The sequence below is a fragment of the Bufo bufo genome, chromosome 10, assembly GCF_905171765.1.
Source record: "Bufo bufo chromosome 10, aBufBuf1.1, whole genome shotgun sequence".
NCBI lineage: Eukaryota > Metazoa > Chordata > Amphibia > Anura > Bufonidae > Bufo > Bufo bufo.
In genome coordinates this window covers 118,458,518-118,602,696 of record NC_053398.1, presented here as the reverse complement: position 1 = coordinate 118,602,696, position 144,179 = coordinate 118,458,518, and positions in this window count along the sequence as shown.

Below are 144,179 nucleotides of genomic sequence, written 5' to 3'. Positions count from 1 at the left end.
TCTACTTTGATCGACAGGGCCAGACGTGATGATGATTTTGCTGCCTGGTCCTGTCAGTCAAAGTGCTGGAGGTGCGGCAGTTGCAGAGAGAGAAGAGCCTCTAGGTGTAATGGTAACGCCCCCATTGCTCCTAGAGGCTCATTTGCATATATTAAAACATCATTTTTCTCAGTAATGCGGACACATATGGACATGGGACCAACACAGATGTCTTCAGCTGCCAAGCGCACATGCAACAAGCCAGCCGGTTTCATAGGGACAAATCTACTGACAGATGCCCTTTAACTGCTGATGTGGTTGGTAAACTGTATAAAATGCCGAAAGTTCTAGACTTTGAGCAGTTTTTCTTAAATGGGTTCCCTGGGATTTTTATATTAATGGCCTAGTCTCATAAAAAGTAATCAATATGTGATTGTCGGGGGGCCATCTCCCGGTACCCTCACCAATCAGCTGTTTCAGGAAGCCTCGGTGCCTACTGGAGCTCTGGTAAGTGATGCGGCCTCCTTGGAGCTTACAAAGCACAGTGCCATCCATTGTACAGCGGCTGTGCTTGACATTGTAGCTCAGCCCCATTCACTTGAATGGGACTAAGCTGCGCCAAGGCCACGTGACCGATAAACGTGACATCACAAGGCCTAGGCAGAGGCTGCAGAATTCACGGAGCGCCACAACCTCTTCATACAGCTGGGAGTTGGAACCCTGCCAGTCTAATATTAATGACCTATCCTGAGGATAGATCCAAGAGAAGATACAAGCGGCACTTCTGCTTTCAGCGGTGCGGTGCGCGCGTCCCGGGAGGAAGATCCACAAATAATGGTATAGTAAGGACCAGCACTCGCTTCAGTAATAATTTCAACCTGAGGATAGGTCATCAATATCAAAATCCCGTAGAACCCCTTTAATATTGATTGACCACAATGAATGTTCTACAGCCAAAGATCCCATGTGTTAGCTGAAATGAATAGACACCTGTATGATACTACATTCTACATTGGACCCCTCCTTAGCATGTCAAACATTGCCCAGTACTAAAAGTGAAGCCTCTTTGCCATGATCACATAATTTGGTAGTGAAAATGACCTTCTAGTCAAATAGTTTTCTCAAACAAAGAAGCCAATATCAAAAATCCATTCAAATGATCTGGGGTAGCTCAAGGGTTTGTCTTCTCAAAGAGGTGGTTTTCTGGAAAGGTTTCAATATACATTAGGCTCTAAATAATCTAGTAATCTAAAGCTTCCACCTGGATTTGTGGCTTCATGACTACTATACAATTTATGATTTTGTGAAATATAAGCAAAACGTATTGACACGTAGGGTCTCAAATTTGATAATTAGAGTATATTGAGTTTGTATTGATACTAGAGGTGGAACATGGCTTCTGATCATACGCTTCTCTAATGATTGCTGGCTTCTTTCCTAGCTAAAGAGAATGTCTAATTGTAGATACATAGCACAGTAGGTTACATCTCATTACTTAATTACTTCAAAGTTTCATTGGTTACATCTCAAGCAGTCTCTTGCCAGTTCCTAGCACTTAAAGATTATGAGAATTTGACATAAAGCCATAAATAAATATGCAACAAAATGAAAAACCAAATCTCACCAAATACTTGAGAACTGAAAATTTAGTCTTGGATGTTAAGAAACACAAGACTATAATTGCATGGTTTGATGAACATAGGAAGAAAGGATACTTGTAAGATTCTTAGGATTCCACAGTGGAGATCCATCTCTGGACCTACATGGCCCTCTATATTACACAATGTCATCAATCTTAAAGGGGTTATCCAGTAATTTATATTGATATTTATATTGATGACCTTTCCTCTGGATAGGTCATCGATATCAGATCAGCGGGGGTCCGACACCCAGGATCCCCGCTGATCAGGTCATCATACATCGGTCATGTGGCCTCATTGAAGTGAAAGGGGCTGAGCTTCAATACCAAGCACAGCCGCTGTACAATGTACATCAGGAAAGCCCCCGGGAGCCAGCTGCACCCATTAAAGCTCCCATGAGTACGGTGGGGGTGCGAGGACTTGGACCCCCCCCTGATGTGATAATAATGACCTATCCTGAGGATAGGTCATCACTATCCTATTCCTGGATAACCCCTTTAATACTTGGATATAACATGATGAAATCTCAGGCTTTCTTCTTCTGATTTACTGTTGACCAGAAGATGGTGGCTTCCCAGCAGTCCTTTGGTGCAGAAAAATTACAACCATAATTCAGCTTCCATATTTGACCCTTTAAAATAAAATGAATTACAATCATTTAAAGGGAGTCTGTCACCACTATATGACCATATACAGCACTTACATGGCGCTGTAGCACACCTATACATGATTCTAATGGTACCTATGTTATTTTCTTTAGACATCCAGAAGCAGGAAAAACGACGTTTATTTCATATGCAAATGAGCACTCGCAAGTGCCCAGGGGCGGCGTTCAGTGTGTAGGTGCCCAGGCTGCTCTGCCTTTTTAACCGTTACTCCTCCCCAGTCTCTCCCTTTGCCTGCCCTCCTATTCCCTTGTATCATCCCTAGGTCCGACCCAGATCTCGCGCCTGCGCACTGCTTCGCCGGTTGGCACATGCGCACTAGTTGAATTAATGCCGTATCCAAAATGGGCATTGCAGTGTGCATGCCCTGGCAAGGCGAAGCAGTGCGCAGGCGCGGGATCTCGGCCGGACCTAGGGATAATACAAGGGAATAGGAGGGCGGAAATCAACATCTGAGTTGCACTGAAACAGCTGATCGGTAGGGATGCGGGGTGTTGGACCCCACCAATCAGATATAGATGGTCTCTAATGAGGAAAGACCTTCAAAGAGGTTACCCGTGTGTTTAATACTGATGACCTATCCTCAGGATAGGTCATCGATGGGAACCCTGCTGATCAGCTGGTTGGAGAGGCTGTGGCTGTTGCTTCTTCGTAGGCAAGTGACGTCACGTTCTTCAGTCACATGGCCTACGTGCAGCTCAGTCCCATTCATGTGAATAGGGCAGAGCTGCAATACCAAGCGCAATCAGCTATCTAATGGACGGTGGTATTCCCAAACAGCTGATTGGTTGGGGTGACATGAGTCGAAACCCCACTGATAACATACTGATGACTTATCCTGAGGATAAAAATTTTAATTACATTCAATTACAAAAGTATTCAGATCCAGGTGCTGATTTGAAAAATGTACAATATGTTTCATGACACAACCCCTTCAAACCATACCTTTCCCATACAGTCACTCTATGTCAATCACAGAAATAATAAAATGAGCCGCGCACTCCATCAGTGATGCCATATTGCAGTAAACATTGCTTAATAAACCAAACACTTAAGGTATGAAGGGAATTAATTACTTGGATTATTTTCCATAAGAAAAAAAAAATCACATTTATTTCCTTCCTTCAAGTCAATTGAAAGATTGATCTTCATTCAAAGTGTAGCTCGCATTAATTCAGACGTTGGGAGCAATCAGTGGACTGTGTAATCCTGGGGATTTTAAATATGGATATTGCAATTTCTTCCCTGTCATCCATTTTAAACATTGGTATTGAAATTTCAACAACTGCCATGACACAATAAGCAGAGTGCGCTTAGTACGGTATGAAACATGACAGGTCGTGAGTGGCATATCATCAGCGGTACTATTCAGGAGAGTGCTTTGGCGTAATGCACTAATGACAGTCTCACTTAGAGTCACAGGAGCTTACACCGATCATTAGACGGGCCCCACATACGTGTGTGATAATTAAGGAGAATGGCAGTGTATGTACCAGGACGGATACCAGACACGCAAACTGTATCCTATATAATAATTACACCGGGCAATATACCGCTACGATGCTCCTATACGTTACAATAACAAGCTAATGGGAAGTGAGTGGGAGCGATCTTCTGGAGCGATGTGTCACACGTACAGTATCTTATAGTTTGTGTATGCTGGAGCTTGTCTAAGCAATGTCAGTCCCTGTTCACTTTTGAGGAAACACAGGCGGTGGTTTAAGCATGTTTAGGTATGATCCCCGCCATCATCACATCGCAGAGAAGACGAAAATGGCAAAATCGAGCACAGAAAAAGAAATGTATACATAAACACATATATATATAAGTTTTATAAAATGATAGGTACCAGCTAAATGGGGTTTCTGACCTTTTAGATAAAACTGTGTATACCTTTAAAATCTACTACCTCTTATGGGAATACAGGTTCGTGGTATAGATAGATTAGATAGATATTAGATATGTTGAGAAAAATTGATGAGCAGCACACAATCAAAAAGTGGTGCAAAGTCCTTGAAAGGGATCACTGACTTGATCCAATCGATATATGTAAAAAAAAATCCAAGGCAGCACACAGATATTCGTGAAGAAAAGGGTATTTTATTCACCCATGTGTAGACAGCAACGTTTCAGCTCACTCAATGGAGCCTTTGTCAAGCCAGATATTAGATAGCTAGATGGATGGATAGATAGAGAGATAGATAGATATAAGCGAAGAAATTCCACGGCACATCCAGGGAGTAAAATCAAAGTGATAGCTTTATTCACCAGACCACGACGTTTCGGTCCACTTGCTGGGATCTTTCTGCTTGAGAAAGGTCCCAGCAAGTGGACCGAAACGTCGTGGTCTGGTGAATAAAGCTATCACTTTGATTTTACTCCCTGGATGTGCCGTGGAATTTCTTCACTCATATATTGTTTGGAGGTGCATCGCCCCCTTAGCCTCAGGTACTCCATATCTACGCAGAAAACCGCTGTGTTGCCCAATTTCGCTTTTTTCTAGATAGATAGATAGATTAGATAGGCAGGATATATGGATAGTTTTATAAAATGATAGGTACCAGCGAAATTGGGTTTCTGATCTATTTGATAACACTGTGTATACCTTTCAAATCCACAACCTCTTATAAGATTACAGGTCTTTCCGACTAAATAGATATTTATCCATCCATGTGCCCAATAGGGCTCACAATCTAAGCCTCCTATCAGTTTGTCTTTGGAGTGTGGGAGGAAACCGGAGAACCCGGAGGAAACCCACACAAACACGGGGAGAACATACAGACTCCATGCAGATGTTGTCCATGGTTGGATTCGAACCTAGGACCCCGGCGCTAATCACTGAGCCACCGTGCTGCCCATAAATAGATATGAGGTAGATGATAGACAGACAAACAGACAGATCGATAGATATTAGATAAATATGAGATAGATAGATCGATAGATAGATAGTAGTGATGAGCGGCAGGGGATATATTCGAATTTGCGATATTTCACAAATCTTTGGGTGAATACTTGTCATATATTCGCGAATTCGAAATTATTTTCTTGATTGCGAAAAATCGGCAATGTAATATTCACGTAATGCGAGCAAAATACAGGCGTGCGTCACTTTTGCTACATTTTCCTGAGACTGGAGAAAATGGTTGGCGCGGCAGAGCATTAAAAATGGCTTTATATGCAGATAGCGTGATCCAATATATTTGCGATTGCGCTAATCGGCACTAAAGATGCAAATATTTTGGCGCAATACGTGAAACTTCACATTTTAGCAGGTCTGCATGTATGTATGGACAGCAGAGCCTATCAGCTACACTATATCAGGATATAACCTACACTGACTATCTGTATTATATATATATAAGCTATCTAACTATCTAATGTAGTGTGGAAAGCACAGAGCACGGCAATGGCACTGCTCTCTCTCTCTCAGGACTTTAAAAAACTGTAGACAATGGCTGCTGGGGAGGTTCTTATATAGTAAAGGGGTAGGCAACTTTCCTATTGGTTGCTAGGGATGTTGCTAAGCTCAAACAAAGACATTGCAGCCTTCTCATTGGCCCACAAGCAGGATGGGAAGTTACTGATGAAAAAAAATCTAGAATATTCAAAATTACGAATATATATCACTATATTCTAAATATTTGTGAATTCTCGAAGTGCCGATATTCGTGATTAATATTTGCGCCCCAACACTAATAGATAGATAGATAGATTTTTTAATAGGTGATAATTGAAATGTTCCTGAACCTGAATGCATAATGAATGTGTCCCTCCTGCCCTTTATGGAAATTGTGCTTATACAACAGAGAAAGGAGCAGAGTAGTCAATAAATGGCAAATCCGATACTTCCAGAGGCACGAGAGAGCGATGCAAACCAACCCTGATGTTCAACTTCGAACTCGAGACCTCTTAAATGCAAGCTGACAGCTTAGCAGCCTTTCCTTCCTCTGTGTGTATGAAGCCCAGAGTAGATTTCATTCAGTAAAATAAGCTCACTCTAGAGGTGGATTGTCATGTGTTCTACGCCTTCGAAACGATACAATTACTGACCATTTTCCATGTATTCTATATCATTTAAGTATGTTTGTGCTAAAGATGGGATTTCCAGGGTGGGAGAAAAGTAACTGAAAATAAATACCTTGCACGGGAAGACTTCAAAACCAATTTATGTTGAGGGCACAGCACTACAGTGAGTTATTTCAACTTACAGCCTCTTAAAAATATCCATGGTACTTCTGAAATAATTGAATAGCCAGAGATTTCCAGCTATTGCTTAAAGGGGTTTACTGAGATACTGATGACCTATCATACTGTAACAAAGTGGAGAATCACCACACCACGACCTGTTGGAGCAGTCTCTGCTCCAGTGACAACCGACCCACAGGGTTCAGACATGGAGCACGGAGGAATCTGGCAAGACCATAGTCAGGAACAGGCCAAGGTCAGGTCTGAAGAGTTCATGCGATCCATAAAACAGTTCTTAGGTCTGGGAGGGCAGCACAGGGTCAAGACGAAGAAGAGCCAGAGGTCAGGTTAGGCAGTGAAGGGACAAATCTGGAGATCGGGCAGAGGTCGGTACACGGGCAGACAAATGAGAAACGACCTTTGCCGAATGCTAGACTACTGTCAAGAACCTATTGCTCAGGCAACTTTCTACAGAGCATCCCATGGTGATCAGCTATTGTCTAGGGAAGATAAGGGTGTGCACGCTGGAGGGAACATGCACGTGCGCCCTATGGGAACAGCTCGAAGCAGACCTTATCAAGGGGGTTGGGCAGTACTACTTTAGCAGGCCGGCCCAGCAGGTAGGAAGAGAAGGATGCTGGCAGGTCTAAACCACCAGATACTAGGAGCAATAGAGCGGGTCAGCATGATAATGGCTGTGCCCACCAGGAGGGGTGCAGCAGCTACTTTTGCAAGCATCATAGTCTAGAAATATACATAGATGCTGTACAAACAACAGAAGAATGGAGATATCTGAATATTCATTTTTACAAGCGCCACTGTCAGGATCTCAGGCCATTATCTTGTAAAGTTACTGAAGAAGTTTATGTTCATCATGGATCACATCCTTTCTGCCACGCTCCCCGGGGACATTAACAATCAATTTCATAAAGGTCCCAGAGAAATATCACGCGTCGTATAAGTGGGGTGAAGTGTTCTCGAGATGATCAGAAGAAAAGGTTGTCGAGAGTCAAGCAAATGTTAGCGCTCAGATATTAGAGCACTAATTATGCTGATAATAGAGTACTGTGACAAGTCCAGCTCTGCTGTATCCTCCGCACAGTACGGAGGCGATTATACTAAATGGTCATGTCATCCTGCTGACCAATAGGTCTGAAGAGAAGTATTCAGGATGAGTGGCCCCCTCATAGTCTCATACTGGAGCCACGGAGCGATCAGCTCATCGCCATCCCAGAACTTTTGGCTAATTTTGCTAGCATAGGCAGCCAGATATTTCACTTGCATAAGGGGCCATTCACACATCCATAGTGTATCACGGATCCGCAAATTGCGGATCCGCAATACACCCGGCTGGCACCCCCAGAGAACTGCCTATTCTTGTCCGCAATTACGGACAAGAATAGGACATGTTCTATTTTTTTCCAGAGCCGTGGACCGGAAGATCGGGGGCGCGCTCCAGAAATGTGGATGTGGACAGCACACTGTGTGCTGTCCGCATCCATTCCTGCCCCCTAGAGAATGAATGGGACCGCACCTGTTCCACAGAATTGCGTAACGGATGCGGACCCATTCTACGGACGTGTGAATGGACCCTTAGATCCTAATATGGCCTATAACAAAGGGTTGTCTTGAAGACAGTCTTCAGGTTGTGACTGCCAAGATACCCTCAATGGATTATAAAGGCTTTCTGGGAGTTTCATCAAGGGATTTATGGAGTGAACTTATGAGCTGAGCCCACTCCACACACACTCGTCCGATAATGACCAGGATCAGAAATTACTCCAATCCTGATCATCTAACCCACAAGATGCTATGATAATTAGGGACTGTGGCACCTGAAAAGTTAGCCAGAAGGAGAGGACTCCCTGCAGTTCCGAAGACAAGTCATATTTGCGGGGAATTGTGGGGTTCTGAGTTTGCTGTGGCAGCCCACGTATCCTAACACTATGGTAGCACAATATGATCAGTAGTGTACCTACCATTGAGGCAGACCATGTGGCTAGTAGAGGGGCCCTGGAGCTGATCTGTTTCTCCTGTTCCCAACATACATTCACAGAATTTTACAGCAGCTTCCACTAGGAGGAGCTCAGTGTAGAGAGATTATGTATAGCTTCCATTGATATAAATAGTAATTGCATAAACTCCTGTGCAATGAGCTCCCCCTTGTGGTGGCTGCAGGCAGACAGTTTTATAATATATTGTGTGAAGGGAAGCAGGAAATTTACCTACCAGGTAATAACCATGTATAAATATATCAGGGGTCAGTATAGAGATCTCTCCCATCATCTATTTATCCCCAGGACTGTGACTGTGACGAGGGGACATCCTCTGCGTCTGGAGGAAAGAAGGTTTGTACACAAACACAGAAGAGGATTCTTTACGGTAAGAGCAGTGAGACTATGGAACTCTCTGCCTAAGGAGGTGGTGATGGGGAGTACAATAAAGGAATTCAAGAGGGACCTGGATGTATTTCTGGAGTGTAATAATATTACAGGCTATAGCTACTAGAGAGGGGTCCTTGATCCAGGGAGTTATTCTGATTGCCTGATTGAAGCCGTGAAGTAAGTAAAATCGGGTTCTACTTCACAGTTGTTTTTTTTGCCTTCCTCTGGATCAACTTGCAGGATAACAGGCCGAACCGGATGGATAGATGTCTTTTTTCAGCCTTATAAACTATGTTACTATGTATAGAATATTGTGTTCATATTTATAAAGCAGCTTTTTCCAAAGCAGAAGTTTAATAAGGTGGGTGAGGCAGAGGGTGCATTTTTATCATAAATTTTAAAATACAATTTTTATCCACTTTAAAAAGAAAGAAAACTGTCAGAAATCTGGGGAGTTTGACGCAGACATACTGGATGGTGTGTGGGGGGGGGGGGGGGCTACTAAGTATGGGGCCCTAGGACATCTGTGAACTACCCTACATATAACCTCTACTTTCTTCCCTCGGTTTGAAGGGGATGTCAATGACAATGTGAGGTGGCATGCACTATCCCCCTGGTGGCCACTGTTCCCCGCTCCTGTGTGCTCCGCGCTGTGATATATTCCACGCTGCAGCGCTGCTCTGCACGCTGTTGCACGGGTGCCAGTTTTATTGCTTAACAAACATTTTCACGGCTGTGCTGTAATTCATATCTCTGTGATTTACAGCGTGCGCTCCGCAGAGCCGCTTCCCTCCGTCACGCTGGATCCTATTTGCAGCTTTTCTCTGAGCTTGGATTAGATTTAAAGGAAAACTCCACTCGCGAATGAAATTTTACAATAGTCCACAGTTTACATCTTCTTAAAGGGGTTGGCTCATCTCAGACATTGATGGCATAGCGTTAGAATATGCCATCAACGTCTGATAGGTGCGGGTCACACCTCCTGTCTCCAGAAGAGAGTGCAGCCTTGCATGTTTGGCCACCCTCCGTTCCTCACGATGGGAGTCCTGAAAGTAGCCAGGTACTGGCTCGGCTATCGTCATTATTCCCACAGAGGAGAAAGAAGAGGTGGCCACACTTGCACAGTGTGTTCTCTGTTGACCTCTATGGGTCTTAAAAAATAGCCGAGCGCGCTTGCTCATCAATTTTTTGGAACTCCCATAACAATGAACGGAAAGCACATTGGGCATGCGCAGTGTGCTCTCCTTCACTTCTGGGACCCCATTCTGGAGATAGGAGAGGGTCCCGTAGGTGTTATGCCATCAATATCTATGCCATCAATGTCTAAGCCCAACCGCTTTAAAAAGTAGAGTAACATTGTAAGTACGTTACTTTTTTTTGCAATTTTTGACGACCTGATGTTTAATATAGTGTCCTTCAGAATAGTGATGGCCTACTGTTACCAGACAGGAGTGCCTTGGGGAATTCCTAGTGTCCTATACCTCGAGAGCTTAGTTTTTAGGCAACATGTCTGATAGCAGGGTTTAATTGCTCTGCAGCGCGAGCCCAGGGGAAATGTAGTATTACATGGTGCCTATTGTTTTAAATGGACCTTTTGTGTAATGCATGAAAGTGCCAGCTACTCTAGTGACAGAGACTTTTAATCACAGACCATAAAGTAACCTTGCAGTTCAAGGGAAAAAAATTCCATTAAAGGGGTTTTCCATGCTTTTCATATTCATGACTTATCCTCAGGATAGGTCATCAATCCAAATAGTAGCAGTCGGCACTCCGTTTAGTTATATGGCGTGGTGTACGTGTCCCGGGTTGGCGTCCCGCAATATATCATTGAAGAAAGGATTAGCACTTCACAGAGTAGGATGGCTTATTATTTTATTGTCACATACAGTACAGACCAAAAGTTTGGACACACCTTCTCATTCAAAGAGTTTTCTTTATTTTCATGACTATGAAAATTGTAGATTCACACTGAAGGCATCAAAACTATGAATTAACACATGTGGAATTATATACATAACAAACAAGTGTGAAACAACTGAAAATATGTCATATTCTAGGTTCTTCAAAGTAGCCACCTTTTGCTTTGATTACTACCTCTTGAAGCTCATCAAGAGAATGCCAAGAGTGTGCAAAGCAGTAATCAAAGCAAAAGGTGGCTACTTTGAAGAACCTAGAATATGACATATTTTCAGTTGTTTCACACTTGTTTGTTATGTATATAATTCCACATGTGTTAATTCATAGTTTTGATGCCTTCATAGACATGAAAATAAAGAAAACTCTTTGAATGAGAAGGTGTGTCCAAACTTTTGGTCTGTACTGTAAGTCTGTATACATTTGACGCGTTTCGGCTCAAAGTCTTGTTTGAAAAATGCTCGTGCCTAATTTACACAGACTTATCTGACAATAAAAGAATAAGCCATCTTACTCAGTGAAGTGCCGATCCTTTCTTCAATGATGGGTCACCAATATCAGATTGGCGGGGGTCCGACACCTGTCTCTCCTGTCTCTCTTCTTGCTCGCTGTCTGCCTTTCTTTCTTTCTTTTTTTTCTTCTCTTTCTTTTTCTTTCTGTCTGTCTGTCTTTTGTTCTTTCTTTCTATACATGTGTCCTTATTTACCTTTCCCCTTTGCTCAATTTTCCGAGATGCTAGTGCTAGATTACAAGCTTTCTCTTAAAAAAACAACAACATAATCATGTGATATTGCGTCACAAGATGTCTATCCTATATAAATCTACGTGTTTTCACCCAGTAGATATGTTGTGAACTGCAGTCTAGCACAGCTTTTGCTAGCATGTCACAATATTAAATCTGACCAATTGTGTATGTTCTTTCTGTGTAGTGCATTTTCACTTTGGCCCGTTTTCTCACTTTCTTTCTTCTTTCACTTGAGACACTCAGACCCATCACTGCTTGTCTATTTCTGGATATATTTTGCATTCGTAGAAAGAAGAGTGGAAAGAGCAGAGGCGTTTCTAGTTTCCTTCACTTAGGGCACAGATTCAGTTTTCTGCCCTAACCCTTAATAGGTGGACTTGGCACAATCTCAGACGCCCGTTCATGGAAAGGAATGAGTGTCTCTTTAAGGCAGGTCATTACCATTTGAAAATTACCTACATTGTCTGAAATTGTTCGTGTAAGTAAAGAGAATGAACAGAGCGCGGGCACTCAACAGATTATACTAGTGATCTTTATTATATTCCTCTCCAGACAATTTCCCAGGTTTTGTATATTAGTATGAACAAAGGTCCTGAATGAGATGCTATAGCCTCAATGCCTAAAAATGAAAAAAAAAAAAAAAAAAAGCAAAGTAATGTGTCACTGGAGAACTTCAGATCAAATGAGCTCTAATATTTTATGAAGAATGTAATCACTTTTCTCTTGATTGTGGTTGCAAACATTACTGTTATTAAAGAGTTTATTAATCCCGAGAGATCTGCCTCGTTGAGATGCATGCCTACAGACCAAAGAATATCACAGTAGAAGAATCTCTCTGCTATAATAAAACCACACAATGAAATAATGGCCTATTACTACTAGAAGAGGAAAAATGCAAACTGTGATTCCAGGATTAAACAGAGGACACTGAGGCAAAATCACTGTAATTGCTTTGAGTAGGTTGATTGTGGTTTGCAAAGAAACTTCAATAGCTTGATATTGGAAAAATTGGTCTACAGTACATGACATTTTAAACCACAACTCTAATAATTTTGGGTTTTCCCATGATAAACATTCAGGTCCCGTTGATAAATGGCCAGCTGGTGGGGTCCCCAACAATAGGGCCACCACCTGGATTGAGCCCCTGAGGAGCTGGTGAAGGGGATGGGATTGATAGTGGCCTTGATGATAATGTTGTTCTGTCATACCTCAGACCATCGCTCCCTGGGGTTCGGTTCAGTGAATAAGTGATCATTAAGGAAACAGGCAGAGATTAGAGAACAAAGAATGTCTTTATTTACTGAATGGAAAAACAGATAGCAGCACATTCAGGAGCAGTTTGCACAAAGTGCAATTTTTCCTCGCAGGTAATGGAGTATGATGGCTGGCAATGTGGCAGAAGTTGACACTCAGAAGTTTGCTAGATGTCAATGTCTCTCTCTCTGGATTCTCTTCCCTATGGCTGCATTCTGGCATCTGTGGCTGTATATGTCCATTGTATGATGTAGGCTTCTAGTTATGCCTGTCCTGAATTGCGGTGATGGTGTCTTAACATGTTACCCCTCACATTGCAGCGGAGTGCTTGATCACTCTGTTGACACAATTACACCATAGTTTACAACTCTTCCGTGGCCTAGGACCCTGCAGTCTCTCTGGAGCATTTGTCCTCCTATGTGAGCTGCCTCTGTGGTCCTCATGGCCTGGAGGAGAGTTTCTCCCTCACTCTTCACTTTCCTCTCTTCAACCAAATCTAACTAGCCATGCCAATTCCTTGGCAGGAAGTAGGACCAGCCCATTCCTACCATGAGGGGAAGAATGAGATGGTAAGTCCCATTCCTGTTGCCAAAAACTGCCAAATGTACCCATCTGCTGTGTGACATTACATTGTATTTACATTAAAAACCATTAGTAGTACCACCAGGTCTGGGGTATTACACACCAAAATCATGACAATCTTTGTACTCTTTCCCCTTACCCATGAATATGCTTTAGCTCTTCATCATCACCTAAAGGAGAAACCGAGAGTGATATTAGGTGATCATACTCTCAACATCAAGCAATGACCTGTAGAATAGAATATGCACTTTAAGAAGATAAAACATTGGTTGTCCAACTCCAAACTAAAGCTGACAATATGCATAAAGAGTATAGAAAAAAAATAAAAATAGAGCTTTATATTTCGATATTCTGGGACATATTTTTATTTGGTTGTATTTCTCCTGAAAAAGGGGGAAATTGACTGTAACCCCCGAAACGCGTTGAGCTGATTTATTAAAGGTTATTGATGAAGATGCAATTACCTGAGGCTGACATCAATTTCTAACACCATACAAGCGATCTTGGCGGGGGAGGTTGAGACCTGTTGGTGTCTTGAGTTCATCCTTGAGGCCTCCTCCACGGTGACAGTGAGTGGATACTTCTTATCTCTAATGTGTTATTTCTTTTAAATGTATATTTTAGCTACATAATTTATATTTTATATATGATTTAGATTGATCTGTGAATTTATTTTAGGTGTACCATTGGGCCCTCACTGTATACATCATACAATATTAATTTATCATAGATTTATAGCCCATTACTCCCACCAATATAGCCTTACATAGAATATTGGCGCAAATTGTTCCTTTTTTTCCTGGAAATTTATTTCCATAAGGGTATTTTCAAAAGGTTAGCTATAATATACATAAAGGACAGGACCCACTGAGACAATTGTTTGTTGGTCTTATGTGTATGGAAGACTGCGGACTCTCTGCAAAGGCAGATGTTAGTGGAAATATGGATGTGGTGTTTTGGATTTCGACATGTCCAAACATTGGTCACTAGAGGAGATCAATTACTGCCAGAGGTATTTGGAGTGGCTAACTTCCATCTTCCCATTGAAACAGATGTGTCTGCTAAGCTGGGGTCCTCATGGACAGGGCCGTCTTTGCCGCAGGGCAAAAGGGGCAGCTGCCCCGGGCCCAGTTGCTCATGGGGGCCCTGGCGGCTGGCCCAACTCGCGACTCTGACTCAGTCTCTATCTATATAATCTAATATGCAGAAGCGCTGCAAGCGCAGCACAGACAGTGTCTACTCATCACCAGTCACCACACAGATGTGACGTATAGACAACTTGAACTTACAGCGCCGAAGGCGAAGCACTTCGGCCCCCCGTCCCCGTCACTCACGTGGTAAAAGGGGGTGTGAGTGTCTTGTGTGAGTCATCACCGTCCGCAGCCTGGTGAAGCGCCACGGCGGAGCAGGCACCAGCAGGGACTAAGTCCCCGCCTCCGGTCCAGAGGCTAAAGGGATTGGCTGGCGGTGGTGAGTGAGTCACACACAGCCTCACGTGATGTGACCACTTACCAGATAAGAAGTCCAGACCAGTCTCAAGTAGTCGCTGACCTGACCTAGTGACCTACCTAATAGTACAGACTACACTGCCGCGCCAGGAGGGGAGGACAAGACTGAGGAGGAGGTAAGCAAAAAGCAGTGGCACGCTGCGCATAGGCATTATATTTATATATATATATATATATATATTATATATATATTATATATATATTGACTTTATTTTATATTTGAAGAAACCGGTCAGGACTCAGGTCACCAGATCCGACCATTCATAAATTTGTGGGGGATTATTATAGAGAGCCCCAGGCGACAAGGGCAGGGGTTGGGTTCTTCTCTCTGTCTGACTCTGCTGCTGAACTGTGGCCTGGGGCCATCACTTGCCACATTTACTAATCTTTGCTCAGGGGGGGCCCTCATGGTGTGGACTGGACTGGTCATTTTCACTAAGGAATAGTTTAACCATTTATGTGCAAAAGAGAAGATAAGAAGTCAGCTCCAATCAGATATCTGCACATAGACCAAGACTCTGGGTCTATGTGCAGATATCTGATTGGAGCTGACTTAGTGATCTCTTTTTTTCTTTTTTGCACATAAACGGTTAACATAGTAACATAGTAGTAACATAGTACATAAGGCCGAAAAAAGACATTTGTCCATCCAGTTCGGCCTGTTATCCTGCAAGTTGATCCAGAGGAAGGCAAAAAATCCTGTGAGGTAGAAGCCAATTTTCTCCACTTTAGGGGAATAAAAAATTCCTTCCCGACTCCAATCATGCAATCAGAATAACTCCCTGGATCAACGACCCCTCTCTAGTAGCTATAGCCTGTAATATTATTACACTCCAGAAATACGTCCAGGCCCCTCTTGAATTCCTTTATTGTACTCACCATCACCACCTCCTCAGGCAGAGAGTTCCATAGTCTCACTGCTCTTACCGTAAAGAATCCTCTTCTATGTTTGTGTACAAACCTTCTTTCCTCCAGACGCAGAGGATGTCCCCTCGTCACAGTCACAGTCCTGGGGATAAATACATGATGGGAGAGATCTCTGTACTGACCCCTGATATATTTATACATAGTAATTAGATCTCCCCTCAGTCGTCTTTTTTCTAAAGTGAATAACCCTAATTTTGATAATCTTTCAGGGTACTGTAGTTGCCCCATTCCAGTTATTACTTTAGTTGCCCTCCTCTGGACCTTCTCCAGCTCTGCTATGTCTGCCTTGTTTACAGGAGCCCAGAACTGTACACAGTACTCCATGTGTGGTCTGACTAGCGATTTGTAAAGTGGTAGGACTATGTTCATATCACGGGAATCTATGCCCCTTTTGATGCAACCCATTATCTTGTTGGCCTTGGCAGCAGCTGCCTGACACTGGTTTTTGCTGTTTAGTTTGCTGTTTATTAAAATTCCTAGATCCTTTTCCATGTCAGTGTTACCGAGTGTTTTACCATTTAGTATGTACGGGTGACTTGCATTTTTCCTTCCCATGTGCATAACCTTACATTTATCAGTGTTAAACCTCATCTGCCACTTATCTGCCCAAGCCTCCAATCTATCCAGATCCCTCTGTAGTAGTATACTGTCCTCTTCAGTGTCAATTACTTTACACAGTTTAGTGTCATCTGCGAAAATTGATACTTTACTATGCAAGCCTTCTACAAGATCATTAATAAATATATTGAAGAGAATAGGGCCCAATACTGACCCCTGAGGTACTCCACTAGTGACAGTGACCCAATCTGAGTGTGTACCGTTAATAACCACCCTTTGTTTTCTATCCCTCAGCCAGTTACTTACCCACATACAGATGTTTTCTCCCAGTCCGAGCATTCTCATTTTATATACTAACCTTTTATGCGGTACAGTGTCAAATGCTTTGGAGAAGTCCAGATATACGACATCCATTGATTCGCCGCTGTCAAGTCTAGAACTTACCTCCTCATAGAAACTGATTAAATTAGTTTGACATGACCGATCCCTCACGAAGCCATGCTGATATGGCGTTATTTGCTTATTTCCGTTGAGATGCTCTAATATAGCATCTCTCAGAAAACCTTCAAACAGTTTACCCACAACAGATGTTAAACTTACCGGCCTATAGTTTCCAGGCTCTGTTTTTGGCCCCTTTTTGAATATTGGCACCACATATGCCACGCGCCAATCCTGTGGGACATTCCCTGTCAGTATAGAGTCTGCAAATATCAGAAATAAGGGTCTGGCTATGACATTACTTAATTCCTTTAGGATACGGGGGTGTATGCCATCCGGTCCTGGCGATTTGTCTATTTTAATTTTTTTAAGCCGCTGATGTACTTCTTCCTGGGTCAGACAGGACACTTTTAATGGGGAATTTATTTTTGCATTCTGCATGTCATCTGACAATTTATTTTCCTCAGTGAATACATTGGAGAAAAAAATATTTAACAGCTTTGCTTTCTCCTCGTCGCTCTCTGCGACTCCCCCCTCATTACTCTTTAAAGGGCCGACACCTTCAGCTTTATACTTTTTAACATTTATATAATTGAAGAACATTTTAGGGTTAGTTTTACTCTCTTTGGCAATTAATCTCTCGGTCTCTAGTTTGGCCGCTTTTATTTGTTTTTTACATGTTCTATTTTAAACTATATTCCTTAGAAAAAATGACAAGTCCACACCATGAGGGCCCCCCCTGAGAAAAGATTAGTAAATGTGGCAGGTGGTGGCCCCAGGCCACAGTTCAGCAGACAGAGAGAACTCCTTTGTCTCCCATCTCTCTAATAATCCACCAGTAATTTAAATAACCCCATTAGTGGGGGATTATTATAGAGACGGGAGACAAAGGGGTTGGGTTCTCTCTGTCTGCTGAACTGTGGCCTGGGGCCACCAACACTTGCCACATTTACTAATCTTTGCTCAGGGGGGGCCCTCATGGTGTGGACTGGACTGGACTCTGGGTCTATGCAGATATCTGATTGGAGCTGACTTAGTGACCTCTTTTTTTCTCTTTTGCACATAAACGGTTAAACTATATTCCTTAGAAAAAATGACCAGTCCACACCATGTGGGTCTATATTTATGAGGGCCCCCCTGAGCAAAGATTAGTAAATGTGGCCGGCCGGCCCCAGGCCACAGTTCAGCAGACAGAGAGAACCCAACTCGTTTAACCGTTTATGTTCAAAAGCGAAAAAAAGAGGTCACTAAGTCAGCTCCAATCAGATATCTGCACATAGACCAAGACTCTGGGTCTATGTGCAGATATCTGATTGGAGCTGACTTAGTGACCTCTTTTTTTCGCTTTTGAACATAAACGGTTAAACTATATTCCTTAGAAAAAAAATGACAAGTCCACACCATGAGGGCCCCCCCTGAGCAAAGGGTGACACCAGCCCTAGCAACGCCACTGCATCTATCTGTAAGTCGCTGGAGTGCACGGCAGGCTCGCTATTCTGAAGGAAGTGGAACTGTGAACTGTCTGAACTCTGAACGGCTGTACAGTCGGTAGTGGCATGTGACACATGTGGCAATAATAATGTGTCTGGTAAAGACCTGTGTCATGTGTGATGTGCATCCCAATTATGCCATACATACGTGTACAGATACTGGTCCTGTACTCCTGCAGGGGTGTGGTGTGGACCACTCCTGAGACTGCATGTGCTTATGCCTCATGCACACGGCTGTTGTTTGGGTCCGCATCCGTTGCTCCGTTCCTTGGCCCCGCCAAAAAAAATAGAACATGTCCTATTCTTGTCCGTTTTGCGGACAAGAATAGGCATGTCTACAATGGGATGCCCGTTCCGTTACGCAAATTGTGGAAGGCACACGTGCGGCTTATGTTTTTTGCGGACCGCAAAAAACGGCACAGTCGTGTGCATGAGGCCTTACAGTCCCTAAATAAATAATACTGCAGTGATTAGCAACCATACACTACTGCTGCTCAATGTGCACATATAATATGTTGTGGTGGAGGGCGTGATTGCATGCTAGGGTGTGGGAAGGCGGGATCCAGGGGGCCCAAGGAAATCCTTGCCCAGGGTCCAATCAATATTAAAGACGGCCCTGCTCATGGAGTTGAGAAAAATAGTCATATGTACCATCTAGTTTAACCTATAACTTTGATATCTGTTCATGCCTGTCTCTGGACTTCACTGTTAACTTACACAATCATCTTCTGCTAGTTAATTTTTACAGTGGCAGTCCATGGCCACCATGGCTCTATTCAGCTTTCCTAGTGGCATGGACCCGCCTCCCACTTCCCGGTGGACCCAGCCACCGTGTCTGGTCTCTTGATCCACACAAGTCGTGGCTTCTTTTCTGGCAAGGTCAGTCCTCCTCTGTCCGTAGTATGTGAGTGCGTTCACCTGGCACTTAAAGGGCCAGCGCACACCCTAAGTCCTACCAGCCAATGGTTGGCCACATTGGAGTACTTTAGGCACTTTCCTTTGTGATAATAAAAATAAAGAAAAACACTTTCGTCCTTGTCTGTGGAACTTGCACTCAGTCCCTGGAACAGGTTGAAAGTCTCAGAGTTAGGGTTTCTAAACCTTCTTCCTGGCCACAGATGGAATGGGCTCTTTGGTTCACACCGATCAGCTTGTTTCTCCGTGGAACAGTATGCTGACAGGAATGCTACTCCTCCTAGTTATGGTCAGGATAGATAGTACAGGGTGGGCCATTTATATGGATACACCTTAATAAAATGGGAATGGTTGGTGATATTAACTTCCTGTTTGTGGCACATTAGTATATGTGAGGGGGGAAACTTTTCAAGATGGGTGGTGACCATGGCGGCCATTTTGAAGTTGGCCATTTTGAATCCAACTTTTGTTTTTTCAATAGGAAGAGGGTCATGTGACACATCAAACTTTTTAACGTAACTTTATTCTTTCATGAGTTATTTACAAGTTTCTGACCACTTATAAAATGTGTTCAATGTGCTGCCCATTGTGTTGGATTGTCAATGCAACCCTCTTCTCCCACTCTTCACACACTGATAGCAACACCGCAGGAGAAATGTTAGCACAGGCTTCCAGTATCCGTAGTTTCAGGTGCTGCACATCTCGTATCTTCACAGCATAGACGATTGCCTTCAGATGATACGAGATGTGCAGCACCTGAAACTACGGATACTGGAAGCCTGTGCTAGCATTTCTCCTGTGGTGTTGCTATCAGTGTGTGAAGAGTGGGAGAAAAGGGTTGCATTGACAATCCAACACAATGGGCAGCACATTGAACACATTTTATAAGTGGTCAGAAACTTGTAAATAACTCATGAAAGAATAAAGTTACGTTAAAACCAAGCACACCATTGTTTTTCTTGTGAAATTCCCAATAAGTTTGACGTGTCAAATGACCCTCTTCCTATTGAAAAAACAAAAGTTGGATTCAAAATGGCCGACTTCAAAATGGCTGCCATGGTCACCACCCATCTTGAAAAGTTTCCCCCCTCACATATACTAATGTGCCACAAACAGGAAGTTAATATCACCAACCATTCCCATTTTATTAAGGTGTATCCATATAAATGGCCCACCCTGTAGTTTAAAATCGCACATAAAAATCCACTTCACTTCCAGAAAGTTGTGGTCTTTCTTCATACATCATAAAATGCACATAAAAATAAGCCCAACCCGGGTTTCGCTCTGCTTCGTCAGGGGCAGAAAACATGATGTACACGTGTTTTTTTCCCCTGACAAAGCGGAGTGAAACCCGGGTTCGGATGATTTTATATCTGTGATATAGCCAATCAGACCCAATGGTGACTACACTGGTCTGTTTGCTAAATGTAATATGTACAACTATTAGCTCCTTGATGGCTGATTATATATATGACCAATTAAGGTATATGGATGGATGTCATCAAAGAATTCTGTGCAAGACTGACTGTTTTCTCACCTGGCAAAAATCAGTTGTTTGCTGTGAGTGCCTGCCAGGAGCCGAACCCAGGATGACTAGAAGATCAGCATGGAGGTTCCAGGATTGTCTGTGACCACATCAACATTACAGGATTAGATGCATTGTAGAGATGAGTGAATCTATTCTATAGAACTGAAATAGAATCAGAATTTCTTGAGATCCGATTCGGGATAATTTTTCAAGAGAATGAGAGATTTTTCAGGTACTTAAAGCACTTTCATTTGGGTACCCGAATGTAATATGTTGGCAGATTTGGCGAATCTGACCAGAAACAAATTTGATGAAATTTGTTTATCTCTAATGCATTGGATGAAATAGAAGTGTCCCTAGACATAATTAGAATTTTTTGGCTTTTCTATTGTCAAAAAGCTATACTATGGAAAAGTTGATGTGTTTTATAATGCTAAAGAAAATCTATAGTACTTTATGTACTTTATCAGTTAGCTCCTTTGAGGTCTCAAAAGCCCAAAGTCTCTTGTCTTGAGTCATTTTCATATAAAAACAAACTGGTTAAATTTAACCTAATGAATGAGGAAAGTTGGAGCTATTAACCCTGTTGAATGACATTTTCCATTTACTCTGAATGAAGTTGTATTTTTCACACGGTGGAAACTTATAAAATGAAATGGACAACTATTCAAAGACTTCTATCCATAAGTACTGTGTGGGCTTCAGAAAAGGGCATTTCCAACAATAGACATAGCTGAACAGAGGATAATTGCTGTCAAAATTAATACAATACTGAACTGCTGGATCTATTTCGAGAAATAAAATACAGAGCCACATGGTGAAACGAGGGATAGATCACTCTCCATCTGTTTATGGTTATGATGAGTCTATTTTGTGGGTACTGACATGTAGATCTAACAGAAAATATTGACCTCTTATTTTATGACAGATTAGTTTTGAACCTATTCGCTATAGTTGACGGGGCACTGTTGCACTTGGGTCTAGTTTTAGTTAATGTATTGCATCAAACTGCCGTGCATTATTAGTGAACGCATTGTGCTGCAACAACAACATTTATTTACCAGCTGCAGTTAATGAATTAAATTACTATTGTAAATTGTCAATACCAGTGTGCTGTGTGTTTGTAGAAGGGCAGGGCCTTTTAATTGCTTCTCTGTGGGTGGCTGTAGTAGTAAAAACAGCAGTAGCAGCACCAGCTGTCCAGTCAGTAGTAACAGTAGCAGCAGCAGGCCACAGTTCTCTCTGCTTTCCGATAGGCGCCACATTATTTTTGAGGATGAAGGGGATGAGATGGAAAACTGGATGCCTCATTCATCCTCTCAAAGGGTGTTACTGCAAAGGGTTAGCTAATGCTAAAGAAGTTAATTCAATGTTATTGAGTGAAATGTTGTGATTTATTGTTAAAAGTGCTTAATTCTTTATGTATTGTGTAGACCTAATAGCAATGTATAGGCAGCAGACTGATTAGGTTACCACTGTGATGTACCGGATCTGACCCTAGTTAGTTAGTTGTAGAGACTAGTCTGAGCAAAGTGTGAGACTTCCTTCAGAACTAGGCAAGAGCTCAAAGAATGCTCTTCTCTAAGACTACAACTGCCAGAGAGGGTACCTCATCAATAGAGTACCCTCGAGAAAAGAAGATTAACATCTCTGTAGGTCCAGAACCAACAAGGTACATGCATGGGATTCAAACAGTAAGGTATTGTGCTCGTTTACAGCAGACAGACCTTGCTGCTGTGAAGAGGAAATATTACTTAGGCATCCCCCAAACTTTGAGACGGACTGACCATCTATGTCTTAGTTCTGATTCCTTTAGCCAGGGAACAGCAAAAGGAGTTATTGAGAACAGGATTGCGTGCCTTTGGTTCTGTGGAGTAATTCCAAAGTGTTTAGAGAGACTTGGGGACTACTTCCACCATCATGCTGTGGAGCTGTGCAACTTCTTCAGATACTGGTCTGAAGGACCAGCATCTGAGAAGGGAGCACAGCCCTGAAATGCATTATTTTGGACCCTACCATTCGTTTTTGTCCTTTTTACTTTCACCATTGTGATGTGAAATCCAATAAAGTGTGAAAATTTTTAGAGGAAGTGCTGGACAAAAGCCTTTTTTTTATTATTTATACTGCACTCCCCATGGACATTTGGGCAGCCAGATTGGAACAGTGGCCAGAACTGGCCCAGTTATCTCTCGTTGTACTGTCTTGTTCAACCTGTAGTGTCATATAAGAGAAGGTTTTCAGCACAGCAGGTGGCATCATCACACCCAGACAAAGTTGTTCTCTGCCAGTGTATAAAACATCACATTTGTCAGAATGAATGAGGCATTGATCTGTGAGGATTTTCACACACCTCCTGCTGAGGCCAATAAATAGATCTGCCATTGCTGGTGGTGGTTATTGACAGGGACATAGCTAAAGGCTCATGGGCCCTGGTGCAGGAATTCAGCTTGGACCCCCTTTCCTTAGTGCTTTGCAGCCATGGGCCTGGAAGCACATAGCCTTCATGCTGCCTGAGTCAAAAATTGAAACGGCACCCCCTCATGCCAAATTCTTGACCTAGCTCCTTCCCTTCAGAGGTGTAACTTGACCAGCATGCATTTTCTATAATATCGGTGTCTTCTTATGCGGCATAAGGGTTTTTGGGTCTCCTCAGGCTCCTGGGCCCGGTAGCAACTGCTACCTCTGCACCCCTATAGCTATGCCCCTGGTTATTTATCATCATGCCAATGGCGGCTGGTACTTATCCTACTGATGTCGTCATCTGATCGCGCTGGGAGGGAGTGGTGACATCATCACGCTTAGCACAGGTCCTTCGGCAGTTGTTTTTTTTTACATCAAGAGAGGAGCGGACTGACTCTGCGTGAGGAAGTGGATGAGGTGAGTGATTTTTTTTTAAACCCAAAAGGCCATATTGCACTAGCGTATTACCGTATTTAACGTCTGTTAGACGGTGCACTTCCATCTAAGCAACTGTTAAAAACAGTCCCATTGATTGATAGGCTGAAAAGGGGTTTTAATATATAGTGATTTGTAAAAAGTTAATTTGTAACAAATCGAATTTCTTGGCATCCCAAAAGTTTTACCAAATTTTTTTATCACTTCTTTATGGAGGAGCCCAACCATAATTATCTTCTGATGTGTTTCTATGATAGAAACAGTTGGAATACCTTTTAATTTCTTACATTTTTCCTTAGATTTGTTTTTGCAACGTTTGGTGTTAATACTGACACCTGCACAAAGAAATGCACATCAGAAACATTGAGAGACCTGATATCTGACCATATGGTTTTCTGTATCTCCATGATCTTTGCCAGCTAGTGAATCATTAAATAGTAAAATATACAGTATTGGTTACTATGTCTAGATCAGCAGAAGATGGCCAGTGGGAGTTGTGGATAGGATGTGGCTAGTAAGGTAATTTCCTCATCGTGTGGTCATGAGAAATAATTTACAGAAAAAGATGCAACGCTATGCTGACAGAAGAGTAAAGTAAAAGTCTAACTACAAAGTGTAAAACTAAACAGACATGTCTGCTGGAAAGATGTCCGAAATTCCCCCCAATTTACCTAGATCATACACGATTAGCCCTCTTAGTAATATCTTCTGTAATATCCTTGAATATTATAGGAAAGCCCACAGCATGTTTAGTAGTTAGATAGAGAGTAAAACTTTGGAAACTGAAAAATATATATTTTTGAGAAATCTGGGAGTCTATTTGTATTTTGTGGCACTATTATTTTTTTCGACCAGATGGAAGTTAAAGGAGTTGTCCATATTGTTTTACTTTTTAACTGTCAATAGCAGCCCATTGTTCATGTTATAAAGATTATACTCACCTGCTTCCTGCAGGCTCCCTAACTCCTTTTACTGGACTTTCGGTCCTTGTTCTGTAAACTTCTGGATGGATGAGGTCACGTGTTCCAAAGCAGTAATTGCCTGGCCTCAGGAGTGATTTGTTTCCAAGCAGCACATAACTGTTGGGTCACTTCCTGCTTGGGGGCACATTACTGCCGAGACCAGGCAATGGCTGCAGCAGGACACATGACTCTGTCCGTCTGGAAAAGTACAGGATAGGGACTGGAAGACCAATGAAGGGAGCCACAATGGAGCGCGGACTGGGAGTAAAAAAGTAAAAAATAAATAAAAGCTGGATAGCTCCTTTAAGGGTTTTCCGCCTTTGAACTTTTATAGTCAATTATTTGGGGGTATTTACATTAAGGAAAATGCCAGTCAACTGTGATGTCTGGGGCAGGGAAGGTCCTTCCTACATTCTGGGTTCCTTCTGATTCTCGTCTTGTTTGGAATGAAATGGGGGCGTCTTGCGCGCCCTCATATGCTAATTTGTTCTTGGGGCTGTAGGAGAGATTATAGTTCACAACACTCCAGTATATGACGCCGTGCTCCTCTGGTCGCGGTATATAGACGATGTATTTTTTTATCTGGCAGGGTTCCGCATCAATTTTGAAAAGTTTTCTCAATAACCTTAATGAGAATGAGTTCAACATTAAACTGACCTGGAAGTTTAGTTTGGTAGAGGTGGAGTTCCTAGATATTAGGATCAAGAAAAGATCTGTTGGAATTATATCTACTGATGTCTATAGGAAGATGATGGCGGTTAACTCTCTTCTGCATGCCCCATCTTATCACTATCTGAAAGTAATTCAAGCAATTCCAGTGGGCCAATTTCTCAGAATGCGACGTATCTGCTGTGACGAAGTGAATTTTGAACGACAATCCCTTCCCCTACTAAGAAGTTTTTTAGAAAAAGGCTATCAATTAAAAACAATAAAGGAAGGATATGATAGAGCTAAAAAATTATGCCGAGACACTTTTGGTAAGTAAAAAAAAAAGAGAAAGACCAATGATTCTGTGGTGATATTTATTACCCCATTTAACAATGAATGACATACCATTCAGAATATCTTACAAAAACATTGGGCAGTACTTCAGATGGACAGAGATCTTCTGTATCTTTGCCACCATATTCACAGATCACATGGAAAAAGATCACGTAATCTGTAAGATCTACTGACAAATAGTCACTATATACACTCACCTAAAGAATTATTAGGAACACCATACTAATACGGTGTTGGACCCCCTTTTGCCTTCAGAACTGCCTTAATTCTACGTGACATTGATTCAACAAGGTGCTGATAGCATTCTTTAGAAATGTTGGCCCATATTGATAGGATAGCATCTTGCAGTTGATGGAGATTTGAGGGATGCACATCCAGGGCACGAAGCTCCCGTGCCACCACATCCCAAAGATGCTCTATTGGGTTGAGATCTGGTGACTGTGGGGCCCATTTTGGTACAGTGAACTCATTGTCATGTTCAAGAAACCATTTTTCCCAGTCTTCAACAGTCCAATTTTGGTGAGCTCGTGCAAATTGTAGCCTCTTTTTCCTATTTGTAGTGGAGATGAGTGGTACCCGGTGGGGTCTTCTGCTGTTGTAGCCCATCCGCCTCAAGGTTGTGCGTGTTGTGGCTTCACAAATTCTTTGCTGCATACCTCGGTTGTAACGAGTGGTTATTTCAGTCAACGTTGCTCTTCTATCAGCTTGAATCAGTTGGCCCATTCTCCTCTGACCTCTAGCATCCACAAGACATTTTTGCCCACAGGACTGCCGCATACTGGATGTTTTTCCCTTTTCACACCATTCTTTGTAAACCCTAGAAATGGTTGTGCGTGAAAATCCAAGTAACTGAGCAGATTGTGAAATACTCAGACCGGCCCGTCTGGCACCAACAACCATGCCACGCTCAAAATTGCTTAAATCACCTTTCTTTCCCCTTTCTGACATTCAGTTTGGAGTTCAGGAGATTGTCTTGACCAGGACCACAACCCTACATGCATTGAAGCAACTGCCATGTAATTGGTTGACTAGATAATCGCATTAATGAGAAATAGAACAGGTGTTCCTAATAATTCTTTAGGTGAGTGTAGCAGATACATCAAAAGGGATGTTTGGAAGTAGAGGTCCCAAATGGGGATCTTTTTTATGTGGGACGTGTGTGGCTTGCAAATATATGGTTAGTTCCACCACTTTTTGGGACTCTCCTAATCCTAAAGGGAAAGAATATAAAATTGTTCACAATATTACTTGCAATACAGAAGCAGTTATATATTTTATTACCTGCCCCTATGACCTAATGTATATTGGCATGACTACGAGAGCCCTAAAAGTATGCATTTTGTAACACGCTAATAAAATTCAAGCTCCGTCGGAGGTTCTTGAAAATGATGTAGATGGTTTGCATCTCATCCCTCGTCACTATCTTAAGTATCATGTCGAGGTTTGAAAGTGAGAGGAATAGATAGGATTAGATTGGGATCCAGGGGTGGAGATGTTAAACAGGCTTTCTTACGTAAAGAAAATAAGTGGATAGTATTATTGGACACTATGACCCCTGGGGGTCTGAAGGAATCAAATACAGTAGCTTTCAAATCCTTTCTGTAATTTACGTGAATTTTAATTCTTGGTGTATATTATTCTTTGTTTTTAATTTTTGGGATATATTTGTATATTTGCTTTAGGTTTCTTTTTCTTTCGAATGGATGTGGCGGATGACTTACAAATATAAAAAAAAAAAAAAAAAAGAGAAAAAAGATTATTAAATAGAAAAGAAAAAAGAAAGTAAATGTGAAGAAAACATAAAAATAAAAAAAGTGAATACTTGCATTCTTTTGGGACAAGATACCAATAGGAAATAATAGGGTTGACTTTCTATATATAGATTCTTGTACTATGTCAGTCAAGAGCATCATTTCTCATTTTTTTTGTTGATTTGCACTTTTGTCACCATTTTTGATTGGGGGGGGGGGGGGTTAGGTCTTGAGGTGATGTGCTTCACCCACTGGATTCTGGTTATCTGGTCCCTGGTGGTTTAACCACATCCCTTCTATAATAAGTATTTTTTTCACATAGCATTTTTTTGTTAACATATTATCCCAATAACATTATAATATTTATCTTGTCTTACTTAGATAATTCTACATTTTTTGTAGAACATATATACACTAAAATACAGTACACTTTGGGTTTTTTGACTTATGCTCCTGTGGATGAGACTTAGAGGAAACTTTTCATTATTATTTTTTTTTTTCCTTTTTTCTTCTTTTTTATTTTTTTTCATAATTGGATACTATTTTAACATGCTTATTAACACAATCATGTTATATTACTCTCATAGAGTTTCTATCTCACAATCATGCTACATAATTCTTAGCACATAATCATGTTATATCATTTAAAATGTGTATTTATTATTATGGATCGTTTATTATTTATTATGATATCCATCGGTAGCTTTACTGTTCCTATTTGGATCTTATTATAGAGATATGTAAATTGGAATGTCACTCATTATATTTGGTATGTCCCCGTTAAGAATGAAATCACGTGATTTGACTGAGACGTGATCCGACGCATGCGCTGCCCTGCTCCCTCTGGACGCGCTCCGTATATAATCATCACGTGCACTATGCATGCGCAACTGTGAGGTGAGGACATGCTGAAAGATGGATTCAGCCATCATGGCGGACTCGAGCCAATATCAGTGTTACTTCAGGTGATTTCACAGATTTGTTATGTGATTTCGCCTCTTCCTATATATATACACCCCTGTTTTGCTCATTGTAATCACCTCCTGACGAAGCCTTTTGAGGTGAAACGCGCGTCGAGGTGCCAGCGCCTCGAGCAACATTCCAGGCGTATGCCCTATTAGATATATGTCATCTTTAATTTTGGGAGTTATCCGCTTTATAATTGTAAGAGTTTGATTTGTTGCTTAATGTGCATGCTGGTTTGTGTTTGCGACGGTTGCTATAACCATTAATATTCAATATCACTGCACTGATTGGTTCTTTTTACTTTTTTATTTTTGACTTTTACTCATCATATTTTCACTTTCCTTTACTAATACTTAAGTAGCTATAAAACTAATATATGGTAAAAAAACAATAATATAAAATATTCTCTTCTTTTCTAGACACGGGTTTTGTCTTCCTGATATCACGTCTCCATTTCTCATGCTAACATTTCATTGAGAATTTGATTTATTTATTTCATTTTAATTGTTCTCTGGCAAATTGATTTCTACAGTCAATCGCAGGTTACTAGATTTGCTGCATGCATTTTATCACTGCAGATAAAAAGTGCCAGAGATGAGACCTTCATTCCACTGATCAGCCTTCAGTATGAATCACATCACCACCGGCCCAGGTCCTTCTACAGGTGACTACCGCTCGAGAAAATCTGATCAGGCAGGAGGCGATGTTCTCGGGAAATGAAACATGAAGCCATCTTTATTAGCATTACAATCTATTAGTACTATGGACGAAGGTTGTTTCAAAACAGTTCTCAATTTCCATTTTCACTTGGCATGGAATAAATATTGACATGCGGACTAGGCAAAAAAAAAATTGCTGTCGTCCATCCAATCTCTTGACAAGTTTCATATATGGAAACACCGTTTCCTGTTCCCATTACAGGTTATTGGCACTGATGGGGAGATTAAAGGTTACATCATTAAGGAGATTTTTATCTTGTTGATGGATTGGTCTTGTGAGCCATTCATATGTTTTCTAATACACTTTATGAAAGGTTTGCTCATGATGTGAACTCCCCCACCCCCCATATATTTACTCATACAGTATTATTGTAGATAAGTCACACAAACACTCCATAAGCATGGGCATTGGTAGGCATTAGGAAAATAACATAAGCAAAATTTTGGAGAGTGGATGGAGGACCACCAAACACAACTGTTGGATTTTGATCCTCTGGGAGCCTTTCGCCAGATAAAGTATTGATAAACAATGACTTGTAGGGCTAGCTCAGCTGAATGTGATGATAGCTTTCAGTTAACAATTAGTTCATTCAATCTGGAGAAAAAGTACTTTCTATCTATATGCAAATGAGTGTGGACGTAAGCCACTCTGTGAACCCTTGCTCCTCCTACTTCTTCTGCCAGTCCCTTCTTCTCCTTCTTGATGTCACATCTGGTAAGGAACACTACAGACCTGACCTCCACCCACACCACTGTCGCTACCTGCTTTGACGATCCACCTTAAATGGCAACCCCCAACTGGGTGGCAGTCCCTGATCTGACTAAGTGCATAGGACCTACTTGGGGAGACAAAAGAGGAAGTCAGACAGACCGAGTCAAAACCAGAGAATAGAGTCAAACATACAGTATCTCCCTCTCCTTCCTAATTACCAGGACCAGGTGAGGTGACTATGCAGGAACCTATCGCTGTCAATCAAGTGTCAAGAACTTACCTATCTGCTCTCCTGAGGCGACTTCATCCACTACAATGTGACGCTTTAAGCATCACTCTATTACTGTCGTAATCAGCCCAGCAGACAATGGGGCTGATCAGCCTATCTGGGAGCAGGGACACTGGGCCAATTAAGCTTGGCATCGATGTCATATGCTTCCTGTTGCCGAGGTATTAAAACTGTCAACTGCTGGCCACTGTTACCTGTGATTGGACTTTTTGCCTCACACACTTAGTTTGTGTTTCATGCGGATTCCTGGACTTCTGACCTTCTGCCCATTAAAGACTTTGCCTCTCACTGCTAATTCTGTTACTGATGTTACATCCCAGTTTTCCCTGGTAAATTACTTTGCGTTAGTTTCTCCTTGGTTCTGACTTCATTCTCTGGTTTTAACTCTGTCTGTCCGACTTCCCATTTTGTCTCCCCTAAGTAGGTGCTGGTTACTTAGGTCAAAGCCCATCGCCAAATTGGGTGCCGCCTTTTAAAGCAGATCGCACAAGGTAGGGACAGTTCAGATTTGCAGTGTTCGCCTACATCAAGAAGGAGAGTGAAGAACTGTTAGAGTCGGCAGAAGAAGCAAATTGCACAGAGTGGTTTGGGCCCACCCTCGGTTATCATTACGTTCAACTGAGCTAGGCTTACAAGGCATTGTGTCTGATTTATCAGAGAATTTCCTGATGAAAGACAACTTCCATTAAACTTCTTAATCCTCACTTATTTCAATTTAAATGGGTTTTATTGGTCTTTTCTTCAGGATTGGTCAAAAACATCAGATGAGTGGGGTCTAGTGATCTGGCTACTGAGCACCCGAGCACAATGGAAGTCAATGGGAGAACCCGAGCATTAAACCAGGCACCACCTGCTCTGAAGAGGGGAGGGTGCCTGGTTCATAGGAAAAGGTCAGAAATTGATGGAAACACCACCAAAATGGTTTGGGAACAGAATGGGGAGGATGTCTGGATGCATCTTGGACTCCCAGATTGCTGCTGGGAACGATGTTGTCCGAGTAGTACGCCACTTTTACAGACTGACAATAATACGCACAAAACCGAAGATAAAATCGATTTTAGAGCAAACAATGTTAGGAAACATTGTTTCCTGTATATTTACTTGTATATAAAGTGGAAGTGCTGCCAAAAATTACAAGGAAGAGGCACTCCGATACAACCTGTATATCACATAAAGGAGGGCTTCATTCTCATTGTGGTACAATTGTTCAGGTAGTGGGACTCCCACACTCATAAAGCCTATGCACTAATGGAAAGGGCTGCCAAAAATTACTAGGAACCGGCACTCCAAAACACCCTTTATTACACATAAAGGAGGGCATCATACACATCCTTGAAAAATTATGATTGATGGCCTGCTGGTGACCCTCAAAAACATTTGAAGCAAGTGTTTCGATGTTATTGTCAGCGCCAATCACGGTGACCATGGGTAAGGGGGAATCAGTGTTCGATTCTGGAGAGGGAGCCTGAGAAATGGTTACGGCTACCACATCCAAGCAAGGCAGCATGCGCATGGTCACTGTTAGAAGCGGACACCGTCTACGAAAAAATTACAATGTATTTCATAGATACATTTTTGAAGCTCACACGTTACACTGCAGATGTGGCCCTGGTAAGGTCACTGTCAGAAGAGGAGATAGTCTACGGAAAAAAATTACGTTGTATGTCACTGATATTTTAGGAATGCGCACACTTTCGCAGCGGACACCATCTATTGAAAAAGTACACTGGATGTCAGATATTTTTTGTATGCGCACACTTTACACAGGAGATGAGGCACGGATAATTTAACTGTCTGCAGGGGACACCATCTACGGAAAAAGTACACCTCCCTACACTGTCTGTCCCTTCCTATGCTCTGCTCTCCCTGACTACAAATGAGCGAACATGCATCATCGGGTGCTATATAGCACCCGACGACATGTTCCGGCCAGCCAATCACTGTAATGCCGGTAGCCAACATGGCTAGCGGCATTACAGTGAGGGCAGTACTTACCTGCATATTTATTGGCTGCGTTGCAGCCAAGAAATGTGCGGGGAGGAGACTCGAGCATGGCGCTCGAGCACATGCGGTACTCAGGTGTTCGGCCAAGCATGCTTGATCATCACTAGTGGGGTCCAATTCCTTGCAACCCTGTCAATCAGCTGTTTGAAGGTGCCATGGTACTTGGATCACTGCTTTGGCCTCTTCATGGAATAAGAAGTACAGAGCTGAACATTGTATAGCTGTTATACCTGGTATTGCAACTCAATCGCATTCACTTGAATGCAACCGACCTGGAGAATGGTCACATGAACGATGGACGTGACATTCCAGGAAGAAGCCACAGTGCTCACTTCAGTGGAGAGGGCTTTTCAAACAGCGGACTGGCAGGGTGTCGGGAGTCCTGGGGATAGGTCATCAATATTTAGCCCAGAAAAAACTGTTTAAAGGGGTTTTGTAGATTCAATAGTGCTTAAAGGCTATGTACACCTTTGGGGGAAATTTTTTTATTATTGCATTGTACTTTTTTTAAGCTAAAAATAATTTTTTTAATTGGTCTTTATTAACAATATGGAACCCTTTTTTCTGTACAGAGCTGACATGCTCTACTAGCTGCCTGTGGATTTTTTGTCCTTTCCGTCATCTGAGGAGCAGACAGACTTCTTATCTCTACTCTCTCACATCATAAACACACATTAAAGCTCAATCCTTATCTTACTGATAAGAATGTGGCTTAACCACTTAAGGACCACAGGTTTATACCCCCCTAAAGACCAGGCCCTTTTTTACAAATCGGCACTCCACAACTTTAGCGGTTTATTGCTCGGTCATGCAACTTACCACCCAAATGAATTTTACCTCCTTTTCTTCTCACTAATAGAGCTTTCATTTGGTGGTATTTCATTGCTGCTGACATTTTTACTTTTTTTGTTATTAATCGAAATTTAACGATTTTTTTGCAAAAAAATGACATTTTTCACTTTCAGTTGCAAAATTTTGCAAAAAAAACGACATCCATATATCAATTTTTCTCTAAATTTATTGTTCTACATGTCTTTGATAAAAAAAAAATGTTTGGGTAAAAAAAAATGGTTTGGGTAAAAGTTATAGCGTTTACAAACTATGGTACAAAAATGTGAATTTCCGCTTTTTGAAGCAGCTCTGACTTTCTGAGCACCTGTCATGTTTCCTGAGGTTCTACAATGCCCAGACAGTACAAACACCCCACAAATGACCCCATTTCGGAAATTAGACACCCTAAGGTATTCGCTGATGGGCATAGTGAGTTCATAGAATTTTTTATTTTTTGTCACAAGTTAGCGGAAAATGATGATTTTTTTTATTTATTTTTACAAAGTCTCATATTCCACTAACTTGTGACAAAAAATAAAAACTTCCATGAACTCACTATGCCCATCAGCGAATACCTTGGGGTGTCTTCTTTCCAAAATGGGGTCACTTGTGGGGTAGTTATACTGCCCTGGCATTCTAGGGGCCCAAATGTGTGGTAAGTAGTTTGAAATCAAATTCTGTAAAAAATGACCAGTGAAATCCGAAAGGTGCTCTTTGGAATATGGGCCCCTTTGCCCACCTAGGCTGCAAAAAAGTGTCACACATCTGGTATCTCCGTATTCAGGAGAAGTTGGGGAATGTGTTTTGGGGTGTCATTTTACATATACCCATGCTGGGTGAGATAAATATCTTGGTCAAATGCCAACTTTGTATAAAAAAATGGGAAAAGTTGTCTTTTGCCAAGATATTTCTCTCACCCAGCATGGGTATATGTAAAATGACACCCCAAAACACATTCCCCAACTTCTCCTGAATACGGAGATACCAGATGTGTGACACTTTTTTGCAGCCTAAGTGGGCAAAGGGGCCCATATTCCAAAGAGCACCTTTCGGATTTCACTGGTCATTTTTTACAGAATTTGATTTCAAACTCCTTACCACACATTTGGGCCCCTAGAATGCCAGGGCAGTATAACTACCCCACAAGTGACCCCATTTTGGAAAGAAGACACCCCAAGGTATTCCGTGAGGGGCATGGCGAGTTCCTAGAATTTTTTATTTTTTGTCACAAGTTAGTGGAAAATGATGATTTTTTTTTTTTTCTTACAAAGTCTCATATTCCACTAACTTGTGACAAAAAATAAAAACTTCCATGAACTCACTATGCCCATCAGCGAATACCTTGGGGTGTCTTCTTTCCAAAATGGGGTCACTTGTGGGGTAGTTATACTGCCCTGGCATTCTAGGGGCCCAAATGTGTGGTAAGTAGTTTGAAATCAAATTCTGTAAAAAATGACCAGTGAAATCCGAAAGGTGCTCTTTGGAATATGGGCCCCCTTGCCCACCTAGGCTGCAAAAAAGTGCCACACATGTGGTATCGCCGTACTCAGGAGAAGTTGGGGAATGTGTTTTGGGGTGTCATTTTACATATACCCATGCTGGGTGAGATAAATATCTTGGTCAAATGCCAACTTTGTATAAAAAAATGGGAAAAGTTGTCTTTTGCCAAGATATTTCTCTCACCCAGCATGGGTATATGTAAAATGACACCCCAAAACACATTCCCCAACTTCTCCTGAATACGGAGATACCAGATGTGTGACACTTTTTTGCAGCCTAGGTGGGCAAAGGGGCCCATATTCCAAAGAGCACCTTTCGGATTTCACTGGTCATTTTTTACACATTTTGATTTCAAACTTCTTACCACACATTTGGGCCCCTAGAATGCCAGGGCACTATAACTACCCCACAAGTGACCCCATTTTGGAAAGAAGACACCCCCAGGTATTTCGTGATGGGCATAGTGAGTTCATGGAAGTTTTTATTTTTTGTCACAAGTTAGTGGAATATGAGACTTTGTAAGGAAAAAAAAAAAAATCATCATCATTTTCCGCTAACTTGTGACAAAAAATATAAAATTCTAGGAACTCGCCATGCCCCTCACGGAATACCTTGGGGTGTCTTCTTTCTAAAATGGGGTCACTTGTGGGGTAATTATACTGCCCTGGCATTTTCCAAGGGCCCTAATGTGTGGTAAGTAGGTAAATGACCTGTGAAATCCGAAAGGTGCTCTTTGGAATGTGGGCCCCTTTTCCCACCTAGGCTGCAAAAAAGTGTCACACATGTGGTATCGCCGTATTCAGGAGAAGTTGGGCAATGTGTTTTGGGGTGTCTTTTTACATATACTCATGCTGGGTGAGAGAAATATCTCAGCAAAAGACAACTTTTCCCATCATTTTATACAAAGTTGGCATTTGACCAAGATATTTATCTCACCCAGCATGGGTATATGTAAAATGACACCCCAAAACACATTGTCCAACTTCTCCTGAGTACGGCGATACCAGATGTGTGACACTTTTTTGCAGCCTAGATGCGCAAAGAAGCCCACATTCCTTTTATGAGGGCATTTTAAGACATTTGGATCCCAGACTTCTTCTCACGCTTTAGGGCCCCTAGAATGCCAGGGCAGTATAAATACCCCACATGTGACCCCATTTTGGAAAGAAGACACCCCAAGGTATTCAATGAGGGGCATGGCGAGTTCATAGAAAATTTTTTTTTTTGGCACAAGTTAGCGGAAATTGATTTTATTTATTTTTTTCTCACAAAGTCTCCCTTTCCGCTAACTTGGGACAAAAATTTCAATCGTTCATGGACTCAATATGCCCCTCACGGAATACCTTGGGGTGTCTTCTTTCCGAAATGGGGTCACATGTGGGGTATTTATACTGCCCTGGCATTCTAGGGGCCCTAAAGCGTGAGAAGAAGTCTGGAATATAAATCTCTAAAAAATTTTACGCATTTGGATTCCGTAATGGGTATGGTGAGTTCATGTGAGATTTTATTTTTTGACACAAGTTAGTGGAATATGAGACTTTGTAAGAAAAAAAAAATAATTTCCGCTAACTTGGGCCAAAAAAATGTCTGAATGGAGCCTTACAGGGGGTGATCAATGACAGGGGGGTGATCAATGACAGGGGGGTGATCAATGACAGGGGGGTGATCAATGAAAGGGGGGTGATCAGGGAGTCTATATGGGGTGATCACCCCCCTGTCATTGATCACCCCCCTATAAGGCTCCATTCAGATGTCCGTATGTGTTTTGCGGATCCGATCCATGTGTCCGTGGATCCGTAAAAATCATACGGACATCTGAATGCAGCCTGACAGGGGGGGTGATCAATGACAGGGGGGGTGATCAATGACAGGGGGGTGATCAGGGAGTCTATATGGGGTGATCACCCCCCCTGGAAGGCTCCAGGGAAACGCCTGTATGTGTTTTGCGGATCCGATCCATCTATCAGTGGATCCGTAAAAATCATGCGGACGTCTGAATGGAGCTTTACAGGGGGGTGATCAATGACAGGGGGGTAATCAATGACAGGGGGGGTGATCAGGGAGTCTATATGGGGTGATGACCACAGTCATTGATCATGCCCCTGTAAGGCTCCATTCAGACGTCCGTATGCGTTTTGCGGATCCGATCCATCTATCAGTGGATCCGCAAAAATCATGCGGACATCTGAATGGAGCTTTACAGGGGGGTAATCAATGACAGGGGGGTGATCAGGGAGTCTATATGGGGTGATCACCACAGTCATTGATCACGCCCCTGTAAGGCTCCATTCAGACGTCCATATGCGTTTTGCGGATCCGATCCATCTATCAGTGGATCCGTAAAAATCATGCGGACGTCTGAATGGAGCTTTACAGGGGGGTGATCAATGACAGGGGGGTAATCAATGACAGGGGGGTGATCAGGGAGTCTATATGGGGTGATCATCACAGTCATTGATCACGCCCCTGTAAGGCTCCATTCAGACGTCCGTATGCGTTTTGCGGATCCGATCCATCTATCAGTGGATCCGTAAAAATCATGCGGACGTCTGAATGGAGCTTTACAGGGGGGTAATCAATGACAGGGGGGTGATCAGGGAGTCTATATGGGGTGATCACCACAGTCATTGATCACGCCCCTGTAAGGCTCCATTCAGACGTCCGTATGCGTTTTGCGGATCCGATCCATCTATCAGTGGATCCGTAAAAATCATGCGGACATCTGAATGGAGCTTTACAGGGGGGTAATCAATGACAGGGGGGTGATCAGGGAGTCTATATGGGGTGATCACCACAGTCATTGATCATGCCCCTGTAAGGCTCCATTCAGACGTCCGTATGCGTTTTGCGGATCCGATCCATCTATCAGTGGATCCGTAAAAATCATGCGGACGTCTGAATAGAGCTTTACAGGGGGGTAATCAATGACAGGGGGTAATCAATGACAGGGGGTGATCAGGGAGTCTATATGGGGTGATCAGGGGTGATCAAGGGTGAATAAGGGGTTAATAAGTGACAGGGGGGGGTGTAGTGTAGTGGTGCTTGGTGCAACATATTACTGAGCTACCTGTGTCCTCTGGTGGTCGATCCAAACAAAGGGTACCACCAGAGGACCAGGTAGCAGGTATATTAGACGCTGTTATCAAAACAGCGTCTGATATATCTTTCAGGGGTTAAAAAAAACACATCTCCAGCCTGCCAGCGAACGATCGCCGCTGGCAGGCTGGAGATCCACTCTCTTACCTTCCGTTCCTGTGAGCGCGCGCGCCTGTGTGCGCGCGTTCACAGGAAATCTCGGCTCACGCGAGATGACGCCAATCAGCGTTAGTGTGACCTGGGAGCGCCGCAGAAATGACGCCTTTCGGCGTTAGCGTGGCGGGAAGTGGTTAAATAAGTGTTTATGACCTCTCAGTAGTTTACAAATAAGGGTAATTAGATGACAGACACAAAGTGAAAGTGAAAGTACCAGTCACACAGAAAAACAGTTAACCCTTTGTGACTGAAAAGCTCAATATTTTTAATAAAGGCCAATTGAAAATATGATTTTTATCCAAAAATAAGTTAAATGCAATTGTTATAAAAATTTACTCCAAAGGTGTACATAGCCTTTAAAGAAATTGTCTATTTTACACTAACCCTAGCTATATGCCTTATTAATGGCACCTAAGTACTGGCTTCCTTATGGTCAACTGGCCATAACAACAGTGACCACACAGAATAAGCGAACAGAGGTCACAGAGCCCCTGTTCGCCAGATAGGTAATGGTCCCAGAGGTGGGATCTGCACCTTATGGTATTGCAATGGCCCACTCCTAGGCATCTGGGGTATCTCTTGCCCCTTAGGAGGTTTCTACGAAATATATCCCTCTTATAGAGCAAGTAATCGTGACGCCAGCTGCGGTTAAGCAGCGGAAGCACAAGGATCCCTTTGTATATGGTAATGTTGGTACACTGGAGTAGGATTGCCAGAGTGGTGCAGGATGGCCTACAGTCTCTGTAGATGTTATATACACGTGTCACGGTGTTCCAACCTGGATATCTGTGGATCCCCGACGTGGTGTGGTCCGAAGCAGTTCAAAAGGGGGTAGGTGAACTTGGATGATGAGTAGGTAGAATAAATGGAGTCCAGACTTTGTAATAACGTTGAACAGTTGATTTTACTTGGCAAAAACGGTAATCCTGTCACGACTGTGACTGATCCAGACAGGTCTGGGAGGAGAAGGTCGCAGCGACTTGCTACTCGCGATAGCTTGTGAGTTTGCTCCGTGGTTCAGGGTATGTCATCTGGGTTTTGCCTTGTGAACCTTTTTGTCCTGACTGGGAGTTTGTAGGCATCCTCCTCAGGTGAGTCCTGTCTGCCACTCCCACCTACTATATTAGTTTCACTTTCACTTGCAGTCATTGCCAGATATAGTCCTTACTTCCAGTGCTACTCTGACCTTGGAAGGTGATCGTTTGATGGTGTTGCTGTGGAGCTCTTGTCCGGCGTGGACTGTCGTGTTTTGGATCGCCTTCTCTGCTCGTGACTGGATAAGTCTATCTCTGCTGTTGTTTGTTTGTTGCTGTCTTCCCCTGTTGTTTTCCTAGACGTGAGTGATGGTGACTAGCACTCCCATCGGCCTTTCCCCAGTCCAGTCTTGTTAGGGCGACTGAGGGTTTAGGCATCCTGCTCGCCGCACGGGTTCACACCCCGTCTAGGGTATCAGGGCAGACAGGTGCCAGCTTAGGGTTAGTCAGGGGTGGCCATTCTATTTCCCATCCGTAGATAAGGGTCCCCCTTCCCCTCCGTCTGGTGCGACACGACTGCTGCTGGGATAGCGGTCGTGACAGTATATCTGGCCTTTTAAAAAAAAAAAAGTGACATTTCTTTTATTTATTTTTTTCTTTGCTTGCTGTTTTGCTTTGTATTTTGTCTGCTCCACTATGGATCCGGTTTCGGTTTTGGCGAAACAATTACAGGGGTTATCCCTTGAAGTGGCAGGATTAAAAGCAACAGTGCTGCAGCAGCAATCCTTGGGTTCCACCGTTGCTACGGGAAACCAAGGTACTCCTGAGCCAAAAGTGGCTTTACCTGATAGGTTCTCTGGAGGGAGAGACCAATTTGTTACCTTCAGAGAAGCTTGCAAATTGTTCTTCAGGTTACGCCCTAGATCCTCCAGCGGTGAGGAACAACGGGTGGGCATTGTAATTTCTCTCCTGCAAGGAGATCCGCAGGTTTGGGCTTTCTCCCTACCATCAGACTCTCCGGCCTTACGATCAGTGGAGGAGTTTTTTGAAGCCCTGGGTCTCGTATATGATGACCCGGACAGGGTCTCACTGGCTGAGTCTAAGCTACGTAGACTTCGGCAAGAGAACCGGTCTGCTGAACTATATTGTTCCGAATTCCGTAGGTGGGCTACTGATACGTTATGGAACGACTCGGCCCTTAGGAGTCAGTTCTGCCAGGGGTTGTCTGAAAAATTAAAAGACGCGCTGGCGGTATACGAGGTCCCTGGGTCTCTTGAGGCAGCAATGTCTCTGTCTATAAGAATCGACAGACGACTCAGGGAGAGACTATTAAATTTCACGGAGGCCTCTATAGGGCAGAGATCGGTCTGTTATGGTCCAGTCGAACCAATGCAAATAGGGGGCGCCACTAGATGGGTGAATCCTCCTAAGTTCCGCCGTAGGTCAGAGGTTTGTTTTCGTTGTGGGGGGAGGGGTCATTTTGTAAAGGTTTGTCCCTCAGAACCCAAGAGACCACAAACAAAGGAGCCACCGGAAAACTAGAGTCCCCAGATTGTGCGGAGGAGAACAGTCTGGGCGTATTCGTTTCCTCCATACGCATGTCTCAGTTTTTGTTGTCCGCTACCGTTGAGGCGGGCAATAAGACTGAGATCTGTTCCGTCTTTTTGGACAGTGGGGCGGGGGTCAACTTGGTGGATTCATGGTTTGCTCAGGCTCTGGGTTTAACTCCGGAACCGGTATGCAGAACTATTCCTGTGTTTGCCATCGACTCCTCCCCTCTTACTCAGAGAGAGTTAACTCAGATCATCCATAATATTCATTTGCAGGTAGGGGACCTCCATAAAGAGCATATCTCTTGTTATGTCCTGGACGGTCTTCCGGCTCCGATGGTATTGGGGCTTCCCTGGCTGGTGACTTACAATCCAGTGGTGGATTGGCAGGCCGGGGAGATTGTGGAGTGGAGTGAACATTGTAAGGACAACTGCTTGAGTAGTAGGTGCTCTACACTCTCTGTAACATCTTTACCTGCCGTTCTGTCAGATTTTATGGATGTGTTCTCTGAGAAGGGTTGTCAGGGGTTACCACCTCATCGTCCATATGATTGCCCGATTAATCTATTACCTGGGGCAAAACTACCTAAAACCCGGTTATACAATCTTTCCGGCCCGGAGAGGAAGGCTATGAAAGATTATATTTCGGAGAGTTTGGCTAAGGGACACATCAGACCCTCTTCTTCACCTGTGGCTGCAGGGTTCTTTTTCGTTAAAAAGAAAGATGGGGGCCTACGTCCTTGCCTGGATTTCCGGGAATTAAACCGGATAACTATCCGAGATCCCTATCCTCTTCCTCTCATTCCCGACCTCTTTAATCAGGTTGCTGGTGCTAAATGGTTCTCCAAAATGGATCTCAGAGGAGCCTATAACCTGGTTCGCATCAAAGAGGGGGATGAGTGGAAGACGGCTTTTAATACTCCGGAAGGGCATTATGAAAATCTGGTCATGCCATTTGGTCTTACTAATGCGCCTGCGGTATTCCAACATTTTGTCAACGATATTTTTAGTCACCTTATCGGGAGATTTGTTGTGATATATCTTGATGACATCCTGGTCTATTCCCCGGATCTGGATACACATAAGATCCATGTGAGACAAGTGCTGCAGATATTAAGGGCCAACAAATTGTTTGCTAAGTTAGAAAAATGTGTGTTTGCCGTAAAAGAACTGCCATTTCTGGGGTATGTGTTGTCAGATTCAGGTTTCCGCATGGATCCAGAGAAAGTCCGGGCGTTTATAGACTGAGATCTGCCTGAGAACCTGAAGGCATTGCAATGCTTCCTGGGGTTTGCCAATTTTTATAGAAAGTTTATAAAGAACTATTCCTTGGTGGTCAAACCACTGACGGACATGACCCGAAAGGGATCCGATTTTTCCAAATGGTCACATGCAGCCAAAACTGCCTTTGCATCTCTGAAGGAGAGATTCACCTCGGCCCCTATTCTCGTACAGCCAGATGTCTCGCTTCCTTTTATTGTAGAGGTTGACGCATCAGAGGTGGGGGTGGGAGCGGTACTATCTCAGGGCCCGTCCCCTGGTGAATGGCGTCCGTGTGCTTTCTTTTCAAAGAAATTGTCTACTGCAGAAAGGAACTATGATATTGGCAACAGGGAACTGTTGGCTATTAAGTTGGCTTTTGAGGAGTGGCGTCATTTTTTGGAGGGGGCGGTTCATCCCGTCACGGTGATTACTGATCACAAAAACGTATTATATCTGGAGTCTGCTAAACGTCTCACCCCTAGACAGGCTCGGTGGTCGTTATTTTTTACTAGGTTTAATTTTGTAATAACCTATCGCCCGGGGGCAAAAAATACTAAGGCGGATGCATTGTCTCGAAGTTTTCCTGGAGGGGGTGATGTTGAGGTACCAGAGCCCATTTTGCAAAAGGGGGTGGTGGTCTCTGCATTACACTCAGGTTTGGAGGGGAGGGTGTTGGAAGCTCAGGGGGGACGCCCCGGCCTCCTGCCCCTCGGGTAAACTGTTTGTGCCAGAAAATTTACGACTGGAGATACTAAAAGAACACCATAACTCCACACTGGCAGGACACCCAGGTAGTAGGGCAACCTCTGAGTTAGTGTCTCGTCGGTTCTGGTGGCCAAAATGGCGCCAGGAGGTGTTGAATTTTGTGTCTGCATGTGCTACCTGTGCTCGTTCTAAGGTAGATCATACTCGTCCGGCAGGGCGTCTTTTACCTCTGGCCATCCCCAACAGGCCTTGGACGCACCTGTCAATGGATTTCATTACGGATCTACCAGTATCAGCGGGGAAGACTGTTATTCTTGTAGTTGTTGACAGATTCAGTAAAATGGTGCACTTTATTGCTCTTGCCGCATTGCATAATGCTAACACACTGGCTCAGGTTTTTATTGACCACATCGTGAAGCTTCACGGGGTCCCTTCCGATATTGTTTCGGATCGTGGTACCCAATTCGTTTCTAAATTTTGGAAAGCTTTTTGTTCTCGTTTAGGGGTTCATCTGTCGTTTTCTTCATCTTTCCATCCACAGTCCAACGGTCAGACTGAACGTACCAATCAAAACCTAGAGACATATTTGAGATGCTTTGTTTCCGAAAATCAGGAGGAATGGTCATCTTATTTACCGTTAGCCGAGTTTGCCATTAATAATCGTCGTCAAGAATCCACCGATAAGTCACCATTTTTTGGTGCATATGGTTTCCATCCTCAGTTTTGTACGTTTAGTGAGGGGGGGCCGTCTGGGATTCCCGAGGAGGAACGATTTGCGTCTTTACTTTCTTCAGTGTGGCAGAGTGTGCAAGAAAGTTTGAAGAGAATTGGTGGTAGATACAAACGTGCGGCTGATAGGAAGCGCTCTGAAGGTCCGGACCTTGGGGTGAATGACTTGGTGTGGTTGTCTACCAGAAATATCAAGTTGAAGGTTCCCTCGTGGAAATTAGGTCCGAGATTTATTGGTCCTTATAGGGTAATTAAGATCATTAACCCGGTGGCTTTTCGTCTGGAGCTACCTCAGACTCAAAGGATCCATTATGTCTTCCACAGATCTCTGCTTAAGAGATATGTAGAACCTCCTGAACCATTGCCACTACCGCCTCCACCGGTGGTTGTTGATGGCAGTCTTGAGTTTCAGGTAGAAAAGATTGTTGATTCACGATATGTTCGCCGCTCTCTTCAGTACCTGGTGCACTGGAAAGGTTATGGTTCCGAAGAGAGAATGTGGGTTCCAGCATCAGAGATAAAAGTGGACAGACTCATTCGGGCTTTTCATAGCTCCCATCCGGAGAGGCCTGGTCTTGAGGGTCCAGGGGCCCCTCGTAGAAAGGGGGGTACTGTCACGACTGTGACTGATCCAGACAGGTCTGGGAGGAGAAGGTCGCAGCGACTTGCTACTCGCGATAGCTTGTGAGTTTGCTCCGTGGTTCAGGGTATGTCATCTGGGTTTTGCCTTGTGAACCTTTTTGTCCTGACTGGGAGTTTGTAGGCATCCTCCTCAGGTGAGTCCTGTCTGCCACTCCCACCTACTATATTAGTTTCACTTTCACTTGCAGTCATTGCCAGATATAGTCCTTACTTCCAGTGCTACTCTGACCTTGGAAGGTGATCGTTTGATGGTGTTGCTGTGGAGCTCTTGTCCGGCGTGGACTGTCGTGTTTTGGATCGCCTTCTCTGCTCGTGACTGGATAAGTCTATCTCTGCTGTTGTTTGTTTGTTGCTGTCTTCCCCTGTTGTTTTCCTAGACGTGAGTGATGGTGACTAGCGCTCCCATCGGCTTTTCCCCAGTCCAGTCTTGTTAGGGCGACTGAGGGTTTAGGCATACTGCTCGCCACACGGGTTCACACCCCGTCTAGGGTATCAGGGCAGACAGGTGCCAGCTTAGGGTTAGTCAGGGGTGGCCATTCTATTTCCCATCCGTAGATAAGGGTCCCCCTTCCCCTCCGTCTGGTGCAACACGACTACTGCTGGGATAGCGGTCGTGACAAATCCAAACAGTTTCCAAACGATATCTTGGTCATCAGCAGGTATTGGCATTTATGGCAGGCAAATACTTTTCTGCAACAATCTCAGCACTGCTATGCTAGTTGGAGTAAATAGGAACTCTTCTGCTGGAACTCAGTTTAGCTGTCTGTAGTCTGTCTTTTACTTTAATCCTTGGAACTTCTTGTCCTGGCTTTGGAGTATCTCAAGCTCTAGCTTCAGCTTGGATGAAGGCAATGCAAGCCCAGGAGGGGACAAGCAACCATGTCGACTTCAGAGACAGGGCCTCTGGGCACAGCAGAGCAAGCAGTGCTCTGATGGCCGACACACAACCTCTCCCTACAGGGGGTGGACTAGACTGCTCACTCACTAACTAACTCCTCCCTCTCTAAAGAGGCTGGGAGTAACCAGAAGGTTCCTCTCCAGAGAAACTATCTCTGCCAATGCCGCTGCCATCTGCTGGTGAACCAGTTAATTACATGAACATATCAGTTACATGAATAAATATGCACGGTGAAGATAAATACACCACTGCATTAGATTACACTTTATATTAGCCTATAAGAAATGGTAGCAAGGTGCCAAGGAGTGGTAATGGCACTCCAGGACATTACAGTATATATGGCATGTACATTATTGATTTATAGTACATTCTGTGAAAAGCTTACAAATATGTAAGTTAGGAATACTCTTTTAAAGGATTCAGTGTGAACCTGAACTCTGGGTCCCCTTGCCAGATTGCAGAATGAAGTGGCCTTGGTGCTATGTCCCATTTGATGTTAACACAGGTACAGTGCCATACATACTGCTGTGGCTGTGCCTGGTACTGCAGCCCAATGACTTGAGCTGGACTGAGCTGCAGTGCAGAACCAGAAACAGCAACTTAAGCAGATGAGATGTTGTGCCCTTTCATTCTGCTAACTGACAGGAGTCCCATTGGATGGATCTCCACAGATTAAACTTTCCAGGGTATTTTCTCAGATTTTTAATATTTATGGCCTATCCTCAAGAAAGGTTATCAATATCTGATTGGCAGAGGTCCAACAACATCCACCACCACCAATCAGCTGTCTCAGAGTAGCTCCTTCCATTATCCAATATCTAATCGGCATAGGTCCACCACCCCCACCCCTGCTGATCACTTGCTTCAGTAACTCCAACTGCCTGAAGTCAGTATCAGAACTCCATAGCTCTGCCCATTGTGCAGTGGACAGAGATGGTAACTGAAGCATTGCTCCCATTCAAGAGCAACGGCCCAGGAGGAACGGAAGCAAAGAATGAGAGTGGTGGTGGCTTTGGCTGTTACATTCAATTACAGTGGCTTTCCTCCTACCGTTGTTCCTTAGGGCCATGCAGTTAACCCCAGTTTTCCCTTGTCACATCCTTTAGGCTTGTAACAGAGCTGGATCTTGACATAAGGGCCTCTTAATATTGTGTATCTGGTATCTCTAAAATGGGGACACCTCTTTGCTGGTTTTCCTTCCCTGGAGGGATATCTGGCTGTTGAAGACCCATAACTGGGGCTCCACGGTTATTTTGCCTATTACCGTTTCCCAGGGAGCTTTGCACTTTGGATTGCTGTGTTGAGACTCTTAAATGAGGCTCTGCTGTATTTTTTGTACCTGGTCTCCTTAAGATCAGCTATTATTTTGTTTGAGTTAACCCCAGGGCACACCCTGGTTCTGGGGTTCCTACCTGCTGGTAGTCAGGGTGCCCATTATGTTGAGTGTTTGAATGGGTGCAAGGCAGGTCGTGTGGAGTGCAATGACTGATGTACGGTGCTGGAGTCAGTAACCAGGCCAGATGTAGAGTAATAAATGTCTCTTTATACTGAAGGGCAAAATAAGAGTTGTAGAACATCTAAAGATAGCAAAACACAGTTCCAACGCAGCGCAATACTTCCCAGATAACAATGTATGGATTTGGGAGTTATGGTCCTCTTTCCTCTCTATCTGTCTCAAGTCTCTCCCTGCTGAATCTATGACAGGCAGTTGTACTCTTTCTATGGTGGCTATAATGTCTACTGAGGGATGCAGGGTTTTAGAGATGACTGGCCATGTCATGTCCTGGTGTAAAAGATGTCTTAATAGTGTTCCTCACTGCAGTAAAGTCTTAACAGCTTTTGGTAGCAGGTTACCTTACTGACTCCAATGCTCGGCCATGCAGACTCTAGGTTCTCTAGTTTTTTCCTTCGTCTTCCTTCTTCTGTAGATCATGCAGAGATCAGTGAGTCTCTGTAGATTTGTTGGCCTAAGAAGTGGGAACATAAGTCACAGCTTCTTGTCCCTTCCAAACTTTCCCTATCACTGACTAGAGCTAGGGGTGGAGCCAGTCCACACCTAACTTCCTACAAGGGCTAAGCCAGGATTGTTAAAGAGGACCTTTCATCTGGCAAAAAATTGTGAACTAAGTGTCATGATCTGTACATCGGCGCCCAGGGATCTCACTGCACTTACTATTATTCCTGGGCGCCGCTCCGTTTTCCTGCTATGCCCTCCGGTATGTTCGTTCACTTGGTTATAGTAGGAGGAGACTGCCCTTGTTCTCCTGGGCTGTAGTGCTGGCCAATCGCAGTGCAGAGCTCACAGCCTGGGAGAAAAAAAAACACTATAACCAAGTGATCGAAGATACTGGAGGGCATAGCAGGAGAACGGAGCGGCGCCCAGGAATAATAGTAAGTGCAGTGAGATCCCTGGGCGCCGCTGTACAGATCATGACACTTAGTTCACAATTTTTTGCTAGATGAAAGGTCCTCTTTAACTCTGACTGTACTATCTATACATGGCTATGTTGGGTTCACTACATAGCAAGACATAAGATTACATAACATACCATAAAGAAATGAACAATTTGCATATACCCCTTGCTCTGGGGTAGTGTAAAAATTAATGGGGGCAGTGTTACAGTCACTGGCTAGGTCCACTACACAATTGAATGGTGCACTGTAGTTCCATCTACTCCAGAACAGTTGATCGGCAGGGCTGCAGTGTATTAGTAGGAGAGGATAGGCCATCAATATAAAAATTTTGGAATACCCCTTTTAAGGGGCTATCCTAATTATTGTTCATCAAAATTTAAGTCCTGGGAAACCCAAACCACAACACTTGTAGGGCAATAAAAAATAGACTCCTTGCCAGAAGTAGGAAATCCTCAGGTCTCCAAGTGCCATGATACTTACCAAACAGCCTAGAGTGTTATAGAACAGCTAGATTATGCATGACATCCTCCCCCATATTGCATTTCCATTATTTACAGGCTTGCATTCCTGCCTCTTTTTTAAATTGAAGTGAAACAGAAAAAAATAACATTAGAGATGCAAATCTAATTAAACCTTTTCTATTTAACCAGGAGTGACATGCACAGACCCTACCGCTGGAAAAAGGCAGGAGAGTTCCAAGGGTTAAGCATCCAGTGTCCTGTATGTAGGTAGATCTGTAATGGCTTTATAATAGTTATATTAATTCACAGACATAATGTTTAACATAAACACTACATTGGAGATCTTTAGAGTAATTTATTGCAGAATTCCAATTGAATGAATATGAACATAATCATTTGAAATGTTCTCCGAGGAGCATGCAGAAAAGTATGAAGCAATGCTTTGGCTCCCCACCGTTTTATTCATAATGGATCAGTCTATTCATTCCTTATTAATTTAATGGAGTACAACCGAGATGCCTAGCAGCTCAAGCTTATGAGTTGTTCACAAATGGGTCTTTTTTTTTTCTTTTTTTTTGGCCTGTAATCGCTTAATCCTACTGGCTGGGCTTCATAAATTGAATAAAAGAGGGAACAGAGTTTTAATTAAGTCCAAGAAATAAGCTTGTCTAAAGTCTAACACAGGGCTGAAGTGTGTTTGTCTTGTACCGTGTTAGCACCTGCATCGTAGGTTACAAGGATCCGTAGACCCTGCTTTGATGGCTTCTTAATGCCGTCTATTTTTAATTAAAAATATATTTTCCACCATCCGCAGTGCAGCAGGTGAGAAGTCATTGCTCCTTAGGGTGCTTGCAGAACATAATCCCTGGTGTTCATGGCTTCAATGGAAAGACTACAATGAGGTTGTGTCCTCCTGTAGGTGGCTTTTGGAATGCTTTAAGTTTGAAAAGTGATGTTCTACATTTACTCCAATTTTGGACCTACTTAACTACCTAGTCATCTACTTCCTTACCTGCAACCTATTTAGCTTACCTACTTACTTACGTTAATCCTACTTATATCCTACTTTAGTTGATGTGAAGGTATCATGGTAAAAGAACTCAACTATATTTAGGTGGAGGCTTAAGAGGGTTGTGTCTTTCTCAGACATTGGTGGCATATCGCTAATATGTGTGCCAATGTCAGATAGATACGGGTCCCGCCTCTAGGACCTACTCCTATCTCCAGAACGGACCCACCCCTCCCCCAAAGTCAAGGAGAGCGACCAGCCTCCATTCACTTCTATGGGAGTTTTGAAATTAGCCGAGCCCTGCTCCAGCTATTTCCAGCTGTTCTATAGAGTTGAATGGAGAGGTGGCCATGCATGCTTTGCTCAGTCCTTTTTAGGACTTCCAAGAACAGCCAAGCACACTTGCTCAGTTATTTTCAGAACTCTCATAGCATTGAATGGATAGCCAACTCTCCATTAATTTCTATATGGCAGCTGGAAATAGTCGAGCTATGCTTGCATGATGCGTTCTCCATTCACCCCTATGGGACTTTCGAGAACAGCCGAGTGCGTTTGCTCACCTATTTTTGGAACTCACACAGCAGTAAATGGAGAGCACCTGCACATGCGTGGTGCACAATCCTTCTCTTTGGGGGCCCTGTTCTTGAGATATAACCGGGTTCCAGAGGTGGAACCCCTTTAAATCTTACTTCTACTTTAAAAAAGCATTGGTTTATATAACATGGTTGACCAGAAATGGAGGCCTGTCACAAAGTACAAATCAGCTTCTATTATGGTCACTTACTGGAGTTCTCTAAGCCATAATATGTTTTTTGTTGGCTAGAGTAAGGGTTAAAAGTCTAGAGGATCCCTTGGTGTTCACCCTTTACCCCCTTAAGGAGGTATGGTCTTTGATGCAGGAAGATCTCCAGTGTGTGCTACCCAGAGTGGTCACAGATTGTCAGCAGTAGAGCCAAGGGTAGTTAGGTAATGCATGATACTGGGCTGTACAGGTGAGGTTGCTGTCTCTTCCGGTGATTTCCCTACCTTAAAGGGATTGTCTACTCCTTTACTATTGAAGGTCTATCTTAAGTATAAGCCATCAATATATTTGATCGTCAGGAATCCAATACCCTGCACCGACCCCCCCCCCCGACCCCCACCCACACACACTGTTTAAGACTAGCTCTGACACTGTAAAGTACACAGCCCTGTGCATTGTGTAGTGGACAGAGTTGGTTACTGCAGTGCTGCCCCATTTACTTCAGTAGAAGCACTGCAGTAGCGTGATCCATTCACTACACAGTCCGAAGCTTCTCCAAAGCAGCTGATCGTCAGTGTCGCAGAGTGTCAAACCCTCTCCAATCTGATATTGATGGCCTATCTTGAGGAATGAATGGCTATCCTTCTAAAAGAAGGATGACTTGAGTCCTCCAGAATGAAAGCCACTTGTATCACCCATGGAGAGAGATTCCGAGAAGGGGGCCACACTCTAGGATGTCCATAATAAGGCATATGGACTCGGCTTGTCTTCACAAGATAAACCTATTAAAATTCCTACTGCTGGATAACACTACTAATTATTTTGGTTATATTGGACTACAGCCTGCTTTACAGTACCGCTGGACGTTCCATGAGGATGAGCATTCTGCCCGTTGGTGTCTTTTAAACGGGTTCAAACATAAGCTGGAAAAACTTTGCTACCATCCTCACCTTTGCCCACTATTCAGATCAGAAAGGGGTCACATAACACATCATCCTAACAACTAAGAAAAACAAATTAAAAAAAAGTTTTGGTTCTAAGTAGTCAGGGGTGGAGCAGACATGTTCCTCTAATTGTCACTTCAAGAGGTAATGCAGTTTGTCAAGCTGAGCCCAATAACTCAGATTCGATTCAGTAGAGCTTCATTCCAGTATTCCATTCCAGTAGGCTATTCTGTTAGCCTGTTCCGGCATAAATGCTGACTATTGTCCTAGCTGAAACCAGGTGGATCACTGCCGGATCCCATTATAGTCAAATGAGAATCTGGCGATAAACAGATGCGTCCAGCAATGCTGGAAACGGTGAGCTCCAGTAACCCGATCCTCTGCCGGATCAGGCTACCGGATTCCCAGCAGTACTGTGAGCGTATCCTTAGAAGGGTAGAGAACAATGCTCCGCCTGGAGTCAATGATACAAACCCAATGTCTATAAATGAAATTATTCCTAAGATTCAGTTTCACAAGGATTAAGAGTCACGGACAAATGATCCCAGAATCCTGTTTGTGTAATTCAGAATGTGTTTACCAGTTTTTCTTCCCCATCTATGCAATCATTCGCCATTTGAAGCTAATTTAAACTAAAAGACCTCCTTTTTTTCAGTTTAATATCGCCGCGGTGTACAATTACATTTTATCAGAGCGTCAGCAAAATACGGTAATGAAACAGTTGCTGGATGATTAGAGTACATTTCGTACATGGGAAAATGCCTTGGACAAAGATGTTACCGTCTAATTTTTCATTACATGTGTAAGGTGCCTGAAAACCTATCTCTATTAAATAGCGAAGGCCCCATAGACAGATGTTATAATGAATTTTTTATTGATATATTCATATGTATGTGGTGTAACTGCACAGAGAGCCAAGGCTCTGCTTCCACCTGAAGAACTGTATATTTAACGGTGACCTGAATCCTTGGTACACCGAGGTGATGTAAATTACGCCACTTGAAGATAACTGTCTTCTTTTAGCCCACTTCAGCAGAAATAAAATAACAGATGTGTCCTTTGGAGCAAATCATCTGTAGAGAAAGAGAGAAGTACATAAAAAGAAAGCAGGGTCCTAATCATTAAGGAATTAATTTAGAATGAATACAACGGAGCAGGGGACCAAACGTGGGCTCATTACTATGTAAGTCTTAACCCTTAAAGGGGGTTTGGTTTTGATCTCCGAAATAACGATTGACTCTGAAAATGATGGCATCTCGATAAAGAATCAGAGGCTTGTAACTCTTTCTCATAAAGTCAGGTATTTGAGCAATATTCAGTGTGTTTTTTTTATATGTTGAATTGGAAGTTGTTTTTTGAACAACTGTAAAACTTTTCTTACTTTCTAACAGGAAAACAGAGCCCTCGCTATGTTCCCACTCAGCATTGTCTCCTGGATCACTGCTCATGGACAAATCATTCCTCTTTATATTACTCATGACTACACAGTCAAATGTCTCTGCCTTCCTCCAATCCACAGCTGCCCTGGGTTACATAACGCAACCCCCATTACTTGAGCCCATTTGGTTCTAGCTTTTCCAAAGTTGTTCTTTTGATCTGTTTTATCTTGGCATTTACCCAGCTTGGTTTTTGGCAATGTCTTCCCATAAACTGCTCTCCCAGATCCTCTGCCCATGCACAACTGTGAATGAACTCCTACGGCCCTAATCATGATTTTTGTCTGTTGCTTTGGTACCATGTTATGATGCCACCTGTCAACCATTGGTAAAAGAGACTACTCTGTTGGTAGAGACCTGGGGATTCACTTTGGCAAAATCCATAAACACCTTGAGGTGGTTAAGTGTGAAAAATGCACATTCCCCTAGACTCTGCTCCCTGATTTGGCCCAATGTCAACTCGTTTAGTAATCTAGAAGGCTCGCATTGTCTCAGTTGGCTTTCATGTTCCCCAACATCTGGTGTGACCCACTGGGATAAAACTTTGAATTGTGTCCTTCCCTCCACGGGTGTACTGACAAGATCAGGCAATAACTTTTTATTTTCCCCAAATGAGATCAATAGCAATACGAATCCCTTTGAGGAGAAAGATCACATCTTAAAAAGAGGGGTAGGGATATGCCCATCACCTGAATGCCACAATATATGCTTTAGAGCTCCCCATAAGCTGGGCCCATAACATTGGGGTATGCTGCGGCTATAGAAGGTTTGTCAGTTTCTAGCTAAAATCCTAAAACCAATAAATAATTCCGAATAGATCCAATGACATAGCAATAGAGGTTTAAAACTCAACTAGGGCTGTATGTACAGTACAGACCAAAAGTTTGGACACACCTTCTCATTCAAAGAGTTTTCTTTATTTTCATGACTATGAAAATTGTAGATTCACACTGAAGGCATCAAAACTATGAATTAACACATGTGGAATTATATACATAGCAAACAAGTGTGAAACAACTGAAAATATGTCATATTGCTTTGATTACTTTTGCTTTGATTACTGCTTTGCACACTCTTGGCATTACCTTGATGAGCTTCAAGAGGTAGTCCCCTGAAATGGTTTTCACTTCACAGGTGTGCCCTGTCAGGTTTAATAAGTAGGATTTCTTGCCTTATAAATGGGGTTGGGACCATCAGTTGCGTTGAGGAGAAGTCAGGTTGATACACAGCTGATAGTCCTACTAAATAGACTGTTAGAATTTTTATTATGGCAAGAAAAAAGCAGCTAAGTAAAGAAAAACGAGTGGCCATCATTACTTTAAGAAATGAAGGTCAGTCAGTCAGCCGAAAAATTGGGAAAACTTTGAAAGTAAGAGCTATTTGACCATGAAGGAGAGTGATGGGTTGCTGCACCAGATGACCTGGCCTCCACAGTCACCGGACCTGAACCCAATCGAGATGGTTTGGGGTGAGCTGGACCGCAGAGTGAAGGCAAAAGGGCCAACAAGTGCTAAGCATCTCTGGGAACTCCTTCAAGACTGTTGGAAGACCATTTCAGGGGACTACCTCTTGAAGCTCATCAAGAGAATGCCAAGAGTGTGCAAAGCAGTAATCAAAGCAAAAGGTGGCTACTTTGAAGAACCTAGAATATGACATATTTTCAGTTGTTTCACACTTGTTTGTTATGTATATAATTCCACATGTGTTAATTCATAGTTTTGATGCCTTCATAGTCATGAAAATAAAGAAAACTCTTTGAATGAGAAGGTGTGTCCAAACTTTTGGTCTGTACTGTACATGTTTACGGCCATAGAGTTATCTAACAGCTGCTCTATATGTGGGCCTTGTGGATCCTATCCCATGAAACGCTACATTTACCCTCCAGAAAAGTTCTTCAGAAAGTGACCTTCTTTGAAAGTCACTAAATTTCATCCCCCGTTTCATATAAAAAAAATTTAAGCACTATATTGATCATTCAATGTTGTATAAAATATGACCTATTGTTTAAATAAAGTATTTATTTTAAACTTTTTTTTAACGTTTTTAATTATATAATTTTTAATTTTCCATGTCATTATTTATGTTCTGAGAAATCCTAAAATTCTACAGTTTATGCCCAGGTACAGTACAGGTGCAAGTTCCTGGTCTGTACACGTCACTTTTCAGCACTCAATTCATTATTATCGCAGGCAGGATTACAATGGCAGTATATATATAGATAACACAGGATCGACCATTCACAATAGGTGATGGTCACAGCTTATCTACTCCTCCTCCATGCAAAATGACCTCTGCACAGGTCACAGAGCATATCTAGGAAACTCTCCGACAAAAATCGAGGAGTCCCCTCCAGAATATTGTATCTAGGGCTCATGGTGGCTGCTGTAAAACATATGTCTAAATGCTGTTATTAGCCCAGGCAAGTTGGTTGTCGCCATAATCAAGTTCAGGAAGTAATTTTAAAAAAATCTTAAAAAAAAAAAAAGATTTGAAAAAGGGATGTGTCGCTATCTAGTTTTACTGGAAGAAAAATATTACAGGTGCCACCTTCCCTTTAACAGCTCATTAATGTTACTTATATGACCCATCAAAGAGGTAAAGGTAACCTAGGTGGACGTGTGATCTATGGGAGCCCCGTTGCCCTAAATAATTTTTCTTGGCCAAAAAGCAGCATAAGCATGTACCATCCACCTCCATAGAGGTTACAGTCTATAGAACAGACCTATAGAAGACAATCATCTTCTACTGTTCAATCTTCCTATACATGTCTGTCTAGAAGGAGAGTGAACACTTATCCTACTCCCCGTCTGAGATTCAAGATTTAGGAGCACTCGTTCTCGGGGACAGTGGGTAGATATTGGACTCAATTACTTTTATGGTCATTATGATTAACTGTACTATTGAAACATGTATAAGTTATTATATTATTATAGATCAGATAAAAGTAACCTAATTGGATGAGTTACAAGCTTTCGATATCTCCAGAGACAGCCTTAGGCTGGATGGTTTACCATACAGCACCTTCTATTAACACCTTCCATATGGAGTGTGGACATATAGGGGGTCATCTTTTAAGACCGGCGTTTTAAGCGCCGGTCTTAATAAGCCCCTGCGCTGGCGGTGGATGAAGAGTTATGAAGAGGCGCCGACCTCTACATAACTTCGACGTATCCAGAGACGATCTAAGTGTAAGCCCGCTTCCTTGCTGTCTTACATTTAGACCGTTTTCTATGCCTAAAACAGGTGTAGAAAATGACGAATGAGACAGGCCTACGGGCCCTTCCCCGCCCACTCCACGCTCACTTTTTAGACCTGGTGTGAGCGGAAAAAAGTCACAGATTGTGGTGAAAATAACCTTTGCACCGCAATCTGAGCCAGAAATACGCCTAATATAGGCGTATTTCTGATTGCAAATGACCCCCCCTAATGCCCAAATAATACTGTCATTGAGATAACCATAATATAGTGCCTAAATACCACTCAAATAGCTAGGCCAAAGGGGCCAAATAACAGAGCCTAAAAGTTGCTGAAATAACCGTCAATCAATAATCATACAGTGCTTTCTTTAAGTCCAGGCACCAAGTAGGGAACTGAAGGTGCATGCTTCTGATGCCCAGGACATCAGTTCCTTTGGTGTCACTCCATCAGGGTGCCTAGTGAGGGTGCAGAGATCACCTATTCCTGGTTCCGGCCATGGATATCTTAAAGGGATATTTCAGGATTGTAATATTTATGCTCAGGATAGGTCCCCAATATCTGACTGGTGGGTGTGTAACACCCTGTGCCCCTGCCAATCAGCTGCCCTGGTGCTGGAAGTTGGCATCAGAGCTGCACAGCTTTGTCCATTGTATAGTAGATGGAGTTGGTTCTTGCCATTCTCTTTAATGGGAGCAATGCTACAGCGACCAGCTTGCTCCACTACACAGTGGATGGAGCAGTGCAAAACCCTGAAAAAGCTGATTGATGGGGATGTGGGGTGTCAGACCCTCACCAATCAGATAGTGATGGCCTGAAGCATTGAGATAGATAGATAGATAGATAGATAGATAGATAGATAGATAGGTTCTAAGGTATTTATATATAAAGTATTTAAAATAATGATTACCATGTTGTCTTTTAGACTGAGACATTATTTATCATGACAGACATAGCACCAAAAAAAAGCCAGAAACCATATGACAAAAGAAATAGCAAGTAGAGAGTGACAGCAACATACAAGATATATCAGTGATAAGATAAAATATGTGCGCTCCTGAGCTCACCGCCCCAAACACACAGGCTCAATTTATGAAAGCGGCATCAGATCGGAAGAATTTATGTTTGAGGAAAGACTTGGACATTTAACCTCACAGGAGTAATGTATCAATATAGCGAATTGAGCTCAGACAATGAATGATAAAACTGGATTTTTATTTTTTTGCTGTGTCAAATCTTCAAAGAATATTAGGAAACTTTATTTAGACAATGGACCAAGGCATCCAACTCCTATCATCATGTGAGTGGCAGATCTAATTAATATTTAGGCTATTGAATTGGTTGCTGTGGCCCAAAAGTATTCAAAAAAATATAATTTCAGAATCAATTATAATAAATGATTTGTTTAAAGGGGTTGTTCAGGATTAGAATTAAAGGGGCTTTCCAGGAGTACAATATTGATGACCTATCCTCAAGATAAGTCATCAACTCCCAGCACCCAGCTGATCAGCTGCTTGAAGAGGCCATGGGGCTTTGATGAGCATGGACAAGAGTGGTGCTGTTTCTAGAGAATATGAAGACTTTTTCTTGAAATCCTTGACATTGTACTCATTTTGGGCTAAAAATAATTTTTCCAATCGGTCTTTATTAAAAAAATATGGAGCCCTTTTTTCTGTACAAAGCTGAGATGCTCTAGTAGCAATGAGGGGGAACGGCAATCTCGTTACCCCCCCATCCCCCCATCTCATATACCGCGCTCAATGTTGATCTAAGAGTCACATTCAGTATATCAGGGGTTCAAACAAAAACTAAATACACTCACCTCATCCATTTGATTGCGGAGTGGCCATCGGGGACATCTTGATTAAAGAAAACGCCTCAATTTGGGCGCATGCGTTGTCATAATGATGTCACCGCGTGAGGACAGATGACGCCACTGCGCCTGCCCAGTGTGATGACGTGCTGACGTCAAACATCAGCACCCGCGAGAATTGCCTTGCTTTCTTCAATCAAGATGAGCACGACCTCTTCTTCTCACCGAAATGGATAAGCTGAGCATATTTTTTTTTTTTGCCACCAATTCAGGAAGAATTGATTCGTTACCACAAAGCGCCAGGAAATTCGGCTTTGCGGCAAATCAATTTTTTTTCTGAAATTCGGATCGAATTCCACTTTGTTAACTTCAATTCATTCAACTCTAGTCTCAACCATAAGCAGCAGGAACAAATCCACACTAGAGATGAGCAAATTTTCAAAGTTCATTTCGTCCTGATTTATCCAAATCAACAATAAATTAAATTTGGGTACAAATCAGTTCTACCCAGATTGAAAGTGCTTTAAATGCCTGGAAAATCCTGTTCTCGCTCTCTCGTGCTCTCTCTTGATCGCATCAGAATTTTTCCTGATTCTGATTAATCCGCATTTGACACTTGACTGAAGTCAGAGTCAATTAGCTCTCATGTGCCCTATAAAAGCCCAGGAACCAGCACTGCATGGGGCAATGTAGAAGTAAATTGGTGATGGACTGCAGTACGCTGAATTTATTTGCGGCAAATTTCATTAAAAAACGACTATTTCCGGGCTGCATAGAACCTTTATAGGGGTGTATAACACTGTGCCTTGCAGTAACACGCATAGGGAGTCTGCTTTGGTAGTAAAATAATACTGTGAGTCCGTATGACATGCAGATGACACGCGTCGCTCTTAGAATCCCTGCACACTTCACTTATTTGGGCAGTCACGGGGCCAAAACTGACCAAATAACTGAAGTATCAACTCAGCCTTACAGGTAGCTGTTATCATCAAGAAGAAGCACACTCCTTTTAAACCCTCATCAGCTGATTCAACAAAGATGTCTACAGAATCTCTTCTATTAAACGTGTATACAAGTAGAGCCCCCTGACAGAGTGGAGAGGGTGTCAGCAGTAAGTCTGTGTTGACGTAACTGATTATTTTGCCCTTCTTCTGATCCTTCAGAACAATAACCCACAAAAAAACGGATCCTGTCTGTGGAACATACTCCTTCACTCGGTCAGCATTTGCTCAATAATCCATCAGTATTGCTAATGCCAAAAAAACAGGAGTGGATCTAAAACAGAGAAGACACGTGAATGCATAATTTGCATGTCTTCTGTGTTTTGTACCCACTCCTGTTTTTGGCTACCAAATCAAATGCCAATTCTGACGGGACCATACAGGCCTTACAGCTGCTACACAGAAAGAATCCGTTGTGGGTCTCATTTTTCCTTCCTTCTGACAGATTACAAGAAGGGTCAAATAAATAATTATGTCAGCCAAAGGCAAAATAGTGGCCCAGTCATGAAGTGAGGAGGGTGGCAACAGCATGAGAAGTCCAGAGAGTGGACCTATGACATGAAGAGACCACAGAGTGGCCCAATAACACAGTCTGGAGTTGGCAGCAGTATGAGGAGGCCACCGAGAGGCACAATTACCGAGTCTGGAGGTGGCAGCAGCAGCATCAGGAGAAGGCCACTGAGTGGTACAACAACAGAGTATGAAGTTGGCAGCAGCATGAGAAGAATACAGAGTGGCACAATGACAGAGTCTGGAGGTGGCGGCAGCAGCAGCAGGAAGAGGCCACCGAGTGGCATAACGACAGATTATGTAGTTGGCAGCAGCATGAGGAGAACACAAAGTGGCATAATGACAGAGTGTTGAGGTGGCGGCAGCAGCAGCATCAGGAAGAGGGCCACAGAGTGGCACAATGACAGAGTATTGAGTTGGTAGCAGTATGAGGAGAACACAGAGTGGCCCAATGACAGAGTATTAAGTTGGTAGCAGCATTATGAGACCACAGAGTGGAACAATGACCGAGTCTGGAGGTGGCAGCAGCAGCATCAGGAGCAGGCCACCGAGTGGCACAACGCCAGAGTATGGAGGTGGCGGCAGCAGTAGCATCAGGAGGAGGACACAGAGTGGCACAATGACAGAGTATTGAGTTGGTAGTAGCATGATGAGACCACAGAGTGGCACAATGACGAGTCTAGAGGTGGCAGCAGCATCAGGAGGAAGCCACAGAGTGGGAAGGTGACATAGTGTGGATAAGGCAGCAGCATCAGGATACCAAACAATGGCAAGGTGACATAGTGTGGTTACGGTAGCAGCAGCATCAGGATTCCACAGAGTGGCAAGGTGACATAGTGTGGATATGGCAGCAGCATCATTATCAAGATACCACAGAGTGGAAAGGTGACATAGTGTGGAGATGGCAGTAGCAGCAGCATCAGGATACCAAACAGTGGCAAGGTGACATAGTGTGGATATGGCAGCAGCAGATGCATCAGGAGACCACAAAGTGAGCCGGTGACAGAGTGAGGTGGTGGTTGGCATTACCAGTACCCGCTGACGAATGTTGGTGAAAGAAGGAGCACTTGTCATCAGATGTGTGGCATCAGGCGGTGGCAGTATCAGAGTAATAGCTGAGTCAGGTAGAAAGAAGAAACCAGTATCTTTTGTCTTTTGTTGGTGTGGCACCATGGATGAATTAGTCTGATGCATCTGGAATTGTTGGGTGGAAATCCTGGCTGATCCACGCCTGATTCATATGGACAAAGGTCAGTCTTTCTACATTTTGGGTGGACAAGCGAGCTCTCCTTGGAGTAACAATGGCCCCTGCTGCACTAAACACCCGCTCTGATGCCACACTACTGGCCGGGCAGGACAGCTTTTCAAGGGAAAACTCTGTTGTTGCGGCCACAAATCCAGTTTGGCTGCCCAGTAGTCCAGCGGATCTTCAATGTGCGTTGGCAGGGTGCGGTCCAAGTATGCCCCCACCTGCTGGTTGAGGTCCTGCTCCAGGTCTGGTGAGTAGTTTCTTCATTATGCTGGTGAAGAAAGCTACTCATCAGCGACTGTAGACTCAGGCTGCTGCTGATGGAACTGGTACTGTCCTGCCACCCCACCCCTCCCCAGCAGCCATGGCAGTGGAACGTGAGTGCAGAGGGCCCCCCCCGGTCAGACCTGCGAGAGGATGGACGATGGCGCAGATAGGCAGTGGCCAACTGACTACATAGGATGTCTCTGTAGTAGTTTAGTTTGTCCTCCCTCTCAGTGGGTGTAAAAAAGGCACCCATTCTGGACCGGCAGCGAGGGTCCAACAAGGTGGAGAGCCAGAAGTCATCCCTCTGCCGAATGGTGACAATTCGGCTGTCACTACGCAAGCAAGTGAGCATGCATCTGGCCATTTGTGCTAGTGACTCGGAGGGACTCCCTGCCTCCGTCTCCACTGCATACTGCCACGGTGTGTCTGGGTCCTCTTTCTCGTCTTCCTCATCGCCCTGTAGCTCCTCTGGCTGCTCCTGCTCCTCCTCTCCTGTCACCTGAGTGGAAAAACCACCCATTTCGCTAAACATTGCCTGTGCTCCAATGTCCTCCTCCTCTTCCAGTTCAGCCCCCACAGGGCTCATGTGGCCATGAGATCTAGGTGCCACATCTCCAGTCCCCTGACCAGCCATTGTTACCAGCATCTGTTCCAGGACATGAAGCAGTGGAATGACGTCGTTCATCCCGTAGTCCTGGCAACTGACAAAAAACGTGGCGTCCTCAAAGGGCCTGAGCAAACGACAGGTGTCACGCATGAGCTGCCACTGGCTGACATAGAAGTTACACAGGGGAGTACTTCTATCTGCTTGGATCATCAAGAAATCGTTGATGGCCTTTCTCTGTTCTTACAGTAGGTCCAACATATGGAGGGTGGAATTCCAACGGGTGGAAACGTCGCATATCAGCCTATGTTGGGGGATGCCGTTCTGCCACTGCAGCTCAAGGAGGGTGTGCTTTGCAGTGTACGAGTGGTTGAAGTGCATGCAAAGTTTCCTGGCCATTTTTAGGATGTCTTGCAGATGGGTGGAAGACTTCAGGAACTGCTTGACAACCAGATTGAACACATGTACCATGCAGGGTGCATGGCTCAGCCTTTCTTGACGCAGCGCCAACACCATGTTCTTCCTGTTGTCGGTTAACATGGTTCCAATTTTAAGTTGTCAAGGAGAAAGCCAGGATTCGATTTCTTGATGAATCACATGGAGCAGTTCCTCCCCTGTGTGACTCCGTTTGCCAAGGCAAACCAGGTGCAGAACCAGGTGTGGTAAGCTGTTCGGGCACTGTGACTTGTCCCGGCAGTGGAGGCTGAGGACACGGTGGAGGATGAGGAGACATTGTCGCAGGACCAACGGAGTGAGAACATGGAGGTGGAAGCAGCGTGACCTGTCCAAGTTGCTGGTGTGGCTGTGCAGGAACCACATTCACTCAGTGGGCCGTAGAGGACATGTACTGTCCCTGGTGGTAGTTACAGCTGCACACGTCGGCGCTGCCGTGCACTTTGGCAGACACCGACAGGCTCAAGGACTGGCCCACCATCTGTTCTACATGTTTGTGTATGGCTGGCACTGCCTTTTTGGCAAAGAAATGACAGCTTGGGACTCTCCACCTCGGCCTGGCACAAACCATCAGTTCTCTGAAAAGTGCAGAGTCCACAACTTGGAAAGGGAGGGACTGCAGCACCAGCAACTTGGACAGGAGCACATTCAGCTTCTGCGTCGATGGATGCGTGCACACATACTGCTGTCTCTTGGCAATCGCTTCGGTGATCGATTGTTGATGGTATGACTGACAAGGAGAAGGAGCAGGAGCATCTGGACCAGCAGAAGATGGGAATGACAGACAGCTCTCTTGGGCTGAGCTCGTGGAGCCTTAACTGGCAGAAACTGGGTGCGTGCCAGTGGGTGATGCAGCGGTTGCTGCAGCAGGCTGGACCACCACATGGGAGCCACGGTTCTCCCAGGACACAGTATGGCGACACTGCATATGTTGCATATGTTGACGCAGGGCCGTAGTGCCAACATTGGCCCCCTGGCCACGCTTTTTTGTGCCCATAGATTCTACATATGGCCATGTTCACCTCCTCCGGTGGCTTCACAAAAAACTGCCACACCGCCGAGTAGGTGATTTTCCCCCCTACCGCCACTGCCTCCGTGAACCCCTGCACCACTACTTCCCGGGCAGGCTGCTGCGAAGCAGGTGGTCTACCCCGTGCCTGTTTGGCTCCTGACCTCACACTGCTGCCACCCTGCTGACTCCCATCAACCCTATCGACTTGCTGGCTCCGCCTCTGGCTCACAGGCAAGCTGCCACCCTCTTCTCCTGATGATAATGAAGCCCCTTCTGCAGCCGGCTCCCAAGTGCAATCGGCTTCATCATCATCGAGTAGTGTCTGCATGTCACTGATGTCCTCCTCAACAGTCTCAACACCAGCTCCCACGCTACTCTCCTCATCACTACTTGCCCACCTAGCGGAGGAAGCGGCGGATGTCTCCTCCAGATCTTGGCTGGGCAGTAGATGCTGACCGCCCTCTATTAGCTCATCCTCGCTGTATAGTGGAGCTGAGCATGCAATACTTCTGTGGGTCATGGAACAGTAAAGGACAGAGGCAGGTTGAGGACAGGTGAGGGCACAGGGCCTGCTCCCGGGCCATGCCAACTAAGGGTTGTGTCTGACGAACTAACCGACTGTTGGCTGGGGGTGTCTGAGGTCACTTGGGATGAAGTGGATGACCGAGTTAACCAATCAAGAACAGCTGGGTTGCTGGTCAAGACACGCCTGCTAGATGACACCGGGAGCTCAGGCCTCTCGCTGCGACTCCTGCTGCCACGGCCCCTTACTCTGATGCAACCCCTGCCTGCCCCAGAAACATTCAGGCCTCTGCCACTCCTCTGTGCATTGCCTGGCACTTCTCTGCCTGACATACTTTTAGCTGAAATAAATAAGTTAAACGCAAATTAAAATACCCCTAAAAGCGACGAATATATTTTTCTTGTTGTACTAAAATAGGGCACTATACGCTTTCACCCAAAAATAATTGCAATGGAGAACTGAGAATATATTTTTCTTGTTGTTAATGAAATCCGCCCCTATAAGCTTTCACAAGGGAAAAATTAAGCAGTGAAGTGTATATATTTTTCTTGTTAATGAAATACGCCCCTATACGCTTTAACTTAAACAGTGAAGTGTGTATATATTTTTCTTGTAGGATTGAAATATGCCCCTATGCTCTTTCACCAGAAAGACCTGCAACAGTGCAGTGCGTATATATTTTCCTTTTTTAACTGAAATACGCCCCTATACGCTTTGACCAGAAATAACGTAAACAGTGAAGTGAGTATATATTTTTCTTGTAGGGCTGAAATACGCCCCTATGCGCTTTCAACAGAAATCACTGCAACAGTGCAGTGCATATATATATATATTTTTTTTTACTGAAATACACCCCTATACGCTTTCACCAGAAAAACCTGCAGCAGTGAAGTGCGTTTATATTTTCGTTTTTCCACAGATATAACCCACTAAAGGCTTTTCAACATAGCCCTTGCACCCCAACAACAAATAGCTGGAATGACAGAGCTGTATAATGACTATTTGGATCCCCAAATAATCTTTCCCTGCACTTGCAAATAGCTTTCATGTCATTTGCTGATTGGCTGCATGCATGCATGTCAATCTGGGTCATCCTGCCTTCCCAGAGTTCCTTGCCCCTTATCCTCAGTCCTCACATGTGTAGCCGCTATTTTAGGAAAAACGCAATTCGTTACCACGAAGCGTGAGGAAATTGGCTTTAGTTGCGAATCAAATTTTTCCTGAAATTTGGAACTAATTCCACTTCGTCAGCTTCGATTCGCTCATCTCTTTTCACAACTCATAGATCTTATGCATAGGATCTTGGTAGTTAGGAGATCATAAGGTATGGCAAAAGGCTCAAATGTTCTCTTTTGTCATGTAAAAGGGTTTGACTACATAGATATCTGGAGGAGGTTAAGACCCCTACATGAGGTATTCCTTGTGATGGTTCTTCTATACATTCTGCAGGAAACTCTACACAAGTCTTGGTTTTGTTTCTTGAGGGTCAACCTGTGTAGAGTTTGACAAATATATTTTTTGGCTGATTTTGTACCTTTTATTGATTTATTTACTAGTCCAGTGGGAATTTTGTAATATACTGTATTTTTTGAGCCAGTAGACCACTCATAATTAACAAAAAACACTTTTGTCTGATGCACATCAATGGGTATCAAGTGTGATCTTTTTTTTTGTTTTGCCCCAATATAATGCTATTTTGTTTGGAAATATGCTCATGTGTAGATATTTGGTAATGTAAGATATGTATTAATATAAGATAATATATTTTACAATACAACTTTTTTGTTAGCCAATGTTGTAAATCTGATTGGCCCATATACAACCAATCAGATTCTGAGCTTGCGGTCTCACTATAGTGCCGCATTTCACTACTGGTATATGCATCAATTTTCTATTCGAAGGGTTAAAAATCAACAAAGCTGGCTCACCGTGGCAGTAGTAATAACTTGTGAGAATGTAAATGATGAAACAATAATTTGTCTCAATGTGTGAATTATTCATTAGAAAGCAAAACAAAGGTGGGCCGCTTGATTAAGGACAATGCAGACTGCTGATAACACACCAAGATGTAATTTGGTTGCCGTATAATGCAGATGAAGCAACAGGAAATGATTTAACATCTCTGTAATCAATAATATCACAGCTGCAGGCCAGCTTCTTAATGCACTTTAATAAGAAGTGCTGCTAAGTAGTGAAAAAATCTTTGCGTTGGATCAAATTTAGGCAAATGTTAGGGGAAATTCTGCAAAGGAAGCAGAATCACAACCCTCATCCAGTCTGCTAACCATTTCCCTGCTGAATGTCTTCACAGTTGTCCTCTCCACTCCATGTGAAAATGTTCACTTGTTGCAGTACCTTGTTCCATTAGTCACTTAGAGCAGTGGTCTACAATATATGGATCTCAAGATGTTGCAGAACAATAACACCCAACATGCAGTATCTTGCAATAGCTGGAAGGCCACAGGTTGAAGACCACTAGCTTAGAGCTTTGTAAGCTTCTCATTTTCATTTCAATCATTTTTCAAATAGTTTTAAATCTAGGTCAATACAACTAGATGAAAATGCCAAAGATCACTGATCTGACCAATGTCTCATAGTTGGATTTTTGTATTGAATTTCAAAGGTATGGGCATATATGAGCTTTAACAGTAGTATGTAAGACAATACTACATCGAGAAGTCATAGGGACAGTGTTGACCTAAGAAGGACCCAATGGAAACTTACCACAACACCCAGAGCCTCGAAGAATTCTGTAGGCTGGTTTCAGTTGGCCGTAATATGGCAGCATAGTAGCGTGAATATTATAGTCGCAATACCTGAACTAGAATATTAAAAATTACGAATATATAGCACTATATTCTAAATATTCGCAAATTCTAATAAGTGCCGATATTCGAGATTAATATTCTCAATTGGAATATTCGTGCCCAACACTACTTATTAGCTTGTTTTACTACTATTGACATGTTTTTGACCCCCCCAACAGAAAGTTTATCTTCCAAAATCCATCTTAGGCTGAGTTCACATCTGCGTTGAGCTTTCTGTTCTTTTGATCCTACAGAAGAACAGAAAAAAAAAGTTGTAATTTGGGGCATAAATTATGCTCAGTTTGCATCCGTTGGTGTCAGTTCTGTCAGATATCAGTTATTTTTGACGGGAGAAAAAGTACTGCATGCAGCCCATAAAGAAGAGATGGCCCAGACCAGGCTGGGTTTTATTGACTCATTTACAATTACTGTATGTTGCGGGAATCTGTGCACAACTCCTCTCTATAGATAGAGAGGACATGAAGAGGACATGAAGTGGAAATGAACAGAGATTCTAAAATCCAGGGATTAAACCTAAATTTAAAAAAAGAAAATATAGGGTTGGAGGCAATTAGGGCACTTGAGATTTGGGTCAATTAGAGTAGGATGACCTAATCAGCTGATTGGGATCCAAATCAAATTTAAGAAATTCACTCACCTCTAGCATGGGGGTTAACATAAACACCAAGCCCATTCAAATAGATTCTAAAATTCAGGAATTTGAGCTAAATTACAAAAATAATACCATTTTTTGGTAATTTGGTTTTGGTTTGGTTTTTTGTTTCAGGAGAATTGAGATTTATATAGAGAGAGAGTTTTCCAGTAAATCAGGGTACTTGCTATTCGAGTTGAATCTAATCAGACCCAAATCAAGTAGGTTGACCGATTCAGCTGATTCGGCCCCAAATGAAACTTTAAAAAATCTGCTCATCTCTAGCATGGTGGACAAAATAAACACCAGGCTCTTCTGTCCAGAATGGCAAAATGTGGCCACTTTTGGCAACTTTTGGGCTCCCCTCTCTTCTTTACACATTGTAAAGAAGAGAAGGGAAAAGTAAAAAGGTAAAAATGAGACAAAATTCAACAATAACATCAATAAATTCACAAGTGCCGTATGAAAATTTAATGAAAACAAAGGAACTTTTTAAAAATACATACAGTTCATTTTAACATTCCTGCCTTCCACCGAACATGAAATTATATCTGCGCATACAGAAGCCGGCATTATCTGAACGGTAAACAAACTCTAACTCATCTCAAGTGTTATTATAAGAAATAGAATTTACTGGCGAGGGCCCATATTCAATATGGCTCCTTGGCTTTTTAATGAAATGTCATTATTCCAATACAAATCCTTTCACTTTTACAGTCTTGCTCCACTCTCATATTCTTATATTTCATTTCCTGCAGTTGCATGGTATTATTGTCTTTTTTTCTGAAGCTATTGATTTAGGTGCGTATGGTTATTACAATGCAAAATAAAACAGTCCCCTCATCCATTCTACCTTGTACTGTTGAACATTAACTTAATTTGTTTCAAATCTGCATTCGATTTGGCAAAGAAACCATTTATCTTTATGAAGAAAGCTCTCATAAAGTAGGGACTTTAAGAGATCACTGCTCTAAAAAATTTAAAAGCCTTGTGTCTTATACACTAGGAAAATGAATTAAATCTTCAAATATTAGATGTCTCAGAATAACCTTTTTGCATTTCATACTATGTTTAATTTATTGTTTTCGAGACACAAAAATAGAGTGGGGGGGGGGGTAGAGGAAGCCTTTATATTCCGGTTTAGTGTCGCCTTATGAAAATCAATCCATGAATAAACACTTAATATCAAAAGGGATCACGGAAGGAATACAGAGAAGTACTCTACAGAGCTTTCTCTCATCGGGTGGCGCATAGACTTCCTGTTTAAAGTGATGATATATTAAACTGTTTTATATTTTTAAGAATGGGCTGCAAAGTGCAGAATATTACCGTATTTTTCGCCCCATAAGACGCACTTCCCCCCCCCCCTCAAAATGGGGGGAAAATGCCCCTGCGTCTTATGGGGCGAATGCTTACAGTTTTACATCGCAGGCTGCGATGTACGAGCGAGCGGGGAGGGACTGGGAGGAGGAGCTGGGGGCCGGCAATAGCGGCTGGGCGGTGCAGTCACTGTACTATAGCCCCGCCGCTCCAGTGCTGCACTATACAGATATAAAATGTCTTATTCAATTAAAAGTGATTAAACATGCCCCCCCCACTCCTAATATTACCGTACATCCTAACCGCTTCTGTAGAATGCAGGAAGGCAGGCCGGGCGGGTGGCAGCGTAACTCCCTGATGTCACATGCCTGCGCCGCCTACTTTATGAATGAAGCAGGCGACGCAGGCAAGTGACGTCAGTAATTGACGCGCCGGCCGCCCGGCCTGCCTGCATTGTACTGAAGCTGTTAGAATGTACGGTAATATTAGGAGTGAGGGGGCATGTTTAATCACTTTTAATTGAATAAGGCATTTTATATTTGTATACTGGAGCGGCGGGGGGGGGGGGATCTGTGGATGACAGTTTTATGGGGAACATCCGTGGATGGCACAGTTAAGGGGTGGGGGGTCTGTGGATGGCACTGTTATGGGCTGGGGGGTCTGTGGATGGCACTGTTATGGGGTGGGGGTTCTGTGGATGGCACATATATAACAGTGCCACCGACAGATCCCCCATAACAGTGCCACCCACAGATCCCCCCTGTAACAGTGCCAGCCACAGATCCCCCCTGTAACAGTGCCAGCCACAGATCCCCCTGTAACAGTGCCAGCCACAGATCCCCCGTAACAGTGCAAGCCACAGATCCCCCCGTAACAGTGTCCGTCATCCACAGATCCCCCCATAACAGTGTCCGTCATCCACAGATCCCCCATAACAGTGTCCGTCATCCACAGATCCCCCATAACAGTGTCCGTCATCCACAGATCCCCCCATAACAGTGTCCGTCATCCACAAATCCCCCCATAACAGTGTCCGTCATCCACAGATCCCCCCATAACAGTTGTCACTAGTTTCCAGAGAATCAAATAACTGTCCTCTCATGAACTCTAAAGGCGTTGTTCAAAATGTTAGTATTGATGGCCTATCTTTAGCATAGGCCATCAATATCTGATCAACGGGATCTGACACCACGCACCCCAGCAGATCAGTTGTTTCAGGGTAGCTCTATTTTAAGCCATATATTAAGTGTACGTATTGTGGGGTTTCACTCTGGTAGACAGGAATAGCAGGCGCAGTTTAAAGGCAACAACAAGTTCTTTGGATCAAACAGTTCAGTGTTTTATTCACACTTTAGGCAAGTGACAAAACAAGCAGTCATAAACAAGCAAAAAGTCACCTTGCGGTGTTGGTGGTAATTCACGCCATGCGGCAATTCTGCCTCAAAGAGTCCTTGAGTATAGCAGCACCAATCTGTTTTCATGGCAAACAGGTAGCAAGCCTTCATCCAGACACAAGGCTCCCAGATCCCAAGAAAGAGACCTGGTTTCTGAGCCCAACTGCCTATTGAAGGACAACCCGCTGGGCCCGGACGAACACATTCACCCCCAGTCTTGCCAGAATCTCACCCTTTACTCTCAGGTAATCGGCCGCTTGATCGTCCGGTAAGTCGAAATACACCTGCTGGGGTCCAAATTCCAGGAACGGAGCGACAACCTCAGCCCATTGATCTTGGGGTAGCTTCTCCCTCACGGCTACCTTTTTCGAAAACCGCCAGATAGGTTTCGACATCATCCGAGGAGGGTCATCTTGGGGATCACCGCACGGACCGCTTTCCGGGCATCGCGGAAGCTTTGGGATGCTCCTTCTGCCTGTAAAGCCATCACATGTTAGCCTCCCGCTGCTGCAGGTTAGCCTCCACGAGGGCTTTCATGACAGGACACGGGTTACAATCTTGCTGGTTTGATGTAAGAGAAAAATATTTCTGCCATCACACCAGCCTCAATGCACTTGCCTGCATCCTCCACCAATTGTGGGGTTTCGCTCTGGTAGATAGGCTAAGCGGATCCAGTACAGAGGCAAAATACAAGTTCTTAACTCAAACTTCAGTGTTTATTCACACTTGCGGCAGTTGCACAAAACAACACGTCACTTTGCAGTCTTTGGTGTTAATTCACAAACGATGGAATATGGGTCTCAGCCCTCTAGTCCGGCACAAAACCTCAGATCCCAACACAGAGACTCAGCTTCTGAGCCCAGCTGCCTATTTAAGGACAGCCAGGTGCTGCCAAAACCCGGATCGGCACTAAAAAATCCAGTCCGGTATTTGACCTCATCTGGCTGTAAATCAGCCCAGCAGCACATGCTGTGAGGAAAATACCTGTTTTCCCAGACCAAACCTCTCACTGTGTCACAGTATGCCGAACCTTGTAGCTCTTTCCAAAGATTGTTGGCCTCCCAGTAGCTTTCCTCACCATACAGGCAGCCTATGGCACTGCTATGGGGCCCCTGGAGAGAATAGGCTCAATCTAGAAAGGAGCCTCATTTATAAAGTTTCTATGGGGCATGCCCAGGGTTGGACTGGGGTTCCTCGAGCCCATCAAAGGAAATTATTCTCAAAGCCCAACTCCAATGTCAATAATAAGGTCTAATAAGTTTTCAATAAATAAATAGACCCTAGTGGTAAGTTATTGACTTATATAACTCCAAATGTTTTTTTTTTCTCTTAGACCTTTGGGGCCCACTATAGTGTCAGAACCCAGGTCCACTGGAGGATCCTCTGTTGGGCCAGTCTGACACTGGGCACCTCTTCTTCTATGTTCATAACTGCCTCTTTCGGTTTTAAACAGGGTATTAGAACATGAATTTCAGATCTGTGGTCCCCTGAATTCAAAGGGTAGCTGTGACTACCTTTAATGAATGAACAATTAACAGGTTGGCATGAACAGTAATGCATTCCCCTTCCTTTGCATTAGTCTTGATATATAAGCAGTACATGGTGGACATTACTCAAGATTGAATTTCAGATTTCTCCATGCGTCTGCCCATACACCTCTTAGAAAGGTTTCTTCTGGGCTATGTACAAAATAATATGATAAGAGCTTTTACGGAATAAATAACATTTTAAGTATTGTTTAACTATTATAATAAAACACTAGCCACTTTCAATTTTGGTTTACTGGGTGTTTGTTTCCACTGAACATTGGAGACTAAGACCTGAAGTTGACAGTAAGAGGGTGAGATGGAAAGTGAATGCCGTTCAAAACCAGTTTACTTTTATGACCACAGCAGAATGTTTCCCGCACGTCTTTTGCACACAACCATGCTGTACTGGAAAGGGCTATCAGTAGGAAGATGTTGTTCCAAGGTTCTGCAGCCTGCGGCACTTGGAGTGTTCTCAAAGTGCTAAATGAAACCTGTGATTTTGATTTGGCTTCTATACTAGAGTTACATAAGTTCAACCTGGACAATGACTTTTTGCAAACCCCTATAATATCCTTTTATACTTTAGTAAACCTAGCTGCCCGTAGGAAATCAGCCATAGACAACCTCTACACTGTGAATCTTCCAGATATAGGACAATCTGACAATTGGGCCAAACGGTCTAAAAAATGTTCACTTCTGCATTGATCCAAAAAGTCCTAATGGAATTCCCAACAGGGTAACTAGGGTTCAGTGACATTTATATAGAGAATCTTGTTTTTAGAGTAATATGGCCACAAACTTTTACCTTAACTATTTTGCTCAAAAAGTTGACAATAAATATGACGGTGGCTAAAAATAAAATCCATACATCCACAAATTGGCAAGCTTATGCCCATCAGTGCCCATGATAATTGTTGTTTTTGTAACATCTTGGACCTCGGGTCTATGCAGAAATTCTAGGGTACGGCCACACGGTCAGGTTTCCTGGTGCAGGTTTGGAAGCCAAAATCAGGAGTGGATCATAAAAGAGAAAGTATAAAGGAGGGATACAAAGTCCCCTCTTTTTTGAATTTACTCCTGATTTTGACTTCTAAAACTGCACAAGGAAACCTAAATTTGTGGCTGTAACCTCAGAAGTGTTTAAATATTTTCCTTCTTCTGCGAAATGGAGCAACCTTGAACCTCATATCACCATTTGAGCTATGAGATATATCTGCATTGAGTTTCAAAGTTTTTTTTTCAGGCTCCTGATACCGATGACCTATCCTCATCTATATCTGAACACCCCACACCCCCACTGATTAGCTGTTCCCTATAGCCTCTGGCTGAATGAAACAGGAAGCACATCTCCACGCAAAGTGTAGGGCTGTGCTGGGTTACTGCTACCATTGAAGGGAATGGGAGTAAAGCTGCAGTAACGCAGCACCACCATTACTCAGAATGGACCTGCTTCCTGTTATATTAAAAAGGGCTTTTTGCATGGCCGGAAGGGGATGTTGGGCCCTCAATGATCGGATATTGATGACCTGAGCTCATGATAGCTCATCATTAACAGGACCCTGTATAACTTTTGCTCAGCACTTCAGGCATCTCAAGATGCCATGAATAGTAATAGGTCACATTGAGCTGACTTTGGAGATGAACAGAACATCTTAAGATTTCATGTCAAGGTGTCTCTCAACTGACCCACTTCATACTGAGCATCATGACCTCCTCTTAATGCTATCATACTTGATACAAACAGACTGAAAGGTTTCCTGGATTAATTTGCAATTCATTTGGAACCTTCAGGGTCAGAAAGGCCTCTCAGGAAAACTGCTGACACAAGTTCTGATGGGTATGACAAAAGCTGCAAAGAAAGTATCTGAAGTTCTTCATTGATATTTTATGTAGAGAACAGTGGTGATCATTATTACTTTTTGGGGGCATAAAAATGGGTTACTGTTCTGTGTGGTGCACTATAGATGCCTGAGGCACAATATGGGCCACCATCTATCTGGAGCTATACATTTTGGGGATGCACTACTGTTATTTGTGGGTGCTAATTATAGTTATGATGTGTGGGGTTTCGATTTGGTAGATAGGGTAAGCGGATGCAGTACAGAGGCAAAATACAAGTTCCTAACTGAAACTTCAGTGTTTATTCACACTTCCGGCAGTTGCACAAAACAACACGTCACTTTGCAGTCTTTGGTGTTAATTCGCACACAATGGAAAGTTCATATTGCACAAGTTACTTTGTTGGCAGTTCTGTCTCCAGTAGTTCACAGCAGGCTTTAGGGGGCCTGTTCTCCCTGCACATGTGTCTCAGCCCTCCAGTCCGGCACAAAACCTCAGATCACAACACAGAGACTCAGCTGCTGAGCCCAGCTGCCTATTTAAGGACATTCAGGTCCTGCCAAAACCCAGACCGGCACTTAAACTCCGGTCCAGTATTTGACCTCACCTGGCTGGAAACTAGCCCAGCCGCACATGTTGAAAGGAAAATACCTGCCTTCCCAGACAAAACCGCTCACTGTCACATACCCCCCCCTTTGTTCAACCCTGAGGGGATGAACACACGCCAGACAGTGTACCCGGGACAGGGCATCCGAGTTTCCCTGTAACCGGCCTGCCCTGTGTTCCACCGAAAACTTAAAGTTTTGTAAGGACAGAAACCATCGGGTGACCCGGGCATTTCTGTCCTTGGCCTGGCTCATCCATTTGAGCGGGGAGAGGACAGTCACCAGGTGGAACTTTCTCCCCAACAAATAATAGCGGAGAGACTCGAGTGCCCATTTGATGGCCAGGCACTCTCTCTCCACTATACTATACCTGGTCTCGGCTGGGGTGAGCTTACGGCTGAGGAAGACAACGGGATGCTCCTACCTGTTGACTTCCTGAGACAGTACAGCACCAAGGCCTCCTTCAGAGGCATCGGTCTGTACTACAAACTCCCTTTTAAAATTGGAGCATCACCAAAACCGGGGGCAGACTTCAAAACGGAGAAAGCCTCTTCCGCTCAATCATCCCAGCGAACCATCACTGACTTGTGTCCCTTCAAGAGCCTTGCCAATGGCGTGGCCACTGTAGCAAAGTGGGGAACAAACCTCATGTAATAGCCCACTATTCCCAGGAATGACTTTACTTGCCTAGTGGTGACAGGTCGGGGACAATTTCTTATTGCCTCTATTTTGTTTACTTGGGGTTTGATGACTCCACGCCCAATGACATACCCCAGGTACTTAGTCTCCTCTAACCCTATAGCTCATTTTTTCAGGTTAGCGGTTAGTCCAGCCTGAACTTTGGGTAGGTGACTTTCCCCTTCGGTACTGTGGATGACAATATCGTCCAGGTAAGCTGAATCATACTGACGATGTGGGCGAAGCACAATATCCATAAGTCGCTGAAAAGTGGCGGGGGCGCCATGCAGACCAAAGGTTAACACCTTAAATTGAAACAGCCCCTCAGGTGTGACAAAGGCAGTTTTCTCTTTGGCAGCCTCCGTTAAGGGCACCTACCAGTACCCTTTCGTGAGGTCCAAAACAGAAAAGTATCGTGCTTGTCCTAACGTTTCGACTAGCTCATCCACCCGGGGTATGGGATACACGTAGAATTTAGAAATATCGTTAAGTTTACAAAAGTCGTTACAAAACCGCAATGTCCCGTTTGACTTGGGTATCAATACTTTAGGACTGGCCCACTCACTTTTTGACTCTTCAATGACGTCTAGCTGCAACATTAGCTGCCTTGTCACCGAGCTTCGGGTACCTAGTATGGTTTTAATCAGACTTTTGACTGAGGCTCAGTGACAATGTCATGCTGGATTATGGAAGTGCATCCCTGGCCTCCTGAGTCTGTTTAGAGGAGAGGCTGTAAGCAATTTTTACTGTGGCAGCCGTTTCTCTTGCATCAGACAGAGGGGCCGGAACCTCTTCTCCTAGAAAACCCGGCTGCGGGCTGTCTTCAGTACAGGCTTCCCTATCTTTCCACGGTTTGAATAAATTGACATGGTAAACCTGCTCCAGCTTTCGCCACCCTGGCTGGTGTACCTTGTAGTTTACATCTCCAATTTTCTCGAGTACCTCATAGAGCCCCTGCCACCTAGCCAGGAACTTACTGTCCACGGCTGGCACCAGAACCAAAACCCGATCACCTGGGTTAAAGATCCGGAACCCGAGCCTGCCGATTATAGACCCGACTCTGGGCTCGCTGAGCTGCCTCCAACTGCTCCCTGAGGCAACACTGTCTCTATCCGATCTTGCATCTGGGAAACATACTCAGTGACACTTTTATGTGGAGTGGGTTGTTGTTCCCACACCTCTTTGGCCACGTCCAAGAGACCGCGAGGGTTTTTGCCATATAGCAGTTAGAAGGGCGAGAACCCAGTAGAGGCCTGGGGTACCTCTTGCACTGCGAACATGAGATAAGGCAGAAGGAGGTCCCAGTCCTTCCCATCTTTAGACACTAACCTTTTCAACATCTTTTTTAATGTTTGGTTAAACCTTTCTACCAGACCGTCCGTTTTCGGATGGTAAATGGACATCCGTAGTTGTTTTATGTGCAGCAACTTACAGAGTTCCCTCATCACCTTGGACATAAAAGGGGTCTCCTGGTCGGTCAGAACCTCTTTAGGTAATCCTACTCGGGAAAACATCTCCATTAACTCCTTAGCTATGAATTTGGCAGAGGTATGTCGCAGTGACACCGCCTCCGGGTACTGAGTGGCGTAGTCTAGGATGATTAAGATGTGTTGATGCCCTCTTGCGGATTTCGGTACTGGGCCTATAAGATCCATAGCCATTCGGTCAAACGGCACCTCGATAATCGGGAGAGGTACTAGGGGACTACGGAAATGTGGCTGGGTGCTAGTTATCCGGAGGGTCGGGCAAGACTTACAAAACTCTTCCACCTCTCTGAATATGCTGGGCAGTAAAACCACTGTAGAATACGATCCTGAGTTTTCTGCAGCTCCAGGTGACCCCCAATAATGTGTTGGTGGGCTAGTTTTAACACGAGTTTGCGATAAGCCTTGGGGACCACCAATTGTTCAGTAGGTTCACGCTGTAGTTGGTTTACCCGACACAACATATCCTAAAGAACCACAAAACAGGGAAACACTGATTTTGCCCAATTGTGGTTCACCATCTACTATTAACACATTTTCTCAGGCTCGGGATAGGGTTGGGTCCCGACGTTGGGCAGTACCAAAATTATCCCCGGAGACATTGAGTTCTGCCAATTTAGGACCCGGTGGCAAGTCCTCCACATCTCCCACCATCACATTTAGCGGGATTGTCTCCCCCTCTTCCACTGAAGTGGCGGTCACCCTTACCGCTGGCCCTTTGGTCTCGGGTTCCTAGGATCCTGGTCTGGTCTCCCCCCTGAGTGTTTCTTACTTCCACCTGGCACAAGTGGTTGTTGTCTATAGTCTCTGGGGTACCGGAGGCACACAGCTTCCTGGCATATAATGAGTGGCAGTAGCCATAGTTAGTGTCCATGGGCTCACCCCGACAGGGACAGTCAGCCCTTATGTGGCCAGGCTCCTGGCAGCACCAGCAGACTATCGGAGCCGGGTCCATAGGGGGTACATCCCGGGCGGATTTTGTTGGCACAAGTCGCCGGGCCTGGGGTGGAGATTTCCGGGGTTTGACTGCCCCCCTCCCAAAAGAACCCCCCTGTAGATTCCTGGTAGCCTCATAGCGTCCCACCAGGTCCACCATCTCAAGGGCATTACCAGGAGACACCTGGCCGATCCAGTGCTGGAGAGGGTATGGCAAAGCCCTCCAGAATACATCAGCCAAAAGAAGGTCCAGCATAGCAGTGGAACCCAGCACGTCAGGCTGCAGCCATTTTTGCAACAGGTGTAATAGATCATAATACTGAGGTCTCGCGGGTTCAGGCGGGGTAAACTCCCACTAATGCACCCGCTGGGCCAGGAGCAACACATTCACCCTCAGTCTTGAGAGAATCTCACACTTTACTGTCAGGTAATCGGTCGCTTGATTGTCCGGTAAGTTGAAATACACCTGCTGGGGTCCAGATGCCAGGAACGGAGCGACAACCTCAGCCCATTGATCTCGGGGTAGCTTCTCCCTCACGGCCACCTTTTTGAACACCGCCAAATAGGTTTCGACGCCATCCGAGTGGGTCATCTTGGGGATCACCGCACGGACCGCTTTCTGGGCATTGTGGAAGCTCTGGGATGCTCCTGCCGCCTGTAAAGCCATCACATCTTGAAACAGCAGCTGGTTGTTTCTTGCTGCTGCTTAGTAGCCTCCCGCTGCTGCAGGTTAGCCTACACGAGGGCTTTTATGACAGTTTCCATTTTTTCTAAGGACACGGGTTACAATCTCGCTGGTTTGATGTAAGACAAAAATATTTCGGCCTTCACGCCAGCCTCTATGTGCTTGCCCGCATCCTCCACCAATTGTGGGGTTTCGCTCTGGTAGATAGGCTAAGTAGATGCAGTACAGAGGCAAAATACAAGTTCTTTACTCAAACTTCAGTGTTTATTCACATTTGCGGCATTTGCACAAAACAACACTTCACTTTGCATTCTTTGGTGTTAATTCACACACAATGGAAAGTTCATATTGCACAAGTCACCTTGTTGGCAGTTCTGCCTCCAGTAGTCCACAGCAGGCTTTAGGGGGCTTGTTCCCCATGCACATGGGTCTCAGCCCTCCAGTCCGGCACAAAACTTCAGATCCCAACACAGAGACTCAGCCTCTGAGCCCAGCTGCCTATTTAAGGACAGCCAGGTGATTCCAAAACCTCGGCACTTAACCCCTTAAGGACACATGACGTACCTGTACGGCATGTTTCCCGAGTCCTTAAGGACACATGACGTACCGGTACGTCATGTGTTGTTCCGATCACCGCTGCCCGGAGGAAGGTGATCGGAACAAGGTGCCTGCTCAAATCATTGAGCAGGCACCTCGTCTAAATGCGCGGGGGGTCCCGTGAACCCCCCGTGTCGGCAATCGCAGCAAACTGCAGCAAACAGCAGCTCAGTTCAGACCTGCAGTTTGCTGCGCTTTCTGCAGTTTCTGATCAGGGACCGCGGGGATCAGAAACTTTAATATGCCAAAAGTATAGATTTTTCACCCCCTGCACCCCTGAATGATTTTATGCTGGCGGGTGGTGCAGGGGGGGTTGCAGTCGGTGTGGGCGGTGCGGGAGGCGAGCGGTGCGGCAGGCAGGATCGCGATCCCCCGCCCGCCTCCTCTTGAATATTGATTGGTGTCCAGTGGTTATACCCGAGTGTCAGCACATTGCTGACACTCTGGTATAAATGGCTGATATCTGTTCTGTGATGTCAGCCGTTTAACCCTTTCCATACCGCGGTCCGTACGGACAGCTGTATGGAAAAGGTTAACAGTCAAGGGGGGCTCCCTCCCTCTCGATCGGGGGGCTGCTGTGCCTTTGCAGCCCCGACACAGGATGGGATCACAGAAGGAGGGAGCACCCCTCCTTCCCCTTCCCCGTCTGCTCAGTTGTGGCCACAACTGAGCAGACGGGGAAGGTTCCCATGGCAACAGGACGCCTTCTCAGGCATCCTGCTGTCCATGGTGCTGAACAGATCTGTGCTAAAGGCATAGATCTGTTCAGACAAAGTGCAAGTAAAATACAGTACAATACACTATATAGTGTACTGTACTGTATTATACAGACATCAGACCCACTGGATCTTCAAGAACCAAGTGGGTCTGGGTCAAAAAAAATTAAAAAAAATGTGGAAAAAAAATTCGGCGCACCTTTCCCTCTACGCCCTACTGTGTGCCCGTACAGTAGTTTACGGCCACATATGGGGTGTTTCTGCAAACTACAGAATCGGGGCAATAAATATAGCATTTTGTTTGGCTGTTAACCCTTGCTTTGTTACTGGAAAAAATGGATTAAAATGGAAAATTTGCCCAAAAATCAAAATTCTGAAATTTTATCACCAAGGGCGACGTTTTTAAAATCAGTTTTGAATACCTTGAGGGGTGTAATTTCTAGAATGGGGTCGTTTTTGGGTGGTTTCTATTATGCAAGCCTCACAAAGTGACTTCAGACCTGAACTGGTCCCTAAAAAGTGGGTTTTTAAAAATTTCTGAAAAATTTCAAGATTTGCTTCTAAACTTCTAAGCCTTGTAACATCCCCCAAAAATAAAATGTCATTCCCAAATTGATCCAAACATGAAGTAGACATATGGGGAATGTAAAGTAATAAATATTTTTGTAGGTTTTTCAAATTTTTGGTAAATTTGGTATTTTTTTATAAATAAAAATGAATTTTTTTTACTTAATTTTACGAGTGTCATGAAGTACAATATTTGACGAAAAAACAATCTCAGAATGGCCTGGATAAGTCAAAGTGTTTTAAAGTTATCACCACTTAAAAGGACACTGGTCAGATTTGCAAAAAATGGCCTGGTCCTTAAGGTGAAATAAGGCTGTGTCCTGAAGGGGTTAAAGTCCGGTCCGGTATTTGACCTCACCTGGTTGGAAACCAGCCCAGCCGCACATGTTGGGAGGAAAATACCTGCCTTCCCAGACAAAACCCCTCACTGTGTCACAGATGCTATTTATTAAGTACAGTATTTAAGGTCACCATACCATGCAGAAGGTATAGTACTAGGTTCAGATGGGGTAACCGCAGGCACAGAATTGTGGGTGTCAGTAGGCAACTCAAATCTTTGATATTTCACCATTTTAAATTTCATGGTTAATTGCGACAATGTCATCTGGGGGGTCATTTAGAGGGAGGGGGTCAGCTCCGATGACCAAGAGCAAACCTTGCAACAAGATCACCGAAATGTGTTTGTTGCATTGCAGTCTTACTATGTCTGCCAGCAGCCTTGTGAAGGCTCCCAGGCCTGCCTTAGTTTACTTCCTATTAAAGGGCATCTGTCAGCAGATTTGTACCTATGACACTAGCTGACCTGTTACATGTCCCTTGGACAGCTGAAGGCATCTGTGTTGGCTCCATGTTCATATGTGCCCGCATTGCTGAGAAAAAAATATGGTTTAATAGAGGCTTAGCTTTCTCTTAACTGCCATGCCATCATTTGACTAACAGGACCAGGAAGTGTAAACATCATCACTAGGGATGAGCGAATCGACTTCGGATAAAACATCCAAAGTCGATTCGCATAAAACTTTGTTCTAATACTGTATGGAGCAGGAGCTCCGTAAAGTATTAGAATGTATTGGATCCAATGAGCCTAAGTTATTGCTTTGTGAAGTCTCGCGAGACTACGTGCAATAACTTCATAAATTAATTTGTACTGTAAAAAAAACATTTCCCGAACTCGGGTTCAGTTCCAGAGTACCACTTGGAATCAAACCCGAGTTCGGGAAATGGTTTTTTACTGTACAAATTAATTCATGAAGTTATTGGGCGAAGTCTCGCGAGACTTCGCAAAGAAAAAACTTCGGCTCATCGGAGCCAATACATTCTAAAACTCTACAGGGCTCCTGCTCCGTACAGTATTAGAACAAGGTTTTATGCGAATCGACTTCGGATCCGAAGTCCATTTGCTCATCCCTAAATGTGACAGAAAAAGTTAGTGACAAAAGAAACATGATTTTCTACATTTTGGGCCATTTCGACCATATTTGCTTTCCAAAATAGCTGCTAATGACAGCTTATTAAATATGTAGGTTCATTGAAATACTGATTGCCCTGGTGGTGGCCAAGTTGGTCTTCATTGAGTTTCCACCTCTTACATGCTACATATTCATCACAATAAAACCAATGCAACTGATGCATGACCCCTGGTGGATCTGAGGCTGTTAATGCCAATAATAATCCTTCTACCGGGCTTCAAGCCAAAGCATATCGTACATCTTGGATATCTGATATTAGGAGTTGGACTGTTTCCACTTTGCAAGAATATAACTGACTTGCCCACAATATATTTAATTTCACGTCCAGGCCAGTTGTATTATTTCTTCTATTAAAAGGCCCAAACCAAATGTATCAAAAATCATTCTCCTAGAAAGATTGCATCTAGGAAATCTATACATAAATGTAAAATAAAGTCTGAGGGTCAAAATGTCCCTCATCTATAACAACCAAAAGCCACAAGATAAAGATGTATGGAAACAGTAGGCAGCCAGTGACAGCCGGACTTTTCTAGCCTAATCGTAGAATGTATTGGAGAAAAGCGAATGAGGTTATTCTCCAAATGCATTAAGTGGAGTTTTGGATAATATCCACAACCGTATTCCAATTATCACAGAGCAAGAAGCCAGGGAGAAAAGTGAGATGTATTTGGAGAACTTTTGAAACCAATTTCAATCCCTCAAGAATGAACCGTAATAACAGAGACTTAAGGCACATAAACAACTGTGACAAAGGCTTAGGCAGTCAAAAGTAGAGTTCCTTCAAAAATACCTTTGATCATCTAAACTGTACTACAGATCTACAACTATACTAAAGCTTTATTAACCCCAGTGAAGTTTGAGAATCCCACCAGTAAGACTTCTGACCATGACCTTTTTCTGGTCCATGAAGGTCCACAAATAATGATTTACATATTATAATTTAGGATATGAATATCTAGAATAATCCTAGAACAGGGCTTCTAGGCCAGAGTGAGCAGTATAAAGGTTAATGGGTCTTTGAATAACATGGTAGATGAACGGTCCACCACTGGTGGATTTACATTCATCCAAATCTGTGAAACAATTAATTTAGAAGTATCCTAAAGTCTTGTATGTTCTTCACTAGAGTTGAGCGGACACCTGGATGTTCGGGTTTCGGCAGGTTCGGCCGAACTTGAAAAAAAAATTCGGGTTCGGGACTGAACTTGACCCCGAACCCGAACCCCATTGAAGTCAATGGGGACCCGAAATTTTGAGCACTAAAATGGATGTAAAAATGTCATGGAAAGAGCTAGAGGGCTACAAAAGGCAGCAAAATGTGCTTAAGAGCATGGCAAATGCTCTGCAAACAAATGTGGATAGGGAAATGAATTAAGAAAACATAAAAGACCTTAAAAAAATAAAAATTAGGAATGATGTAGGAGGAAGAGGTTGAGGAGGCAGTGAATGGGTGGATGTGGCCGTGAAGGCTCACGTGGCGGTCTAGGTGGAAGCGGCGGCGAAGGAGGAATAGGTAGCCAACACAGATGTGTGTTATTTTGCATATTTTACATAGGGGTATCCCCCAAAATATTGGGACATATAAAAAAAAAAAAAAAGGAATAAGTGCACTTGAGTACAAGGATGGATGGTTGAGGCTGTTAGAACTGTCTATTCTGCTCAAGGTACAAGTCTTGTGGGATCCAAGCCTGGTTCATTTTAATGAACGTGAGCTTGTCCATGTTGGCTGTGGACAGGCGGCTGCGTCTGTCTGTAATGACGCCTCCTGCCGTGCTAAACACACGTTCAGAGAGTACACTGGCTGCAGGCCAGGCCAGCACCTCCAAGGCATACAGGGCAAGCTCTGGCCATGTGGACAATTTGGAGACCCAGAAGTTGAATGGGGCAGAACCATCAGTCAGTACGTGTAGTCGTGTGCACAGGTACTGTTCCACCATGTTGTTCAAATGCTGCCTCCTGCTAACACGCTCCATATCAGCAGTTGGGGCCGGTTGTTGCGGCGAGGTGACAAAGCTTTTCCACATGTCGGCCATGCTAACCCTGCCTTCTGAGGTGCTGGCGCTGACACAGCTGCGTTGGCGACCTCTTCCTCCTCCCTTGCCTTCGCCTTGTGTTTCCACTTGTCCCCCGGCGTCAGTCGGGAATGCTCTCATGAGCGCGTCTACCAGCGTGCGCCTGTAGTCGCGCATCTCCCGATCACGCTCCAGTGAGGGAATTAAGGACGGCACATTGTCTTTGTAACGGGGATCCAGCAGGGTGGCCACCCAGTAGTCAGCACACTATGTGGGCAACTCTGCTGTCGTTGCGCAGGCACTGCAGCATGTAGTCGCTCATGTGTGCCAGGCTGCCCAGAGGTAAGGACAAGCTGTCCTCTGTGGGAGGCGTATCGTCTGCGTCCTCCGTATCCCTCCAGCCACGCACCAGTGATGGGCCCGAGCTGCATTGGATGCCACCCCTCTGTGAACATGCTTCATCTCCATCCTCCTCCTCCTCCTCGTCCTCCAGTAGTGGGCCCTGGCTGGCCAAATTTGTACCTGGCCTCTGCTGTTGCAAAAATCCTCTTTCTGAGCCACTTCTAAAAGACACGCTTGAAAGTGTTAGAGATGACCCTCTTCCTCCTCCTCGTCCTGGGCCACATCCTCTTCCATCATCGCCCTAAGTGTTTTCTCAAGGAGACATAGAAGTGGTATTGTAACGCTGATAACGGCGTCATCGCCACTGGCCATGTTGGTGGAGTACTCGAAACAGCGCAACAGGGCACACAGGTCTCGCATGGAGGCCCAGTCATTGGTGGTGAAGTGGTGCTGTTTCGCAGTGCGACTGACCCGTGCGTGCTGCAGCTGAAACTCCACTATGGCCTGCTGCTGCTCGCACAGTCTCTCCAGCATGTGCAAGATGGAGTTCCACCTTGTGGGCACGTCGCATATGAGGCGGTGAGCGGGAAGGCCGAAGTTACGCTGTAGAGCAGACAGCCGAGTGGCTGATGAATTTCTGCACCACCAAATTCAGCACATGTGCCAGGCAAGGGATGTGCGTCAAACCGGCTAGTCCCAGAGCTGCAACGAGATTTCGCCCATTATCGCACACCACCAGGCCGGGCTTGAGGCTCACTGGCAGCAACAACTCGTCGGTCTGTTGTTCTATACCCCGCCACAACTCCTGCGTGGTGTGGGGCCGGTCCCCCAAACACATCAGTTTCAGAACGGCCTGCGAACGTTTACCCCTGGCTGTGCTGAAGTTGGTGGTGAAGGTCTGTCGCTGACCGGATGAAGAGGTGGTAGAAGAGGAGGAGGAAGCCGAGTAGGAGGAGGAGGCAACAGGAGGCAAAGAATGATGCCCTGCGATCCTTGGCGGCGGAAGGACGTGCGCCAAACAGCTCTCCGCCTGGGGCCCAGCCGCCACTACATTTACCCAGTGTGCATTTAGGGAGATATAGCGTCTCTGGCCGTGCTTATTGGTCCACGTATCTGTGGTTAGGTGGACCTTGCCACAGATGGCGTTGCGCAGTGCACACTTGATTTTATCTGATACTTGGTTGTGCAGGGAGGGCACGGCTCTCCTGGAGAATTAGTGGCGTCTGGGAACGACGTACTGTGGGACAGCAAGCGACATGAGCTGTTTGAAGCTGTCCGTCTCCACCAGCCTGAATGACAGCATTTCAAAGCCAGTAGTTTAGAAATGCTGGCATTCAGGGCCAGGGATCGAGGGTGGCTAGGTGGGAATTTACACTTTCTCTCAAAGGTTTGTGAGATGGAGAGCTGAACGCTTCCGTGTGACATGGTGGAGATGCGTGGTGACTGAGGTGGTGTTGTTGGTGGCACATCCTCTGTTTGCTGGGCGGCAGGTGCCAACGTTCCTCCAGAGGCAGAGGAAGAGGCCGAGACAGCAGCAGAAGAGGGAGCAGGAGGGGCCTGAGCCCTTTCTTGGTTTTGAAGGTGCTTACTCCACTGCAGCCCGTGTCTCGCATGTAGATGCCTGGTCATGCAGGTTGTGCTAAGGTTTAGAACGTTAATGCCTCGCTTCAAGCTCTGATGGCACAGCGTGCAAATCACTCTGGTCTTGTCGTCAGCACATTGTGTGAAGAAGTGCCATGCCAGGGAACTCCTTGAAGCTGCCTTTGGTGTGCTCGGTCCCTGGTGACGGTGGCCAGTAGCAGGCGAATTGTTTTCGCGACGGCTGCTCTGCTTTTGCACCCTGCTCCCTCTTTTGCTACGCTGTTGGCTCGGTCTCACCACTGCCTCTTCCTCCGAACTCTGAAAGTCAGTGGCACGACCTTTATTCCATGTGGGGTCTTATTTCTGCAGAAGACTGGGTGGGAGATAATGTGAATGTGCTGGATCCACTGTCGGCCACCCAATTGACTAGCTCCTGTACTTGCTCAGGCCTTACCATCCTTAGAACGGCATTAGGCCCGACCAAATATCGCTGTAGATTCTGGCGGCTACTGGGACCTGAGGTAGTAGGTTCAGTAGGACGTGTAGCTGTGGCAGAACGGCCACATCCTCGCCCTGCACCAGAGGCTCCACCAAGACCACCACCACGACCATGACCGCGTCCCTTATTAGATGTTTGCCTCATAGTTAGCGTTCACAAAGCAAAGTAAAAAGTGGTTAAGTCTGTTAAAAATAATTAACCGTCAATAAAAACCCTGATGTAGGGTATTGCACTCAATATTTTTTTTTTAAAACTCTATATGACAGCAGTATTTGTGGCCTAAATTTCACAGTAACTTATGCACGTCTAATCACAGATGTGCAGTATACAGTACAGACCAAAAGTTTAGACACACCTTCTCATTCAAAGAGTTTTCTTTATTTTCATGACTATGAAGGCATCAAAACTATGAATTAACACATGTGGAATTATATACATAACAACTGAAAATATGTCATATTCTAGGTTCTTCAAAGTAGCCACCCTTTGCTTTGATTACTGCTTTGCTATTGGCGTTCTCTTGATGAGCTTCAAGAGGTAGTCCCCTGAAATGGTCTTCCAACAGTCTTGAAGGAGTTCCCAGAGATGCTTAGCACTTGTTGGCCCTTTTGCCTTCCCTCTGCGGTCCAGCTCACCCCAAACCATCTCGATTGGGTTCAGGTCCGGTGACTGTGGAGGCCAGGTCATCTGGCGCAGCACCCCATCACTCTCCATCATGGTCAAATAGCCCTTACTTTCAATGTTTTCCAAATTTTTCGGCTGACTGACTGACCTTCATTTCTTAAAGTAATGATGGCCACTTGTTTTTCTTTACTTAGCTGCTTTTTTCTTGCCATAATACAAATTCTAACAGTATATTCAGTAGGACTATCAGCTGTGTATCCACCTGACTTCTCCTCAACGCAACTGATGGTCCCAACCCCATTTATAAGGCAAGAAATCCCACTTATTAAACCTGACAGGGCACACCTGTGAAGTGAAAACCATTTCAGGGGACTACCTCTTGAAGCTCATCAAGAGAATGCCAAGAGTGTGCAAAGCAGTAATCAAAGCAAAAGGTGGCTACTTTGAAGAACCTAGAATATGACATATTTTCATTTGTTTCTCACTTGTTTGTTATGTATATAATTCCACATGTGTTAATTCATAGTTTTGATGCCTTCAGTGTGAATCTACAATTTTCATAGTCATGAAAATAAAGAAAACTCTTTGAAAGAGAAGGTGTGTCCAAACTTTTGGTCTGTACTGTATATTAGAGGGTTTTTTCACCCCAGTAACCAAAAAGCCGTATTTCTGGCCTAAAAAAGACAGTCACTTATGCACGTCTTATCCCAGATGTGCAGTATATCAGAGGGTTTTTTGACTCCAGTAACCAAAAAGCCGTATTTCTGGCCTAAATATGACAGTCACTTATGCACGTCTAATCCCAGATGTGCAGTATATTATAGGGTTTTTTCACCCCAGTAAACAAAAAGCCGTATTTCTGGCCTAAATGGAAAGTCACTTATGCACGTCTTATCCCAGATGTGCAGTATATATTAGAGGGTTTTTTCACCCCAGTAACCAAAAAGCTGTATTTCTGGCCTAAATGTGACAGTCACTTATGCACGTCTTATCCCAGATGTGCAGTATATATTAGAGGGTTTTTTCACCCCAGTAACCAAAAAGCTGTATTTCTGGCCTAAATGTGACAGTCACTTATGCACGTCTAATCCCAGATGTGCAGTATATATTAGAGGGTTTTTTCACCCCAGTAACCAAAAAGCCGTATTTCTGGCCTAAATGTGACACTCACTTATGCACATCTAATCCCAGATGTGCAGTATATTAGAGGGTTTTTTCACCCCAGTAACCAAAAAGCCGTATTTCTGGCCTAAATGTGACACTCACTTATGCACGTCTAATCCCAGATGTGCAGTATATTAGAGGGTTTTTTCACCCCAGTAAGCACAAAGATGTATTTCTGGCCTAAATGTGACACTCACTTATGCACATCTAATCCCAGATGTGCAGTATATTAGAGGTTTTTTCACCCCAGTAAGCAAAAAGATGTATTTCTGGCCTAAATGTGACACTCACTTATGCACGTCTTATCCCAGATGTGCAGTATATCAGAGGGTTTTTTCACCCCAGTAACCAAAAAGCCGTATTTCTGGCCTAAATGTGACAGTCACTTATGCACGTCTTATCCCAGATGTGCAGTATATTAGAGGTTTTTTTTCACCCCAGTAAGCAAAAAGATGTATTTCTGGACTTGCAGACATGCAGATAGCCTGTGCTGGTGCACTATCGTTGCATAGAATGGCTGCCGATTATGTATTGATATTGACAAACTGAAGTTAAAAAAAGTTTGTTTTCAGCAGTAGTTGGCTCAGGGCAGGCTTAAAAAAATTGTGCACTGCACCCACAAAACACATTTGCTGTAGATCGCTGAGTAAAAAAAGCTGTTCTTGATAAGATTTCTCCCTGATCTCTCCCTCACAGCAGCTACAGCCTTTCCCTACACTAATCCGAGCAGAGTGACGGGGCGGCACTACGTGACTCCAGCTTAAATAGAGGCTGGGTCACATGCTGCAGTTGGCCAATCACAGCCATGCCAATAGTAGGCATGGCTGTGATGGCCTTTTGGGGCAAGTAGTATGACGCTTGTTGATTGGCTGCTGTGCAGCCTTTCAAAAAGCGCCAAGAAAGCGACGAACACCGAACCCGAACATTTACGTAAATTTTCGGGTTCGGGTCCGGGTGCCAAAAAACGTTACAGTTCGGGTTCGCTCAACTCTATTCTTCACCCCAGAAGCCACAATGGTTTTACCATTTGATATTTTTTAATACAAGCTATATGGTAAACTTAAAGAGGACTCAAAATCAAATGGGTTTTCTGTACATTTCCTGCATTTATGGTGCTAAAAGTTCAAAAATTTGATTTATTGTATTTTGATCAATTCTGTATGTAACTTACTCTAAGGCCCCTTTCACACGAGCGAGTATTCCGCGTGGATGCGATGCGGGAGGTGAACGCATTGCACCCGCACTGAATACTGACCCATTCATTTCTATGGGGCTGTGCACACGAGCGGTGATTTTCACGCATCACTTTTGCGTTGCGTGAAAATCGCAGCATGCTCCTCTTTGTGCGTTTTTCACGTAACGCAGGCCCCATAGAAATTAATGGGGTTGCGTGAAAATCGCAAGCATCCGCAAGCAAGTGCGGATGCGGTGCGATTTTCACGCACGGTTGCTAGGTGACGATCGGGATGGAGACCCGAACCTTATTATTTTCCCTTATAACATGGTTATAAGGGAAAATAATAGCATTCTGAATACAGAATGCTTAGTAAAATAGGGCTGGAGGGGTTAAAAAATAATAAAAAGTCATTTAACTCACCTTTATCCACTTGCTCGCGTAGCCGGCATCTCCGTCTGACTCTTTTACTGTATAGGACCTGTGGTCATCACTATGGTCATCACATGGTACGTCACATGATCTTTTACCATGGTGATTCACCATGGTAAAAGATCATGTGACGTACCATGTGATGACCATAGTGACGTCATCCCAGGTCCTTAAACTATAGTTAACGCTCTCCACAGGTCCTATACAGTAAAAGAGTCAGAGGTGAGTTAAATGATTTTTTTTTTTTTTAACCCCCTCCAGCCCTGTTTTACTTAGCATTCTGTATTCAGAATGCTATTATTTTCCCTTATAACCATGTTAAAAGGGAAAATAATACTATTTACAGAACACCGATCCCAAGCCCGAACTTCTGTGAAGAAGTTCGGGTTTGGGTACCAAACACGCGCGATTTTTCTCACGCGAGTGCAAAACGCATTACAATGTTTTGCACTCGCGCGGAAAAATCGCGGGTGTTCCCGCAACGCACACGCACATTTTTCCGCAACGCCCGTGTGAAAGAGGCCTAAGAGTTAATAGGCCCTATCAACCAGTTACTAATCGGGTCTGTTTACACTCTCCCTATAGGGAGTGGTTAGATCAGAAGAATTCAGTTTAGAGACAGTGGATGTCTGGTTAGTATAGTGTACTGAGACCAGAATACAGCCTTGAAGAAAGCTAGCCAGCAAAAAAGATCAGTGGAGGATGAAAACATTGGAAAACATTCCAGCTTTGAGAGTAGGTGCTTGTAGAAGCTCTGTGGAAATAAATGCTTAAAAGAGAAGCTTACTTATATGGTACAACCACATGGTCATGTTTTCTGATACAGTTTTGGAAGCCAAAATCAGGAGTGGATTATAAAAGTAGAGTACAGATACAACTTATCCTCTTTTCTTAATTCACTCCTGATTTTGTCTTCCAAAACTGCATCAGAAAACCTGACTATGTGGTTGTACCCATAGACTCAATAGAAGACATTGTACAGAAAGTGAAAGGTTCCTGGCCCTGGGCAAGTTTAAAAATGCAGAATCCGGATATATCTATTATTCTACATCCAGCATTGGAAACCTGTAGTAACTTTAACTATGAGTATGGCAACCTGTACAAAAGGCGAAGAGTTTAGTCTGACATTGGGGGCTGCCCTGTGGTTCCATAAGTAAAGTAGAAGGTGCTGCACCTCTATTTCTGGATACTTATGCTAAAGTCAGCTAGAGAAGTGCAGTGTGAGGAAATTCAGTTTAAAGAGACATCCTGGCCTATTAACTCTCACTGCATCCATGCAAACTGCGAGATCTGCGGAAATTGCACATTGTGTGAGAACTGCCAGTCCTGAACTTGATTCTTCAGTAAAGAACCATTCTGCTGATAATGTGGCGTCATTATTTCCTTTACTGTTATACTACACCAACATCTTCAGCTGCCAAGGGGACCCTGCCTTGCACCTTACAGCAACCCTGAACACCAAGTGCCCCCCAACCAACACCAGCCAGGAGAACCTCATAGCCAGGGTTGAAAGGATGTGCCCTTCTCATCACTGAAAGGCCCAGGGGGTGTCCAAACTGTGAGTACTACTATTCCCAGCCTCCACATCTCCTCTGCTGCACATTTACTGAAACAGGTGTTACCCAAAAAGGATATTGGGGCAAGAAAAGTTTAGTGAGATTTTGAGACTAGTTTGCCAGCACCCAGTCCAGTCTACTTTGTGTATATTGCAGGATGTTCTACCAGTGTGGGTGGATATTGTTGTCAAGAAAAAAAATTACCTCTTTTAGGGTCCATTCACACAACTGTAAGTGTTTTGAGGACCGCAATTGCAGATCTGCAAAACACGGGTACCGGCCATGTGCGTTGTGCATTTTGCGGAAAGCACACAGCCAGCCCTATGATAGAAATGCTTATTCTTGTCCACGGACAAGAATAGGAAATGTCTTATCTTTTTAGCGGGGCTGCGAAACAGAACTACGGATGCGGACAGCACACGGTGTGCTGTCCACATCTTTTGCGGCCCCATTGAAATGAATGGGTCCGCACTAGAGTTGAGCGAACACCTGGATGTTCGGGTTCGAGAAGTTCGGCCGAACTTCCCGGAAATGTTCGGGTTCGGGATCCGAACTCGTCCCGAACTTCGCCCCGAACCCCATTGAAGTCAATAAGGACCCGAACTTTTAGGCACTAAAAAGGCTGTAAAATAGCCCAGGAAAGGACTAGAGGGCTGCAAAAGGCAGCAAAATGTAGGTAAATCCCCTGCAAACAAATGTGGATAGGGAAATGAATTAAAATTAAAATAAAATAAATTAAAATTAACCAATATCAATTGGAGAGAGGTCTCATGGCAGAGAATCAGGCTTCATGTCATAGCAGAGAATCAGGCTTCACGTCACACACCACTGGAACAGACCATTGTCTGATATTTAGGCCCCGACACCCAGACAGAGGAGAGAGGTCCCATAGCAGAGAATCAGGCTTCATGTCATAGCAGAGAATCAGGCTTCAAGTCATAGCAGAGAATCAGGCTTCATGTCATAGCAGAGAATCAGGCTTCACGTCACCCACCACTGGAACAGGCCATTGTCAGATATTTAGGCCCCGGCACCCAGACAGAGGAGAGAGGTCCCATAGCAGAGAATCAGGCTTCATGTCATAGCAGAGAATCAGGCTTCACGTCACCCACCACTGGAACAGGCCACTGTCAGATATTTTTAGGCCCCGGCACCCAGACAGAGGAGAGAGGTCCCATAGCAGAGAATCAGGCTTCATGTCATAGCAGAGAATCAGGCTTCAAGTCATAGCAGAGAGTCAGGCTTCATGTCATAGCAGAGAATCAGGCTTCACGTCACCCACCACTGGAACAGGCCATTGTCAGATATTTAGGCCCCGGCACCCAGACAGAGGAGAGAGGTCCCATTGCAGAGAATCAGGCTTCATGTCATAGCAGAGAATCAGGCTTCAAGTCATAGCAGAGAGTCAGGCTTCATGTCATAGCAGAGAATCAAGCTTCACGTCACCCACCACTGGAACAGGCCATTGTCAGATATTTTTAGGCCCCGGCACCCAGACAGAGGAGAGAGGTCCCATAGCAGAGAATCAGGCTTCATGGCATAGCAGAGAATCAGGCTTCACGTCACCCACCACTAGAACAGGCCACTGTCAGATATTTTTAGGCCCCGGCACCCAGACAGAGGAGAGAGGTCCCATAGCAGAGAATCAGGCTTCATGTCATAGCAGAGAATCAGGCTTCAAGTCATAGCAGAGAATCAGGCTTCATGTCATAGCAGAGAATCAGGCTTCACGTCACCCACCACTGGAACAGGCCACTGTCAGATATTTTTAGGCCCCGGCACCCAGACAGAGGAGAGAGGTCCCATAGCAGAGAATCAGGCTTCATGTCATAGCAGAGAACCAGGCTTCAAGTCATAGCAGAGAATCAGGCTTCATGTCACCCAACACTGGAACAGGCCATTGTCAGATATTTTTAGGCCCCGGCACCCAGACAGAGGAGAGAGGTCCCATAGCAGAGAATCAGGCTTCATGTCATAGCAGAGAATCATGCTTCATGTCACCCAACACTGGAACAAGCCACTGTCAGATATTTATAGGCCCCGGCACCCAGACAGAGGAGAGAGGTCCCATAGCAGAGATTCAGGCTTCATGTCATAGCAGAGAATCAGGCTTCATGTCACCCAACACTGGAACAGGCCACTGTCAGATATTTTTAGGCACCGGCACCCAGACAGAGGAGAGGTTCATTCAACTTTGGGTTGCCCCGCAATATAATGGTAAAATGAAAATAAAAAAAGGATTAAATGAGGAAGTGCCCTGGAGTACAATAATATATGGTTAAGGGGAGGTAGTTATAAATGTCCAATCTGCACAAGGGATGGACAGGTCCTGTGGGATCCATGCTTGGTTCATTTTTATGAACGTCAGCTTGTCCACATTGGCTGTAGACAGGCGGCTGCGTTTGTCTGTAATGACGCCCCCTGCCGTGCTGAATACACGTTCAGACAAAACGCTGGCCGCCGGGCAGGCCAGCACCTCCAAGGCATAAAAGGCTAGCTCTGGCCACGTGGACAATTTGGAGACCCAGAAGTAGAATGGGGCCGAACCATCAGTCAGTACGTGGAGGGGTGTGCACACGTACCATGTTAGTGAAATGTTGCCTCCTGCTAACACGTTCCGTATCAGGTGGTGGTGCAGTTAGCTGTGGCGTGGTGACAAAACTTTTCCACATCTCTGCCATGCTAACCCTGCCCTCAGAGGAGCTGGCCGTGACACAGCTGCGTTGGCGACCTCTTGCTCCTCCTCTGCCTTCGCCTTGGGCTTCCACTTGTTTCCCTGTGACATTTGGGAATGCTCTCAGTAGCGCGTCTACCAATGTGCGCTTGTACTCGCGCATCTTCCTATCACGCTCCAGTGCAGGAAGTAAGGACGGCACATTGTCTTTGTACCGGGGATCCAGCAGGGTGGCAACCCAGTAGTCCGCACGCGTTAAAATGTGGGCAACTCTGCTGTCGTTGCGCAGGCACTGCAGCATGTAGTCGCTCATGTGTGCCAGGCTGCCCAGAGGTAAGGACAAGCTGTCCTCTGTGGGAGGCGTATCGTCATCGTCCTGCGTTTCCCCCCAGCCACGCACCAGTGATGGGCCCGAGCTGCGTTGGGTGCCACCCCGCTGTGAACATGCTTCATCCTCATCCTCCTCCACCTCCACCTCCTCCTCATCCTCGTCCTCCTCGTCCTCCAGTAGTGGGCCCTGGCTGGCCACATTTGTACCTGGCCTCTGCTGTTGCAAAAAACCTCCCTCTGAGTCACTTCGAAGAGACTGGCCTGAAAGTGCTAAAAATGACCCCTCTTCCTCCTCCTCCTCCTGGGCCACCTCCTCTTCCATCATCGCCCTAAGTGTTTTCTCAAGGAGACATAGAAGTGGTATTGTAACGCTGATAACGGCGTCATCGCCACTGGCCATGTTGGTGGAGTACTCGAAACAGCGCAACAGGGCACACAGGTCTCGCATGAAGGCCCAGTCATTGATGGTGAAGTGGTGCTGTTCCGCAGTGCGACTGACCCGTGCGTGCTGCAGCTGAAATTCCACTATGGCCTGCTGCTGCTCGCACAGTCTGTCCAGCATGTGCAAGGTGGAGTTCCACCTGGTGGGCACGTCGCATATGAGGCGGTGAGCGGGAAGGCCGAAGTTACGCTGTAGCGCAGACAGGCGAGCAGCAGCAGGATGTGAACGCCGGAAGCGCGCACAGACGGCACACACTTTATGCAGCAGCTCTGACATGTCGGGGTAGTTGTGAATGAACTTCTGCACCACCAAATTCAGCACATGCGCCAGGCAAGGGATGTGCGTCAAACCGGCTAGTCCCAGAGCTGCAACGAGATTTCGCCCATTATCGCACGCCACCAGGCCGGGCTTGAGGCTCACCGGCAGCAACCACTCTTCGGTCTGTTGTTCTATACCCCGCCACAACTCCTGTGCGGTGTGGGGCCTGTCCCCCAAGCATATGAGTTTCAGAATGGCCTGCTGACATTTACCCCGGGCTGTGCTGAAGTTGGTGGTGAAGGTGTGTGGCTGACTGGATGAGCAGGTGGAAGAAGAGGAGGAGGAAGCCGAGTAGGAGGAGGAGGCAACAGGAGGCAAAGAATGTTGCCCTGCGATCCTTGGCGGCGGAAGGACGTGCGCCAAACAGCTCTCCGCCTGGGGCCCAGCCGCCACTACATTTACCCAGTGTGCAGTTAGGGAGATATAGCGTCCCTGGCCGTGCTTACTGGTCCACGTATCTGTGGTTAGGTGGGCCTTGCCACAGATGGCGTTGCGTAGTGCACACTTGATTTTATCGGATACTTGGTTGTGCAGGGAAGGCACGGCTCTCTTGGAGAAGTAGTGAGGGCTGGGAACAACATATTGTGGGACAGCAAGCGACATGAGCTGTTTGAAGCTGTCTGTGTCCACCAGCCTGAATGACAGCATTTCATAAGCCAGTAGTTTAGAAATGCTGGCATTCAGGGCCAGGGATCGAGGGTGGCTACGTGGGAATTTACGCTTTCTCTCAAATGTTTGTGAGATGGAGAGCTGAACGCTGCCGTGTGACATGGTTGAGATGCTTGGTGACGGAGGTGGTGGTGTTGGTGGTACATCCTCTGTTTGCTGGGCGGCAGGTGCCAACGTTCCTCCAGAGGCGGAGGAAGAGGCCGAGGCGGCAGCAGCAGAAGAGGTAGCAGGGGGAGCCTGAGTGACTTCCTTGTTTTTAAGGTGTTTACTCCACTGCAGTTCATGCTTTGCATGCAGGTGCCTGGTCATGCAGGTTGTGCTAAGGTTCAGAACGTTAATGCCTCGCTTCAGGCTCTGATGGCACAGCGTGCAAACCACTCGGGTCTTGTCGTCAGCACATTGTTTGAAGAACTGCCACGCCAGGGAACTCCTTGAAGCTGCCTTTGGGGTGCTCGGTCCCAGATGGCGGTGGCCAGTAGCAGACGGACTCTCTTGGCGGCGGGTGTTCTGCTTTTGCCCACTGCTCCCTCTTTTGCTACGCTGTTGGCTCGGTCTCACCACTGCCTCTTCCTCCGAACTCTGAAAGTCAGTGGCACGACCTTCATTCCATGTGGGGTCTAGGACCTCATTTTCCCCTGCATCGTCTTCCACCCAGTCTTCCTCCCTGACCTCCTGTTCAGTCTGCACACTGCAGAAAGACGCAGCAGTTGGCACCTGTGTTTCGTCATCATCAGAGACGTGCTGAGGTGGTATTCCCATGTCCTCATCATCAGGAAACATAAGTGGTTGTTCGTCAGTGCATTCTATGTCTTCCACCGCTGGGGAAGGGCTAGGTGGATGCCCTTGGGAAACCCTGCCAGCAGAGTCTTCAAACAGCATAAGAGACTGCTGCATAACTTGAGGCTCAGACAGTTTCCCTGATATGCATGGGGGGTGATGTGACAGACTGATGGGCTTGGTTTTCAGGCGCCATCTGTGCGCTTTCTGCAGAAGACTGGGTGGGAGATAATGTGAACGTGCTGGATCCACTGTCGGCCACCCAATTGACTAATGCCTGTACCTGCTCAGGCCTTACCATCCTTAGAACGGCATTGGGCCCCACCAAATATCGCTGTAAATTCTGGCGGCTACTGGGACCTGAGGTAGTTGGTTCACTAGGACGTGTGGCTGTGGCAGAACGGCCACGTCCTCTCCCAGCACCAGAGGGTCCACTAACACCACCATGACCATGTCCGCGTCCCTTACTCGATGTTTTCCTCATTGTTACCGTTCACCACAATAAGAAAAAAATGATTTGGCCCAATGTATTGAATTCAAATTCAGGCCTTTTTTTTACAGGCACCTAACACTATCTGGCTATCTATTTAGGTACCGTATTACACTAATACAGGCACAACAGTAACGACAGATTTAGCTGAATATAAATTGTAGGCCTAGTATTTAGGCCCTGGATGACAGGTATACGTTTACGGACAGAATTAGACTTGGAAATGCACGGTAGCGTGTGAAGTTATTGAGGATGACCCTATCCGCACCTTCAATCTAATATACCCTTTTATGGATAGATTTAAACTTGGCCTGATACAGCAGAAACCACTGATTTAGGGAATTGCTAAGTTGGGAATTGTATTTCAACCCAGAACAAAAATATATCCTTTGCCAGACAGCAGACAGTATTAAAATTGGCTAGCCACAGCTGAAACACCAGATTTAGGGTACTGCTATTTTGGCAATTGTATTTCACCCCTCAATAAAATAGCAAGCACAGCCAAGCACCTGATGTAGAATATAGCAAAAAATAAACCACACTATTGATGGTTAAATGTATTTGGTGGCAGCTTGTGCTGGCGCACCACAAGACACAAAATGGCCGCCGATCACCCTAGAAAAAAGTGACTGAAAAACGCTCTGGGCAGCCTTAAAACAGTGAGCAATTGAATAGCAGAGGTTGTATGATACACAGCTGTACATCGATCACTTCAGTAAGTAAATCACTGCCTAATCTCGCCCTAACAGCAGCAGCTGCATCCTATCCCTACACTGCTCAGAGCAGAGTGACGTGCAGCGCTACGTGACTCCAGCTTAAATAGAGGCTGGGTCACATGCTGCACTGGCCAATCACAGCCATGCCAATAGTAGTCATGGCTGTGATGGCCTCTTGGGGTAAGAAGTATGACGCTTGTTGATTGGCTGCTTTGCAGCCTTTCAAAAAGCGCCAAGAAAGCGCCGAACACCGAACCCGAACCCGGACTTTTACGAAAATGTTCGGGTTCGGGTCCGTGTCACGGACACCCCAAAATTCGGTACGAACTACAGTTCGGGTTCGCTCATCCCTAGTCCGCACCCATTCTGCAAAATTGCAGAGCGGATGTGGACCCAGAAATACAGTTGTGTGAATGTGCTATCCAGGATTTTGATATTGATGGCCTATCCTTAGGATAGGTCATCAATATCAGATTGGCAAATTTCTTTTTTAAAGATTCATCCATTGTTCTTTAACTCCTTTATCACTGGTATTTGTTTCCTTTCTACATTTTCAGAAACCATTTATTTTGTCATTGATGGCTGTACGAGGCCTTGATTTATGCTTGAGAAATGGTATTACTTTTGGCAGTGTGTGTAGGTACATATAAACTGTGGTGTAACAAAAAAAAAATTATGCAGACTTTTATATTATTTATACATTACAACATTATTTATAGCTTTTTAAAAGTTCCATTATGGAATTACTATTTTAAAACTTTATTTTACATTATACTTTGTGTCTTTGACAAAGGCTTCTGTTAGTGCACTCTAACAGCAGGATTGCTGGAGAAAGAGAACAGTCCAGTCTCTGATTGGATTTCTAAGAAACCCATTGACTTGATCATGTCTGAGCTCCCTTTGATCATGCCATGGTCATGAACCATGACAATCAAAGGGTTAAAAGCTGGGATCGGAGCTTCCTCTGACCCTGGCTGTGGAGCAGGAAGTGGAACTTTTAGCAACAGCTGGTTCTTAGAGTAAGAAAGCTCCAGGAGCCACCAGATCTACTCCACTGGAGTGACATCAAAAGATGTTGCTGCAGATTGAGGACCCAATATCAAAAGAAAAAGGGTTAAAACAAAAAATTCCTAACTCATTCTATCTGCTCAGTCTTTCTCTTCTGGTCTTCTATACTAGAAACAAATGGCAGATTCTCAGACTTTACGAATAAGCAGATGTCAGATTATAGGAATTCACTTTATAATTATTGCTGGAATACTAAAATATTCAGTATATGTGCGTCATTCCATAACATTTCATTAAATTCACATCCATAGCACAGGGTATTTAAAAAATAATTTTTAAATAATCGTTCAATGGCCTGAAGCTGCAGAGCAGTTAATTCAGGCAGCCGTCTTCAAACACAAACGCATTCAGATAATTTGGTATGCCAGTGAACTTATCCATTTAGAATCTGATCGATAGGGTAATTACTATCTGTTGAGTCTAGCAGTGTCCATTTAGTGGGAGATGTCATGGAGATGACCCTTTTTCTAAGCATTTCCTGTGACTAAATCTCCTGTTTTCATTTCATGAAAGACACTGGGAATCATTTGAGAGATTAGTCAGGCAGGTTGTAGAGTGAGGATGGAGGTGAGGCGTGCAGAACTTGACTTACCGGCAGCCGTAACCTCATTTTATAACACGGGGATTATCTAGATAAACAGCATGTGTCTGCTTAGACAGGAGAATGTGTTGCAGATGGGTTAACCCTTTTGTGGATTAAATAAATTGGAATTTTTGAAAAGCAGAGTCTACATCGAGGGCTAATGAAAAGGAGCTTTTTGCAGGTCTGGAAAAAGCTGTCATTACTGTCCCCACTGCTCCACCCACCAGTCTAATGTCAGGCTGGCCCACCAGAATACCAGAAAATTCTCTGGTGCGCCAAGGCTCTGATACTATAGTAGAGCCCAAAGATCCTGGACAAAAATGCAATTTCCATCACTTGCCACAAGGGTCTATTTCTTTCTGTTAAACTCTATTGATGATATAGGAGTTGGGCCCCGAGAAAAAGTTTCTCTGGTGGGCCCATGCAACCCCAGTCCAACACTGAACTTGTCCCAAGTTCTCCACTGCATAGTTGTCAACATACCCTACAATATTTAAGCCCAGCTCTCAGGATCATTCAGATCAGCCCAAAATGACCAGAAAACTCCCATAAACCATATAAAGTTCACCAAATACAGACTTCTGCAAAGCATCTTTTGCAAGTCCAATTATCATACCCCTTGGCCAGTAATGGTAGTGGAAGCAGAAAGAGTTGGACTGTCATTCATTGGGCCCATCAGAGCAAATTATTCTGAGAGTGCACCTTCCATCTATAGAGAACATTGCAATCTATGTTATCATTGTGTACATGGGACATCTTATTGATAAAGTCTAATAGGTTAACTAAGAATCAACTCATAGGAAATAGACCTTAGTGACTCTAAGGCCCCTTTCACACGGGCGAGTATTCCGCGCGGATGCGATTGCGTGAGTTGAACGAATCTCACCCGCACTGAATCCTGACCCATTCATGGGGCTGTGCACACGAGCGGTGATTTTCACGCATCACTTGTGCGTTGCATGAAAATCACAGCATGCTCCTCTTTGTGCGTTTTTCATGTAACGCAGGCCCCATAGAAATGAATGGGGTTGCGTGAAAATCGCAAGCATCCGCAAGCAAGACGATCGGGATGGAGACCCGATCGTTATTATTTTCCCTTATAACATGGTTATAAGGGAAAATAATAGCATTCTGAATACAGAATGCATAGTACAATAGCGCTGGAGGGGTTAAAAAAAGAATAATAATAATTTAACTCACCTTAATCCACTTGATCACGCAGCCGGCATCTCTTCTGTCTTCATCTTTGCTGTGTGCAGGAAAAGGACCTGTGGTGACGTCACTCCGGTCATCACATGATCCATCACCATGGTAAAATATCATGTGACGGACCATGTGATGACCGGAGGTCCTTTTCCTGCACACAGCAAAGATGAAGACAGAAGAGAAGCCGGGCTGCGCGATCAAGTGGATTAATGTGAGTAAAAAAAAAATTCATTTTTTTTAACCCCTCCAGCGCTATTGTACTATGCATTCTGTATTCAGAATGCTATTATTTTCCCTTATAACCATGTTATAAGGGAAAATAATACAATCTACAGAACACCGATCCCAAGCCCGAACTTCTGTGAAGAAGTTCGGGTTTGGGTACCAAACATGCCGATTTTTCTCATGCGCGTGCAAAACGCATTAAAATGTTTTGCACTCGCGCGGAAAAATTGTGCATGTAATGCAATGCACCCGCGCCTTTTCCCGCAACGCCCGTGTGAAAGAGGCCTTAGTCAGCTTCAAATGGGCTTCTCTTCTGCTGGAATTTTTGGAACCATTACTGTGTAAGAGTCTACGCCTACTGGTGGATACTCTGGTATGTGATCTAGTAAGTCTTCCTACTCCTGGACCTAGAACTTGTGCATGACAGCAAACCACATACAGAGGTTGTTTAGCTTCTATTGGGTTAGATTTTATTGCCTCAATTAGGAGAAACATGGTTCTGCAATATACTGTAAATTATCAATATATCTTTTGGACAACCCTTGATCATATTGTAGGTGGAAAACCGACAAGCCAATGGCAGTGCGTCTTGTTTGGGTTGCCCAGGTGATCCACTATTCAGAAAAGGGACAATCTCTTGAATAAATGTAAGGGGTGTGAAGTTTGCAGTTGGTGGTGGAATAGAAGTCTTAATATAGCTTCTCAAAGAAAAGCTAAGTCGTAAGGTAAGATGATACATCTTAAGAAACTTTCAAAACAATTATTTGGGTATAGGGATCTATATACAAGATGTAACTGCATGGCTTTAAAACTTTACATTTCAAATACTGTAGACAATCTGTTTCGGGCAATCTGCACAATATTGTAAGAAAGCTACATTTACGTAAGCCTTTGTATGGCAAAGCTGCTGGAAAACAACATTAAGATGCAAAATATGATTTCCAATCCAGGAAACCAAAACCAGAGAACATAACATGAACTCGAAGAGATTATGAAAATAAAGATTAGTATTGGAAACCAAATTGCAAACAGAAGCCAGGAAACTGTTGAATATACATTGAGGGAATTTAAAGTCTTCCGATTTTCATCTAGAGTATGACTATAGGAAGAATTACCCAGGAAAATGTTATGTTAACCATCATATGGCCTGGATTAGAAACATTCGCCAGCATCTTAAGTCACACCTCCGTTATTTACCGTACAAAGATGATGGAATGTTTTTAACTACAACTTGATGGGTCTTCCATTCTGATGAATAGAGGCTGGTCCGAGGACTCTGTCTCTATGTAACACAGTAGGGCATATCGCAAGGGGTTGTTCAAAACGGACAACCTACTCAAAGGAAAAATGTCCCCTTTAAAGGGAAAATAATCTCCTGACATGTAAAAAAAATCTATTAAGTGGAGTCCTTGGACACCACCACCACTTTCCAGAATAATTGGCTCTGCTGCTCAGACATTTTATTTACAAAATGTTATGTCCCATGGATTTCAGTGGAATTTTGTTAGAAACGTCTCGTGATAGGAAGCTCTGAATGTTACTGAAAAAAGGTCAGTGGTATGTTATTTAGGAAATCAAGGGAATTCTGAACTCATTGGCCAACCAATCAGATTCAACCTTTCAATTTTCAGAGCTGCTTTGGAAAATTAAAGACGGAATCTTATTGGTTGCTATGGACAATTAAGCCAGTTTTAATTTACACCAGTTTTGATAAATCACTCCTATTGACTCCAATATAATCTCCTTAACTTGCCTCGATGACATGCCAAACGAACACTTTTGTTTTCCAGGAATATCCTAGGCCACGAATATCTGATCGATAGGGATTAGACCCCGCAATCCCCATCAATCAGAAGAATGACGGCACTTGCTGTTTGTTATTCTAGATACACACATGTGGATGGTATTGACCTGCAGTACCACGCACAGCCACAGGTAGGGGCCACATCCCCTTTGTTCAGTAAATTGGTGGGGATCCATTAGAAAACCCTTCAATCACAAGGAACCAAGACACTTGCTGTTTGTTATTCTAGACACTGTGAATGGTGTTGACCTAAAGTAGGGACCACTGCCCATTTATTCTATTGATCCATTGGGATTGACCCCCCACAGCTCACACAATAATGGCCTACCTTAAGAATAGGCCATTAACAGAAGTAGAAACAGATATCAGAGAGCCCCAGTTCAAGAATAATAAATGGGCCCCATGCTCTCCAATAGAATACCCCACCTTGTGCTTCTCGAACAATTAGAAACCTGTGGGCCATAAAATTAATTAGCTCAGTCAATTATATGTAGTCTAATGGACAGTAGCAAGCTATTTGTAAGACGCCAATGCACCTATGATATGTCCATCCCTAGTAAAAATATTCCTTTGGTCACCGCAACCTCTGCCTTGGCATTTCCTCCAACCATGTTCACCGTGGCCGTGTGACCACTGGGGTACCTGTATGTTGCTATAGGCCATAGGTACCATATATGCTCTATAAGATCCCCCTATATAGATTTGTGTATAAGACTGGCAGCTTTGTTAAATGCATTTACACAGCACAAGCTTTTCTGGACGTATCTTCTACGTCGTGCTGGCATGAAAGCAGTTAAACCCTGTGAGTGTGATGGACATTATCCAGAACTTCAAACCGCTGGTTCCAAGCCTGGCACAATAAACATTAAAGTTAATTTGTGGTGCTCTTTACTTGATGAGTGGTGTGTGCATGGCTGATTCACATCTCGTGTAGTAACCAGACCTCTCACTGTATATAATTTATAATGTTTACATGCTTCCAGAACCCTCCTGATTTGCTGCACACATCCCACATTCTGCGGTTTCTATATAACTCCCCAGATTTCAGCGCCGTCATTTTCCATTTCGTACAAATTATTTTGATTCAATCAGTGCGAATGGGAGGGATTATTAACAGCAGCCGTCCAAGGTGCGAAAGGCGACTCGTCTAAAGTTGTGTATGTCTACATGAACCTCTGTGCATTGAGATATCTATACATGTAACATTTCCTGAAGGGATTATTCCATGAACATTCCCTGTTTCTATATGCCCTACAACAGGGGTACTGAACTGGCAGACCGCTGTCCGAATCTGGTTTGAGAACGCCAGCTGTTGGGACTCCCTGCAGTCCTGACCAAAGGGCAGTGGGCACACCTTTAAAGGGGTCTTCTGAGACTTTTATACTGATGACCCATCCTCTGGATAGGTCATCAGTATCTGATCGGTGGGCGCAGAACCCGCGCACAACAGCAGTGTGAGAAGGTACCGGAGATTGAAGTAGCGACCCGGCCTTCTCACAGCTTTCCCTAGGCCAGTGACGAAACGTTCATCGGTCACGTGGCCTAGGTGCAGCACAGTCCCATTGAGGTAAATTAGGCTGAGCTGCGATACCAATTACAGCCACTATACAATGTACAGCACTGTGCTTGGGGAGCTCAGAGATAGCCACGTCACTGGTTCCATCTCAGCTGATTGGGGATGGTCCCGGATGTTGGACTTCCACTGATCAGATACTGATGACCTATCCAGAGGATAGGTTATCAGTATAAAAGTCCCAGAAAACCCCTTTAAAGGGGTTTCCTGGGTTTCCTGGGTTTTTTAACAGATGTTTATGTAGTTGCTTACCTCATGTATATCTTAAGTTTTATATAAGTTTTTTTCAATTTGCACTCTCCTGACCCGTTTTCACCATGTAAACCATTACCCCTGCTTTGTTTCCATCCTGTATGTAGCACTTCCTGTTGCTCTATCCAACCAAACCCATGATGCACTTCTACTTCCTCTGCATCAGCTCCAACACCATCCCTAACAACGCCCAGCTAATTTATATCTCCTCCCACTCAGCTAGTCACATAGACACTCCCCTATCACTGCCCCGCCCATGGACATCACAGGAAATAAGAAAGAGCTGCATGGACATGGTCATGTGACCACAGCCCAGAATGGGAAATAGGAGCAATAAGGGTAAAAGAAATACATTACAAAATTACAAAATTACACCAACCTCTATAAAGGATATTGATGCAAACTGTAAAACCCCTTTAAGCAGGGAGCTGTTCGTCTGTGTGGTGATCCTGACACCGAGATGATTCCAGTGAAGGAGGGGTGTTCCTCCTCTGCTGCAGTAGCACCTAAGTGAGCTCTGAGCTCCAAAATAGACATAGGTGCTGCTTGAGCAAAGGAGGAACGTTGACTTCTGTCACCAATTGAACCAGTAAGAGATGGGGGAGTGATGGAGGGTAACAGAGAGGATAAACAGCGGGAACGCATCACTACAGGCAAGGACTGCCTCCCACAGTGACGTGCTCCCATTTTGTCTTTGCCTGGCTCCGCCTGGGGATGTTGGGGCTATAAAAGGGTAAAATTATACTTAAAAAAAACATGGTTTACATGGGATTAAGGCACATCGGGTTACTAACTTAGCATCTCACATTAGCAACCCCTGACATTATTAAAGGGCATCTGTCAGCAGATTTGTCCCTATGACACTGGCTGACCTGTTACATGTGCTCTTGGCAGCTGAAGACATCTGTGTTGGTCCCATGTTCATATGTAGTGTACGGGGACTGTAATACCCGTCACTACCAAAGGTCACTTGGTGTGCTGTCGTCCCTCCTTATTTATGGGGAAGTTGGTATATGTCATCTTTATAAAATGTCATTTAATGTAATGCTATGTATTTCCCTGTTACTGTGAAACTTGCATGTACAGGCCTGCTAGGGGTGTCATTCCAGCTCTTAGTCACTAGAGGGAGCGAGGGAGCCCTAGTTTATATAAGGCCCAGTCAAGGAAGGGAAAGTCAGTGTAGTCTAAGTGCCTGTCTACAGCTGCAGCCTGTAGTCTGAAGCTGGAGCTTAGACTATGTCAGAGACCAGTCCAGGCCTGAAGCCTGCGGACCAGGAGAGGGTGTTGCAGTCCCTGTAGCCGGGTTCCAAATCCAAGGAGAAGGTTCCCCTCCTGAAGATATATATGCAGAAGCAGGAAGACCACAGTGCAGAAGCTTCTAGAGTCTGAGGAAGCTGAGAGAGAGACAGAGGCAAAGCTCAGGAAAGCAAGAGGTACTCAAGATAACAGAGGAGGTACTTTATAAAGAGAAAACCAAGGATATACGCCAGAGTTAGGGTATTGGGCCTTGGAGAGGATTTTCTATGTCCCAGGATCAGTCAGAAATAGAGTGCAAGCTCCTGTACTGCAAGTCCTGTGTTTCACACTCTGAATTCACCTTGCTTAATCTGTATTGCCTGCATCGACCGTATTGCAAAATCAACTGTATGCAAAGGAACTGTGCTTCCGTTAATGTCTCTAGATGAAAACTACTAAAGTTGAAGTTCTGTTTTAACATCACGTGGTTCCTCATTTATTCCTGCTATCAGCAAACGGTGTGCCACCGTTTAATTGGCACTGGCGTCACGAACTTTCTATCATCACCTGCCCTTGCAGAGAGTCAGCCGTACCAGGTTAGTGTCTATTGCACTACATCATCCAGAAACACTTCTAAACACAACTTGAGTACGCTGCACTGCTCTCTTTTGGCGTCACGAACAGGATACGCACGCTTTATAGTGCAAGAAGCTTGAACTTTGTGCCTTATACAGTTGCCCTGTGACCAAAGTGACAATTTGCCTGTTTATTTAAAGTGGACTTTGTGGACTGAAAATAATACCCAAAGTGTACCAAAAACCCCTAAAAAGCGCTGTGCAGTGTTGCGCTACCCAGAGGAAGAAAATCGCCACGTTGGAGTGTGATTTTATGGACTTTTTATCATCCTGCTTGCTGTCAGTGAATAGACAGCGTTTCTACTCAAAGATGGCCGCTGAGGCTGCTGAAATAGCTGCTGCGTCATCTTCATCTCGAAAAGGCGGGAAAAATTGGCCTTTCTGAGGAAATAGCGGGAAGAAGTTCAAGGTCAGGCGCCACGGCTTATCTGGACATTTGCATGTCTGCCAGCCTGGACACCGCCTTCCCTATACTGGAATACCTGGGGGGCGGCCTCCCAGTGCAATGGGAGGAGCTGGCTGATGTAATGGACGTGACCCTATCGCTCTCCTCAGAAGGATCGAGCATGTTGGAGAGTGAACCGAGTGTTGCTGCAGCGTCCGCGCCTGACATACCAGAGATGACTGATATTGGTGTCGAGCCAGAAGAGGCTCCACCAGCCTACTCTCCGGGACCGGAGAAACCCGCCTGCCGCCCACGGGAGAAAGAACCAGAACCCTGCTATGGCTCTTGGAGAGACTTCTTTCAGCCCTCTTTCAAATGGTCCTCACTAATGGCGGAGATCCGGGAGGCCGCTATAAAGCGGAACACAAAGACCAAGATCTACTATGAAGAGTTGACCAAGACAATCCATGAACGACACACCGACACCCAACCCCGCCTGGAAAGGAAAAAGGGAGTGGTGGTGTCCTTTGAAAAAACCCGTGGCTACGGGTTCATCCAAGATTATGTGACTGGCAGAGACCTGTATGTTAATAGAAGGTCTGTCAAGAGAGACTACCTCCCGTCCTATCAACACAGCCTCCGCGAGGGAGAGGAAGTGGAGTTCACCCCTGCCGAGAGCCTGAGAGGGCCTTATGGAACTGCCGTGACCCGTCCCAAGTGAGGACCTGAGGACTGGGAAGCAGAAGAAGAAGAAGACTACTCTGGCTGCGAGCGGGAACCGGAACGCTCTCCAGAGCCGGCCCATCACGCCTTCCAGGAGCGGAGCTCCTTCATTGGGCCTAACGTCTTCTGGCAGCCAACCGTGTTGGAAAAATGGGTGAGTCCCTATCCTTCCCCCGAGCTGCCTCGTCGGGAGAAGACCATACAAGAGATGGAAAGTTTAAAAGGATTTCGAAATACCTTTGAGAACATCCGGAGAGGTCAGAGACCCGACGCATCGCCAGAACCTGCAGAGGCCGAGTCCGCGCCATCGGTGACTGTACCTGCGCCGGCGGCGCCAGCAGATGACAGCGGCTCTGACACAGAGAGCATCGGTGAGCAGATTGTCCGGCTGGAGGAGAAGTTGCGGGAGCTGCGCAAGATCGTGACCGCCAGGATCCAGACGCCGCCAAAGAAGGACGAGGTAAGGGTGCCTGTCACCACCCGTAGACCACCTTCTGCTACCACCGCTCCGTCTGTGCCCCAAAGAAGACCCCCTGTTGCTGGGAGTTGCTGCCCAGAACCCACCGTACCGCTTGCGGCGGCGGTATCAACTCCACTTCATCCCACAATTATCATGCCGGGACCGGTACGGTCCACCCAAGGGTTTACCCCTAGGGCCATGGGGCCAATACCTATTAGGGGCCCCTTTACTCTGCAACTGCCCCCTAACACAGTGATGTGGGCACATCCTCCTGTAGAGGACTACTACAGGCCATATTTGCCAGCAGAGCCGGGTAATTATGACATGCCACTGTGAATCAGCCTGCTAGGCCTTTTGATTTATTTCATCAGAGAATGATGTTATTAACCCTTCCAGGACAGGGGTCCTATGTTTCCTGGTTGTTTGTTGCGGCTGCCAGTTCATCCACGGCTCAGTGGTAGGTGTTGACCACTGAAGTAATAAAGTCAACAAAGCCAAGTTTGTTTCCAGGACCTCCTGCCTGCTTTTGCTACCCCACGCCAAGTTGTGCCTGTTCCTGAGTTGCACCTTTTACCCTTCACCCCCTTTTCAGGTTGATCAGGGGTATTACAGCACTTGTCTTGCTGTCATTTTATTGTGCAACTTGATACTAAGGAACCGTGCCCGGAGACAGACTCAAAAGAACCTGAGCCTCTGAGATTTTGCTCTTTTAAAAGGAAATGTGCCCAGAGATGGACTCCACCGCATGAGAGCCTCTGTGATTTAATAGGAAAATAACCTGGGTACGGACTCATGTTTGTTCTTTGAGCCTCCAAAAACTTTTATGCTGTTTTATCTGTTTTACTGTTCTATTATGGACTTTTTCATTGTCATGGACTATCCTGGTTATAATGTTACGCTGTGCCAGGTCAGCGCCCCAGTTCCATTCACTATCCTGAGAAGAAGAGAACGACGCCCCTTGTCACCACCCTGCACCTTTATCAATTGGACCTGATCTGAATGTAAATGCAGATGAATTGCATATATGTATGCCTGCATGTCTCTATTTTCTGTTTCAGGTAGAGGTTCCAGTTGGGCGAGCCCTGATGGAGTACGAGGGCGTACTCAGCTTAAAGCAGTGGGGTATGTAGTGTACGGGGACTGTAATACCTGTCACTACCAAAGGTCACTTGGTGTGCTGTCGTCCCTCCTTATTTATGGGGAAGTTGGTATATGTCATCTTTATAAAATGTCATGTAATGTAATGCTATGTATTTCCCTGTTACTGTGAAACTTGCATGTACAGGCCTGCTAGGGGTGTCATTCCAGCTCTTAGTCACTAGAGGGAGCTAGGGAGCCCTAGTTTATATAAGGCCCAGTCAAGGAAGGGAAAGTCAGTGTAGTCTAAGTGCCTGTCTACAGCTGCAGCCTGTAGTCTGAAGCTGGAGCTTAGACTATGTCAGAGACCAGTCCAGGCCTGAAGCCTGCGGACCAGGAGAGGGTGTTGCAGTCCCTGTAGCCGGGTTCCAAATCCAAGGAGAAGGTTCCCCTCCTGAAGATATATATGCAGAAGCAGGAAGACCACAGTGCAGAAGCTTCTAGAGTCTGAGGAAGCTGAGAGAGAGACAGAGGCAAAGCTCAGGAAAGCAAGAGGTACTCAAGATAACAGAGGAGGTACTTTATAAAGAGAAAACCAAGGATATACGCCAGAGTTAGGGTATTGGGCCTTGGAGAGGATTTTCTATGTCCCAGGATCAGTCAGAAATAGAGTGCAAGCTCCTGTACTGCAAGTCCTGTGTTTCACACTCTGAATTCACCTTGCTTAATCTGTATTGCCTGCATCGACCGTATTGCAAAATCAACTGTATGCAAAGGAACTGTGCTTCCGTTAATGTCTCTAGATGAAAACTACTAAAGTTGAAGTTCTGTTTTAACATCACGTGGTTCCTCATTTATTCCTGCTATCAGCAAACGGCGTGCCACCGTTTAATTGGCACTGGCGTCACAAACTTTCTATCATCACCTGCCCTTGCAGAGAGTCAGCCGTACCAGGTTAGTGTCTATTGCACTACATCATCCAGAAACACTTCTAAACACAACTTGAGTACGCTGCACATATGTGTCCGCATTACTGAGAAAAATGATGTTTTATTATATGCAAATGAGCCTCTAGGAGCAATGGGGGCGTTACCATTACACCTAGAAGCTCAGCTCTCTCTGAAACGGACATGCCCTCTCCACTTTGATTGACAGGGCATGATGACGTTTTTACTGCCTGATCCTGTCAATCAAAGTGGAGAGGGCTCAGCAGTTGCAGAGAGAGCTGAGCCTCTAGGTGTAATGGTAACGCCTCGTTGCTCCTAGAGGCTCATTTACATATAATAAAACATCATTTTTCTCAGCAATGTGGACACATATGAACATGGGACCAACACAGATGCCTTCAGCTGCCAAGCCCACATGTAACAGGTCAGCCAGTGTCCTAGGTACAAAACTGCAGACAGATGCCCTTTAACACAGAGCCTGTGTTCACACATTGTGACTATGATGATGCCAAAAACCACACCAGCATTTTACATGGCTGCAGGAAAAAGCATGTTCATTTTTAATGGCCATATGGAGAACTAATATTTCGCTACATAACGGCACAACCATCCGTATTTACAGTGATTATTCCTAAAATAAAACTGCACCAATCTCTAAGGCTACATACAAACGACAGTGAAAAAACGGACATGTGAAGTACCTTTTTTTAACAGCCATCACAAGTCTGTTTTAAGACCAACGGTAGTCTATGGGGTTATTCAGATGGCAATTTTTTGAACTGTCAGTGAAAAACTGAAAAAAAAAAAAAAAAAACATGTTCTATCTTGTCTGTTTTTCATTGACAGACTGCCCTCATACAATTGAATGGGTCCATTTTTAACGTCCGTTTCTCAGAAAGACATCAGTGAAATAAACGTTAAACATCCGTTAAAAATGTCCTTTTTGAACTGACAATTTTTTTCACTGTCGAGTGCATGTAGCCTAAGTTGGTACCATTTTGGCCACCTCCTGGGTGCACACAAATAACAAAAAGAAAAATAATAAATGCCAACCAATAAATCCTGTGTAGCTAAAAATGCTAACAATGAAAAGCACATCAAATAAGTCCACATACAGCTACATTGCAAAAAAAATAAAATAAAAAATGAAAAGTTGCAACCCTTAGACGGTGGCGGCATAAAAAAAAATTCTTTGCAAAAAAATAAAACTTTTTCTCCATTCACTCCCTCCCCTATAAAAATGTAATCAAGTTATATGTACCCAACAATAGTTTTATTGCAAAAAATATCTCGGCCCACAAAATTCAAGCCCACACAAAAATAATAAAGTTATTGCTTTTGGAATGCAATGACATAAAACTTAAATTTTTTCCATGAAATGTGCTATTATTGTGAATAAGTAGCAAATGAAACAAAAAAAAATTACATATTTGATTTCATTGTAATCCAACCTTCTCCCAACAGCAGACCCAGGTAAGTAGACCTTTAAAAGTAGTTGAACCTCCCTGCCCTATATGATATCACATAAGGTCAAAAGTGTCAAAGCCTATCACAGCCAGCTGGAGTTATTATAGCTTGTGCCAGAAACTGGTATAAGTCATGGCTCAAGTCTATGCCATGCCCCTGCCTGGCGTAATTTGAGATTCTGGAGTGACAGAGATGCGTCTATTGATTAAGAGGTGCTTCTCAAACCAGTTGTAATAAATATCACCCATTCTCTGCAAATTTGGGATAAGTATGTGTCACGGTCTCTCCCATGAGGTGAGAAGATCGGAGAGACTGGCGGCACATGAGGGTATCTGACAGTCTCTCTGTTTTTTCCTTTCAGTGTTGTGCTTGGTCGCCCTATTTAGTTCTGACTCTCACTGCTTACCATGCAGTTGATATTTTCTGCTGGAGTTGGTTGAGCTGGTGCGTTGTTCCTTTAGATCTCCTGCTTCTCCATTCTGCTTTAAGCTAAGTGCGTTTTGTCTTGCATTTTGTTGTTCGCTTGTGTGTGTTGTTGTCTAGGCCTCAGGGAGACGCTGGTTCCTTCATCTGGGAAGGAACCAGTAGTCTCATTCCTTGTCACCATTCCAAGGGCATTCCAGGGTCTTCAGGGCCTAGGTTCCTGTGTATGAGTATTTCCACCTTGAGGGTCTACTCATACTGGCAGCAGTCAGGGAGAGGTCTAGGTATTCCTAGGAGGTCACCATCCCTCTCCCTTAGCTTTGAGGCCTAGACTTTGGTCTATTCCTTCTGTGTGTCATTTGGTGTTATCCCCTCCCCATTACCCGTGACAATATGGGTACGGCTTATGTCATAGCCACTCATAAACACACATTCCCAAGGCAGGGTCTATTTGTCCCAAATTTACCAACTGCAATGTTGGTAATATGGAGGTGTTTTATAGAATTTTCATACCATACAGTACATTATAAAATACATTTTTATATTGTGTGACATTGTTGAATCCAGCATGATGTGGCTGGATGGTTCCTACAGCAATCACATCCTAAGGCCTCTTGCACGCATCCACGTTGGTTATGACATCCGTGACAACATACTCAGTGGTTCATCTGTGAAGATCTCTGTGATGGATCCATGTTTGGTCCATGATTTTGGATTTTGCTCTCCATGTGTCATCCATATTCCACGGACACTACTAGACTGAAAATTAATTTCTTGAGCATCTCCCAGGAATGATCCATGAAAACCATGGACCAAACATGTTGGTAATATGGAGGTGTTGTATAGAATTTTTATACCATGCATTATAAAATACATTTTTAGATTGTGTGACATGGGTTATAGGCCCACAAGGTGTAGCAGGATATTCACTTCCTACACCAATCACTTCCTAAGGCCTCTTTCACGTGTCCCTGTCGGTTATGACATCTGTGACAACATACTCAGTTGTTCATCTGTGAAGATCTCCGTGATGGATCCGTGTTTGGTCCATGATTTTTTTATTTTGCTGTCCATGTATCTGTCACGGAAGTTATGTCAGCAGGGAAATAACCAAACACAGGGAAAACAAACAGAACAATAGACTAGGCCCAAAAGCTAAGGAGAGAGGGTCACCTCCTAGCGATCCCTGAAGCTTTCCCTATACTGCTGTGCACATGTGCATACCCTTATGGTGGATATGCACATGCCCTCATGCCTATGTCTATATACCCTGGGAAAACCCTGAGTAGGAGGGAAAGGAGAAGAGGCGAACTGCTTCCTCAAGTAGGAGGAAGCAAGCATCTCCCTAGAGGCCTAGACAAAAGACAACAAGGGAAGAAACAGAGAGGACTTATCTTGAGCTGAGCTGGAGCAGACAATCCACAACACATCCAAAGCCCACAGGAAGGAACTATAACCCACACAAAATAGATTCGCTAGGTTATGGCAGAAATGGTTAATTAAAAACTGAGCGGTCTTGAGGAGGAAGAGCGGGGACCGGGGGCTTGGGGAGAGTTTGGGAGGCGGGGTGGTTGAGATGGGGAGGAGAGGAGAATTTTTTTTTAAAAGAGAAAAATATTTTAATTTTATTTTTTCTCTTGGAAGGAGCAAGCGGCGCGCAAAGGGAGGAAGATGGGGTAATATATAGGAAATGCAATAACTGAATATGAACATTTTTTAACATGACTGTAAAATGTTATCGATTGAAATTGTGTAAATGGCTGAAAAAATGCAATAGAAAGATATATATATATAAAAAAAAAAAAAAGAACTATAACCCGCACAGGCCACTGGGAGAAGGAGGAATAAATAGCCTCGCTAACAATCAACCCAGTACACCTGAGGGAAGGTGGATCCAACTCAACTCAAACCAAAACAAAGAGAAGAGTCAAACATGTGCAGCCAGCCTGGCAGATTTTCGCACATTCACAGGGCAAGGCGTGACAGTATCATCCATATTCCACGGACACTATGAGATTGAAAATTAATTTCTTGAACATCTCCTAGCAATGATCCATGAAAACCATGGGCCAAACATGGATGACATCCGTTCTGTGTCCATAGTGTTCATAGACCCATAGACTATGATGTCTGTGAGATATCCATAATCCTGGACAAAAATAGGGTATGCCTCCACGGTGTCAACACCGACCAATGGTATGTGGAAAACCACTGATATGTGAATACACACATGAAAGTCAATGGATACGCGTGCTGTCTGTGAAGACCACGATTCTCTGACAAGTGAACCAGGCCTAAGGATCTAAATAAATTCATCCAGGCTCTCTATTGGCATATTTGCCATGAGCTCCATGTGTCGGAGCAAATCTCCACAACAATATGAATGAATTAATGACACGGCCTGGTTACCTTTTGTATTTTATTCAAGCAGGACTCGATCTGGTTCCAAATAGTTAATTTGACAATCCTTTGAGATTTGCTAATGATTCTCGGTTATGTGAGCCTCCATTCATAATGTTGGCTCAGTAATACATTTTCAGGGCACATCTTCAGACGTATTATGACTGGAAGTGATCTTGACAGCGAATGGAAGATTGTCTTTCTCCTTAGTGAAGGCCTCGGAGTGTTCCCTCCATGCGACCTCCTCAGACCTTGGCTCTACATTAGACTTATTGTCCTGAGAGAAGATTCAGTTACGGCACCCAATTCATTTCGTATAGTGCTCTGTACTTTATGCTCGTTGGCAGCTAACTTGTAAAATTTTATTACTACTCCTTTTTTTTGTTTCCTTGATGGAAAACAATTATTCTATCATCAGCTGTGCGTACAGCTGCATTCCTTGATATATGAATTGCTTATTTTCCCTTCCTATATCACCAATTAGTCAATGTACAGCCGACATATGTAGTATGTGTTCTCTGTGTGATTTATTTGCATCGGAGCCAGTGACATCACAGACCATAGGATAAAAGAATGCTGGATTCTCAACATTATCATGTCCAACATGCAGCACAATGTACATTGCAGGTCCAACATTTTCTGCTGATTAATTTCAGAATATATAGCAGATGGAGATCAGATTTCCTGAAACAGAGCTTCATATGTCCTGCATAGACATGTAGCTAAAGTCTAGAGACACCTTTGTGTTTTTTTATTTTATTACTGCATTCTACTCATTTTGGGCTAAAAAATATTTTATCAGTTGGTCTTAATAAAACGCTTTCAACAGTTTTTCTTCTAAAGGTCTCACTTTCAGTGCATTTGCAGACTTGCAGGTTCTCTGCTTCCCACTGAATTCACCAAAGAACTGCTCTTTCGGCTGGATCTGCAGCCCTCACCTCTGAACTCCTGACAGCTCATAAACACTCATTTAATCTAAATTCTTACCTCACATTGGAAAGTACAGATAAGACCTGGTTCACATTTCTGTGTCTGACATCCGTGAAAAAATCTGTCGTGTTTCATCTGTGAAGATATCCATGAAGGATCTGTGTTTGGTCCGTGTCTCTGTTTTTTGCCCTCCGTGTGTCATCCGTATTCCATGGACACTGCTGAGCTAACAATGACCTAACACGGACCAAACACTGATGCCATCCGCCCTGTGTCTGTGATATTCACGGATCCATAGACTAAACGGACATCATGGATCAAAGGAGGGCACATCTGTGATTTTTCAACTGACCCATGGTCAGTAAAAAAAAGAATGATGTGTGAACAGACCAATTAAAATCAATGAGTACGTGTGCTGTTCGTGGAGTACACGTCAGAAAAAATGGAATTGTGAATGAGGCCTTAGTTTCCAAATGTACTGAACCAGAAAGCTCCAGAATGGTTGAAAAATTTTACTAGAGACCAATTGAAAGAATGACGGCAGCCAGCCAGAGCCCACAGACTCTGCCAGGGAAGGCCCGCGGCCCGCCGCCCACACACAGAAGACTCTTCTGAGACAGGCAGCCAAGTTCCAACTTAGTAAAGTACAACAGTTACTGGTAGGTAGGTAGGTTGGTTAATTATAACAACTTACTGGATCCCATTCCCACCATCTCACCCATCCCAGTAGTGCCAGCCAGTGTACTAGCCCGCCCTTGTTCTATTTGGACTGGAGAAATGTGCATGGGGGGGTTGGCACTTGATTTTGGCACATGGGAATAGCGGGAGGCACTTGATACTGGCACATGGGGATGAGGGGGGTTTGGCACTTGATACTGGTACATGGGGGGAGCAGGAGGGACTTGATACTGGCACATGGGGGTGAGGGGGGTTTGGCACTTGATACTGGCACATGGGGGGGTTGGCATTTGATACTGGCACATGGGGGGTTGGCACTTGATACTGGCACATGGGGGGGTTGGCACTTGATACTGGCACATGGGGGGGTTGGCACTTGATACTGGCACATGGGGGGTTTGCACTTGATACTGGCACATGGGGGGGTTGGCACTTGATACTGGCACATGGGGGGTTTGGCACTTGATGCTGGCACATGGGGTGTTGGCACTTGATACTGGCACATGGGGGGAAGAGGGGCACTTGTTACTGGCACATGGGGGGTTTGGCACTTGTTACTGGCACATGGGGGGCATGGAGAGGCACTTGATACTGGCACATGGGGGTGAGGGGGGTTTGGCACTTGATACGGGTACATGGGGGGAGCGGGAGGGACTTGATACTGGCACATGGGGGTGAGGGGGGTTTGGCACTTGATACTGGCACATGGGGGGATTGGCACTTGATGCTGGCACATGGGGGGTTGGCACTTGATACTGGCACATGGGGGGGTTGGCACTTGATACTGGCACATGGGGGGGTTGGCACTTGATACTGGCACATGGGGAGTTTGCACTTGATACTGGCACATGGGGGGGTTGGCACTTGATACTGGCACATGGGGGGGTTTGGCACTTGATGCTGGCACATGGGGTGTTGGCACTTGATACTGGCACATGGGGGGAAGAGGGGCACTTGTTACTGGCACATGGGGGGTTTGGCACTTGTTACTGGCACATGGGGGGCATGGAGAGGCACTTGATACTGGCACATGGGGGTGAGGGGGGTTTGGCACTTGATACTGGTACATGGGGGGAGCGGGAGGGACTTGATACTGGCACATGGGGGTGAGGGGGGTTTGGCACTTGATACTGGCACATGGGGGGATTGGCACTTGATACTGGCACATGGGGGGTTGGCACTTGATACTGGCACATGGGGTGGTTGGCACTTGATACTGGCACATGGGGGGGTTGGCACTTGATACTGGCACATGGGGAGTTTGCACTTGATACTGGCACATGGGGGGGTTGGCACTTGATACTGGCACATGGGGGGGTTTGGCACTTGATGCTGGCACATGGGGTGTTGGCACTTGATACTGGCACATGGGGGGAAGAGAGGCACTTGTTACTGGCACATGGGGGGCATGGAGAGGCACTTGATACTGGCACATTATTATGGGGCACAATGGGGGCTTCTACTGAGGCCACAAAGAAGGGGTATTTTATTTGGGGGGCTCTGTGTGGTACTAGTATTATCAGGGGTAATATCTGTTTCTGCAGTATAGTATTGGGGAGCATAGCGGCACAGTATTGGGGGTAGTAGGATGATTTGTCCAGAAGATGGGAGGATGATGGAAAAGTAGTAAACTAAGGTTTTTTTTGTCAAACTGCAGAGATGCGAAATGGTGGTCTGGTCTGTTCTGAAAGGAGAAGACGAGGACAGCGAACATCTACATCAAAGGAGACATCACTAGATGTAAGTGGTATGGGGCACTGTATTTCTGTAGTGATGGGGGGGACGTTAAAGTCATCAAGTGTCGTGTGGGGGGGGGGCCTTATTGTTTTTCGCCCCAGGGCCCCATTTCACCTAGAACCGGCCCTGGGTGTTACCAATAAGTGGAATCCTAGAATAAAACAGTTTCCCTGTTCAAGCCAAAGAAATACATCGGAGCCCTTCCATTTTCTGTAAAGGAAATTTAAGTATGGTATTCTGCTTTAAAAAAAAGGCTGAATTGGTTCTTACTTCCAAACAGATCATATAACAAGAGAATATGTTTTGCAAATAAAGTATAATTTTGTGGTATAAACGCTTCCAGGAGCCCGTCTAACGCTAGCAATCCCTCTTCAGTCATGACTGTAGACAGAGTCCTGTGGGCTACAGCAACACGTGAGCCCATTGTTGATCTGGGCATCTGCACCCAGGTACACCTCAGATAGATCAATAAGTACAGTATCCAGGTTGTGCCTTGCAGTTTGCCTTTATTTAAAAATTATTATCAAGATAATCCTCTTTTACACTAAAACTGGCCCAGTGATCATTTGATCACTGTAGATCTGGTTTGAGAAATCCCCAGCAATCAGCTGTTGGATAGGCCCGGTATGGCAAAGTCACTTTTTCTTAGCATGTCCCTGGGAGCAATTGACTCCCAGTCCCTTCTATGATTTCCTTAAATGGGGTTTCCGGTACTTTTATATTGATGGTCTATGCTCAGGTCCGGATCTGGCAACTGCAGCATTGCTCCTAAGGAGGCCAATGGGAGTAGAGGTTCAGTAATCAGTTCCGTCCACTAAACCATGGACAGAACTGTGTCATTCTGGTGGCAAACTCTACGCTAGAGCTACTGAAGAACAGCAGATCAGTAGAGGAGAAGTGTTGGACCCTCAACAATTAGATAATGATGGCCTATCCTGAGGGTAGGCCATCAATATAAAGGGAAGGATAATTCCTTTAAGACCTAATAGGTCTTCTAGATGAGACCTCTCTTCCCCTCTATCCATTTTGCATCATCTTGTTTGTAAGACATTTATGCCCATTTCAAGGAGGTTTTCCAGGAAAGAAATACTGACGACCTATCGTCAGGTCATCAAGATAAATTTGGTGGGAGTCTGTGTCTCCCCTGACCGCAGCACTCATCCCCTTCATGCCGTTGAACCCCCACCCACCAGTAGTTGAACCCCCACCAATCTGATACCAATTATCTATCCTGGGAATAGGTTATATTTAATTCCCCCAAAAAGCCCTTTAAGAGACTCTTCCAGTGATGATTGTGCAGAGAATAGTATTTTTGCATTGACCCTTTTTAAGCTGTTTTTGTAAAGCACAATGGTTACTTACAGTAATAACACATATGGATGGAGAATAATTCGATGTATGGCCATTTTTGAACATTGAAGTGAATCAGATCTGATCATGACTTATCTGTGATACACCAGGTTGGTGCTTATTAAAAATGATAAATATTCTAAAAATGAAATGTCCCCATAAAACCCATAATTCTTATAATATATATTTTTTCACAATCTAAATGTCATTTTGTCATTTTCTAAGACTGAGCGACAAACAACACCTGGAATCCACGAAGTGAGAAATGTTAATTACAGGTACATGGAACCTGTGTCAGTCCTTAATTGACTCAGTCCCATATGGAGGAGGAAGGGTACCTGTGTTATCCACACTGTCAAGTCTAATGTTTGCCACAATCTTACTGAAGTCAGTGGGGGACTTCATCTGTCATCTTGAATCAGTGATACGGTCCTGGAGGCAGTCACAGCCATACTAGCAGGTGTATACAAAGGAACTCTGCTCCAGAACAGAGACATCACATTCCGGGGCACTGACACAAGTGAGCTGACGCGCTTCAGGAGCGATTAGCACAGGCATTAACATTGAGATGTAGAATAACGGTTTTCCTAAAGGTGCAAATCCAAAACTATCATCTAGAATCCAAAGTATTTTTTTTTCTGTACAATGCATCATCTTTATCTATTAGGGTCAATGACTTTTAAAGCGTTTTCCGGGAGCACAGGATCTGATCCGTGTGGGACCGACACCTGGCACTGCTACTGATCAGCTTTTTGAAGCTGATCGGTAGCAATCAGTGAATGTTGCTGCCTCCTTAGGCCTCTTTCATACATCAATGAATCACGGATGTGTCCTATCTGTAGAATCCATGTACAGCGCACGTTTCCATTGTCTTTAATGGGTATACTCACACATCAGTGGTTTTCCATGGACTGTGGGTCTGTGGTGACACCACGGAAGCATGCTCTAGTTTTGTCGCGTATTACAGTCTATTGGTCCGTAAAATCCACGGACAAAGCACAGATGGCATCCGTGTTTGGTCCATGGTTTTCGCGGACCATTGGTAGGAGATGCTCAGGAAATTCATTTTTAGCCTATTAGTGTCCATGGAATACTGATGACACAAAGGGGGAAAAAAATGAGCACACGGATCCTTCACAGACATTTTCTTGTTACTGATGTCATCACGGACAGAGACGTGTGAAAGAGGCCTTACAGCTGACCAAGCATGGCGCCATACATTGTATAGTGACTGTGCTTGGTGTTGCATCCCAGGCCCATTCACTTGGGCCGCATTATCAAAATATTGTGACCTTTTCATGATGGTAAACGTGTGGCTCTACGGTCAGGGAAATGTGAGGCAGCATCACGCAAGACAGGCTTTGGTCTCATTCACACTTGCTTTTTTTTTTTGCTTTTTTTTTATATTTCACACAATTTATTACTAATATGAAGAGAGTCAAAGATCCTGTTCCAATCTCTTGAAACCAAATGAAGACCAAAAAGCTCTCCCAGTGGACCTGAATTGATCCCATCAATTTTCTTATTTTATTGAATGTTGGAACTTTTTTCATCATCTTTTTTAATTTCGCATCAGTTGTCCGAATTTTTCAAATATTTGCCTTTTTATTGGTTAATTTCCAGCATATATTGTTTTTCGATTTTTTTTATCATTATCTTTTTTATAACTTTTTTTGGCCTTGTTCAAATTTTTCGCCTTTTTATTGGTAACTTTTAAGCATAAAACAGCTATTGTTTTTCAATTTGTTTTTATCTTTTGTACTACTTTTTTGGCCTTTACATGATTACATCTCTTACTAAAAACATTTTCCCTGGCCTGACTACTGTTCCTCACAGTCACTCTAATTATATCCATGTATAAAAGTAAAAAATAAAATAAAATCCTAACAAGAATTAATGATGTAAAAAACAGCAAAAAATAAAATAATCAAATTTTCTCAGTGGGTTAAGAAAAAAAAAACTGCTAAGTGATCTTCAAAAAATTCCTTGCGGGTGACTAAATGGCCTGCTTGTTCTAATTATTTCAGGAGGAAAATATATGGGCAGTTTTGGAGGCAGAACGAGCATTTATCTATCAAGAAAACAGCCACTTACGGCCAAGTCAGCAGCAGTTCACCCAACGTCTTCATGTTTCAGGAAGGCGAAGACGTATCCGTATGACACAATTACAGCAATGTAATCTTCTAATATCATACACCTCGCAATTTCCTCTCCTTGTTTTATCTACAAGACATCAAGCCTCGTTCCCATCAGTCAGCCGCTTTGATAGAGAGCTTTAACTAATATAAAAAATTTCTGACAGCTTGTCTGTTGGCGGTAAGTGAATATCTGCCACTTCTGAGCCGTGCAATGTATATGGCAGTGTAATAAATTGCAATTAACCTGTGCATCTAAATGTGAAGATGAATCATTTTAATGAAGCGAGACACATAGCTTAATTTCAAGTGGGTAATATCTGGCGCTGCACAGCTCCGAGGAAACATCCAGCTCCCGGGATCTTAAGTGCCTTTTTAAAGCCCTGTAGATTTGACATGAGAATGTGACATCAAAATAATGCATTCCAAGAAATACAATGCTTCTGACATTGAGGCAATGATTCTATGGAAAGACATTAGTGGGGCAACGAAAGGCGCGCCGGATCGTTTATTTTTCATAGACTTATCTACCTCACAGCGTCGCTGCTCTTCATACTCCACTGTGCACGCGTCCTCTGCTGATAACCCATTCAATTCCAGGTGCCTCTGAAATTATAGACGGTTTCACACTGACTGAAAGTGACCGGCCCGGCACCGGAATCAGATCTAAATTAAAAAAGTGGATTGTCCCATGAAAAATAATAACATTTTTATACCAGCACCTGGATCTGAATACGTTTGTCATTTCATATGATTTCACTGAGATATTCAATAAAATGTATCTGTATAGCGCCACCTGCTGTTTTTCTCTCTTTCCCTTATTTCTCCATCGCTGAGATGGACGCACATGCTCAGTTCTATTCGTCGGCTGCCACCAAGTGGATCTTCTGTTAGAAGCTGTGACGGTGACAAGGAGAGAGCTTCAGCAGAAAGGGTGCAAGCCCTGAGAAAGGACACGTCCCCTAAGCTTCCAGCCTGAAATAAATCTAGCAGAGCAATTGGAGCAATAAATGCGGAGATCTCTGGATCCATGTGAGGTACAGGGCTGGTTCTAGCTTTGTTAAAAAGGGACTTTCATGTACTGTATGATGTCAGATTTTTTTTACATTGCTCGTGAGATACTCCTTTAAATAAATCCAGATTTCACTTTTTAAAGGGGAAGGTTCTGTTAATAACCCTCCAGGGCCGCCTGTTGTTCACATAGCCGGGTCAATTTCACACAAGTGTAACATGGGTGCGTTTTTTAATCTTATATTACGGCTACAGATCCTGGCCCCACAGTGGGTCTAGTGACCTGACTTAGACCCTAGGATTACTTCAGGTTATTGGAACCACGGACGGCCCAGTATTTACAGCTTGTCGGGTCCAGGCTGTCATAAAGAGCACCTTATTCTTCTGATGACTCCATTAGTACAGTGTAGGCCTGTGATGGCTATCCTTCGGCACTCCAGCTGTGGTAAAACTACAACTCCCAAGATACACACTTGCTTAGCTGTTCTCAGAACTCCGTAGAAATGAATGGAGCATGCTTAGAGTTGTAGTTTCACCACAGCTGGAGTGCCGGAGGTTAGACATCACAGGAGATAAAAGAGCCCAGTTCCTAATAATAAACTTAAATTTGCAGAGTGGTATACGGCTCTCTTGGAGACCATATCTACGATTGAAAAGAAATGAGGAGAAATTGACTATGGTGCAAATGCACTTGTGAGGTTCCACAAATATCTGATATTTCTACTAATAGTGAGAATTTCTGTGATTAAGACATTAAAAGAGCAACTGTCAGCAGGATCAAACCTATTAAACCAAACATACTTTCTGGTAGGATTGATCCTGCTGATTAAAATGATACCATCCTTGTGAAAATAAGTTGTGGCATTCCCGAGAAAAAAGATTTTTATTCTACATGCAAAGGAGGAATTCAGTGGACCAAGGGGTGTGGCCTGCACTGTACTGAAAGCTAGGCTCCACCCCTCTGTGAATTGAAGCCTTTATTTGCCTACAGACTAAAAGTCTTTTTTCTTGGGAACACCACAACCGATTTTGACAAGACAGGTACCATTTTAATCAGCCAGATCAACCCTACCAGGCATTATGCCGAGTTTAATAGCAATGACCCTGCTGACAAATGCTCTTGAAACTACTAATAGCCCACATGGTGGATTATAAAGCTTGCACAGACCCATGCAGTGTCCGTCCACTTCTCCCCCGCATAGTTACAATGTACCCATATAGTGCCATACTGGGCACACGGTGCTATACACAGAGCCATATAGGGGCACATTTATTAAGACTGGCATTTCAGATGCCGGCCTTAATGCAGCCCTAAGCAGGCGTCGCCTCTCCATAACTTTGGCGCATCCAGTGCCAGTTCTAAACGTAAGCCAGCTTCTGAGCTGTCTTACATTTAGACCATTTTCTACGCCTAAAACAAGCGTAGAAAATGATGAATGAGACAGGCCTGCCGACCCGACCTCTTCCCCGTCCATGCCACACCCACAATTTTAGAGCGGGGAGAAGTATTTCAGCTTAGTAAATGACCCCCCTAGTCTCTAAATACAAAGAAGTCAACACTCCCCCTCCTGCTCTGCACCTTGTGCATGAGAAATGATACTGCCCTATACTGGCTACAGCTTGCATTGCTGGCAATGTCTCAGACTTCACTAATTGTGTTATACTAACAGTATCCCAAGCCTTGAAGGTTCTCCCACCTGAGGCCAAAACCAAAATCCAGATTGTCTCTCCGGTTCTTGGACGTTCAAGATGCCAGTAATATTTTCAGGCTTTAGGAACTTCTAGCCCAGAAAATGGTTGCCACAGCTGTGAAGGAGCTCGAATAGTAGTAAAGTATTACAATAGCTAAATTGTATTTTTGCCTTCTTTACACACAGAGATGGTGATCATTGCGGCGTCTTAACTGCAAAGTTATTAATGTCAAATATGCCTTAGGGTGCATAGAAATTCAGCCTGGAATGTCTTGTTAGGTAAGTAGCCCCCAAGGTGTTTACTGATGGTGGTTTCATAATTGACTGCCTTCTTTGCATTTCTAGCTGCTCTCTTCTGTGTAAGGGATATTCTGCTTTCAATGGTTTTTAGGGTTTTGCATTGAAGACATTGCACGGTTTATGGAAATGTGCCTTCTGCTTGATTGCTCCAGCGAAAGGGTTATTTTTAGGCCAAAAAGGACAGACTAGAGCTTGCCATGCATATTAAACGCGTGTAGAAGCCCCTGTTTTTCCATGCTCTGTGTATGGGCAGACATGATTCCAGCTAGTGTCCACTTACCAGCTCAGAAAAAATGTAGAATTACAGAGGAAATATAGAATTGCAGAGGGAAAGCTGCACAGAGATGGCAAATAGAAGTAATATAAAATGGCCAGAGATAGCATTATTCCATGTGGCACACCCAGATTATCTTGATGGCAATAAATTAAGTCAGTTTTGCTTGAGTGTGCGTTGGCGTAATTTTAACCAAATGTATCAAATGTCACATTCTGTTTGCTGTTAGTGCATCTTTAAACTTAACAGTTCTGTCTAGAAAGTTTACTCCACTTTTACTACTCCACCCCCCGAGTAAGTTTGCAACTTTTTTTTTTGACTTTTTTTTTTTAGGCTAACCATGCCCACTTTCCCAACCACTTTTCAAAACTGGAACGAGTTGTGTAACGATGCAAAAAATAATAAAAAAAAGGCACCAAATGTTTGCGCAAGTAACCTCAAAAAGTCATAATGCTCTATTTGGAGACTTTTTGAAGACAGAATGCAGGACAGAATAAATAGACAGAAACCTATGCATTTTGAGCACTTGAAATGCATAGGTTTCTCTAATGTTTTTATTTAGTCATTTTCCATGGGTTAAATAAAGGAACTTTGCTGGTACTGTACATTTGCATGTTACATTTTGGATTTAGGTCAGGTTGCCAGCCCTGCATCCTGTTCCGTGCACAAGGAGACTTTTGGAGGTGTAGTGAGTTCCGGGTGAGCTGTCTCTCTATTTTCAGTTTTTGCTTATGAATGGATCTGTTGGGCTTCATTCACATCTCCTTCCAGTAGAGGAACAGACTACCAAAGTGAATGTATCAGGCGTAGCCAGACACTGTCGGGTACGTCGCGTATCTAAATAGGATCTGGTGGATTCCGGATAAATGCTGGCTGGAAATACCACTGCATGCATTCATTATAGTGAAAGGGGATGCCTGGCAGTGTCTGGCTATCCCAGATACAGTAACTCCGGTAGTCTGCTCTTCTGCCAGAACAGACTACCGGATTTACCAAACGGAGATCTGAACCTAGCCTAATTTTTATTTTATTTTATTTTATTTTATTCTTATGGTCTCTTTAGTATATTAATTCCATCATTATGTCCTGCTATGTGGGGTCCTATTGGGTCATTAACACTTCATTGCCCCTCAAGTCCCCCTCATAAACATACTGTAGGAATACACAATGTAGATATTGGGCCCTTAATTCAATTATTTACATATGCACATGTAAATGACCATAAGGTATATAAATGTTATTTAATCTGCCTCCCTTCGATAATTAGAATATTTTTTCTGATTTATTTCAAAGGGGTTGTCCCACGAAAAATATTTTATATAGTTCAAACTACCACCTGTATCTGAATACTTTTGTAATAATAAAAAATTTAGCATAGCCACTGAGTTATTTAATTAAATGTATTTGTATACCGCCACCTGCTGTTTGGTCTTTTTTTATTTCTTGGTCCGGTCGCACATGTTCAGTTTCATCCTTCATCTGCCTCCTGAGCTGTGATAGGAAGAGCATGGACACGCTCCCTGAGCTGAAGCAGAAAAGACCCTCCCCTGAGCTGCAGTAGAAAAGATACTCCCCTGAGCTGCAGCAGAAAAGACACTCCCCTGAGCTTCATATAAATCTAGCAGAGCAATGAATGTGGAGATCTCTGGATCCATGTGAGGTACAAGGCTGGTTCTAGCTTTGTTAGAAAGACATTGTTGTGTACCATATTATTTTCTTTTTTTACATTAGTCATGAGATAACCCCTTTAAGATCATTCAAAAGCAGGTAGCCGACACATATCAACTGGAGAAATGTTATAGATTGTGGCTTATACAAGTTAATGCAAGTTTATTACAACATTATAGAATAGATTTTATATTTGTTGCCTTTGATGTAACTTTTTTTTTCTGGAGGTAAGTTCCCCTTATAGATTTGTATATTTTATAAAGACAGTAAGTGCCCTATATAAATACCAATGAAGTGCAGGATCACTTTAGGTGTCATCCATAAATAACTTAATATGTGACATATTTTGTAGAAGAATTTATTTGCAATATATATTTAGTCTGTAATCAACTCTACATTATATAGGCCACTGGAGGAGCCGATGTCATCAAAAACTGGTGTCCTGCACATGGAAACAGTTAAAGTTAATGCAAGCTTATTATATCTTTGGCAGCAATTAGTATGCATCATATATTAGGACTAGGTAGACCCTTGCACGTCAGCTTGCATTATCTTGCCAAAGGCTGAAGCCAAAGAATACCATTCTCAGCAGAAGTATCACATACGATTCTTGCATCTCCTTTAGACTTGAGACGTGGCTCTCTGATTGGGCATGAAGTCTGCATACAATATTTAAAGAAATTGTGTAAGGGGCACCAGTTCTTCTGCGTTCTCAGACTGGTAGAAAGAGAAAAAAGGTGCAATGGGATATTTGTTCTGTTCTGCTACTGTGTAATTGCTGGGAAATGTAGGCTAAGTGTAAAATACCTACAAGTTGGTTGTATCGAAAGGCCTGGAATTAGGTGGTGTTGGGTAATACAGGTGTGGGTCACTTTTTCAAGTTTCCTGAGACTGGAGAAAATGGAGAACATCACAATAGCTTTATATGCAGATAGAGAGCTCCGATATATTTGCGATTGCGCAAATTGGCAATTATTGATGTGCATATTTTTGTGCAATACGTGCAACTTTACATTTTAGCAGGTCTGACTACATAATACTGATTGGTAAAGTATTGTTGTGAACTTGTGACATCACAGCACTATGTCTGTATGGACAGCAGAACCTATCACACTATCTAACACCCTGCACTGCAACAGCTACATTATATCACAATCTAACCTACACTGACTATCTCCCACTATCTATCTGTATTATATATATAAGCTAACTATCTAATGAAATTAGACAGCAAAGCACAGAGCACAGCAATGACACTGTTGTCTCTCTCAGAACTCCATAAAACTACAGAAAATGGCTGCTGGGGAGGTTCTTATATAGTAAAGGGGTAGGCAACTTTCCTATTGGTTGCTAGGGATGTTGCTAAGCTCTGACAAATATGTTGCAGCCTTCTCATTGGCCCACAAGCAAGAAGGTAGGTTACTGATGAAAAAAAAATCTAGAATATTTGCGAATACGAATATATAGCACTATATTCTAAATCTTCGCGAATTCTCGAAGTGGCGATATTCACTATTAAAATTCGCAATTAGAATATTTGCGCCCAACATTAGTGTTGAGTATCACAAGCTCCAGAAGACTCATTATATGATAGTCACCGTTAGAGATGATGAATCACTTAAAATTCATTTCAGGTTCAATTCAGCCAAATCGGTCAACAGATTTGGTTCTGGTCCGAATCAACAACACTTCAGTTGCCCTGAAAATTTATGTACAACACTTTGAGATCTCCTAGGAATTATCATTTTTTTCTCTCTAATCTCTCAAATTAATTTCTCTCTTTCTCTCCCATGATTAATTGACTAAATCGAATAGACAAAAATTCAAATGCAATGTCATGTCATAGAGCAGCAGGAAATGCTAGCAGAATGCTTGGGTGTATAGGGAGAGGAATTACCAGTAGAAAGAGGGAGGCGCTCATGCCGCTCTACAGAGCACTAGTGAGACCTCATCTGGAGTATTGTGCTCAGTACTGGAGACCATATCTCCAGAAGGATATTGATACTTTGGAGAGAGTTCAGAGAAGAGCTACTAAACTGGTACATGGATTGCAGGATAAAACTTACCAGGAAAGATTAAAGGACCTTAACATGTATAGCTTGGAAGAAAGATGAGACAGAGGGGATATGATAGAAACTTTTAAATACATAAAGGGAATCAACAAGGTAAAAGAGGAGAGAATATTTAAAAGAAGAAAAACTGCTACAAGAGGACATAGTTTTAAATTAGAGGGGCAAAGGTTTAAAAGTAATATCAGGAAGTATTACTTTACTGAGAGAGTAGTGGATGCATGGAATAGCCTTCCTGCAGAAGTGGTAGCTGCAAATACAGTGGAGGAGTTTAAGCATGCATGGGATAGGCATAAGGCCATCCTTCATATAAGATAGTGCCAAGGGCTATCCATAGTATTTAGTATATTGGGCAGACTGCATGGGCCAAATGGTTCTTATCTGCCGACACGTTTCTATGTTTCTATGTCTCTAACTCAAATTTTTTTACATTTAATTTAAAAATTTTAAAATTAATTCACTCATCTCTAGCAATAGTATGATCAGAAGATAGTGGGAAAATGAAATAGGTCTATTCCTAGTATTAGTTCATCCCCATTCACGTGAATGAGCCTATGAGCCTGAGCTGTAATACCAGACACAACCTATGGACAAGAGTGACGGTGGTTCTGAGGGGAAAAAAAATCCAGGTTGAATTCGACTCATTTAGAATCGATTCATTCATCTCTAATAAGGGTATGATCAGAAGAAAGTGGGAAAATGAAATAGGTCTAGTCCTAGTATTACATGTTCATCCCCATTCACATGAATAAGCCGAGCTATAATACTAGACATGATCTATGGACAAGAGTGGCAATGTTTCTGGAGAAAAAATAAAATAAAAAAGGACTAAACCTCTAACATGCCCCAGGCAGTCAGAGAAACAAAATTGTATGATATGTTCAATGGATCAGTTTTATCAGATCTGTCATGTTAATGGCTGTACAGTTTTGTGGGCTATGTAAGGATTTGAGAGGACCAAATAGTGATGGGTAGACAACTGGATCAGAAAATCTCCAAAAATGAAGGCCTTATGGGATGTCCAAGGAAAGACAGTCGGTGAACCAACAAGTTTATTAATGACCAAGACTCATTGAAGTGCAGGACAAATGAAACCTGGCCTGTCTGGCCCAGAGCTCCAGAAGATCTACTCTAGCACAATTTCTTTAAAAAAAGGTAATAATGACAAGAAAGGTGTTGAAACACAAAGTGCATTGCAGCTTGTCTTGTATTGAGCAGGTGATATAATTAGTGTCAATGCATCAAGACTTACCACAGGTATTGATTCTGTTGGATATTCTCAAATTATGACTGGTCGGTGGGTCCTCAGAACTAGAGTTGAGGAACACTGCAATAGAGCATCTCTGGAATGTGCTGGGAAAAAAACAAGTCCGATCCAAAGAGACCCATCCTCACAACTTACAGGACTTATAGGATCTGCTTATAACATCTTGGTGCCAAATACTAAAGGACTCCTTCAGAGGTCTTGTGGAGTCTAGGCCTCCACAGGTCAGAATAATTTTGATAGCACGAAAGTGGCCAACATGATTGTCACGGGGTTCCGAAGGTGCACTCGGTCCCCCATCGCCCGCAGACCTGTTGCTTAGCTTTGGGAATGAGGATCTGTGTTTGACCTCATTCCCAGGGCGGCTTTACTAGCTGGGTGGCTCCCTGCTCCTAAGTCTGCCTTGAGCGCCGAGCTGATCACTCGGTGCTCGACTGGTTGGTCTGTCGGTCATGTGACGCTGGCCACGTCACATGACCCTCACTCCCCACTATAAATACAGGCAGCCTGCTGGCTACAGGTTGCCTGTTAATTTCTAGGTTCCTGGCTATTTGTTGGACTGCTGAATACTTACCTGATCCTGTTCCTTGACCATCCTTTTGCCTGATCCTCCTGTACTGCGCATCCGTCCTGGTATTGTGACCTCGGCTCCCACCTGACTACTCTCTTAGGACTCCTCTTGTACTTCTCTGCTCTCCTGGTATTTGACCCCGGCTTCTCCTGACCATTCTTTGCTTAATCCTTTGTACTTTGTAGCTTTCCTGGTATTGACTCGGTCCGTTCACGTCCTGTTGTTTGTCTGTCTGTCATCCCTGCACTTATTCCAAGTTAGGGATTGCCGTCCAGTTGTCCCCTGTCATTAGGACTCGCGAGGCAAGTAGGCAGGGGTAAGGGTGGAGCGCAGTGGTCACTTCCCTCCCCCCCTGTGTGTGTGTGTACGCGACCGTTACAATGATATTGGGCCGGAGGTTTTAATGTTAGGTTAAGATTTTCTGTTTCTGTTCTGGTGTTCCAACCATCTGCATAATAAATGTTCTAATCCTGCTGCCGCTGCTACTACTACTCATTGAATAATCTTAAAATCTCTACACTTTTGCCTATTTAAATGTAAAAAAAAATAAAAAATATGTAAAAATCAATAAATATGATGGGTATTTAAATGTAAAAAAAAAAAAAAGAAAATATGTAAAAATCAATAGATATGATGGGAAGTGCGATGCTTATGGTCTGTGGAGACTGAGCTGCACACAACCTGCTTTTGCAGAAAAGTGCCTCTGGAAATATTTTAAATTTTTGGCAACTATCTGCGTAAAATAAATTCTACAGTAATTAAAATCATGATTTTGAAAAACAGTTTTTGAGATCTGTCCTAAATATAAAAGTTTAATAAAATATTGTAACAGAAATTAAATCTTATGCATTTTTTGCTTTCTAACTAGTCCAACTTTTACTGTATCTATCCCTCCATGTATAGACTTCATTCAATGATTTTCCTTTCATAAAATGGACATTTAATTATAATAAAAAATATGTATATAATATATACATTTAGAGTACTATATTCCATTCAAATGCACTTAATATATTAAACTTACATGTAATCTGCTAGTAATTAACACATTTTGTTGCAGTGATAATTTCATAAACTAGATAGATTTTTTAGATTTTCTTTTAACATCTGTACAGTGCAAAATAGGAATGTTACACTTTTTAAAATAATGGTTATAAGAAATTAAATAAAATAATTTAATGTTTTTGCCTCTTTTATTTTATTTTGTGTTAAAAAAAATTATGTTTTATCACTTTTTTTTTTAAATTACATAAGCATAAAATACAAATAAAAATTTTTTTTACTTCTAAAATAACCGTTTAATTATACTTTTAAATAATGTAAAAGATAAAAATGACTACTAAAATAATATATACCTATATGAGAGAACCCCAGCCAACAGCACTATACTCCCGAATATCAAGTATACGCATGGATTTATACACACATTTCATGTTATGCTTCATATGATACAAGCCATGGAAGTTATAAATTAACAAAAATGCAAGCAGATGTATTCAATTATGAGCATAGAAACAATGCAAATACTTCAGTTATTAAAAACATATATACACTGCTGGTGTTGGCCTAAGTTAAAAGACCCTTATTTGGTCGTATTTGCTTTTTTTATTTTTATACAATTTTTTTTTAATGAATCTCTATTAAGAAATTTCCATCTCAAATTTCATTTAAAAATATATTCATAATAATACATGCTGAAAAATCTTAAATGGAACCTGTCACCATGAAAATGCAATGCAGTCTGCATGCCGCATGTTATAGAGCAGTAGGAGCTGAGAAGATTGATATATAAATTTTGTGGGAAACAATTTAGTATAACTTGTATTTTACTCATTTGAATTCCTCTCCATTTGTGGACTTTTTGAAGTCAAGGAGGCGGTCCTATCAGTGATTGACAGCAGTCTGTGTATACACAGTCTATCAATCACTATCAATCACTGATAGGACCGCCTACTTGACTCCAAAGCCCAGAATGAGCAGACATTTTATTTGAATCACATACAAATTTTTATTGCATCTGTTCCCAAAAAATTATACATCAATCTGGTCAGCTTCTCCTGCTCTTTAACAAGCTGCACTCGGCTCAGACACCATGTTCAGCCTGACAGGTTCCAGTTAATACTGTTTAAATTGCATCCTACCCACCTTAACTGCTCAGTGAGAAAAAAAAAGGACCGTATCCAAGACCCTTTATCATCTACAGTAGTATACTGTGTGGGTGGTGTTTTATATGGATATATACTTACAATGAATTTGTCCTTTAACACTTTTCGAACTGCATCATTTTTGCAGCTGAAGGCCGGTTTCAGATGGTCTTAATATGGACACATTTTAAAAGGAGTTGTCCAGTGAAGAAAAATGTTCTCAAAGGGTTGGGTTAAAAAAGTGACTGGGCTAAAAAGTGATATCTACTTTACCGTTCCTCAGCCGCTCTCATTCCAATGCTTACTGGGTCCCACTAGCCTTTGTAGTGGCCTGGAGCAGGAGTACTTTGAAGTCTGGACATTTGCCCGTTTCCCTAGGCAAAGTCATCAACTCCTTACTTTATTTCAGTTTAAATGGTTAACTTGCATTGACTTATACTGTTTAATACTGTGTAACTGCATTTTATATGTATGTTGTGATATACAGTTGAAACCAGAAGTTTACATACACTATATAAAAAGACACATATGCATGTTTTTCTCAATATCTGACATGACATCAGAATAAACCTTTCCTGTTTTTGGTCAATTAGGATTACCATAATTATTATTATTTGCCAAATGCCAGAGTAATGAAAAAGAGAGAGAGAGAGAGAATGTTTTAAGGCATTTTTATTACTTTCTGCAAAGTCAAAAGTTTACATACATTTCATTAATATTTGGTACCATTGCACTTAAACTGTAAGCCGGGGGGGCAAAAATTTTGGATATCCTTCCACAAGCTTCTCACAAAAGTTGGTCAGAATTTGGGCCGATTCCTCCTGACAAAACTGGTATAACTGAGCCATATTTGTTGGTCACCTTGCTCGTACCTGCTTTTTCAGCTTTGCCCATAAACTTTCAATAGGATTGAGATCAGGGCTTTGTGATGGCCGCTCCAAAACACTGACTTTGTTATCCTTTAGCCACTTTGTAACCAGTTTGGCAGTATGCTTTGGGTCATTGTCCATTTGGAAGACCCATTTCCGCCCAAGCTTTAACTTCCTGACTGATGTTTCGAGATGTTGCTTCAGTATTTCCACATAATCTTCTTTCCTCATGATGCCATCTATTTTGTGAAGTGCGCCAGTCCCTCCTGCAGCAAAACAAGCCCACAATATGCTGACACCCCCATGTTTCACATTTGGGATGGGGTTCTTAGGCTTACAAGCTTCTCCCTTTTTCCTCCAAACTTAACGATGGTCATTTTAGCCAAAAAGTAAAATTTTAGTTTCGGCAGACCACAGGACATGTCTCCATAAATGTAGGTCTTTGTTCCTGTGTGCATTTGCAAACATTAATCTTGCTTTTTTATGTTTCTTTTGGAGTAATAATGGCTTCTACCTGGCAGAGTGGCCTTTCAGCCCAATTGTTTGTACAGATGAATGAGGCACCTTCAGGTATCTTGAAATTGCACCCAACGTTGAGCCAGACTTGTGCAAGTCCACAATTCTCTTCCTGATATCTTGGCTGATTTCTTTAGACTTTCCCATGATGTGACACAAAGAAGCAGTGTGTTTCAGGTGTGCATTTAAATACTTCCACAGGTGTGTCTCTAATTAACTCAGATTTTGCCAACAAACCTAACAGAAGCTTCCATTTCATCATCATATGGGCAGTCCAGAATTGTTTAAGGGCATAGTAATCTTAGTGTATGTAAACTTTTGACATTGCAGAAAATAATAAAAATGCCTTAAAACATTCTCTCTCTCTCATTATTCTGGCATTTGGCAAATAATAATAATTATGGTAATCCTAATTGACCAAAAACAGGAAAGCTTTATTCTGATTTCATGTCAGATATTGAGAAAAACATGCATATGTGTCTTTTTTTTATAGTGTATGTAAACTTCTGGTTTCAACTGTATATCCTGTTCATCTGCACTGTTTTTGCACGGCACTGTGGAAACGGTCAATGAACACTGAGAGACTTTTGGGACCTGAATTCCTCCAGCAAAGAAGCAGACTGGTTTACTTATTTCCCATTGGGGTGTACCACGTCTTACCATCCCTTCTAGAGAGCAGAAACATGTGATGACACCTCAACGATGTCCGGGGGACCCAGTGTAGCGTTGGGGCCACTCTAAACCTCTACTTCCCTGTCTTGCATTGACACAGAGAAAATGCTTCCTCAGCCAATCATTGGCTTTAATGCTGACCTGTTTCAGACAGTGATTGGCTGAGCAGGCATTTCCTGTGTGTCAAGACAAGACCAGGAAGTAGAAACCTGCAGGTACCCAGCAAGTATCAAAACAGGAGCAGCACTGGATCAAGGAGGTGAATATCATTTCTTTTATTGTTTTTTTTTTTATCTACTTAGCTTTTTGAGTACACTTTTTCCCCACTGGACAACCCCTTTAAAGCAAAAATTCGTTACTGTAGAATCTAGACCCATCATGTTTATACTGAACCAAACTTTGTTGACAGTACAACCTTTTAGTGATCTAACTTTGTGTCACAGCTGAGACAATAACCCGTCAAAGGGTCAATATGCTAAAGGTAGTATAAATCAAAATAGACAATTCACAGACTACCACCCTAACAAAACGTAGCCCTTCATATAAATGTCCAAAATACCCAAATGAAAAATAAACACATTTTTTATTTATTTTTAATAAGTAAATAAATATAATAATCAGTACTCCAAATTACAGGATAGGGCAGTGCTGTAGGCACAGGTGTAGGTGATCAGATGGGGAACTTTCCCTAATTCTCACCCTGCACTTTTAGCCCTGCCTACAGAACGGAATAGTCGCTCCAATAGGGGCGATCCTGTATTCAGGAAACTACTATAAGCCCTCGGATGGCCCTGAAAGGGGGTTATAGAGGCAAACTTTGGTAAGGTGGCCTACCTTCAGGACATGGTCAATGTCTGTAGTAGAGTGGCAGGAAGATGTAGGCTAAGGGGGTTTAAATAAACCGCCGGACATAGGAGGGGCGTTACTGCTTACTGCGTCATATGACGCTTACCAGGATCACATGATAAAGGTCATGCCCCCAGCTATGGCGTGGCGCGGGCCACATACCAAACTAACAGGTCACATGGTCACGCTCACGCCCCAAGCAGTCATGCGATGCGGACCATGTGACTGCTAAAGGGTCACATGATCAGCGCCACGGACTCAACACATAGTGCGCTATCTTTATATGTGTATAAGGGTATAGTCACATGAGCGGGCCGCATGGAACACCTACAGTACATCAAGGTTAGATAAGGTAGCATAATACAGAGGCAGAAAAGAAAAAAAAAGGAGGGGGGAGAGGAGGAAAGTGGAAGGGGGGAAAAGCGGGGGGCGCACTAACCCAAAATACAAAGAAAGATTTGGCAAGACCCAAAATAAAAACCAAATAGTGGGTTAAAGGGTAACTTAATCAACAGATATAGCAATAGTGCCCAGTATAGGGGATAGCTACATATTCCCAACCATCAATTATTTTAGCTGGGACAAATATATTTACCTACTTAGTGAGATATTTAGTTGGCCGACTATAAAAAACATAAAAAGTCTATGTTTTCATTAAGACCAAAGGGCGAAGTAGTATTTAACACATAAATCCATTTGGATTATTTTTGTTTCAAAATTTTGTTGAAGTCTCCTCCCCTAATGGAATGTTTTATTGTCTCGATCATGGAGAACCATATTTTCCTGATATTGCCTCCAGGATGAAGCACTACATGTCTTGAGAGCGTTTTATCATGTTTGCAGCAAATATCCCCAACATGCTCAAGGATTATTTTTTTTGAAGGCTCTACAGGTCTTACCAACATATTTACTTCTGCACTCACATTGAGCCAAATATACTAGCCCCACGGTGTTACAGTTCGCAAATGTACGGGCTCTATAGGTCCGTTCTTGGGCACTATTAGAGAACATATCACCCACTCCAATAAAGGGGCATGTTTTACACTTCCCGCACACTCTCCTATCTGACAGCCTAAGATTTCCCAGACTTGGTGGTCTAGGTTGGAAACTGTCCCACCTTAGCAGGCTGTTAGTTGATGTTTTTTAACGGAACAATGTTGTTTTGATGGCATTATTATAACCCCTCTCGATTTGTATATCAAAAAAGGTTATTATATCACGCTGAAGTTCATATGTGAAATATAACCCAATATGGTTTGTATTGAGTTCACGCATAAAGAATCTAAAATCCTCATGTGTTCCAGACCATAATAACAAGATGTCATCTATAAATCTGGACCAGGAGGTGAAAAATCTGGTCCGATGTGTCATGGTCTCGGAAAAAATAACTGCATCCTCCCACCAGCCCAGGAGTAGGTTTGCGTAAGTCGGTGCACATGGGCTACTCATCGCGGTGCCCCTGAGCTGGTGGTTGAATTGGCCATTGAACACAAAGTAGTTATGGGTAAGTACAAAGTCCAAGAGTTGAATGACAAAATGATTATGTTCCTTTAAATCATTGCACCTAGAATCTAGAAAGTACTTTACCGCTGCCAAACCTTTATTGTGGGGGATTGAGGTATACAATGCCTCTACATCAATGGATGGATGCTAGCCAAGTATCTGATTCCAATGTAATGCCATCAAGACGTTTAAGTAAATCTGTTGTGTCCCGTAAATACGATGGTAGAGCTGTGACAAATGGACAAAGTATTTGTAGGTGCCTGCATGTTCAGTAAGGCTACCTATCCCAGATACTATCGGTCGGCCCCTGACGGGATTTGTACCTTTGTGTATTTTTGGAAGACCGTAGAAGGTTTACCAGCCTTTGTTTTTGAAGACCAAACAAGAGAAGACCGACAAGAAGACCAGAAGCGGTGATGCACTCTAAGTATTGTGATGCTGGAGATGTCAGGGGGTTAAGAAGTGAATACGATGGGCTCTTTAATTTTTTTCAATTTTTGGGCAACCTCTATAAAATAATGTAGTAGTTTCCCCTAAGCTAAAAATTGAATTTAAAGAATTCTTCTAATTATCTTGATTTTTAGAATTTAGACAGATCACATATGTAGCAGTCTTCCCAGCTACTATCCCATTGTGAAAAATAGCAGCTACAATATTGTAACACCCCAAGAAGCTTCAGTACTAAAGAAAGACCAAGATAAATGATATCCGAAGCATCCTCTGAAAATGAGCACAGGACAGGCCGGGGAGAGAGAAAAATGGAAGCGTCAGGGTGAATTTGTACGTTCTCATGTGTTTATATATATACTGTATATATATCATTTTACTCGCTTAGAGGATAAGAAGGAGGTCTTGAAACTAAGACAATCAATACAATCCAACGATCAATGGGAAATGCAAAGTGTAACTGTATATCACACACTGCTTCACATTCACAATTAGGACCCTCTGCCTGTGTGGAAGGAGCTGGGAGACACTCCAGGCCTGAAGCAAGTGGATAAATTCTACTTCAAGTTCCTGACGTTACTTTCATTGAAGAAGTCTAATGGGAATAATACTAGACAAAGTAATATTCTCATTTTCTAGGGGTTGTCCCACGAAATATTGGTTGCCATCCAGCACCTGGATCTGAATGCTTTTCTAATTGCTTGTAATTAAATATTACGGGTCATTTATGATCAGAAATACACCTATATTAGTAGTTCTGGTGTAGATTGCGGCACAAAGGTTATTTGCGCCACCAACTGCGACTCTTTCCCGCTCACGCCAGGTCTAAAAAAAGTGGGCGTGGCCGGGGAATGTCTCAATCATCATTTTCTACGGCTGTTTTAGGCGTAGAAAATGGGCTAAATGTAAGACAGCGAAGAAACAGTCTTATATTTAGACCGGCGCTGGATATGCTGAAGTTATGTAGAGGCACACTAACCTGCTGTCCGGGAGCTGCAGTCTCTCCAGTAAGTAGAAGAAGCCTAACACTGATTGGCTGAGCCTCAGACAATAAGTGCTCTGCTTTATTCCTTCTCCAGGACGTCATGCCGTCAGCTCAGCACACAGGACAGGAGGAGCTCAGCCTCAGGACGCAAAGTGCAGGGATATACATAATGTACAGTACGTCACTAATCCCCCCTCACTGACATACTCCCTCCAGGACTCCACTGTCACCCACCTGACAATAAGGCCCCCCCCCCTCAGTAAGTGTATGGGTGGGGGAGGTCGCCTCCCATCATACAGTTTAGTGTCAAATACCATCTACCACATTATTTGTACTAATAGTTACCTGTTATCACTGTGTTACCTGTGGTGTTACATAGGACTGCAGGAGATATCTACTACATTATCTGTATTAAAGAGTTATCACCATGTTACCTGTGGTGTTACATAGGACTGCAGGAGACATCTACTACATTATCTGTACTCAGAGAGTTATCACTGTATTATCTATGGCGTTACATAGGACTGCAGGAGACATCTACCTCATTATCTGTATTCAAAGTTATTATTACTGTTATCTGGTGTTACATAGGACTGCAGGAGACATCTAAAACATCTAAAACATCTGCGTTATCTGTGATGCTGCACAGGACTGCAGGTGACATCTACTACATTATCTGTTCTCAGAGAACAAACGCTCGCTCATTCGGCAATTGTGATTTTTTAAGCATGCCTAAAAATCTTTCACGAATACAGAGTAGGGGAAGGACACAGAACTAGGCCTCAAGGCTGGGGAGAGAGAAATGGTCACCTCCCAGGAAGCCCCTAAACCTGGCCCTGACTTGTGCCGTAATTCAGAAGAGACAAACAACTTTCCCGGAGGACAAGAATCTGGTGCATCTCCCTGGGCCTCCAACACCTCTACCTTAAGGTCAGGATAAAGAGCGGCTATTACTACCCCTTCAGACAAGATAGGACCAGGATCTTCCGAATCACCCACCCCCCCAGGAAAGCTACGCGACAAGGCATCCTCCTTGACGTTCTTAATGCCAGGGCGATAGGTGACAATGAAATTAAATCTGGTAAAAAACAACGACCATATGGCCTGCCTTGGGTTCAGATGTTTAGCCGACTCCAGGTAAGCCAGATTTTTGTGATCGGTAGTTACTGCAATGGGATGAATCGCTCCTTCCAACCAATGACGCCATTCCTCAAAAGCCAACTTAATGGCCAGCAATTCTCTATTGCCTACGTCATAATTTCTTTCAGCAGCCGAGAGTTTCTTAGAGAAGAAAGCACATGGGCGCGATTTACTAGGTGAAGGACCCTGCAACAAGACTGCTCCTACCCCTACCTCGGATGCGTCAACCTCCACAATAAATAGCTGTGACACATCAGGTTGCACCAGTATAGGAGCAGAAGCAAAACACTCCTTTACCGCTGAAAAAGGCATGTAATGCCTCATCAGAGCAGACTGAGAAATCCGCACCTTTCTTAGTCATATATGTTAATGGTTTAAAGGGACTCTGTCACCACTTTCTAACCCCACCTTTTAAAAGTATTGTTCTCTCCATGGCGCCCTTGTGATTACAAAGGTGTTGTTATAACATAAATTCGCCGTCTCGTTTTGATAAAAATACCTTTTATCTAACCTGTCAATCTTGTGGATAAGGTGCCCAGGGCGTTTCTGAAGGTCTGAAGCTGCCGCCCGCCGCCGCCGCCGTTGGTGCCCAGCTCCTCCCCTGATCCTTTCAGCGCCGCCTGAATGTAAAGCAATCCGGCTCTCGCTCAGTGCCCCCTCCTCCTTTTCAAAGATCCTGCGCGTGCGCACAGGCCTGTGCCTGATGCGCCCGTGCGGACATTTAGAATCAGCCTCATTGAGCGAAGTGCGCATGCGCGCACTTCGCTCAACCTCCTCATAAGAGGAGCACTGCAGCCAGCCACTCAGAGCCTGCCAAGCGCTGTATGGAGCCGCAGGCTCTGAGTGGCTGGCTGCAGTGCTCGTCTTATGAGGAGGTTGAGCGAAGTGCGCGCATGCGCACTTCGCTCAATGAGGCTAATTCTAAATGTCTGCATGGGCGCATCAGGCACAGGCCTGTGCGCACGCGCGGGATCTTTGAAAAGGAGGAGGGGGCACTGAGCGAGAGCCGGAGGCGGATTGCTTTACATTCAGGCGGCGCTGAAAGGATCAGGGGAGGAGCTGGGCACCAACGGCGGCGGCGGGCGGCAGCTTCAGACCTTCAGAAACGCCCTGGGCACCTTATCCACAAGATTGACAGGTTAGATAAAAGGTATTTTTATCAAAACGAGACGGCGAATTTATGTTATAACAACACCTTTGTAATCACAAGGGCGCCATGGAGAGAACAATACTTTTAAAAGGGGGGGTTAGAAAGTGGTGACAGAGTCCCTTTAACAACAATCGAGTAATTCAAGATACATTTATTGTAGTAGTTGGTGAACCCCAAAAATCGCATGAGCGCTTTAAGATTTTCGGGTCGATCCCAGTCCAACACAGCACAGACTTTTTCCGGATTCATACGAGAACCCGAAGTAGGTAACCCAGGAATTGCACTTCCGGAACACACTTCTCCATCTTAGCATACAGTTTATTCTCCCTTAGGATCTGTAAGACCTGTCTCACGTGATCCTGATGCTTTTCCATGTTGGGGAAATAAATTAAAATGTCATCCAGATACACCACCACAAACCTGTCTACCAGATGATGAAAGATGTCATTGATGAAATATTAAAAAACAGCAGGAGCATTGGTCAACCCAAAAGGCATGACCAAATTCTCAAAATGATCTTCAGGGGTATTAAAGGCCATCTTCCATTTGTCCCCCTCCTTGACCCTTACCAGATTATATGCCCGCCTCAAATCCAACTTAGAGAACACCTTGGCACAGACAATCTGATTAAACAAATCTGGGATCAAAGGAAGGGGCTAGGGATCACGGACAGTAAGCTCACGGAAATCCAGACATGGCCTAAGAGTTCCATCATTTTTCTAAACAAAGAAAAACCCTGCATCAACTGGGGATTTGGACAGTCTAATATGTCCCTTAGCCAAACTCTCGGTGATATACTCTCCCATGGTTGCTCTTTCGGGTTCAGAAAGATTATACAACTGAGATTTGGGCAATTTAACTCCGGGAATAAGGTTGATAGGGCAATCATACTCTCGATGTGGGGGTAACTCCTGGTCTCCATTTTCAGAGAATACATCAGCAAAATCAGAAATAAAGTAAGGTACGGCTTTAGTGGTTACAACAGAAAGCAATGTGCTAAGACAGTTGTCTATGCAATAATCACTCCAATCAAGAATCTGTCTCGCTTGCCAATTGATGGTAGGGTTAAGTTTACTTAACTATGGTAAACCTAGCACCACTGGAGCAGGCAGACCCTCCAGTACAAAACACGAGATGGATTCTTGATGAAAATCACCCACCTTTAAATGGATGTCCTGCACAATTTGTGCTAAAAAATTTTTAGTGAGTAGAGCGGAATTAATTGCAAACACCAAAATATTTTTGTCTAATGCATTTGTTGTCAAACCATGCAAACAAACAAACTGACCATCAACTAGGTTAACCCCTGCCACACTGTCAATAAACACCTCAATTCCCACAGTTTTGGAGTCTAGCGCCACCTCGGCTGACAGGAGAAATCGGGTGCTACCAGTAAATGAAAAAAGTACGTTTTCTGGCTCCCCACCCAGACCACCAATAGTAAGTAAATGAAAAAAGTACGTTTTCTGGCTCCCCACCCACACCACCAATAGTAAATTGGGGATTAAACGTTTTTTGTCCCCTTGACGCTGAATGTACGGACATATATTCAAAAATTTCCTTTATTTACACAACAAAAACAGACTCCCTTCATATGACCAAAGCTCTTGCCAGCAGTTCCAGGAGTGGCTCCTCCTAACTACATAGGCTCGTCACAAGGCGTAACCACAGGTGTCTCTCCACCATAAGTGTCAAAGGAAGCCGTCACATTATTCAACAGTACGTCCTCAGGGTGAGGAACCCTAGATCTCTATCTCAGGCGTCTATCAAAATGTACAGCAAGGGACATAGCTGCTTCCAATGACTCAGGATTTTCATAAAAGGCTAATGCGTCCTTAAGCCTCTCAGATACCACCTGACAGAATTGGCTACGGAGAGCAGTATCATTACACTCCATATCCATAGACCATCTCCTAAATTCAGAGCAATAGGTCTCTGCGGAGCGCTCTCCCTGCCGTAAACCACGTAATTTGGTCTCGGCCAGATAGCTCCAATCCGGGTCATCGTAAATAAGACCCAAGGCTCTTAAAACGTCATATTCCGACTGGAGGGACTGTGATCCAGTCGGCAGTGAAAAAGCCCAAGACTGGGCATCACCTTTAAAGGGATTCTGTCACCAGGTTTCACCCCCTCCAGATAAAAATATGGTTATGTTCAGGGAGCTTTCACGATTCCTAATGTGGTCTTATAAATGTAATCTGTAGGCTCATTTTGCTAAAAAAAACGCTATTACTAACCTGTCATTCAACAAAATAAGGTGCCCAAGGGGATGTAAATGGACCGAAGCTGCCGCCCGCACCCGCCGCCGTTCGTGCCCAGCTCCACCTTTCCCGACCTCAGCGCCGCCTCATAATCCTGTGTGACGCCTCCGGCTCTCCCTCCCTCCCCCCTCCTTCTGCTCTAACATCTCGCGCGTGCGCACAGGGCTCTGCCTGATGCGCCCGTGCGGACTTCTGCATTCGGCTTCATAGAGTGAAGTGCGCATGCGCCGGCACTTCGCTCAACCTCTCGATGACCTGCACACTGGCAGAGCCCTGTGTGCACGCGCGAGATGTTAGAGCAGAAGTAGGGGGAAGGGAGGGAGAGCCGGAGGCGTCACACAGGATTATGAGGCGGCGCTGAGGTCGGGAAAGGCGGAGCTGGGCACGAACGGTGGCGGGTGCGGGCGGCAGCTTCGGTCCATTTACATCCCCTTGGGCACCTTATTTTGTTGAATGACAGGTTAGTAATAGTGTTTTTTTTAGCAAAATGAGCCTACAGATTACATTTATAAGACCACATTAGGAATCGTGAAAGCTCCCTGAACATAACCATGTTTTTATCTGGAGGGGGTGAAACCTGGTGACAGAATCCCTTTAAGCAATGAAATGATCATACCCACACGTTGACTCTCATCCCCAGAAGAGTACGGACGCAGCTTAAAGTACAGGTGAACGAACCAGCATCTCCCTGAGGCCTAGAAACAACAAGTACAGGGGAACAACCAAATACAAAGAGCAGTACAACTTATCTTATAGAAAATGGATGAGCAGAAACACAGGTAAGGTCCACACACCAACTCTTCCAAATCCAAGCAGAGAATATCAACCGCATGGTATGAAGTGTGAGACCAAACTAAGTAGGGAATGCAATAATGACCACGGGCTGCACCTGACAAAAGGTGTAGTCATTACCAAACCACAACACTGAGAATCAAGAGACTCAGTTAACCTCACGTGTAGTGTTGATTGAGCACCGTAGTGCTCGGGGGCTCGGGCCGAACACATCAATACACCCGAGTATAATGGAAGTCAATGGGAGAACCCGAGCATTAAACCAGTCACCCCCTGCTCTGAAGAGGGGAGGGTGTCTGGTTCATAGGAAAATGTCAGAAATGTATGGAAACACCACCGAAATGGTTCTGTAACAGCATGGGGAGGATGTCTGGATGCCTCTTGGACTCCCAGGTCACTGCTGGGAATGATATTGTCTAAATAGTACGCCACTTTTACAGACTGACAATAAGGCTACAGGCACACGACCGTATGCCATCCGTTTTTTTTGCGGATCTATTGTAACAATGCCTAAAACGGACAAGAATAGGACATGTTCTATTTTTCTTGCGGGACTACGGAACGGACATAGTGATGAGGACAGCACACGGTGCGGACCTATTGAAATGAATGGGTCCGCATCCTATCCGCCAAAAAAACCTGCTGGTGACCCCTTAAAAACATTTGGATCAAGGGCCTGCTGATCTGATCATCTAAAACATTATGGGTGAGGGCCTGCTGCCGTTTTGGTGACTCTAGTTAACCTGGGGCCGATCTCACGTCCCCGTGACGGCGACGATCGATTCGGATGTCTGGCTTATCAACTTTCGATGTTATTGTCAGTGCTTACAATTGAAACTACGGGTAACGGGGAATCAGTGTTTAATCAGGAGAGGGAGCCTGAGAAACGGCTACTGCTATCACATCCAAGCAAGGCAGCATGCGCGCAAATTACCTAATAGGTATAATTAGGTGAGGGCCTGCAGGTGAGCAGACCCAGTGAAAGATTTTAGGTGCGGGCCTGCAGGTAAGCTGACCCTGTAAAAGATTTTAGGTGCAAGCCTGATGATGAGCTGACCCTGTAAAAAATAAAATGCGAGCGCCTGCTGGTGAGCTGACCCTGTAAAACATTATATGCAAGGGCCTTCAGGTGAGCTAACCGTGTAAAAGATTTGAGGTGCGGGCCTGCAGGTGAGCTGACCCTCTAAAAAATTAAATGTGAGGGCCTTCAGGTGAGCTGACCCTGTAAATTATTTGAGTTGCGGGCCTGCTGGTGAGCTGACCCTGTAAAAGATTTGAGGTGTGGGCCTGCTGGTGAGCAGGCCCTGTAAAAGATTTGAGGTGCGGGCCTGCTGGTGAGCTGACCCTGTAAAAGATTTTATGTGTGGGCCTGCTGGTGAGCTGACCCAGTAAAAGATTGTAGGTAAAGGCCTGCTGGTCAGCTGACCCTCTAAAAAATTTAATGCGAGGGCCTTCAGGTGAGCTGACCCGGTAACAGATTAGAGTTACGGGCCTGCTGATGAGCTAACCCTGTAAAAGATTTGAGGTGCAGGCCTGCTGGTGAGCTGACCCAGTAAAAGATTGTAGGTGAAGGCCTGCTGGTGAGCTGACCCTATAAAAAATTATATGCGAGGTCCTGCAGCTGAGCTGACCGTCTAAAAAAATTATATGCCAGGGCCTGACGCTAAGCTGACCCTCTAAAAAATTACAATATATGCTAGGTCCTGCAGGTGAGCTGACCCTGTAAAACATTATATTTGAAGGGCATATATGCGAGGGCATTATATGTGACGAATAAGCATGTTGATATGATGGAAGAGGGGGAGGAGGATGAGAAAAGGAAGATTCAACCATATACCCTTGTTTGTGGTCGAAGGGGTGCATAGGAATACAGTGTATTCACTACATTACAAACAACACATTTAAAGTGCCTTTATGTTCAGACGCTTTCCTCTGGTGGAGTAGAGAAGTCAATGTCAATCCAGGCCTTGTTCATTTTTAAAAGAGTCAAGCTGTCAGCATTTTCAGTTGACAGGTGGATACACTTATCTGTTATAATGCCACCAGCAGCACTGAATACCCGCTCAGACAAAACGCTGGCGGCAGGGCAGGCCAGCATCTCCAAAGCATAGAGCGTCAGTTTTTGCCACATGTCCAGCTTGGATACCCAGTAGTTGTAAGGCACTGAGGGATCATTGAGGATGCTGACATGGTCTGCTATGTACTCCTTCACCATCTTCCAAAATTTTTCCCTCCTTGTGACACTAGGCTGCGCATCAGGGTGAGGGTGCTGGCGGGGTGTCATGAAACTGTCCCAGGCTTTGGAGAGTGTTGCCCTGCCTCTGTTGGAACTGATGTATGTTCCCCTTGTCTCCCCTCCTCGGTTGGCCAAGGAACTACGGACTCTGCTGCCAGCGTTGTCAGATGGAAATTTTTGGAGCAATTTTGAACAAGGAAATTCTGGTATTGCACCGTTTTGCTCATCCTCTCCACCAGAGGAATGAGAGATGAGAAGTTCTCTTTGTAGTTGGGTTCGAGAAGGGTGAACAACCAGTAATCCGTGTTGTCTAAAATGCGTATAACGCACAGGTCACGGGAAAAGCAGCCTAACATGAAGTCAGCCAACAGGCAAGACTTCGCTGTCATCATCAGAAGGATCACTCTCAATCTCCTCATCCTCTTCCTCCTCTTCTGCCCACCCACGCTGAACAAATGGAAGAATGAAACTACCCTCTGTAGCGGAGGCATCCGTCTCCTGCTCCTCCTCCTCCTCTTCATCGTCCAATTTGCGCTGAGAAGACGAACTGAGGGTGGTCTGTCTATCACCCAGTGTATTGTTTTCCCCCATTTCCAACGTGGAGTTCCAGTGCGTGCTCACGTCGCACAACAGCCAGTGAGCTGGCAATTTCAAGCGTTGCTGCAGCATTGACAGACCAGCTAAAGTTGTTGGTGACTTGCGGAAATGTGCACACATGCGGCGCACCTTCACCAGTAGCTCAGGCAAATTAGGGTAGGTTTTGAGAAACCGCTGAACCAAAAGGTTGAAGACGTGGGCTAGGCATGGTATGTGTGTGAGCTTGCCGAGCTCCAAAGCCGCCACCAAGTTACGGCCATTATCAGACACAACCATGCCTGGTTCTAGGTTGAGTGGAGAGAGCCACAGCTCAGTCTGGTCTTTTTACCCCTGCCACAGCTCTGCGGCAGTGTGCTGTTTGTCCCCTAAGCATATCAGCTTCAGCTCGGCCTGTTGCCGCTTCCCCACTGCAGTGCTACACTGCTCCTAGCTACCGACTGATGACTGATTGGTGCTGCACGTGGATAATTCGGAGGTGGAAGTGGAGGAGGATGCGGAGGAGGAGAAGTGGGGGTTGGAGCCACTAATGTAGGTGCTGGCGGAAACCCTGATCGACGCAGGGCCCGTTTTCCTTGATATCGATAGCACCTGTGCCATCCCAGGGTACGACTCGCTACCAGCATCCACAACATTCCCCCAGCTTGCCGTCAGGGAAATGTAGTGTCCCTGGCCGAATGCACTTGTCCATATGTCCGTGGTTAAGTGGACCTTCCCAGTAACTGCGTTTGTCAGGGCATGGGTGATGTTACGGGACACATGTTGGTGTAAGGCGGGCAGGGCACACCTTGAAAAAAAGTGGCTGCTGGGGACT